Source organism: Punica granatum, chromosome 4 (genome assembly GCF_007655135.1).
Source record: "Punica granatum isolate Tunisia-2019 chromosome 4, ASM765513v2, whole genome shotgun sequence".
In the NCBI taxonomy this organism is placed as follows: Eukaryota; Viridiplantae; Streptophyta; class Magnoliopsida; order Myrtales; family Lythraceae; genus Punica; species Punica granatum.
This window is the reverse complement of record NC_045130.1, coordinates 36,206,545-36,342,456: the sequence shown is the minus strand read 5'-3', so window position 1 is coordinate 36,342,456 and position 135,912 is coordinate 36,206,545. Positions and strand designations below refer to the sequence as shown.

General features: G+C 40.2%; 20 protein-coding genes, 2 long non-coding RNA genes, 3 other non-coding genes and 1 pseudogene across 35 annotated transcripts; 10 read left to right on the top strand and 16 right to left on the bottom strand.

The window, feature by feature from the left end:
• Window positions 1-1,560: 1,560 nt before the first annotated feature.
• LOC116203236 (G-type lectin S-receptor-like serine/threonine-protein kinase At2g19130) lies at window positions 1,561-8,596 on the top strand. Its single transcript, XM_031534912.1, has 2 exons — window positions 1,561-2,244; window positions 6,713-8,596. Exons 1-2 carry the CDS (start codon window positions 1,561-1,563, stop codon window positions 8,528-8,530), a joined length of 2,502 nt encoding a protein of 833 aa, XP_031390772.1. The 3' UTR covers window positions 8,531-8,596.
• A 6,672-nt stretch (window positions 8,597-15,268) lies between these two features.
• On the bottom strand, window positions 15,269-17,759 carry LOC116203051 (putative cyclin-D6-1). The gene is made up of 6 exons (XM_031534716.1): window positions 17,425-17,759; window positions 17,252-17,332; window positions 17,061-17,156; window positions 16,760-16,961; window positions 16,551-16,681; window positions 15,269-16,078 (listed from the first exon to the last, which is right to left on the bottom strand). Exons 1-6 carry the CDS (start codon window positions 17,593-17,595, stop codon window positions 15,869-15,871), a joined length of 891 nt encoding a protein of 296 aa, XP_031390576.1. The 5' UTR covers window positions 17,596-17,759; the 3' UTR covers window positions 15,269-15,868.
• A 9,135-nt stretch (window positions 17,760-26,894) lies between these two features.
• On the top strand, window positions 26,895-28,947 carry LOC116202557 (cytochrome b6-f complex iron-sulfur subunit, chloroplastic-like). Of its 2 annotated transcripts, none has more exons than XM_031534146.1 (5): window positions 26,895-27,053; window positions 27,156-27,415; window positions 27,709-27,826; window positions 27,938-28,126; window positions 28,457-28,947. In XM_031534146.1, the coding sequence occupies exons 1-5, from the start codon at window positions 27,021-27,023 to the stop codon at window positions 28,556-28,558; spliced, it is 702 nt and encodes a 233-aa protein (XP_031390006.1). In that variant the 5' UTR covers window positions 26,895-27,020; the 3' UTR covers window positions 28,559-28,947. The 2 variants fall into 2 exon arrangements, with proteins under 2 accessions (XP_031390006.1, XP_031390007.1); XM_031534147.1 differs by having other exon boundaries at window positions 26,896-27,053; window positions 27,944-28,126.
• A 218-nt stretch (window positions 28,948-29,165) lies between these two features.
• Window positions 29,166-31,114, bottom strand: LOC116202556 (tryptophan decarboxylase TDC2-like). Its single transcript, XM_031534144.1, has one exon. It carries the CDS (start codon window positions 30,970-30,972, stop codon window positions 29,284-29,286), a length of 1,689 nt encoding a protein of 562 aa, XP_031390004.1. The 5' UTR covers window positions 30,973-31,114; the 3' UTR covers window positions 29,166-29,283.
• A 2,831-nt stretch (window positions 31,115-33,945) lies between these two features.
• Window positions 33,946-35,611, bottom strand: LOC116205900 (annotated as a pseudogene).
• A 4,970-nt stretch (window positions 35,612-40,581) lies between these two features.
• LOC116204967 (uncharacterized GPI-anchored protein At4g28100-like) lies at window positions 40,582-43,989 on the bottom strand. Its single transcript, XM_031537364.1, has 3 exons — window positions 43,020-43,989; window positions 42,564-42,906; window positions 40,582-41,265 (listed from the first exon to the last, which is right to left on the bottom strand). Exons 1-3 carry the CDS (start codon window positions 43,313-43,315, stop codon window positions 40,912-40,914), a joined length of 993 nt encoding a protein of 330 aa, XP_031393224.1. The 5' UTR covers window positions 43,316-43,989; the 3' UTR covers window positions 40,582-40,911.
• A 6,922-nt stretch (window positions 43,990-50,911) lies between these two features.
• On the bottom strand, window positions 50,912-52,407 carry LOC116204966 (transcription factor MYB41). Its single transcript, XM_031537363.1, has 3 exons — window positions 52,146-52,407; window positions 51,891-52,020; window positions 50,912-51,775 (listed from the first exon to the last, which is right to left on the bottom strand). The coding sequence occupies exons 1-3, from the start codon at window positions 52,276-52,278 to the stop codon at window positions 51,025-51,027; spliced, it is 1,014 nt and encodes a 337-aa protein (XP_031393223.1). The 5' UTR covers window positions 52,279-52,407; the 3' UTR covers window positions 50,912-51,024.
• Window positions 52,408-58,469: 6,062 nt separating this feature from the next.
• Window positions 58,470-62,290, top strand: LOC116204704 (diacylglycerol kinase 5-like). 4 transcript variants are annotated; one of them, XM_031536928.1, is made up of 12 exons: window positions 58,470-58,626; window positions 59,413-59,628; window positions 59,708-59,830; window positions 59,945-60,073; window positions 60,223-60,308; window positions 60,416-60,539; window positions 60,654-60,702; window positions 60,845-60,927; window positions 61,012-61,079; window positions 61,219-61,290; window positions 61,512-61,599; window positions 61,692-62,290. In XM_031536928.1, the coding sequence occupies exons 2-12, from the start codon at window positions 59,413-59,415 to the stop codon at window positions 62,145-62,147; spliced, it is 1,494 nt and encodes a 497-aa protein (XP_031392788.1). In that variant the 5' UTR covers window positions 58,470-58,626; the 3' UTR covers window positions 62,148-62,290. The 4 variants fall into 4 exon arrangements, with proteins under 4 accessions (XP_031392788.1, XP_031392791.1, XP_031392787.1 ...); XM_031536931.1 differs by having other exon boundaries at window positions 58,489-58,626; window positions 59,525-59,628; XM_031536927.1 differs by lacking the exon at window positions 58,470-58,626 and adding an exon at window positions 58,651-59,174.
• Window positions 60,321-61,515, bottom strand: LOC116204706. 2 transcript variants are annotated; one of them, XR_004156394.1, is made up of 2 exons: window positions 60,992-61,515; window positions 60,321-60,895 (listed from the first exon to the last, which is right to left on the bottom strand). It is a non-coding gene; the product is annotated as an uncharacterized LOC116204706 (long non-coding RNA). The 2 variants fall into 2 exon arrangements; XR_004156395.1 differs by having other exon boundaries at window positions 61,021-61,515.
• A 186-nt stretch (window positions 62,291-62,476) lies between the features above and the next one.
• Window positions 62,477-65,418, bottom strand: LOC116204705 (protein THYLAKOID FORMATION1, chloroplastic). Its single transcript, XM_031536932.1, has 5 exons — window positions 64,976-65,418; window positions 64,247-64,514; window positions 63,728-63,944; window positions 63,260-63,375; window positions 62,477-62,897 (listed from the first exon to the last, which is right to left on the bottom strand). The coding sequence occupies exons 1-5, from the start codon at window positions 65,175-65,177 to the stop codon at window positions 62,804-62,806; spliced, it is 897 nt and encodes a 298-aa protein (XP_031392792.1). The 5' UTR covers window positions 65,178-65,418; the 3' UTR covers window positions 62,477-62,803.
• Window positions 65,419-67,025: 1,607 nt separating this feature from the next.
• Window positions 67,026-68,698, top strand: LOC116202354. The gene has a single exon (XM_031533878.1). The coding sequence runs from the start codon at window positions 67,174-67,176 to the stop codon at window positions 68,521-68,523; it is 1,350 nt and encodes a 449-aa protein (XP_031389738.1). The 5' UTR covers window positions 67,026-67,173; the 3' UTR covers window positions 68,524-68,698.
• A 1,141-nt stretch (window positions 68,699-69,839) lies between these two features.
• On the bottom strand, window positions 69,840-72,491 carry LOC116204883. Of its 2 annotated transcripts, none has more exons than XR_004156416.1 (2): window positions 72,171-72,491; window positions 69,840-70,653 (listed from the first exon to the last, which is right to left on the bottom strand). It is a non-coding gene; the product is annotated as an uncharacterized LOC116204883 (long non-coding RNA). The 2 variants fall into 2 exon arrangements; XR_004156415.1 differs by having other exon boundaries at window positions 72,187-72,491.
• LOC116206511 lies at window positions 70,353-70,459 on the bottom strand. Its single transcript, XR_004156738.1, has one exon. It is a non-coding gene; the product is annotated as a small nucleolar RNA snoR97 (small nucleolar RNA).
• LOC116206492 lies at window positions 71,553-71,645 on the bottom strand. The gene has a single exon (XR_004156721.1). It is a non-coding gene; the product is annotated as a small nucleolar RNA Z223 (small nucleolar RNA).
• On the bottom strand, window positions 72,208-72,357 carry LOC116206466. The gene has a single exon (XR_004156699.1). It is a non-coding gene; the product is annotated as a small nucleolar RNA snoR134 (small nucleolar RNA).
• Window positions 72,492-72,991: 500 nt separating the features above from the next.
• On the bottom strand, window positions 72,992-74,985 carry LOC116204882. The gene is made up of 2 exons (XM_031537236.1): window positions 74,434-74,985; window positions 72,992-73,836 (listed from the first exon to the last, which is right to left on the bottom strand). Exons 1-2 carry the CDS (start codon window positions 74,939-74,941, stop codon window positions 73,142-73,144), a joined length of 1,203 nt encoding a protein of 400 aa, XP_031393096.1. The 5' UTR covers window positions 74,942-74,985; the 3' UTR covers window positions 72,992-73,141.
• A 52-nt stretch (window positions 74,986-75,037) lies between these two features.
• On the bottom strand, window positions 75,038-77,735 carry LOC116204881 (putative F-box protein At1g49610). 2 transcript variants are annotated; one of them, XM_031537235.1, is made up of 4 exons: window positions 77,600-77,733; window positions 76,412-77,475; window positions 75,633-75,812; window positions 75,038-75,528 (listed from the first exon to the last, which is right to left on the bottom strand). In XM_031537235.1, exons 2-4 carry the CDS (start codon window positions 77,468-77,470, stop codon window positions 75,226-75,228), a joined length of 1,542 nt encoding a protein of 513 aa, XP_031393095.1. In that variant the 5' UTR covers window positions 77,471-77,475; window positions 77,600-77,733; the 3' UTR covers window positions 75,038-75,225. The 2 variants fall into 2 exon arrangements, with proteins under 2 accessions (XP_031393095.1, XP_031393094.1); XM_031537234.1 differs by having other exon boundaries at window positions 76,412-77,735.
• Window positions 77,736-79,449: 1,714 nt separating this feature from the next.
• Window positions 79,450-82,919, top strand: LOC116204880 (probable galacturonosyltransferase 10). The gene is made up of 2 exons (XM_031537233.1): window positions 79,450-80,007; window positions 81,055-82,919. The coding sequence occupies exons 1-2, from the start codon at window positions 79,870-79,872 to the stop codon at window positions 82,501-82,503; spliced, it is 1,587 nt and encodes a 528-aa protein (XP_031393093.1). The 5' UTR covers window positions 79,450-79,869; the 3' UTR covers window positions 82,504-82,919.
• Window positions 82,920-83,910: 991 nt separating this feature from the next.
• Window positions 83,911-86,399, top strand: LOC116204879 (QWRF motif-containing protein 3-like). Its single transcript, XM_031537232.1, has 6 exons — window positions 83,911-85,185; window positions 85,308-85,427; window positions 85,511-85,627; window positions 85,712-85,801; window positions 85,889-85,996; window positions 86,107-86,399. Exons 1-6 carry the CDS (start codon window positions 83,914-83,916, stop codon window positions 86,179-86,181), a joined length of 1,782 nt encoding a protein of 593 aa, XP_031393092.1. The 5' UTR covers window positions 83,911-83,913; the 3' UTR covers window positions 86,182-86,399.
• A 1,310-nt stretch (window positions 86,400-87,709) lies between these two features.
• On the top strand, window positions 87,710-93,903 carry LOC116205272 (pentatricopeptide repeat-containing protein At1g11900). Its single transcript, XM_031537817.1, has 10 exons — window positions 87,710-87,926; window positions 88,207-88,367; window positions 88,477-88,581; window positions 89,146-90,242; window positions 90,365-90,477; window positions 90,560-90,963; window positions 91,060-91,972; window positions 92,744-92,814; window positions 93,087-93,173; window positions 93,579-93,903. The coding sequence occupies exons 2-4, from the start codon at window positions 88,224-88,226 to the stop codon at window positions 90,091-90,093; spliced, it is 1,197 nt and encodes a 398-aa protein (XP_031393677.1). The 5' UTR covers window positions 87,710-87,926; window positions 88,207-88,223; the 3' UTR covers window positions 90,094-90,242; window positions 90,365-90,477; window positions 90,560-90,963; window positions 91,060-91,972; window positions 92,744-92,814; window positions 93,087-93,173; window positions 93,579-93,903.
• Window positions 93,904-95,161: 1,258 nt separating this feature from the next.
• On the top strand, window positions 95,162-98,739 carry LOC116203839 (formimidoyltransferase-cyclodeaminase-like). Of its 2 annotated transcripts, none has more exons than XM_031535789.1 (3): window positions 95,162-95,318; window positions 97,615-98,020; window positions 98,146-98,739. In XM_031535789.1, the coding sequence occupies exons 1-3, from the start codon at window positions 95,295-95,297 to the stop codon at window positions 98,658-98,660; spliced, it is 945 nt and encodes a 314-aa protein (XP_031391649.1). In that variant the 5' UTR covers window positions 95,162-95,294; the 3' UTR covers window positions 98,661-98,739. The 2 variants fall into 2 exon arrangements, with proteins under 2 accessions (XP_031391649.1, XP_031391650.1); XM_031535790.1 differs by lacking the exon at window positions 95,162-95,318 and adding an exon at window positions 97,059-97,208.
• Window positions 98,740-98,854: 115 nt separating this feature from the next.
• LOC116203838 (pentatricopeptide repeat-containing protein At1g03540) lies at window positions 98,855-101,329 on the top strand. Its single transcript, XM_031535788.1, has one exon. The coding sequence runs from the start codon at window positions 99,404-99,406 to the stop codon at window positions 101,219-101,221; it is 1,818 nt and encodes a 605-aa protein (XP_031391648.1). The 5' UTR covers window positions 98,855-99,403; the 3' UTR covers window positions 101,222-101,329.
• A 90-nt stretch (window positions 101,330-101,419) lies between these two features.
• Window positions 101,420-105,626, bottom strand: LOC116203840 (secretory carrier-associated membrane protein 1-like). The gene is made up of 13 exons (XM_031535791.1): window positions 105,377-105,626; window positions 104,532-104,597; window positions 104,180-104,281; window positions 104,028-104,090; window positions 103,774-103,807; window positions 103,556-103,678; window positions 103,357-103,419; window positions 103,177-103,270; window positions 102,793-102,838; window positions 102,639-102,706; window positions 102,071-102,119; window positions 101,910-101,975; window positions 101,420-101,817 (listed from the first exon to the last, which is right to left on the bottom strand). Exons 1-13 carry the CDS (start codon window positions 105,428-105,430, stop codon window positions 101,731-101,733), a joined length of 915 nt encoding a protein of 304 aa, XP_031391651.1. The 5' UTR covers window positions 105,431-105,626; the 3' UTR covers window positions 101,420-101,730.
• Window positions 105,627-107,066: 1,440 nt separating this feature from the next.
• On the bottom strand, window positions 107,067-113,248 carry LOC116204484 (protein STRUBBELIG-RECEPTOR FAMILY 3). Of its 3 annotated transcripts, none has more exons than XM_031536597.1 (17): window positions 113,092-113,248; window positions 112,404-112,609; window positions 111,944-112,073; window positions 111,759-111,830; window positions 111,150-111,215; window positions 110,983-111,054; window positions 110,806-110,877; window positions 110,653-110,724; window positions 110,507-110,572; window positions 110,328-110,393; window positions 109,834-110,231; window positions 109,301-109,716; window positions 108,931-109,202; window positions 108,461-108,599; window positions 108,078-108,214; window positions 107,829-107,985; window positions 107,067-107,638 (listed from the first exon to the last, which is right to left on the bottom strand). In XM_031536597.1, the coding sequence occupies exons 2-17, from the start codon at window positions 112,558-112,560 to the stop codon at window positions 107,558-107,560; spliced, it is 2,373 nt and encodes a 790-aa protein (XP_031392457.1). In that variant the 5' UTR covers window positions 112,561-112,609; window positions 113,092-113,248; the 3' UTR covers window positions 107,067-107,557. The 3 variants fall into 3 exon arrangements, with proteins under 3 accessions (XP_031392457.1, XP_031392459.1, XP_031392458.1); XM_031536599.1 differs by having other exon boundaries at window positions 111,969-112,073; XM_031536598.1 differs by lacking the exon at window positions 113,092-113,248 and adding an exon at window positions 112,770-112,971.
• A 10,843-nt stretch (window positions 113,249-124,091) lies between these two features.
• On the top strand, window positions 124,092-125,476 carry LOC116202741. The gene is made up of 2 exons (XM_031534347.1): window positions 124,092-124,870; window positions 124,951-125,476. The coding sequence occupies exons 1-2, from the start codon at window positions 124,354-124,356 to the stop codon at window positions 125,325-125,327; spliced, it is 894 nt and encodes a 297-aa protein (XP_031390207.1). The 5' UTR covers window positions 124,092-124,353; the 3' UTR covers window positions 125,328-125,476.
• A 3,408-nt stretch (window positions 125,477-128,884) lies between these two features.
• Window positions 128,885-135,345, bottom strand: LOC116202212 (indole-3-acetic acid-amido synthetase GH3.10). Its single transcript, XM_031533659.1, has 4 exons — window positions 134,845-135,345; window positions 134,240-134,341; window positions 133,313-134,157; window positions 128,885-129,631 (listed from the first exon to the last, which is right to left on the bottom strand). The coding sequence occupies exons 1-4, from the start codon at window positions 135,201-135,203 to the stop codon at window positions 129,090-129,092; spliced, it is 1,848 nt and encodes a 615-aa protein (XP_031389519.1). The 5' UTR covers window positions 135,204-135,345; the 3' UTR covers window positions 128,885-129,089.
• Window positions 135,346-135,912: the final 567 nt, after the last annotated feature.

Sequence of the window (135,912 nt, the reverse complement as noted above, 5' to 3'; positions counted from 1 at the left end):
TAAGCACAAAGGAGTTGAAAGTATGTCAGCCATTCAAACCGAATCTTTGTGCCGAACCAGTCATTGCCCTAACTTAGGGAGGAAAAGGCGAGGGTTTGAAAAAATTTATATTTGATTTTAGAGTTGAGTAGAGTTGAATTTTGATTTTATTTTGTTTATAATGATTGTGTTGTTGAATTATAAAAAAAAGTTGTGAAAAAATAATGAATAGTCGAAAAAAAGTAATGATTATATTGTTGAATTGTAGAAAAAATAATGAATAGTTGAAATAAAATAATGATTGTGTCGTTGAACTGTGAAAAAAGTAATAAATAATTGAGAGAATTTAGTATTAAAAATTGAATTAAATGATTAAAAAATTAAAGAAAAAAATAATAATTATGTTGTTAAATTAGATAAATAAAATTAAGTGAAGTAGAGTTTAAAAAAATTTATGAAATCAAACGGACTAATCCTATGTCCTCGTTTTAGCAGAGCGAGTGCCCTCAGGCGAGTTCGACAAGGTGTAAAGATCGTGGAAAATTATCGCGTGGACTGAATAACCGCCGCATTTTGCTCGCTTTAGAGGTAATGTAAACGTGGGATTTGTTGTTCATGTCATGGAACACAGAAGTTTGTCATATCCTTTATCCATTGAATCTTTCAAAAGGTAATTATTAGTCAAATCTCCAACTGATCAAAGAAGAAGCTGACTTTTTAAATATAAAAATATCTGATTATATTTTATATATATATATATATATATATATATATGTAATGAGAGGAATTATTATTCGGACCCGAATATCAATTTTAGTTTCGATTATGAATATCCTATATGTAAGATCGGAATCGATTTTCATCAGTTTTTGATTTTAATACCCGAATCCTACCTCATTTTCTATACGAGCTGTTCAGACTCTATCATAATTGATAATTTCCGATCGATTCTAAGTATAGCCGATATCCGTACATACCGGTAATGATTAGCATTCTGCTTCTTTGATTTGGTCATAGATTACCAGATCCATCACCACTGAATGACCTTGGAATTGGATACTAGTGAATCCTAGGACCATTCTGAAGACTTCTTGGAAGTCATCCTTGAACTATTCTTTCCTTGGGGTCTTCATTTTCTGACTGGTGTCAACTTCCTGCGCACTTTTGCCAACTAATATGTATTCACCTGCAATCTTAAAGTATATCACAACTCTTCCTTTTTTTTTTTTTTTCGAGAGCAGATATCAGGGAAAAAAAAAAAAAGGGTCCCCCTTTCCTAGTTCTATAATAATGAATGCTATTCAGTACTATGAATTGACACTGGCTACCAATGGGACCGGTAATGAATTTACCATCGCGGCCACATATGTTTCAGGCCTTTGACCTTGTCAAACTTCCCCACCTTCACGGTGGGTTTGGTTTGGCTGGAAAAGTTTAGCTTCTCGTGAGCATGACATACGCGTTTTGAGACCCATTCTTTCTGTTATCTCGCAACTCAAAGGTTCATGATCTTTGTTCAATCTCTCTGCACAAAGAGACATATATATCTCGTCTCTCTGAGTGCATCCTTCAGATTCGACCATGGATATTGAAAACAATCCATGGTTTCAGCTTCCCCTGCTCTTGCTCTGCTTTTGTCTCTGCATCTGTCCGTCTCTTGGAGCTGACACCATAGCCGCAAACGAGACTCTCTCAGGCGATCAAACCTTGGTCTCCTCCGGTGGGGACTTCAAGCTGGGATTCTTCAGGCCAGGTAATTCCTCCTTCTGGTACGTCGGCATCTTGTACAACAAAGTCAGTGTCCCGACTGTAGCTTGGGTGGCCAACGGGGAGAAACCGATCTTTGATCGGTTTTCTGCTCAACTGAAGATTTCAGATGGGAATCTTGTGATCGTCAACGGTTCCCAATCACCCGTGTGGTCGACAAATCTCACCTCACCCGGTTCGAGCTCCGTGAAAGCGGTTCTTGGCGATAATGGGAACTTTGCCTTGATGGATGGGCTGAATTCTTCTCAGATCATATGGCAGAGCTTCGACCACCCGTCAAACACATGGCTCCCCGGCGCTAAACTCGGGATTAATAAGCGCACAAACACGAGTCAGCTCCTCACATCATTTAAGAATGAAGAGGATGCTGCGCCGGGTCTTTTTTCCGTTCAGCTGCAACCTTCCAGTGAGTACTACCTATGGTGGAAAATGACGGAGCATTACTGGACCAGTGGACCATGGGACCCTAAAGCCAAGATCTTCAGCCTGGTCCCGGATGTTAAGTTATGGAGCCTGAAGTACTGTGAATCCGGATTGTATTCGGCCCATTGGGGATGTAATTAGGGTTTGTTCCCTTTAAAACAGCAGTTTATATCTCTTGTAACCCTAACTCAAAATAGTGATATACCTGGCTTGGCGGCGCCCCCAGACGTAGTCAGAATAACTGACGAACTGGGTAATCAATTCCGTGTGTCACTTTTGCTTTTTCGTTCATATTATCTTCTACTATCGTACATCAGTCGCAACAATTGGTATCAGAGCTCGGGTTTGAATCGGAGCAATCTACGATGGACGGAGGAAAATTGATGATCGAAAAGTTCGATGGATCGGATTACGGGTTTTGGAGGATGCAGATCGAAGATTATCTTTACGGTAAAGATTTGTCGCAACCTCTAGAGGATAAGTCGATCGGGATGACAGAAGCGGAATGGAAGGTGTTGGATAGGAAGGCGATGAGTGTGATTCGTCTGTCGCTGTCACGGAACGTGGCGTTTCATACAGCAAAGGAGAAAACCACCAAAGGTATACTGAAGGTTTTAGTCGATATGTACGAAAAGCCATCAGCAGCGAACAAGGTTCATCTGATGCGGCGGCTGTTTAACCTAAAGATGTCGGAGAGTACTGCTGTTGCCGAACATCTGAATGAGTTCAATTTGATAACGGCTCAATTGACCTCAGTTGCTATCGATTTTGATGACGAAGTAAGAGCCCTAATTTTATTATCGTCTCTACCAGAAAGTTGGAGCGGAACGGTCACAGCTGTCAGTGCTTCAGCGGGGAAGGCAAAATTAAAGTTTGATGAAGTTTGAGATCTGATAATTAGTGAAGAAATTCGCAGAAAAGAATCAGGGAAAACTTCAGGATCAGCTTTGAGTACAGAAAATAGAGGCAGATCAGAATCAGGGAATTCGCATCGAGGCAGATCGAAATCGAGAAGTAAATCTAAGTCAGGACAAGACAAAAGTTCAATTGAGTGCTGGAATTGTAAAAAACGTGGTCATTACAAGAATCAGTGTAAGGCATCGAGAAAGGAAAGGAAAGACGACAACTCTGCAAACGTGGCAACAGAGGAGATTAGTGACGCACTGATCTTGAGTGTCAGCAGTCCGTTGGAATCGTGGGTTTTGGATTCTGGAGCATCGTTTCATTCTTGCCCTAATGCCGATATTATGGAGAATTATTCTTCTGGAAATTTTGGTAAGGTCTATCTTGCTGATGATGAGCCTTTGGAGATCGCATGGAAGGGAGATGTTCGAATCAAAACACCGAATGGACTCGTATGGCAGTTGCGTGGTGTGAGGCACATTCCTGGTTTGAAGAGGAATCTGATTTCTGTAGGGCAGCTGGATGACGAGGGTTATGACTTGTCGTTTGGCTCTGGTTCTTGGAAAATAATCAAAGGGGCCATGGTGGTGGCTCGAGGCAAGAAGGAGGGTACACTATACATGACCGTGAACAACCATGATAACATTGCACTCACCAGTGCAAACAGCGATGCAGATTTGTGGCATTGCAGGCTTGGCCACATGAGTGAGAAGGGGATGAAACAGTTATGTTCAAAGGGCAAACTACCAGGTCTAAAAACAGTTGAGCTTGGATTATGCGAGGATTGTGTATTCGGGAAGCAGAAAAGAGTCAGTTTTTCGAAGATTGGTAGAACTTTGAAGAAGCAGAAATTGGAGCTGGTACATAGTGACTTATGGGGACCAGCACCGGTCACATCTCTTGGTGGCGCATCATATTACATGACCTTCATTGACGACTCCACGAGGAAGGTATGGGTTTATTTTCTTAAACGTAAATCTGACGCTTTTGATACTTTCAGAAAGTGGAAAGCTTTGGTAGAAAATGAAACAGGCCTGAAGGTGAAATGTTTGAGATCTGATAATGGTGGAGAATATGAGCTCGATGAGTTCAAAGAGTACTGTGCTGTGAATGGCATTCGCATGGAGAAAACTGTTAGAGGAACCCCTCAGCAGAACGGGGTTGCAGAACGAATGAACAGAACCTTGAATGAACGTGCTAGGTGCATGCGATTGAAGTGTGGGTTACCGAAGACATTTTGGGCAGATGCAGTTAACACTGCTGCTTTCTTAATTAATAGAGGACCATCAGTTCCTTTGGATAACGACATACCAGAGGAGGTATGGAGTGGTAAAGAGGTAAACCTATCATTTCTCAAAGTTTTTGGTTGTGTTTCGTATGTTCATGTTGATGCTACTACTAGAAGCAAATTGGATGCAAAATCTGTGAAGTGTACTTTTATTGGATATGGCGGTGATGAATTTGGTTATAGATTTTGGGATGATCAGAATCGGAAAATAATTCGAAGTCGAGATGTCATATTTAATGAGCATGTTCTGTACAAAGACAGGTCGGGTGCACCAGACATTGATAGTGCAGGTACTCAGGTTAAAAGCCCTTAGTTTGTTGAATTGGATATTCCAAACTCACGTGTTAGCAAAATTCAGAATGATCAGGAGGTTGTTGAGGCAGAACCAAGTACACCGGTAGTTCCGTTGAGGAGATCAGAAAGACAACATCACGCACCAGAAAGGTACTCGCCCTCTTTACACTATCTTCTATTGACTGATAGTGGTGAGCCAGAATGTTATGCTGAAGCTATGCAGAGCGAGCACTCGAGCAAGTGGGAGCTTGCAATGGAAGATGAAATGAATTCTTTAATGTCCAATAGCACTTGGGAACTGGTTGAGCTTCCAAAAGGTAAGAAAGCATTGCATAACAAGTGGGTTTACAGAATTAAAGAAGAGGCGGATGGAAGCAAGCGTTACAAGGCAAGGTTGGTTGTGAAGGGTTTTCAGCAGAAACAAGGTATTGATTATACAGACATATTCTCTCCTATTGTGAAGCTAACAACTATCATATTAGTTTTGAGCATAGTTGCTGCAGAGAATTTATTGTTAGAGCAGATGGATGTAAAAACGGCCTTTCTTCATGGAGATCTTAACGAAGACATATATATGAAGCAACCAGAAGGATACTTGTCCGAAGGTAGCAGTGAGCTTGTGTGCAAGCTACAGAAAAGTTTGTATGGATTGAAACAAGCCCCGAGACAGTGGTATATGAAGTTTGATGGGTTCATGCATGAGATCGAGTTTGTCAGATGCAATGCTGATCATTGTTGCTACTTCAAGAGGTTTGACAATAGCTTTATCATTTTGCTATTATATGTTGATGATATGTTAATAGCAGGCTCTTGTGCTCAAGAGGTGTATAAGTTGAAGAAGCAATTGTCCAAACAGTTTGAAATGAAGGATCTTGGAGAGGCTAAACAGATCCTAGGTATGAGGATTAATCGAGATAAAGTGGCAGAAAAGCTGTTCCTTTCACAGGCTGAATACATTGAAAAAGTTTTGAAGAGATTCCGTATGGATACAGCAAAGCCAGTGAGTACTCCTATGGGTAGCCATTTTAAGCTGTCAATGAAGGATTCACCTAAAAGTGATTCAGAGCGTGTTCATATGGAGAAAGTTCCCTACGCTTCAGCAGTTGGAAGTATTATGTATGCTATGGTGTGTACTAGACCAGATATTGCGCATGCAGTGGGAGTTGTGAGCAGATATATGAGTAATCCGGGTAAGCAGCATTGGGAAGCAGTAAAGTGGATCTTCAGATACTTGCGAGGTACCACAGAGAGGGCTCTATGTTTCGAAGGCAAGAACATGGTTTTGAATGGTTATGTTGATGCTGACTTAGCAGGTGATCTTGATAAAAGGAAGAGTACAACCGGATACGTGTTTACTTTCAGTGGTACATCGGTTTCTTGGGCTTCTAAGTTGCAGAAGACAGTGGCTTTGTCTACTACAGAAGCGGAGTATATAGCAGTGACAGAGGCTAGTAAAGAAATGATATGGCTGCAGAATTTCTTGTGTGAACTGAGGAAAGAGCAGAAGAACAGTATTCTTTACAGCGACAGTCAGAGTGCTATTTTCTTAGCGAAGAATCCAGCTTTTCATTCAAGAACGAAGCACATTGAGTTGAAGTATCATTACATTCGACATATCTTGGAAAAGAAGACTTTGCAACTGATGAAGATACGTGGAAGCGAGAATCCTGCTGACATGTTAACTAAGGTTGTGACCTTAGAGAAGTTGAAGCTATGCATGGCTTCAACTGGCCTTGGAACTTGAAGAGTTCGAGGATTGGCGCCGCCGTCATTTTTTATGGGTTATTTGTTGACTATGAAGATGAAGAGATAATTACATTCGTGTTCAGTCTCCCATATTGTATTCGGCCCATTGGGGATGTAATTAGGGTTTGTTCACTTTAAAACAGCAGTTTATATCTCTTGTAACCCTAACTCAAAATAGTGATATACCTGGCTTGGCGGCGCCCCCAGACGTAGTCAGAATAACTGACGAACTGGGTAATCAATTCCGTGTGTCACTTTTGCTTTTTCGTTCATATTATCTTCTACTATCGTACATCAGTCGCAACACCGGAGATGTTGCGGAACTACATATACAACTTCAGCTACGTGGACAACGAAAACGAGAGCTACTTCACGTACTCGGTGGATAACACTTCGATCCTGTCGAGGTTTATCATGGATTTCTCCGGGCAGGTCCAGCAATTGACGTGGTTGGAAGGGACCAAGCAGTGGAACCTTTTCTGGTCACAGCCCAGGCAGATGTGTGAGGTTTATGGGTTCTGTGGGCCCTTCGGGGTCTGCAGTGAGAGCACAGATAACTTCTGTCAGTGCTTGCACGGTTTCACTCAGACCTCTCCCAATGAATGGAACCTGAGCGACAGGTCTGGCGGCTGCAGTAGAACTACCAATTTGAACTGTGGAAACAACACAGCAGTTAATTCGCAGAAAGATCGTTTTCATACCTTGTCGTACATGAACCCGCCTGGTGATCCACAGACTCCCGACGTTGGTAGCGAAAAGCAGTGTGAAGCAGCTTGTTTAGACAATTGCAATTGCACGGCTTATGCTTACGAAGGCAGCATATGTTCAATTTGGATGGGGGATCTCTTCAACGTGCAGCAATATAATCCGGGAGACAGCAATGGAAAGACCTTGTATCTTCGTCTAGCAGCTTCAGAGGTTCCCGACTCACCTAAGAAAAATAATACGGTTATTATTGCGGGCTCTGTCGGAGCAGCGGCAGTTGCTGCTCTATTGGTGATTGTCCTTCTAGGAGCTTGGAGGTGGAGAAGTAGGGGTGGGCGGACAAAGTCTGCGGAGGGCTCGTTGTTGGCGTTTGGGTACAGAGATCTGCAGGCGGCGACGAAGAACTTCTCAGAGAGGTTGGGTGGGGGAGGTTTTGGTTCAGTCTTTAAGGGAACTCTGCCCGACTCAACCATCGTAGCTGTCAAGAAGCTAGAGAGTGTGAGCCAAGGAGAGAAGCAGTTCCGAACAGAAGTGAGCACGATCGGGACAATCCAACATGTGAATCTCGTGAGGCTCCGAGGATTCTGCTCCGAAGGGAACAAGAAATTATTGGTTTATGACTATATGCAAAATGGATCCATAGACGCCCATCTCTTTTCCCAAGAGTCGAAGATCCTAGATTGGAATACGAGATACCAAATTGCACTTGGAACTGCAAGAGGATTGACGTATCTCCATGAGAAGTGTAGAGATTGCATCATACATTGCGACATAAAGCCAGAGAACATCCTCCTGGATACGGAATTCTGCCCGAAAGTGGCTGACTTTGGGCTCGCGAAGCTCATGGGCCGAGAATTCAGCCGTGTCCTCACCACCATGAGAGGGACGCGGGGCTACCTCGCTCCTGAATGGATCACGGGGGTGGCAATAACTGCCAAGGCTGACGTCTACAGCTACGGGATGATGCTTTTCGAGTTTGTCTCAGGGAGGAGAAACTCTGAGCAATCTGGTGATGGGAAAGTGCATTTCTTTCCAACATGGGCTGCCAAAAAGCTCACTGAGGGAGGTGACCTCCTTGAGCTTTTGGACCCGAGATTGGGGAGGGATGCTGACATGGAGGAGCTGACCCGGATGTGCAGGGTGGCCTGCTGGTGCGTGCAGGACGAGGAGCGTGATCGACCTCCGATGGGACAGGTGGTTCAGATCCTCGAGGGAGTTTTGGATGTCAACATGCCTCGAGTCCCACGGTCGCTTCAAGTGCTTGCCGATAATCAAGAACAAATTGTTTTCTTCACGGAGTCATCCTCGTCGGGACAGAGCTCGCAGGCAAAGAGCAATACCTCGACCGCTTCCTCTCAAAGCAAAAGCACCACTTCAATGAATTCCAACACGGAAGCAGGAATGAGCTGGGGGCATTTCGATTGATTTTCCTTTCTTTTTTTTTGTTTTTTTTCTTTTCCTTTGTCAAAAGAATGCATTTATGCATTTATTCTAACGTTGCTAGTTTGATGTCACCATTTATTTCAGAAGATAGTAAAATAAAAATATCAACGTTGCAATACATCAGGCAAAAAATCAAGTGGAACTTTTAGTTCTACCATTTTGGTTATACATTGGCTCGAAATGCACTGTTTAGTAGAAGTTTTTGTTATACATTCTCTCTTTTTGTCCTTTCATCCTTTCTGATCCTTTTAACGGTAGATTGGTATGCTTTCAGAAAGCCAAACGGTCGAGTTTTGCCCAAGCACGTTGTCGATGAGATATGTTAGGACGTAAATATTTGTGCTTCCTGGATCCAGGTTTGATGGAAAAATGCACTAATTAGATCATCGGCCGATGCTCCTGATGAAAGATCGTTTACCTTTACCTATATATAGCGGTTTTATGAGGCTAATTGATGCGGCAGAAGAAGCGATAAATCAGTACTTTGAAAAAAAAAGTTTTGACGATCCCATTTCGAGGGAAACGGCCTCCGAAGCACATTATGTTAAACTCAATTCCATTCCAATTATGTATATATAATTGGGTTGTACTAATAAGTAGAGGAAGAAAATAAAAAAGTAATAAATAGTTTTGAAAAATTAGTATTAAAAATTGAATTAAATTGTAGATAAAAAAAATTGATGAAAAAGATAAAAGTAATAATTATATTGTTGAATTGAAGATAAGTGGAGTGAGTAAAAATAATTATTCTAAAACCAAATAGGGCCAAGTCATTGCTGTCGTCTCCTTAGAAAATCGGGGTGGTATAGACTCTTCAGCTGAGAAACCAGAGCAAACTTAAGCAATGATAATAAACTATACAAATTAATCTCCTTGAGAAGAAAAAACAAAACTTAAGCAAAGTGAGTTCAAGCGGTTCGCGACTTATTCCTCTTAAATAAGATTTCGGGTTCAAGTCTTGTGGATAGAGAAAATTCACGCTAGAAGAGTTTTACTTTCTAGTGGGCCGACTCGGCTCAATTGGATTAGTCGAGACCCACTGAGTTTTCGGATAACAAGATTCACACCGAAAAAAAAACTTGTCATTAATTATTATTGGGGCTTTACGTATAGTTCTCTTTTTTTGGTGAATAATATAGTTCCTTTTATTTGTCTTCTTTCAATTTTCTTTTACAGTACAATCATGGAGTATTATCAATTTATTAGCTCGAATTGATTCTTGTTCAAGCATTCACTCGATAATTCCAATGAGATTTAAAATTGCCTTACCCGTCTGCTAAAAGTTCAGCTAACTACTAAACCATATACTAATTCGTATGTGTGTTCGTGCATTCATGCAAGAATGGAATACATCATTCCTGCAATTTCTGGTGGTGAAGATATTTTCCCAATGGTTCTATGTGTGAATGCTTGAAGATTCTGGTTCAACACGGACTAAATTAATTTGGTCAATTTGATTAATTAGTTGCTTAGAATAACGCCGTATTGTCATTGTCGGGCAATGATATATCTGTCTTGGCTGGCACTATCTCGCATGTTGTTCCGTTGGTCTCGGGGACCTCTCCAAAAACTTATCTAGAGAAAAATTAACGTGATTAATAAGTTCGTTTGACGACATTTTTTTTAAGTTATTAAGGAGACTCGAGACTTAGTACAATGAAAGAGAAGTCCTACGTTTGACGACATTTATATCTCAAGATAATATAATAAAAAAAAAGTCCAACAAATCTCCGTTAGGAAAAATTATCCGTGCAACGCACAGGTAAAAAAGTCTAGTACTATATATATATATATATATATATATCGACTATAGGTTTATATAAAGCACGAGGTTTTTGGTCATCATGAAGTAATCGTTTCAAAATATATAACTCATCAAATAATCGAGTGAACGATCATCTGTCAGTTCCTTAAGCATTGTGAAGTGTGCGAGAGATCATCAGAACATGGCAAGGACACCTAGGTGCGATGAAAATGGACGGAAGAAGGGAACGTGGACGCCCGAGGAAGACATAAAGCTTAGCGATTTTGTTAACAAGTACCGCTGTAGGAACTAGCGCCTCCTTCCCAAACTTGCAAGTAACTAATTTCATCCATATAATAAAGAAGATACAAGAAAATGTTCAATTGGATTTCCGGATACCAAGATTCACATCGAAAAAAGAAGATGCTAGAAAAGGCCATGCATACACATTTGAGACCTTAATTAGGTGTAGCGTGGCGCCCCTCAATCTAGTCCGATGGATCGGTCTCATGCATTCAGGTTTATCGAGGTGTGGAAAGAGCTGCAGACTTCGGTAGCTGAACTATCTGAGGCCTGGCGTAAAACGGGGCTACTATAGCAAGGATGAAGAAGAAGTCATCATCAGGCTGCATGGATCGCTTGGGAATAGGTAAGACGCTCACTATCTAGCTAGGAAAACTCGAGACTACTTAACACGAAAACAAGGAATCGTTGCCTCATGTATATATGTACCAATTTGCCTTCTATTTATCGTAGGTGGTCGGCGATAGCAGCGCACCTCCCTGGACGAACAGACAATGAGGTGAAGAACCACTGGCACACCTTACCTCAAGAATCGCCCCGTACCAGAACAAACTTCCTCGGTTTCCACCTCTCAATATGCGCGTAACTCCCATCTTTCCTTCGAACGAGATATGGGAGAACCTTCAGGAGAACCAGTAATTCACGACGGTTATGTATCTTCGGAGAGTCCAGCAACTAATTCGGTGACAGGATCAGATTCAATTCCGCCTTTAGTACCCTCCTCTCCAGGAACATTGTTTTCCACCACGGAGACTGGATCGACTGATGCCCCCGTAAGTTGCTCGGAGTTTGATGCATCTTCTACAAGAATGCGCATGTTGTCTCCTGAAAGATTCTGGACGGAAACATTTATAGCGGACACAACTTTCGACGACATGGCATGCCCTGGCTGTTATTCCATGTCGCCCTCGTACTAGGAGGATTACTGCAACCTTTAATCCCATACACGATTCGATTAGATTGTTGATGAATTGTTTTTCTGCTCGTGAAATGTTTTAGACAAAAGTCCATACTTGGGAGTATTTTATCGTCCCTGCTTTAGAGTTCATGGAAGGTGAAAAATAATTTGGCTAAGAAACTGTTAAGGGTCGAGACTCGATCCGGATTGTATGTCTTAAATGCTGAGCTACATGAACTCCAGAAATACAGTTGGACCCTAAGTTATGGGAGAATACGTGAAGTTACTAAGTGCACATGGATTAAGTACTACTGTCAGTACTAATCAATCGGGTTACCTATACAGTGTTTATCTTGATCACATTATAATATCGCAACTTCCATTAGATATGAGCAGATCACGAATGATCTCGTACTCAACGAAGTTGGGCCTGAGAAGTCCCTTCGACTGCTTGTGCACTTAATGGACCTTAGACCCGAGTCCAGTGGGCCTGATGGGCCCAATGAAAATACCCCATCAGTCCCTGCATTAACCCCCCATTACATCTCCTATAAAATGGTTTCATGTTAATTTGCATCTAAAGTGATAAAAAAAAACTTTTGTTCAAAAAAAAAATCCTCGAGGCACTTTACGTCCCAAAAAAAAAGGGCGGTTCATATTATAGTTTGATAGGATACGGTCCCTTTGTTATATCAACCTTGGTTTGGTCACGTAAGATCAATAAGCAATAATGGTGCTAGTTTTTGCTCAATTAAATTATCATGAAATCAGATAAAACCTGTCACATTCACCGGAAAAACAAAAAAAAAAAGTCACAAAATAACAAATATGAGTACACGGACATTACCCGAGCAAGTTTTACCACGTGAAGCTACAAATTTTGCACAGTCCGTAAGTACTAGCTATATATATGCACCCTGTAATTCTACATTATTAATCAATCAATCCTCCATTATTTGTTAATTTAGAGGAGGCTCTATATAGCTACATCAAGGTCTACTCCATCATTAAATGAGCTTCAAAAACTCAATTCATTTCCTTTAATTAACCCATATGTACAGGCACACATATATATAGATATATAGCCTCTTTTTTTATGAATATATAGATATATAGCCTCAGCTATATATATTTTTAAGTTTTGCAGTAATTTTCATGCACTTAATACCTTAATGCAAGCCAAGTCTGATCACAAGCCGTCCCAGGCCACACAACACAGTGAGTTGGTTGTATGGAGCAGTCCACTGGCCGGGGCTGTCCATTTCGCTTAATTGCCTGCGAATAGGAGGCAGAGAACGCATCCCCCTCCCTTTATCACATTTATTGCCTTTCCCCAGACTCGTCGCTGTCGTCGTTCGCGCCCTTCTATCGGTCCAAACGAACATGCCAACGCAAATAAATAATACAGCACGGAGTATGGCTGGCTGCGCGTGGAAAATGCACATATATTTAGTTTCACCCGGTCCTTGTAACGGTTTACACTGTATTCAACCCCGCAGCACCATCGGTCTAAGATCATTGTGTAATGGTCAAGTGCCAGTATTCACATCAATACAACGTGGCTCTAGAGATAGGAGATATCGATCAACGCCATTGGATTTAGGAAAAGTGAGATCCGTATATGGTTTTTGTTTCTCTCATCGATATTGATATTTCAGGTTTACTGCTCAATTGTTCTTGAGGAATTTTTATCTTAAAAATAAGGACCAATCATGGACCACTGTATAGGAATGTTATTAATGTCTTTTATCCCATATATGTGCAAAAACAAAACAGTGTCTGAGCTACTTGTGTTTCAAAAGGAGATGTTATTATAACTGCACTTGAATTATTTGGTCTGTGTATATGTATATATATAAAGAACTTACAAGAGTAATGGTTCTCTCTGGTCCATATTTGCATAGTTCGAGCATTGTGATTCGGTACTTTTTTTTTTCATTATAAAAGATATTCATGAGCTAACACAATGAAATAAAAACTCTTATAGTTAATAAATGAGCATAAATAGTTTCACAATGAATATTAAATATGGAACATCTTGATTAATCATAATCAATTTAAAATTACACTATATAGTAAATTGTTTTGGGTGATGTGTCAATCATGACCTGAAATCAAATTTTTCGTAAAAATTAAACGAAAGGCTATTGTGACGTACATGTGAATGAATAGTGAGCCTAGGGTCTTACCACATGTGAAATAACTGATCGAATGAGCTACCGCTGGTGTGGAAGCAATCAACGAATTCTCGATGGGAAATAAATTTCACCATCTCAGTATCAGGATCTCGACCCGAATTGATCCAGAAACACTATCGAACATAGCAAAAAATTGGATTTTTAAATCGCAAATTTTGTTACTCTTTTGATTTTCGAGCCATTAAGTTGCAAGAGGTGTAGTGTTGTTTTTGGTCCTTCAATTCGGCTATGCCAAGAGAGAAAAGCTCGGCTGCTTCAGTCTTCAGCTCTCCCACTCTCCACCACCTGATTGTTTGCTTCCGCGGCAGGTATCTCCGGGAAGGATAAGGAATGCAGTAGTTGAAGAGAAATTTGGGATTGCAGTGAGGCGGACGAAGTGTGAAAAGGCGAGAATGAGATTTGAGTATTGATGGTGGGGGAGTCGAGTGAATAAAAAGATATCGTGCAAGTCGAAATATTAGCTATTTCGCATGTGACAAGACCTTGGGCTCACTATTCATCCACATAGGCACCACGTCAATCTTCCGTTTACTTCTAACGGAAATTTTGATGTCATATCATAATTGACATTACATCTCAAATATTGTGTTATATAGTGTAATTTTAAAAAAATATAATAAAATTGACATAAAAGTAGAAGATTATGATCTGATATATATATTTTTTTAACAATAATAATGATAATAATAACAGTAATAACAGGAGAGACCTGTATGTATTACAACGTCGTTTTGGGGGGGTGGGATGATTGAATTTAATACACTGCAGTGGTCCCTCCCGAACCCTTCTTGCACGTACAGTAACCATCAGTGTACTGCGTGCAGGGGTGGAAGAGAAGATCTTTCAGAGTGGGTCCCAGATATCATACGATGGAGAAATCTCATCTCTTCCACTGACGGAGGACCATCAGACGGCTCAGGACAACCCATCACTGGTTTTGACAACCAAATCAAAGTCCACCCAACGCGACAGACCAATCGATCGTTAACTCCATCAAATGTATCAATGGATCTCCTTCCTTAATTATACCTTTATACTGTTTTTCTTTTTCACAAGAAAAGGAATTATTCTTTTACGCTGTGCTGTTTTTTTTTTTTTTTGCAATAAAAGGAAAAATGAAAAGGGAATATTAAAGAACTAAGTAAAGACATTTTCCCACACCATTTCTAGCCCCAGCAGGTTTAAATGCTCATCCCCCCTGTGACAAAGATACAAGCTCCTTTATAGCAAAAGTGCCCACAAACAACTTCCACATAGTTATATTATTTATTTTATTTCGGTGAGACCATGGAATATCAACATCATATTAGTAATTGAGATTAGTACCTACTCATACTTTGACTTTATCTTAATTATGAAGTGCTTTTGATATGTCACTGTATTCAAGAATTTTATATATAAAGTTAAAATTCAACTTAATAATACAATTTATCAATCGGATCGCATATAAATTTTTAATAATTTTACTTCTTCTCCTTTCCTTTCTTTTCCTCATCTAGTCAATGGAAAACCCTAGAAATATGCTCTAAATAAACCCCTTGAACGGAGAATAAGCAATTCAATTCCATCCATCAAACGAGCATAATCGAGAAATAAGTATCTCTCATAGATAGACATATCATTCAAGATTCCTTCATGAGGTATAATGACATTCGGGCTACATTTCTTCTTCTCATTCAACAAATCTTGACCATATATGAGGTTATCTCTCGGTCGACAAAGACCGAAAAGACGATGATCAATCAACAACCTCCACCTGCACAAACCCTAAAAGACTTTTTTTTTTTTTTTTTACTTCTGTTATTCTTTTTGGTCCCATTGCAAGAAAAGCACCAAAAGGGCAATGCAATGCAGCCAATAAGACGAAGTCTTATTTCCCCCTTCTTATCTCCTTCTTCCTCTCTTGTCTCTGCCATGGAAAAGCGACCATATTTAACGCTGAGACGACCCTCCCTCAATGAGCAATCACACACACCTCTCACTCACTCACTCACTCAGTTCCACACACTAATTGCCTTAACTTTTCCTTTCCCTCCCTTTCCCTCTTCGTTCTTTGAACCCATCTCTTGTCACTCTCAACAACAACGACCCCTTCAAAAAAATTTCAATCTTTTTCTAGAAAGTTCATACATCATAGGATTTTGGTCCAAAAGTCGGGTCAGGTCAACACAGATGAATTAAGACAACCCCGACCCCGACCCGGAAGTCCTCAGTCTCTTACAAGCCCTCCCGGATGTGTTGCCCGTCCTCTCGCTGTCGGATGTGGATCCAAAGTGCTGGTCTAGCACGTTGTTTGGGGTGTCTGATCTCAAGGCCGATTCGTCTACTGATTCATATCCCTCGACCGCTGCTTGTTGCATTTTATCATAGCATTGCTCCAAGTGGTCCTGCGACAAATTTTCCACCATGACTATAAATCCACTAGCTTCTCATCAATTTTCCTTATAGTAATTTCTGATGATGTTTAACAATTTGGAATTGATATAAATAATATCTTATTTTACTCCTTATACAAAAGAAATATTGCAAGCAAGTTCAGTGATGACATGGCATGTTGATATTACCATCAGATTTCATCTGAATTTATCAATACAAAATCATATGGAAGACCAAATAAGAGAAAAGAGACATTCATTAAGAAATATTTTCTAATTTTGGAACTATAAATTTTCCTTGATCACAATGACTAGCCGAGCTGTACTTTCCCTTTTGTTAATTGAGCAAAAATAATTGTTAACCGAGCTAATCGATGAGTGACTAGACCGAACATCGGTGAGGATCCAAGCTGTTAATGCAACAGTACCAATGTTGACGATGTTGTTTCGGACAAAAGCCATGGGATGATTAGCGTGCTCTCACCTTATGTACATACGAGCATTCCAAGATCGCATCCCGAAAACAAGAAAACTGTAAGGGGAACAGCTCGTTCGATGCGCAGAGAAGAGACGACGCCGCGATAACGGACGGCTTGAAGCCCAAAAGACTGATATCTGTAGTGTAAACATGTGACCTTTAGAAATTAAGGTAGACGAGAAAAGCAGATGCAAGAGAGCAATTAATTAATTTACCAGTTTGAGCTCTGAAGATGATCTCAGTGGCTCTGGCTTTGAGGGCCTGCGTCTCTGGAGGATCTTTGAGTTGGAATATAGAGATGAATGCCGGGACGAAGGAGAACGGTGTGATCGACCGCATTCGCCATTTGAGAGCTCCCAAGATTACAACTTCCATCCTCCGTACCGTCTCGGAGTCAAATATCAGACCGCCATTGCCCTGTCCGATACAAAGACAGTTAACGTAAATTTGTTTCGCATGATGCTTCACTTGCAATCTCCACGAAAAGCCGATTCTTGGCTTTCTTCGGTTTTTTACCTGAAGATCCGAGAGGGATACGTTAAAGCCCTGCATCTTCGCGGCTAGGGAGACGCACGACATTGCGATGAGCCATAGGGCCCAAGGCCTAGTTTGCTGCGCATACAAACATTGACAGAATTGGACTTTCAGACCCATCGAACATGCAGAGAAAAAAAAGTAAGAAGAAGCTGCGCGAGAAGGTCGAGTACCGGCAACTCCTGGCTCGATAAGAACCGATCGAGATAATTTACAGAGAGATACAACACGAGCCGATCGAGCCCGGAACATAGCTGCACGCGGTACATAAACAGATGAGATTCAGAATGCCACACAAAAGTTGCATATAATTAAGAAACATGGATTTCTTGTATTATATACTGACCTGAGAGATTGAGGAGATGATGTCTCGTCGGACGGCGAAGTCGAAGTCCCCGAACCTGAGGTTCTCGGTGTACTTCTCCGAGGGCATGTGGTCTGGTTCAATGAGGAAGAGGGGATGGGAAGGGGCAGTGGTAGAGTCCGCCAGCAATGGGTTTTCAAGCTGGAACTCCATTACAAGATGAGACTGCAGATGGGTCCTTGATCAGGTCAATGGCATTGGGGGAAGAAGAAGATGGAGGAGGAAGGAGAAGGAATTCATCAAGTTAACTACTTTTGTGTAGGCAGCTTCTTCCATTGGGAAGGAGAATGGTTTAGTTTAGTGGATTGACAGGGACGTTGCAGAGCAAACACACAATCCCATTGTTTGGTTATTAATTAATGTTTTTTTTTCCCAATTTCAATTAGTAAGGCAAGTCTGGCAAAAAAAAAAAAGTACGGCAAGAAAAACAAATATTGTAAACATTCGACGTTTCCTAGGGTATGGCCGACTTTAGAGCGGGAATCGGTCTCAGCTAATAGTCTGAAGATACATTGCGGCTTTTGCTCTGACAGTATGGCATAAGATTTTTACGATATTGGTACTTTGGAGTTCATAGAAAAGCATTTGATTAGTTGAAGTGTATAACTACATATATTTTGTGAATCGCATTACGTGTAGATAATGTATCTTTACATATTTCAGTTTGAGGTTCATTATATGGTTGCATCATATCTGTAATCTGATCTCGGAGCTGATCAGCATTGTTTTGTAGATCCCACGGATATGAAGAGATTTTTGATATCTTACTAGCTGATTTCAGGGAGATAAAATGATAGACGGGGCCAAATTCAATTTTTCCAAGAGAGAAAAATGTCACACTTTCTCAATTTATATTATTTTTCGAAATTCAGATTATTGTATGAAAAATAAACCATCCAATTAAGAAGATATAGTGTAATGACGCACACTCGTCCAAGAACCAAAAGGTTTTAAGTTTGATACTTGGTTGAATTACCCATGCCCCTTATTAGTTATTTATAATTTTTATTTCATTGTATTATGCCCATCGACATCCCTTTGTAACTGAAAAACAAAACCATTCAATTTTTTCGGGCGTAAAATAATAAGGCAGCACTAATTCCCAAGACAAGGGAAGACATGGGACATAGGATCCCTTGCAAATTGAGTACCATAAATACAAGTGCATCTCTAGTCCTCTTCTCACTCAACAAACCCAAATTTGACAATTAAAATGTCGTTGTGAGTTTCACACTAAATCATGTAACTACTCCATGAAAAATTGATAAGTCCAGACAAAAGGAAATAGGAAAAACAAAAGCACAACTATAAAAAAAAATCCCATCAACTATATAATTATGGCCAATGTTTGTCCAGAGTGACTCGCTGGCTGGAAGAGGAAACATATATCTTATTAGATAGGTTGGATTTACTTGTGGACATAAAATAAAACAAACAACCTTAATTTACATTATCAACTTCACACATATAGATTCATTCCATTTCATCAATTTATGCATATGAATTCATCTATGGAATCTCGTACTGGTGATGAATATTTAGAATCGTACACGATATGTTGAAAGGTCTTCCCATAGGATTCTACTTTGTAAGGTGGGTCAATCTTGAGAAGACAGGAAGGATAAATAAATAATAATAAAAAAGAAGAAGAAGCAAACAGAGGAATTAAATAACAAAATTGGGGAAGATATGGTCATGAGGTGGTGATGCATGGTGTGAGACAAAAGCTACGGATGCCACAAGAAGCCAAAGAGTGTTGATGTTGTTTTTTTTTTTTTTAATTAAACTATTATTGTCGTTTCTTTTATCAAGTAATATATCTTTTAACAACGTTCCTTATTTGTTATTCTTTTCCTCGAGGGGGTTAACGTTGCTTCAATCTTGCTCCACCTCGATCGTTTCCCTCCCAATATATATTCCTATTCAATTTCGCGGGCAACTGACACGGTCAAGAAAGTCGAGCAACCAAAATAGGGTTAATTCACCAAGTGGTATAAGTGAACATATACATTGGTTAATTTGAATGATAGACCTAGCCAACATCGCTTGTTGCCCTCCTGATTCTGCACCATTTTCCCTTTCATCATGCCCGGGATGTCAAATTGAAATGGAAGAATTACTCTAACAACATATAACCATTATCGCATAATCCATAATATCGTTCCATTTCGAGTCAATCTCAATAAGATCAAAATTTATAGTTTAGATTTGCTTGCTAGCTAGGGTTCGCCGTTCATATATGGTTTCATAATTCCTTGAGTATATTGCTTAAAAGGGGCAAAAAAAAAAAAAGTTGGGGGAGAAGGCATCGGTGCAAGAGAAAGCTTAAAAAGAAGACAGTTGTTTTTGCTCACTGCATTGGGAAGACTGATCGCAAACCCCACACTCCTTTCCTTCTCCATTCTCCAATCTCCAATCTCTTTCGTTTCTTTGTTTTTAACTTTTCACCTCCCAGAAAAAAAGAAAAGAAAAAAGGAATTGTGTCTTTGCGTATCTCTTCGTGGAAGTGTCTGTCACTCGTACACACATACATATATGACATACATGCATATATATATATATATATATATATAATATTATAACATATCTAAGTCAAATTAAATATAATATACAAGTTAGAGAGGTAGAATGAATTCGCACGCCTTGGAATTGGATTCTATAATGCACGAGAGAGAGAGAGAGAGAGAGATTTTAGGTTCACGCCGCTGCCCCATGCAGATAGGACACCATCATTGAAGATTTTAGATGATAATAAGAGTAGTACTTGGCCTGTGGCTGTGGTCTCTCCCCCTCTCTCTAGCCAACAAAAGAACAAAACACAAAAGGATAAGAGTAACAATAATCATATAGTAATAATATATATCCAACAGGAATGTACTTGGTAAAAATGCCCAAGTTCGAGCAGTTGTGAAGTTATGCCTGATAATATATGCTTTCTACTGTTGAATCACCTGCATGACTTAAATAAGTGACTAAGTTAATTATATGTTTGATGGACTTCCAGCGCATTCACGTTATTGAGAGGCAGAATGGGACCTGTTGGATCTATGTCGAGCGAATCAAGAAAAATTCATGGATGTCATCACCTGATAAGCTAAGCTTTTATGTGAATATAGGTCAACCTGCATATAATTAAGTTCAATGGAACTTTGACGCAGTATTGGTTCGATATGCTGCTGCTTTTGTCCTCCATTTAATTAATCCTATGCAATGGACACATGAAGGGAGTAATATATAACAAAATCACATCGTATCTATTCTAACAAGATTAACCTTTTAATTGTATAAAATAATTGTGACATCTCAAAATATTAAATTACGTATACTAAACCGTGGGACTTACCGTAACAAAACCTGAATACTCCTTGCTATAAAAGTAAAAAAGATTAATATAGTAATAATAGCGTGAGTGAGACAAAGGAAGGGCAGTGGACCTCCCTCGTCCTCACACATTATTCACAATTTGATGATTCGAGACAAGATCTCAACAGCCCCAACATAAACGTGTCGTACCCTTCCCGCTCTTCCCCACTATTTATGTTCTTTTGGACGGCTTTTGCAGAGTCTCCTCCCCCCCTCCCCCTCCCCCTCCCACTCAGCACACACCCCAACACACTCTACTCTATTATAAACAAATAATCTATGTTGGATGTAAGGGCAATCTTCCGAGATTATGAAAATTAAGAAGGATAGAGACTATCGTGTACGTGTGCGCATGGTAACATACATATCGTTTTGAATTTACCTATGGTTTACAATTATATATAAATTCAACAAGATACGATGAGGGAAAGCTTTATAGGGTTGGTTCACTTTGAGTTACGGTAACACAATTTGTACTTTTAATTCAAATATTTTGGCTTGCTTAGTTTCCCAATATGATTTTAAAATATAATTTTAACTTAATTCTACCCACAACAAAATAAAATAACTTATACAAAGTCAAAAGGTGGACCCCATTTATACCACTTTTTTCCACAACAAAATAAAATAACTCATACAAAATCAAAGGGTGGACCCCATATATAACCATTTATACCACTCTTTTTCAAAATCAAAATCTGATTTTAAAATATTATTTTGAATCCAAACGCAGTATTATGCTCCGTTTGAATTCAAAGTGAATTTTTAAAATTTTACTTTAATTTAATTCTACTCACAACAAAATAAAATAACTCATACAAAGTCAAAATGTGGGCCTCATACATAACCATTTATACCACTCTTTTTCAAAATCAAAATCTAATTTTAAAATCTCACTTTGAATCCAAATACAGCTTAGTATTTCAATGTAAGTGTTTAATATTTTATGTTCTTCATCATCCCGAGTTGTACATAGATGACAAATATTTGAAATGAAGTATTAAACTCTTGAACTGCAAGTACCAAATATATTCCCAACAATGTCATGCTAGAATTTTCGAAATTTTTATACGATGATCAAGCATTATCTGTCCCGATCTATCTATATACACACACACAATAACATATTATTTGTCATTCTTTAGAGTAGGGACCTCCCAAAGATGAAATCTCATGAAGCCATGTCATCTCTTGCATGCCCTATTGTGTAGCCATATCATCATTTTCATCATGTAAATATTTTGTAGTGGAATTACAATGAAATATTTGGTGAAATTTCGTTTGATACAATGAATATACCGCAAAATCCATGTATTAGCCTTACATTATCGGAAATTTTCATGGTACTCTATATATATATATATATATATATTATATCGGGGAATAAAGAAACGGATTTACGTCATTTCTTGCAAGCTCTCTCATGTAATCATATTTTCATTTTAATTATGTAAATATTATGTAGTGAAATTATAATGAAGTAATTAATGAAATTTCATTTGATACAATGAATATACCGTGGAATATATATATATATATATATATATATATATATACGTACATGATATATAATATACGCTCGGCGTGCTCTTAAAATTGCAAAGAAATTATAAAATCCTAAAGTTATGAGTCCCATTGGTTCCCGAGTTGATGTATACATCTGACATGCTCTTCGGCCACGACATCGTCATGTGGGTCACCTTCCATGAAGCATACAACTTCTCCTACCTAATCAAGGTCCTCTTGCATGGGATTCGCTCTCAGCTCGACTGGAGGACTTCCTCCACCTGATGCCGGTCTTCTTCGGTGACCGTGTGTAAGACACGAAACACATGATGCGCTTCTACAACAGCCTAGCAGTCTCGAGCGCATGACAAAGACTCTCTAGGTAGATTGGGCGGTCGGGAAGTGCCATCAGGCCTGTTCGGATAGCCTACTAATGTGGCAAGCCTGGTCGGAGAGGCTTGCCAGAGTACTACGGGCTTGAGGAACTAACCGAGGGTGCGGATACAAATTTAAGTTGGTCAAGCTCGACTCTCAGGGCAGAGGGATTGGATCCAAGAGTGTGGATTCTAGATTTAAGCTAGATTGTGATGATCGAGGAATCGTTCGTCTTCTCAGCGCATGAATCCACACCCTCAACTAGCTCCTCCATGGATCTAGACGAACGCACTCAAGCTACGCACAAATGACAAAGAAAAAAAAAAGACAATTAGAAAATTCAAAAATACCAATAATGTAGATTTTATTATTCTCACGTCATGTACTTTAGAGCATGTGAAGACATAATAGAATAGTGAAATCCTAAAATTTTAAAACTCGAAATTATTAGTAAAAGGAATTTTTAAAACTACCTGTGAAGTGGTTTTCTTTTTAATTTTTTTTCATGATAATGCAAATGCAAAATGAGATAAGGGTTAGTTTTGGTAAAGGGAAACCTTTACCTACTTTTACGTTTACGTCCTAAACCTATTTCTTCGTTTAATTCTATCCTAAATGTTACATAATTTGTTCGTTTTAGTCGTACCGTTTATTTTTCTGTCAAAAAATTATTTTTCCTTTCAAAATATTCTAAAATATATTATTTAATAAAAAAGAAATTTCGAGACAACAAAAAATGGAAAAAGGATGGGATCTCTGCACTCCAGGATAAGGCGGCAACCCCCCCCCCCCCCCCCCCCCGACCGACTGAGGTCTTCGAAGGCAACAAGCCACCTTGGAGGTAAAGGAGTCATCGCCGGCAGGAGCCCTACTCCCGAATTCGAGAGATTCCATCCAAATTGGGATCTCTTGATTTCGAGGTAAGGAGCCTCACTTGTTGCCACCCCTCCCCCTCTGAGGTTGACAACTGCCACAGAAGCCATGGGCGACCTTGAAGGGGAGAGGTCGCGGCCGGTGGGATCCCCTACCCCCGAAATTGAGATATCCCAACTAGACGGAGATTACCCAATCCTTTTTTATTTATTTTTTTGTATTTTCAAAGTTAAGTTGTAATTGAATAATATTTTATAATATTTTTGGACGAAAAGTAGTTTCTTGATGAAAAATAATGGTAGGTCTAAAACGGAACAAATTATGCAACATTTAGCATAGAATTGAAGGATGAAATAGGTTTAGAAAGAAAACGAAAATAAAGATAAAGATTGAAGACCAAAAATGACTTTTTCTCCATTAAATGCAATGCAACTTCTCACAGGACACATTGTGCACGAATTGCGGACGGTTTGTCAATGACAATGTGGGTTGGACGGTTATCTAGCCCTCGGTACATTTTCTATTTATTAAACTTTTGATTTATTTTTGAGACAATTGACTTATTGAAAATATTTGGAGGGTTAATTTGTAAATTAATCCATAGACAGCCTCTTGCTTTGTTATAGTAATTGATAATAAATGTTTAGGAATATACATACACACACATATATATAAATATAAACAGATTTCCAATATATATTATAAATGTTATGAAAATTGATTTTTTTATACATATTAAAATATTTCCTTTATATACGCTAATAAAATCACGTAAAAGAAGTTAAAGTTTCCCTTGCTAAATAATTGCCTAATTTTCTTTCTCTAATACAATATTTGAGTCAATCTATATATTATGCTTAAATGTCCCCAGGCAAGAGATTTTTTCATTAAGTTATCCAACTGTAAATAATTTCTCTATATTCTCTCTTTGTTATTTCTATATTTTGCATGAGAATTCGCTTTATTTATTTATTTTCTAATTCGTAGCATAGCAAATTTTTAAGTGTTATTTTTCACTTGATCATTTATAGCCGTAAGTACATTCTCTGTTTTCTCATTTTGTCATTTTTCAATTTTGAATGAAAATTTTACTTTTATTCATTTATTTATTTAAAGTTATAACATAGTAGATTTCGAGGTGTTACAAAATTGTTTACCACATGTGAAAAGAATTAAGATCTAAAAATAATATATAAAAATTTAGAATTAGATTACAAGATCGTGGGATGCTGTAAAAGAAAAAGTAACAAAATCATCGATATGATGATGACAAGAGTATGTAGGATTCTTTACTAGTTTTTTACTTTTCATGATAAGGTTCACAATATAGAATGAAACTTATCAATTTTTTTCTCCATAGGTGATAATTCATATAATCTTCAGGGTTTACAAAATTTTATTTAAAAATTGATATTAATAATGTTACCGAAAAAATCAATATGAATTATTTATATATTTTTGGAGAACAATTTTACCTTTTATATTAGCTAGTGTCACTAGCAGATGAATGCATCCATGCTATGCACAAATTAAAAAAAAAAAGTTGAAAATATCTTTATTTTGAAAGGATAATTAACCTATATGAAATAACTTAAAACAAATCACGACATAGTTTATTAACAAAAAATTGCATCATATAGGTAATAGTTGGTATTTAGATAAAATTTTCGTTGAAGGAATTACCATTTTATAAATTTTTTATTCAGTTCTTTTTGTAAACTATTTTATTGCTCTCTTTTTTATTAAATTTTTTTTTTGTAGTACGTCATGAGAAGTTGAGAGGAGGAGTTATTCCACCTATGAGAAGGCCACGTCCAAAGAAATAAACTGTTCAATTTTTAAAATTTATATATTGATACGTTCAATAATATAAACGGTATTCTTATAAATTAAAGTTAAGGGAGTCTATCCCTTTATTATATATAGATACATATTATATAATATATATTTACTTCAATATGTTAATGCAAAAAATATTTTAAGACTTTTTCTACTAAGATTTCTTTCACATAATATATATTATAAATTTGACTCTATTAATTTGTAATTATAATATAGTATTTTATGGATATTATATCTTATTAAAATAAAGTAGGGATATGTTCATAATTTAAATATCGATATATTTATATGTACGCAAATTTTCAATAGACATTATCCGATAAATATTTCAATAGAAGTTATTCGTTTACCTTGATTTTTATATCTTGTAATTTACGTCTAAGATATCACTGAATTGATATTAATAATTTTCTAAGCATGACAAAAATTATCTTAGATAATTATTTTTCTCATTACTTGGATTTCCTAAATATATTTTTCTCGTGTGAACAAAATTATTATTTTAGAATACTTATTGTATTGCTACTGCAACATTGAATCAAATTGCGATTTCATTAATAAGTTGATAATTACAGTGAAGGAAATAAATAATTTTCCTTGATTATGTAATACAAATAATTATCTTATCCAGTTATTTGCTTTCCTAAAATAATTATGTAAGATCGCGCATCTTCCCATGTTTTAAAACCGACTTGTCGCTTTTTTTGGTTTAAAAATTATTATCCATTTTAAATGGTATAATCTCGATTGTATTACATTTATAAGATATTAATCTTTTTTTCGATGGGTGGATTGTGTGATTTTGGTTTATGACACGAAATTCCTACTTTGGATATCAAAACCCTGATTTTTTATATGAGTTAGTCATCATCTAATAAATTCATTAATTTTCGAGTGAAATAATTTGTTAATCCATATTTTTTTGGAAAAACTCTTAATACATTTAATTTTAAATATCATTTTCTATCAAAAAATCAATACTCATTCTTGTGCACCGCATGGGTTCTCACCTAGTTTTTTTTCTTAATAAACTTGACTATATTTTTCCTTTTTTCCTTTTTTTTTGAAAAAAGAAAATATTGTGACGATTTCGTCTATTATTATAAATAATTAGTGGGATGGGCCTGAGAGGAACCATGTCTGCCGCTTCATCATAGGTTGCTTACACCACTGGCCCAAAGAGTATGCCCCAATATATTAGTGGGCCCCCGGGCCCATATTGACACGGAGCCCAGAAGTCAGTACGAACCCCAATTCTTCGCCGCTGGGCCTGTCGTCTCTCTCAACAGGAAATCTGCATCTCCCCTGACATCGATCATCCCATGTCGGTTCCTGTCTGTGTAGTTTGTTTGAGACCAGAATATTTTTTTTTATTTTTTAGTATCTCGGAAATTCCCACGAGCACAATTTTTATTTTTTTGAAATGAAATTATTTAATATAGGTGATTCTGGTCAAAGGGTAGATGGGGACTCGTGGCGACATCGTGCTGGGCTGTGTACAGCGCCTTATCCATTTTGCTGAAGTGGTCCCTTCTTGCTTAGTCCATTGTCACTGACTGCTCTCAAATGTGTGGATTTTTCAGAAACTCTGCTCTCCGTTCGTCGCTCCAACTCCGACGATGGCTACTCTCTCCCCAACAGCCCCTTCTCAGGTAACATTTAACCGGCAGAGCTCTGCTCTTGAATTCAATTTCTCACCGGGGAATAACAGTTTCGAGTTTCTTCCTTTATACATTTTTCGTGTGATTTTGCAGCTATGCTGGTGCAAGAGCTCGACGTTCTTGGCTTCTCCGTTGCTCGCGCCGATGACCCAGAAGTTGGCGGCGCCCCCGGCAGCTAAGGGGAGGTCGGCGGCGGATGCGAGGGGAGTGAGGTGCCAGGCGACGTCTGTGCCGGCGGACAGAGTGCCCGACATGGGGAAGAGGCAGCTCATGAACCTGCTCCTGCTCGGCACCATCTCCCTCCCCACTGCTGCCATGCTGATTCCTTACGGAGCGTTCTTCGTCCCGCCGGGGTTAGTGATCTTCTGTTTCCTCATCGGTTCTTTTCCCATATGAAAATATTATGCTCTTTGCTTCATTAAATTCAACTTGCGATGGATTCTGCTTTCTAGTCTCATAAGTTTTCTGCTCTCCTATTGCCATGTCAATGTAAGAGGAATACTTCCGATCATAGGATGACCCAAGAATCAATATCGACTATAAAAGTTCAAGCTTGTAGACAATGCTTGAAAAGATCGACTTAAATGTGGAAGCTTCGATTGTGAAATGGATTTCTTTGATTGACTTACTCGGGGAACTTGCGCAGCAAACGAGGTGCTAATGACGGGACCATTGCGAAGGATGCAATCGGGAATGATGTCATCGCTGCTGAATGGCTGAAGACTCATGGCCCTGGAGACAGAACCCTAACCCAAGGATTGAAGGTCATGATAAAAGCCTCTTTCCACACTGTTGTGCATCAAACTAAATGATTTACACAGCAGCAGAGAAGTAAGATTTTGTGAGAAATGATCATGTGTGATCTTGTCTGTCGGTTTCAGGGAGATCCTACATACCTTGTGGTGGAGAAAGACAGAACTCTGGCGACATATGCAATCAACGGGGTGTGCACGCATTTGGGCTGTGTTGTCCCATGGAATGCGGCCGAGAATAAGTTCATCTGCCCTTGCCACGGTTCCCAGTACAATGACCAAGGCCGAGTTGTTCGGGGCCCCGCACCTCTGGTCAGTAGTTAGCACCCTCATTCTTTCACCTGCATGCATATATTCATTCTGGATCAAGAACCTAATGCTGCTGTTATCGATCAGTTAAATACGTTACATACACTAGCCAAATGAATCTCGTTGTCTTCTTCACAAAACTGCAAAATGGAGTGATAAGTTGAACTGTACATGTACATTAGTACCTGTTTCTGTGACTTATCCTGTGTATGTGAGCACTTGTAAGCTATTGCTTTTATCCTACTCTCAATTTGCATGTCCATTAGAGATGCTTCGGTTTTCTTGTCCATGCAACTTCTGAGTACTGACAATTGCTCTTATGACATGCAATAGTCCCTGGCATTGGCTCATTGTGACATAGACGACGGGAAGGTGGTGTTCGTTCCATGGACCGAGACGGACTTCAGAACTGGGGATGCTCCATGGTGGGCCTGATCGAAGTCGAACATTGTCTCATCAGTTTCCTCCATAAGAAGATACACGCCTGAGAGGCTATACAATGGATGTTCATAGACCTGTCATAGATTATACCTAGATCATGCTCATATAGACCAAATAAGAGAGGCACTGCTGAGAAATGGGTTACTGACAATCGAAAAACTGTTTAGGATGTACATATTCACTCCGGCTTTGCCCCGTTGTTCGATAGATACATATGCATAGTGTTCACTACTGGATGTCCAAAATCCTCTACCGTAGTTTCTGGCTGTGCTTCTAGTTACTCTGTCATTTTATTCGGGAAGGAGAGGGATTCATCGTCATTCCTAGAGGTTCTTACCTCATTTTATTCTCGAATCAAGGATATGGCGCATAGTTACAATGAACTTAGTAAAATGTATGCTCGAAAAAATTGTTATCAGTTACATGCACCTGCTGTCAATCGTCACGTGCCGATATTTGAAGCCGACTTTGTCAGCAAGGTCCTTAAGCTAGCATAGAATTTTCCATTGCAAACTTCTTGTATTGAATTGATCATCTCATGAGTCTAATACAATAAAATATAAATATTAATGATTAATAGAGGGACATGAATAGTCTCGTAAAGTATTAAACTTACAATCTCTTTATTGTCAGACGAAGACGTATCTCACTGCAATATATCCTCTTTAATTGAATATATATTTTAAGATTAAAAGATATTCTCGGTTTATTAACCGAAATTAATCTATTTTTTTCCCGGTGACCTCTAATAGCGCATCAGCCCCTTGCCTAATCAAGTCCCATGCCGCCACCACGTGGCACTCCTGCGTGAGAGTGGCCCCCACTGCGAAACGAAGCACGTAGACGCCACCCACCACCGTGTTCGACATATAGGCCCGGCCAGTGGAGTTAACCCATTCCAGCAGCTTCTGGTTCAGTGTGTTTGCATGGACTGAGCCTGTCGGTCTCAACCTGAAGCATACCAAGGCAAAGTTCCTAGGTACAACCACCTCGAACCGTGGGTCCGACATCACAAGAACCTCAAACATCCTCGCCATTCTCATGTCGGACCGGATGTGTTCCTGGAGGTTGGCAACACCATAGCTCCTGAGGACGAGCCAAAGCCGGAGCGACTTGAACCGGCGTCCGGTTCCCACTTGCCAATCCTTGTAGTGCACGACAACTTCCGACTCAGCCGGGCTATTACTTAGGTATTCCGTGTTAGTGCTCAGGGCCTTGACCAGCAAGCCCGATTGTCGGACCCACAGACAGCAGCAGTCCAAGTAAGTGAGCAGCCACTTGTGCGGACTGAGGCTGAGGGAGTCTGCCCGTTCGACGCCGTTCAGGTAGTGCCGGAACTCGGGGCAGATGCAGGCGCTCCCTCCATAGGCCGCGTCTACATGGAGCCACATCCCGAACTCTCCCGCCACATCAGCAGTAGGCTCAACTGGGTCCACTGCCGTCGTCGAGGCAGTCCCCATGGTGGCACATACATAAAGTGGGACCAGCCCGGCTGCCACGTCTGCCGCCACTGCCTCCCGCAAAAGGGCCGGGGACAGGGCAAATCCCGTCTCCATCGACGTAGGGATTGATCGGATGTTACCCGGGTGGATTCCCACAATCTTGCATGCCTTAGCGAATGTGGGGTGGGTTTGATCGGATCCATAAGCTACGAGCTTATGCATGTAGTCTGCTCCAATGGAGTCGATGGCCCGATCACGGGCAGCCACGAGGGTGACGAGGATGGACTCGCTGGTGGTGTTCTGAATCACTCCGCCACCGCCGGTGCCGTTGGAGAACATGAACGACTTAGGAAGCTGGAGCATGTGGGCCAGCCAATCCACGACCACCATCTCCAGCTCTGTACCAGCAGGGGAGGCGAACCATGAGAACCCGACCGTATTGAAGCACGTGCACAGCATCTCGCCGATGAAGGCAGCATTGCTCGCCGTTGCTGGGAAGTATGCGAAGAAGTTGGGGCTGAGCCAGTGGGTGATCCCGGGAATAATTTCAGCCTCTAGGTCTCGGAGAATAGACTCTAAGGGCTCCGGGTTGTGGGGTGGGGCCTCAGGTAGGCGGGCCCGGAGGTACCCAGGCGAGGCCTGGCTCTGGACTGAGTAGGTCTCGATCCGTTTGTAGTAGTCGGCAATGAAGTCGACCATCTGGTGGGCCTGGCGGCGGAAGTGCTCAGGGTCCAAGGGCTCGAATCCAGTAGAGAGCTCGGCAGTTGGGGCGTCGAGGCTGCCCATCGAATGTTCCGATCTCTGCCCTTGAGATGATGAGAATAATGAGGAAATGGAGCACTGATGTATACTGTAGTTTGGGGCTGATTCAGATATGAGAAGGATAGTATGGCATGAAAAATAGGTAGTTGGGGATGGTTTATATAGGGAAGAGGAGACGAAATGTATTAGGGAGCAGAGAGACATCAGATAATGCAATACTATGTATAAAGAAGGTAATTGCTGTGAGTATTGGCTTGAGAGTAGAGTTCTCTCTTTTCCGCTAAATTTTTCATTCGGTTTCTAACGATTGATGTATTTTTTGTTAGAAGATATTATTGAGGTATACATATTCCCTTCGGTGTTCCACCCCCCAAAAAAAAAAAGAAAAAAAAAATGGAAGTCTTCAATCGTTAATTATTCTTGGCTATTGGCAGGTAGATCTCTATTTTCATTATAAAGAGAGAGAGTGATACCTCGCAGAGTCAAGTCGATATTCGAATATAATTAATTTATATATATAAATTGAGAAAATTCAAGATTTCATTGAGAAAAAAAGAGAGCTGTTAATTTTGGAGGAGGGATAGAGTTAGACATCTCATCACTTCGATAAAGAAGAAGCAATTATCAATTTATTTCTCACAAAATAGGACTTCCAGCTATGTAGTTGTATATCACAAGAGGTGGTCAACTGATAAACATTCTTGAGGTACTTGTTTAAGTTGTGGGTCGATTGAATGGCAAAGAGTCAAAAGAATCATTATTACCGGAGGAAAGTATTACAAGATATATCCGTATTACCAAGATTAGCGAAAATATTGTATCATATATTTATAACTAGCCTTATTAGTTACTCATATATTAGGCAATAGATATTAGATTTCCTCTTTTACTTTGTACACCAGTACTATATGTATAGGATCAGAGTAATGATTAATTCAAGCTCTCAGTTTCACAAATTTACAGAAAGGGAGAAAAAAAAAGAGGATCAAATGAATAAATGGGTGGGGTTCATAAAACAAGCCCAATGTCGTACATGTGAATGTTGCATATAGCCATCTCGACAGATATTGTCCATGCACAGGTCAATACATTCTCGTTTTGCCAAGAGACAACAACAGAAAAGACAAATATATATCCACGCGGGTTGATTGGATGGGGGTGATTTAACACATTTTTCTTTTAGCAAGAAGTTTGATTCGGATCTTATAAATGAAGAAAAATCGCGATTATTAAAAGATCTTTACCTTTTATTAGTGGGTTATTAACCAACAGTGATCATGGATTAGTTAGAACTTATTATTAGATTTTTGAATATTAAGTATTACAAAATGAAAAAAGATGTATATGCATTGGAACATTATAAGGGGATTTAAGAGAGAATTTACGTATTCATCATGATTAGCTTTAATCATAGAGTACATGTCAATCCTGGCATCGCATGCTATTCCCTTCACTTGCCTTATGCGGCAGTGCCATATGATTCTAATACTATATAAAAGTAAAAATAGTGAAAAATCTTAAATAAAAAGGTAATTTTTACTCTTTAAAAATATTTTTCATTACCAAATAACAAATAAAGGACATATAATCGTAAAAGTGAAAATAGTGAAGAATCTTGAATAACTTAGGTTCATACTATATTAAAATTTATATAGTATAAAATAAATTTTGTATGTTATATATCCATTTGTAGCTATGAAATCCACATTAACAATTATTATTGAATTTAATTTCTTATGTTATAAATTAAATTAAATATATTATGAAAAAAATTTATTTATAGAATCCATACAATGTACAGGGTCTAAAAACCTAGTTCAAAAATATATATATTTATATACGTGAGTGACCATTACTTGCAGGTAAAAATCGTTTCGTTGACTTAATTAAACCAATCGTATAGTTGCACAAGCTGATAGGAGGGCTTCCTAGGGACAAGTGATGCTCCAACGTCCTTAAACATATAACTTAACGTCGGTTTTCTCGTGACAATAGGAAAAGCAAAATCGATGCCTTAATCCGGAGACCAATTTCTGATAAGAAAATGAAGAAGAGAATACGAGCGAACAAGCTTTCAATAGTACTATTCTATACTTAATGCAATTAACACTTGACATGTTCACAAAAATCATGGACATCCCATAATCTGTTTGTAGCTCTGAGAACACATATTAATTTGACTCGATGCATCACAAGAATCAAATTTCATTTATATGAGAACAAGGAACTATCTTGAAGAGATTTATCTACGCAAGGAACGGAAAAGATAAAATGTACTCATACAAACAGAATATATATGAGAAAGAAAATGAAGAAAAGAATACGAGCGAGTAAGGTTTCAGAAACAGGATGTTGATATGTGACCAATATGCCCCGATCAGTACTATTCTGTACTCCATAAATTAATAAGTTCATTAAAATTATGGCCTTACCAAAGTAATAAATATTAATGGGTTTTATTGTCACATGCGTAGAAGGATATAGCAAGATGCTGCACAATCATTGGATCTGGTGAAACTATTTGGGGGGCAACTATTTTAAGGAATCGATCCGAACATTAAAAGCAGGGAAATGGTAGAAGTAAGCTACTGGAGAAAAATCGATGTTCCCACTTTTCCCCCATTCTAGGAGATACCATTACAGAAAATATATGAGTTCTCACAATTATATATATGGTTGCAAAACTTATTGCAGAATTTTTTTTTTTCTGTATGTATCATTATATCCGAAAGCCCAACAAGTCCCGATTAATTCAGTTTGAGCCGGATCAATCCATAGATTTTCTCCGTTCAAAATATTCGAACTCGAAACCTTATTTAATGAAAACAAGTGTTGAACCACTTGAATCAATTCATGTTGCTTTTCTTGCAGAATTTTTAAGTCACCAGGTATATTCAGTCTTTAATGCTCATTAAAGTATAATATATTGATCACAAATTGTATTACAATATCTTCCGTAAGAACCACACTAGAGCAGATCATTCGGAACACTATTGACATAGAATTACATTTATATATAGTAATAACGAATCACTCGAGGCTCTCGATCGAACGTGAAATAATTTTGAATGAGCCTTACTTATTCATTGTAAATGTGTAACACAATAAAAAAAAATGCTCTAAGTGAGAATTTGTGACTGACTATACTTCTTAAAACAATCCTAGGTAATTGAGTGTTATTTATAAAAATCGCTGAGTGGCGCTCATCTAATATCTTCTACTCTACTAGCGCGTCAGCTCCCTGTCTGATCAACTCCCATGCTTCCGCCACATGGATCTCCCGTGTGAGAGTGGCCTCTACTGCGAACCGCAGTCCGTATACCCCGCCAACCACCGTGTGTGTCATATAGACTCGGCCAGTCGAGCTCATCCAATCCAGCAGCTTCCGGTTGAGGGTGTCCACATGGACTGAACCCATCCCATCTGCCTCAACCGGAAGCATACCAAGGCGAAACGCCTAGGTGTAATGACCTCAAACCGCGGGTCTGACATGACAAAACCCTCAAACATCCTGGCCATACTTATGTCGGACCTGATGTGTTCTCGGAGGTTGGCAATGCCATAGCTCCTGAGGACGGACCAGAGTTGGAGGGACTTAAACTGGCGGCCGGTTCCCACCTGCCAGTCAATGTATTCCACGACCAGTTCCCTCTCCGATGGGCCGTTCCGCAGGTATTCCGGTTTAACCCTCAAGGCCTTGACCAGCAAGCAAGATTTCTGGACCCACAGGCAGCAGCACCAAGTAGCTGATTAGCCACTTGTGCGGACTGAGGCTGAGGGAGTCCGCCCGTTCGACACCATCCAGGTAGTGCCTGAACTCTGGGCAGATGCAAGCGCTGCCTGCGTCCACGTGGAGCCACATCGGAATCTCTCCTGCCACATCAGCGACGGGCTTAAGTGGGTCCACTGCTGTCATCGAGGTGGTCCCTACAGTGGCACATACAAAAAGAGGGACCAGCCTGGCTTCAACGTCAGCCACCACTGTCTCCCGCAAGAGTGCTGGGGACAGTGCAAACTCAGTCTCCATGGTCGTGGGGATCAATCGGATGTTCGCCGGGGTGGATCCCCACGAGCTTCGACACCTTTGTGAAGGTCGAGTGGGCCTGATCAGAGCCATAGACAACGAGCTTATGCAAGTCGTAAGCCCCACTGGAGTCGAGGGCCTGATCACGAGCTGCCACTAGGGCGACGAGGAATAGGATGGACTCGCTGGTGGTGTTCAGAATCACTACACCACCTCCGCTGCCGTGGGAGAACGTAAGGGGGCGTTTGGTTTCAGAGTTAAAGTAAAAGATTTGGGAAGTTGAAGCATACGCGCTAGCCAGTCCATAACCACCATCTCAAGCTCAGTTGCAGCAGGGGAGGCAAACCACGTGAACCGGACAGTATTGAAGCACGTGCACAACATCTTCTCGATAAAGGCAGCAGTGCTAGCTATTGCAGGGAAGTATGCGAAGAAGTTGGGGATGAACCAGTGGGTGATCCTGGGGATAAGGTCGGCCTCAATGTCTCGGAGGATAGTATGTAAGGGCTCAGGATTGTGGGGCGGGGCCTCTGGGAGGCGGGCCTGAAGGTAGCCCGGCAGGGCTTGGCTCTGGACCGGGTAGGTCTAGATGCATTTGCAGTAGTCAGCGATGAAGTTGACCATCCGGTGGGCCCGGCGGCGGAAGTGCTCAGGGTCCAAGGGCTCAAAGCCACCAACAAAGAGCTCGCTCGGTGGGACGTCGGGGCTGTCCATTGGATATTCTCTCTGCCTTGAGATGATCGACTAATAGGAAACTGATCGAGTACTTCAGGGTAGTCTAGCTTGTGTGGATTGAAGTACTAGCTAGCTATATCTACATATATATATATATATATATATACACACACATACATACATACATACAAAATGTATGTAGTGCAGCAACAAAACAAGTGTCGGGGAGTATTGTGTATAAACAGCTGAAAAAGATAGACACAAAATGTAGTTTTTTTTTTTTTTCCGATGCACAACTTTTGGTATCCTAAAGCCCAAATTCCACGTAGTTTTGGAGCTTTGAATATCCTGGGGGAGCAACTAAAGAGTCGGAAAATCTTATTTATATAAAAAGCAATCAGCAATTGGACCAGCACAATACTTCCATATTCGTCTTCGCTTTCATGATTGCAGTGACAACAAGGTTAATATGAGTAGAATCGTCATTTCACTTCAATAATCTAAGAATTGACATTGATCCACCAACATCAGCATCAATCTTAAGAGCATAATCAATTTGAAGTACTCCTTAGCAAGACAAATTAGGAATCTGTACAGACAAAATTATTGATCATATAATAACCTGCAGATGGTAGCCACCAACAGTGAGCATTACAACATCCGGAAAACAAGTCTGAACCAAGACTTCAACAGAAAGTTATAAGTAGTCGTCACGGGTAGGTATTTATCGTCATCCAACCACTGAAGCATATAGATTTACATCAAAATGAATATAACGCCTCTATTCAAGTTATTTTCTAACTTCTAAAATATAGTTAAAAGGGTATTTAGACCTCTAGCTAACTCACTTAACCAGCATACGCAGGAGACAAATAAATTACCCTAACGCTACAGATATGGCAAGGGAAATGAAATGACTATAGTCGACTTATGATCCAAACTCACTATATCAGCAAAACATTGTAACCAACGGAAGCTATACTCCAATCCCTTCTCTATCATTGAACAACATCAATTATGGCCTTCAGGAGTCAGGAGATATATCATCCCATTTAATTAAGCAGTAAAATCGAGGTGAAGTTAAGAATTATATCATGAATAGTCTAATTTATTTAAGCATATGCATGGAACATATATATATATATACACATATATATCAGCAAAGGACATTGTACCAAAGGTTTTTTTTTTCAATTGTGAATTTTCTCAATTTACAAGACTCAATTTACAGACATTAATTAAAGGAAACATACGACGAAACATCAAAATTCACCCAAATTATCATAGATTTTTTTAAATTATCCTTTTTAAATTAAAAAAAGAAGGTGGCGGGAACCAGGAGGAAAAGAAATAGACGCAACTGATCTACGTATTTATGAACATTGCCTTCACGTGTTCTTGTTTTCTCGGTGGTGGTAATATGGTCATGCATGATTTTCCTATTACGACATGGATGCTTATGTATTGAACTTATGATATGCATGAGACGACGTGGCAGCCGACAGCCAGCCAATAATTGTTCTTGGGGGAAGCAACTGTTAAGTTATGAATTGACGGGGCTTGTTTGGTTTTAGGATAATATTTTAGAATCACAATTCTAACTTAACTCTACCCACTACAAAACAAAATAACTTATACAAAGTCAAAGAGTGGACCCCACTTATACCACTTTTTTCCACAACAAAATAACATAACTCATCAAAAGTCAAAGGGTGGACTCCATTTATTCCACTCAAAATCAAAATCAAAATCTAATTTTAAAATCCTACTACGAAACCAAACGCAACTTGAATGTCTCAAAGAGTGAAAAAAAGAAACGGAATGGCCAGAATTGATTGCATTGAGATTTGGGGGCTATTCGTAATTATTTATTGGTCAAGAGGGCGACTCTTATCTTAAGCCTAATATTTGCATGCACGTGTGGGTGTAATTGGCATGTAAGTTGTATGGACAGATCTTGATCCTGCAGAGGTCTATCACGTACACTCTTTTCCTGATAAAAGTCAACATAAGAGAAGAGACATATATATAAATTTATATGTCTGCATCGCAAAATTTGTTGGGAAATGCGCGATAGGTTACATAAACTAACTCTCGTACACTCGGGCTACATGTTAACACTTTCAGAAAGAACAATGGACATGACATCGATTGGTCCATCACATTCTCCTGGCATCCAGTTCGTTGGTCGTCATATATTAGAGCTAATCAAGACTGAATTATCGATAGGTGCCCGAGCTGATTCTTCTAGCTCCAAGTTATTATCATCCACTCCCAGCAGTATAAGTGGCTCCGAGAAGCGCAACGTTGATCAAAACTTGTAAGAATGAACTTTTTGATTGCTCTTGAAGTTAATTTATATTGGTCCTAGCACATATATACTATCTGCAGGCCACATTTCTTGGGAGGAATTGGATCCTGTTCCATTGTTTAGGATGTTTTGCATGAGATTAACATGTGGCGATTTGACCTGTAAAAATGAAACTTTCCGATACCCTCTTGAAATTAATTTATGTCCTAGGACTTATGGAGGCCACATTCCACAGAAGGAATTGAATCCTGTTTATCATTGATCTGGATGTTTTACATGAGATTAACATGGTGATTTTACTTCGATAAAAAAAATTGTGATTTTACTCCATTTTTCCAATTATTGTTAATTTATTTAACAATTATAATCCTTTAGTTTTTTTTTATTACAAAGTAAGCCAATGGACCTATTATAATGAAAATTATAGCCTTCTAATTAATATAGGCAAATTTTATAGGAGTGCAATGGTGTGCCAACTCTCATCTAAACTATGGTCATTTTATAGTTGAGTCAGAATTCAAGTCTTTTTTATTTTTCCAGATTATAAATAAGGCTCATTAACATGGAGAATATATATATACATATATACATACAAGGAATAATAAGGTTATTGCAAATCTCAATGATGAAATTTAATTTCATTATGAATTTTTCACAACGGAATTCAAGACTTTTTTTTTAAGTAAGAAGTAAACTTTAAGACTTTTTTTGTCTATTCATTTAGGGTAAGTAACCAAAACAAAATGAAATTTGCACTTTTTTATTTTTAGCACGAGTTTCTTTTGTTTGCAAGGAAATACATCAATTATCGGTTCGGTATCACATTTGTCGTTATATCTTCCGTCAGTTACGAGATTCGCTCAATTCCGATCGATAGGCCTCGACAGCGGCCACTACCCCCTTAATTAGAGTTGACGGCCACCACAGTGATCACCAGTGACCTCGGAGGGTTATTGGCTGCCGGTGCGGCCCCACCTTCGGCCCCCTCCTTTCCTTTCCCTTTTCACGAATTCTTCTTTTTTATTTTTTTAAAATTTATGGAGTCGGGGGCCTCGCCCCTGGCCACCACTCCCCAATCGAGGTCGGCAGCCCATTTCCGACCCCTCCCCTTTTCTTCCTCCTTAGTATTCAGGTGGAGCTTTCCTTCTCTCTTTTTTTTTGCATTTTTTAATATTTTGAATATTTTAAAAAAAAAACTGGGGCTAACTCGACCAGTCTCATTGAACCACGTGCTCGTCAGTGCTACGTTAACAAATCCGATTAAAATTGATGGAGGATATAAAGACGTGCTAAAAGTGATACTAAACTGGCCGATATTGTATTTCTTCGAAAACGAAAAAAAGTTTGTGCTAAAAATATGAGAAAAAAAGAAAAGCTTGACTTATTCCAATTAACTTGATTGGACAAGTGAGTTTTGTGTCAAGTGATAATGATACTTGTTACCCCTTTGATCATGCTTTCGTATGCCCCCACAAAAAGTCGTTTTCCGAAGGATTTCAAAGAGAATTTTTCTAGACATTTTTCCTCTTGGAAAATTCCCTCGAAAATACAATATTTTTCAGCTTTGTTCTTAGAAGATTATCTTCGAACTTTGAAGTATCTATTGCTTTCACATACGCGCGGTGCTATTTTTTAAGAGTTGAAGCACATAAAGCCTAAGGTTGAATTCATACTGTCAGGCCGATCTCAAATCCTGCCAGAGCCTACAAAAGTATTGGCTCCCCACCAGATAATACCTTTCGAGGCCCATAAGAACAATCGATACCCAACGGAAATGAGGCCTGTGATGGGCCGTTACAAATCCTTTTTGGGCTTCAGTAGCCCAATTAGAACGCCTCGATGATTTCCTTTCCTTTTCTTTTTTTTTTTAATTTATTTTTTTTCCTTTTTTTAAGCAGTAAGTTGCTCCAGTTTCGCTAAAGAAGGACATGACCTATATGGTCATGACTAATAAGACAGGCCTTCAAGTCGTCCCAACAGGTTTCTGAGTCGTTCATTGAGGATAGCCGGCGTTCCACAAAGCTCATCTCCGACAAAGCACAGCAAGCGAGTGTAAAAAACGAGCCATTTTCATTTCTTCTAGGTCACATGTCGTGAAGTTGTGCACAATGCAAACCCCAGGGCAGGAAGTTACGCGTAGCACCGGCAATCGGTTCAATGAAATGAAATCATTACCGCTTAATAACCCACCGTAATTTTTAGCTAGTAAATCGGCTTAGGCCCTCAGCTAAATATATTTATTTGGGCTAAAGATTATTGAATAATATGTTCATATATTCTCCAATCTCAATGTGGGTTACATTTCTAGAGGTAGATACCATCATTCTTCGAGGGAAGAAACTGCATGGCGACAAGAAGCTTGACCTCCATGAACCAGTCGAGACGATGTAGTTTTTTGTCCATCCACGAATAGAATGCAATAGTTAATTGATTATTCAAACCTTTTGGATTTTGGGTAATGTGGAATTAACATTAAAATAATCGAAACATAAAAGTGGCTCTTTAGTTATACGATTTTTTAAGTAAGCGACCAACATACTCAGTCCTCGGCAAGTGATCCCCCGAGATGTTTTCTTGGAGGATTAAATTCATAAATTTGCTATTCACCACCAATCGATAACAATTTACTTAATTAATAGCAACTCAGAAAAGAACAATTAGAACGGTAATTTTGAGCGTTCTATCTATTTTCATAGAAATGATTAGTATGCAGTTTAAAAGTTCGAGCTACAAATCAAATTGTGCTCCGATACAAATCTTCATCCTCAATGTCTATGCTGGATGAGATCAAAATTTCATACCGTTAGGGTGGAAATTCTGAAAGGACGAATAAATTTTCATAAGAGAAATTCAGGTCCCGGCCCCCGGTGGTTGGATCAACTCGAAAGTTCTGCTAAAAAAATTGATCTGACAATCACAGAAAACCGGTATCGAACTGAGGGAAGCACCCTATGGTGAGCTAATTACCAGAGTCTCTGCAGTCCTTAATTTTGTAGCAGACATAGCAAAGGGGCTAAACTGAAACTTTACAGTGGGGCCCAATTTTTAAAAAACCAAAAAAGCGGGGAAGGGACAAAATCCGTGCCTCCTGACTTCACGTGACCCGACAGACAAGAGTTGACCTGACCGGGGCCTACACAAACAAGGAAGCCGAAGCTGAAGATATCATCAGTATGGCGATCAAGGGCAAAACCGGGATCAGAGGAATGGACGGCGAGGATGAAGAGGCCTGGGTCTTCTCGAACTGGAGGGAGTCGACGGCCAGCGGCATGTTCTCCTGGTCGGGGCTGCACCTTATGGAATCCCGGGGCAGGTGGGCGCTGTACAGGATGGCCCGTAGGGTGGCTGAGACGGTGGGGATGTAGGCTGTTTTGTTGTGGGCAAGGAGCCATGTCAGCCCCATCAGCTGGCAGTCCCTGTCCAGCATCTTGCTGGTCCTCCCGCTCATTGGCGCCGATCGTGTCCCGTTCTTGTACCCTCCCTTTAGCTGTGTTCACAATCGAATGAATTATTGAACTACTACTATTCACCAAAAAATGAACTAATGAATTAATATTGAGAGAAGGAAGCATTTTTATTTTCAGATTTTTGGATAAAAAATGCTAACTGGTTCTTTGATTCGTTGAAATGCAAGAATAACACGATGCTGAAGAAACTTGTTTCCATCATTTTCCGAATTCGCATAGGAAAAGGAGACGCGATATGGAAAAATTTTCGGAGTTCCTGCGATTAGGAAAGATCCGAATTTCGCCCATATGACATATCAGACAAAAAACACAACTTCCTGGATGCTGGTGTTCTCCTGAAAATGCTCGACACACGAAATCGAATCGTCTGAGAGGATTGGTCCTTTAATCAAAGAATAAACAAATATTTCCAGTAATAGCTGTTATGTAGAAAAGTTCAGAAATCATCATCATAAGAATCATTACTTTTACAAAAGCATGAACTCGAAACCATAGGGGTGAAAATGGTTTCCCTGTGGTAAAACAGAATGGAACAGAACAGGAAATATACATATACGCATATAGCCAAAGGAAATCTCTGTGGCAGAGATTTGTTTGAGTTCCTAAGCAGAAGAAAGGGTTAGCAAATGAGACGCATTATTTAGGTAAAGGGTCATTTTCTATGGGCGCAACAGAAGCGGTGCAGGTCCTTTTACAAAAAGGCAACATTTTGACAAAATAAAATTTAAAAAAAAAACAATAATAAAAATAAATAAAAAGAGGATGAATGAACCTAGAAGAAGAAGAAGGGGACGTGACCTCCACTTCCACTCTGCAACTCCACCATGTGCCGACCCTTCCTTTTCACCAGGTCCCAATGCCACACACCTTGCAAAAGCTTGCATCTTTCCCTATTCCTACTCCAATTTTGACATTGCAAATGAACCACCAACCCCTCCTCACAGTAATGGCTTTACCCCATTGAGAATTACAAACGCAGCCCCCTATGTTGGTTCTTTTGCTCATCGGGCTGCATCCCTTTTGGGTTTCGCAATTGATCTTGATTTTGACTCTTACTTGAATTAATAATAAAAAGGATGCGCAATTGAAGAACAAGATAGCAGAAGGGGACCGACCCCTTTAGCTCAATGATTCAAACTAGATTATGGGCCGACACATATATGCTTGAAAAAAGGAATCTTTTTTGTCGTGGAAAAAATACAAAAATTCGCAATCATGGAGGTTTTTTTGACACCCAGTTGGATAAATAATGGAGACGCTAACCGGAGAAGTCAAAAACAGGAGAAGTTTTTTTTTTTTTTTGGTGAGGGGTACTGACCTTTTCGAGGGCGCCGAGGCAGCGGGTGCAGCCGGCGTAGGAAGAGTTGAGGCAGTTCTTCTCGAGGTTCTTCACCGCCGCGGTGGGGGTGGCGTTGTGGAACCCCGACGAGACGTTGAACGCCGCCGGGCAGCTCAGAGAGCTTATCTGGTGCAGCCTTATCCCACAGAAGCAGAGGACAGCATCGCAGGTCGCGTTCGGCTGAGGGAGGTGGATGTTTTTGCTGAGGAGGGCCGACTGCAGCGAGTTCACGCACTTCTGGGAATCGTCCGGCACCATCGGCAGCTCATCCGGCGCCGACGAGGGGGCCGCCGCCACCGCAGGGACAACCTGTAGGGCGTACCTGTCGGAGGGACGAACAAACAAGATGAGAACTGAACCACAACAACCAATAAATCACCTGACATTAACATAGCAACGAGAAACATGCATGGATCGAAGATCAGCTAAGCATACCTAGCGTGGGCGGCGAAGAGCCATGCAGCGAGAACGGGGCAGCAGCGGCTGCGGTCGAGGTCGCGGCCGCAGGCCTCTCTGACGCCGCCGAAGAGCTCGGCGGAGAGGTCGAGCTTGCAAACCTGGGGGGCGTTCTGGACGGGGAATGCCGGGACGGTGTTGGGCGGCTGGTCGTGACCCTGAACCGGCTCAGCCAGAATGCCACCCTCCGACCCGCACGGCAGCAACGAAACCACCAGTAGCAGCGTCGTCGTCATCAGTAGAATGAGCTGGTATTGCTTCCTCAATGGCGGCATCTTCAGGGATGTACGTAGCTCGCTGGGATTGGTTCTGAAGAGGACGTTTGGGTCACAGTTTCCTTAAACCTGCGGCGAAGTGAGAGGAGAAAGTGGACTTGGAAATTGGGCAATGCTTTCCGGAAGGTAAGCTTTTTGGGTTTGTGGGGTTTGATGTTGGGTTCCAAAAGGCAAAAGGGAGAGCTTAAAGCAGATCAAGAAGAAAAGGAGGGGGGAGGGGGAGAGGAAGATTCAGGAGATATTCAGTAAAAATGTCTCCTTTCTTCCTCCTCCTTTCATCAACCTCCTCGTAACGTTCACTGTTCAGTCAGTTCAGTCACTGCGCTCTCTCCCTCTCTCTCTAGAAAGAAAGAAGGGAAAAGCAAGAAATTTCGGGGTTGTGGGTTTCAGGAAAGAAACTCATCAAAGCAATTATCGGAGCTTTGATTTCTTTGTTCGTCGGAGACTCGTTTGGCCTGGTGGCATTGTCGAGCAGGGGGGGATCAACAATGGAGGGGAGAGAGATTGAGAGAGAGGGGTTCTGAGTCTGAGCCTGATGAGGAATTTGGCAGCTTATGGTGTCGTTTTCCTTTTCATTCTCTGCAATGGTGGCGATGGTGCGGTCTCTGTAAACGGGCATGATATGGTGAGATACGATGCGAAATGTGTAACTTCTCTCTCTCTCCCTCCATTTCTCTTTTGGCGCTTCGCCCCCTTTCCGCTCCCCACTCGACAAGATTGGATTGTGCAGCACACTCGCGCCCTTCCCGTGTCCAAGGGAGGTTGAGTAAAAATTCTTAACTTCATCCCATTTCAATTATAAATAATTATATTTATTTAAAATTGTAATTATTATATTGTTAAATTATAAAAAAAAATAATGAATAGTTAAAAAAAAATTATGATTGTTAAATTATAAGAAAAAATAATGAATAGTTAAAAAAAATAATGATTGTGTTGTTAAATCGTAAAAAAAGTAATGAATAATTACGGGAATTTAATATTAAAAATTGAATTAAATTATTAAAAAATTAAAGAATAAGAAAAATATAATAATTATATTGTTAAATTGAAAATAAGTGAAGTAGAATTACAAAAAAATTCAAAACCAAACATGCCCTTAAAATTTCTCAATTTTTATATAAACATTTCTTTCATTGCATTAGGCATCTCATCTTCGGCATTTTTTGAAGTGTTTGAGTTGAGCATAGGATTTCAACTTTCAAGCATATCCGAGTAATAAAATCGTTCCCTCTATAGGTACTTGAGCAAGGGGATGAATCCTCAATATCGGCTTAACGATTAACGATATGCCCGGATCGCGGATCGGCATATACATTACTATAACAAATCAAGAGGAAAGAAAAGTAAACGGTAAAAGGCAACAGCTTTTTTTTCCTTATAATCTTTAATCGTTGTGCCGTATCAGACTCAGAAAATGCTCAACCATGTTCGTATAATTTTGGTAATAGAGGGTAAAAGAGAGATGCCCCTGCAAAAAATTTTGGTAATAGAGCTCGGGAAAAGTTGCGAAGAAAAGGTGCTATCATGTCGCTTGATATCTCGATTGGGCGGGCCCAATATCACTTTTCTTATAAATATTATTTCCCAACAATTCAAGATTTAACTGAGAAATAATATTTCGAGCATCCATAATCACCATTGCAGGGAAAATGAAAAAATCCGACTCTAATCCGTTTAGTGGGCTTGGGACTGTTGGATCGGGAGGAGTCTATTGTTTGAACCTTCCACATTATGACAATAGACTCCTCGGTTTGCATGCTTGAATCTCGAGGTTAATTACTCGTACACTTTGGTAAGTCTACTCTTGTTGATTCGTCTCATCTAATATGCTGACTTTTCTAAGATCATCGACTGTATTGTGTTACTATTAAGGGTAATTTGCACTGATAATTCAAAAAATTTTATAAATATTTTGATATGATACAAAAGATTTTTTGTTGCTACTTGATAGTACAAAATATTTCAAAATTGTTTCAATATAATACAAATCGTCATCTTGCCATTAATGCCGTCAAATTATTCTTTACAAGACTGTAAATTTTGTACCATCATGTATCTTATATAAAACATTTTATATTATTAAGTTACAACTTCAAAACAGTTTGCACTATCATGTAACGTCCCACAAAAATCGGTTTTGCACCATTAGCGTCGGTTTGACGGCATCAATGGCGAGATGACGGTTTGTAGTATATTGAAACAACTTTGAAATATTTTGTACCATCAAGTAGCAAAAAAAACTTTTTATACTATATTGAAACATTTGTAAAACTTTTTGGACCACCAATGCAATTTATCATACTATTAATCTAACAAACATATGCTTATCACGTTTCAAGACTAAAGTTTCCCGATAATTGTTAATCGGGTAAATCGATTGAAAAGTTGCAAGCTTTTATATCTTTTTCTCCATTATTTGGGCTACCAGCTAAAGAGGAGAAAGCTTTTGAATGATTGAGCCGAAAAGAACTATTTGATCAATTCAATCGGGCCCTCCAATTGGTCATTTACTTCATGGCTTGTATAACAATTCAGGTCATTCATATTCAAGTGCTCAATTATTGATTTACTTGCTTTCTATTTCCTCCTTTTCCTTTTTAAGTCCTCCTTTCCAAGGGACTGCCTTTCTAATTCAAATTGCACTCGAATGCTTGCTTAGGTGATAGGTCCATTTCGCTTGATATTGTTGCACGTTGCAACTCGCAATCATGGGATTTTTTGACGGAGCTGAAACTGTCTTGGACATGGGTTTCGAATTTCCGATATCCCTCTTTCATAGTCGTCGGTGCTTATTTTTCCATCTTAATTATCTCTTGGAAGGACCATATGATCTGATCTATCAATTTCAACAGTAATATTGAGAACTAATTAACTATAATAATTAGTATAGAGGTTTGAGTCACATTTTGACAAATAAGGTCGAAAGATGAACGTTGGACTTAGTGGGCCGCATAATTGCAACCCAACGGGCAGTCCAGCAGTTGTAAATGGGCTGGGATTTTCTTCATCTCATTTACAAGGCCCAAATAATTACGATATTGATGTGCATCATTAAATCTCAATCACTTGGTAGCAATTAGCATTTTCTTGATCTTTCGCATGTCATTTCAACAGAAAGAAGATAATTGTTACGGACCTGTGAATCGGGTTGATTCCACGTGTGATCCTCGTGCTTACGAACTAGGTTGAATCTCAAGCCTTGTGCTAAGAATCCTACACAAAGGGGAGATCGAGGTGGTATCCCGATTTCCTTCTTCGACGCTCAAGTCAGCAAAAGCCTTACATGAGAGCTAACAGTGCGTAATCTATAAATTGATGTCATAGTAAATTGGAGATTTACCTATTACCTGACATAGATAGATCTTCGATATATTCCCAATATCCATGGATCGATTAATTAGGAAGGCAATCTTCGATATACTTGGCCTTCAAGTAACTTGAACCCATTACTTGGGCTATCACAGCAGCCTCGCACATGGGCCTAACGGACCTTTGCGGCCCAACTATTGTACGGCCCAAAACCCGGTTCCTAACAATAATCAATCGAGAATGATGACTATTGATAGAACATCATCTTAGAGTGACACGAACCGCGAGTTCCTTAATCATCGGTTCCTTAATCATATATTTGAGGTTCTTGAAGAATGATGATGATGATGCGTGCATGATTGACTTTAATTCTTCCCAGACTACAACATATGAAAGTCAATACCTAAACGTTCTGGAAGCACTTCACTTGTATTCTTCCCTCACGAAATAGTGGAAATTAAAGCATAATAAGGACAGGTTAAGGTAATAGATTAGTGTCAATGGACTTCATGAAATAGTCGACCCTTTTGAGTCCCAACCTAACTAGATCATCTGTAATGAACCGAGCATACATCATGGAACTTACATTCCAATACAGGTACTTATTTGGAGTTATCAATAGATGGACGACCAAGTACAAATACTTACTTGGAGTTTTATCAATAGATGGACGACCAATGTATAACCCAAAAAATTAAGTAGACAAGAGGTAAAATGCGATCGACTTAGTTGCCGAGGTTTTTCTTTTTAGTTTGATATGGGCCGGAACCTCAACCCTCAATGCATAACATAGAGAGTAAATTTTTTCGTCAGGTACATCAATGATTAATCTTAGCTACATACATCTGATTATAACCTAACTTTCCAATAACTACTAGAGCTCAATTATTCGGAATCTTAAAAAGCAAAAAAGAGAAAAGGACAGGTTTCACATTATGATTTGAAAGACCTGAGAATTAATTCAAAATAGAAAAACAAAGAAAGCGTATTAATGACTTTTTATTCCGATGTAATGTTATAATTAAGGAATGATTAGATGACAACCAAGCGACCGTAGAGAGTCTATATATAGACTGCTTTTTCAACCGACGGCAACGAAATTTGACCCATAATTAAAACTCTGACAGTCGAGGCCCTTTTGTTGTGCCTGTCCACCCACTCTTTATTTAGAGGTTAACCACACGAAACATATATATACAAATGTGTGCGACTTATATGCATTTTCCTTGTTGATTTCTCCTTCCAAATTGAGATCGTGAACTTAGATGCTTCGTTTGACAACACGTAAACAATAAATTATAGTCAACGATGATGCCATAAGCCTATATGCATGGTCGACAAAACTAAATCTATGTGCAGTACAACTGAACAAACATTTGTTCATGTTGACGTCTTTGCTAAGCTAAAGGCCAGCTACGAGTGATAGTGAACTTGAATCCATAACCTCATAAAACTTCTTACGAGGTGCAGACACTAATTCTCTTCTTTGATCGAGGAAACAGAGAAAAGGGTGGGGAAGCTGGGGAAAGAAGGGAGAAAATAGTTTTGTTAAATCCTCATAATTATCCGATTAACTATTTACAATGGCGTATGTTGTAATTTCATTGACATCCAAGGACAATTTAATACATGTAAGTATTATAAGGATAATTAAGCGCATTTTTTAGGAAGATTTAGCATTTTTGAGAAGAAAACCGTAAAAAACCTATAGAAAGTCCTCCTCGTCCCTCCCTTGATCCATTTCTATCTGTTTCCTCGATCCAAGCAGAAAATAAAAGAAAATCCAATTTCCTCTCATTATAGTTAAGCGTAGCAATAAATCAGAAGCATATTTGGTGAATATTATAGCACATATCTATAATGTTATTAGTACATATATATATATATATAATATCCTATATATTTATCAATATTGGGTTAATTAGAAAAATGTTAATTGAAAAACATTATACTTACTCACTGAAATAAAACCCACCGAAAAACCCAAAAAAATTATACATATTGTCAAAGATGGTGTAGCGTAGTGGTGCACACATTTACCTGATAACCAAAATGTTCCAAGTTCGATAGTCGTTGTGGGACTATCTGTGCCAATTAATTAGCTATTTAGAATTTTTATTTCGTTGTACTATACCTACGAGTTTCCTTATAATGTTAAAAAATACATTACATACATTAGCTCTTTTTCTCCCTTTAATTTCTTCCAAATAAAATATGTCGGTGATTCTAGTCCACAAAAAATGTTTGTACCACGTAGGGCCACACCTAGTTGGATCTCAAACTATAGCGCAATGGCGCATGTTTTGACCGAATAATCAAAAGGGTTTAAATTCGATACTCGTTGTGGGGCCACTCATGTCCTTTATTAGCTATTTCGGATTTTTATTCATTGTACTAGATCCATTAACCCATTTGTGATTGGAAAAAAGAAAAAAAAAATAAATACATTATAAATATTACCTCTTTTTTTTCCTTTAATTTCTTCCAAATAAAATATGTTGGTGATTCTAGTCCACAAAAAAAGTTCGTACCATGTAGGAGTAGGACCATGCCTAATTGGATCTCAAATTATGCAATGCATCCAAATAATTGTAAGGCGGCAGCTGTCTGGACTAATAGCTCCAATATAAGCAGACATTCATTTACAAGAAAAATAAAAATTGACACAAAATAAATTCAACCACGCTATACATATGCAATACAATAATTATTCTTTCGTGAAATTAAAAGTCATCGAGTATCTCATAGCAAGAAGAAAAAGTGACAATTTCTCCACATTTTTCTGAAAAAGGATTGGCCTTTTTCAATTTCCCCGGCGCTTTTTAGTCGAAGAAATGACCTCTTTCCGGGCTCTATTTTGAATTTGAACCACACATAATTATATTATGACAGCGGATCACATGTACTTCTATGATTGCATGGGAAGACAAAACAAATGTTCCATATCTCCCTCAAATCATCATGTGAAGAATATGAAGACAACGTGACAATACTAACAATTAATGCAAATTCATCTTTATATCATTGTCGTTCAATACTAACTGCAACTGATATGATAATTTCAGTTTCTGTAACTTCTTTTTTTTTTTTTCATTTGTGGTCTAGTTATGCATGCTTATCATGTACATTCGTACATTTCGTACAGGGTCGTTGTAGTGAAACTTTTGTACAAATTACAATAAATATGGGGTTTGCAGCCACAACATCAACAGTCGAAGTATGACCAGCAGTAGGAAAAGCATTTAGCCAAGTCATTAATGAGGATTTTGCTTTCCATCAATTAATAAGGTCTTCAAAACCATGACGGCTTTCCTTTCATTAAAGGAGCTCTAGCTCGCTAGGATGTGACGACAAGAAACAACTTTTTGGTTAACCTTTCAAAATTGAATTGCGCTTTAGTGAATTTAAAGGACATTAGATTGGCCCACGAGGCTGAGATGAAACTTCAAAGACGGAGGTGGAAGAAGATGGATTGAAGAGATAATGTTGGATGTGCCTGTTAATTGGAGTTATATATATATATATATGAACAGTAATATATGTATCTTCTTATAACTGATCAATTAGTTCTGTGGAGCAGGAATCTGCCACTATAATTTTCTATGTAGAAAGCACACCATCAAGGGATTATCTCGTGTATTCTCATAAACTACTAAGATGAGCCTTGTGCAATAAATGTTGCGTGGAATACTCTTCTAGGTCTACTGAATATATTGCTTGCTCAAAGTGCTCGTAAACATCTCTCTGAAATATTAAATGGAATGAAAATTCCATGTCGGGGAAATAAATAATGGACTTTTATCTCACGGAATTTTAGCGCCTTTTCTAAATCAAACTAAATTTATTTAGTCCCCTGCTAATGTGTTTAGATTTCTCTGATCTTAAAGTGAATCTATGTTATTTTAATTTGATCTAATAATTTTTATGTATGTAAGTCTATATATATAAATTCTACTATTTCCCGAAGGATCGATTCTCGCCGCCGTAATGATAATATCAATTTTGTATTGTGGGCTCAATTAAAAAATATTTATCCGATGGTTAAAAAAGGCTGCACCGATCCCTTAAAGAGGTCAGATATATATCACGCGTTTATATTATCCTGCCTATATATGAATCTGGGTTTACTTATATTATTACGATATATTCCTATTCTTTTTGTTTCGGTGGATGATATATTCCTATTCTTTAAATAAAATTATCTTTTTATTTAGTTTGGAAAAAATTGGAGGAGCTAGCCACATTTTTTTTTAACTCAAAAAGAGAGGAAAAAAAGACGTCCAAATTATTCATTCATAATACAAAGAATTTCAACTATTAACATCAGCCAAACAAAAACCATCAACGTATAGTACTGATGCCCTAATTGATTGTTCCTATTATACATATGTATATATTCAGATAAAATCGCTAATATCCAAACTGTCCGGAATATCGAACTTGAAGTAGCTGCTGCAGTAGCTCTCCTTCTCGTCCTCGGGGCTGCTGTTAACGAACGCTGATGATGAATTTAATGGAGTGCTGCTGGATAAAGGCGTAGATATAATGGAGTCGACGCGGAGGTTCTGGTCACCATTGTTCAGCTGAAAGTTCATGTTCTCCAATGGAGCAGTAGCAGCGGGATTATAACTTGGCTGGGAAACAAAGTTCTCGCTCAACATTGGAGTCGTAAAATCATTTCGTTGGGGGTTCACGAAATTGGACAGGAAGTCTTCGATATCTGATTGCATGGGTTGGGTTTGGTTTAGGAGGGGAGGGCAGGGAGCATTAGATGTGGTGGTGCACGGTGGGACTGGAGTCTCAAAGTGATTTTGTTGTGGTTGAGAGCTATTGCAAAGGTTATTTTCTTGGAAATTCTGCTGGAGTAAGTCAGGGTTTTCATTTCGGAGCGACAAGATTGTGGATGCAAGCCTCAGCATGTCCGGGTTCAAGAGGGCCTGAGTGCTCAAGAGGTTCGAGAGATTGAGAAGGTTCGTGCAGCTGAGGGACGAACTGAGGATAGAAGACAAGTCGAGGAGGTCAAGCCTCGGGGCATGAGTCACCGGGTCGATCCCACTCCGGAGGAGCCGTTTCCTGATGTGGGTATTCCAATAATTCTTGATCTCATTGTCCGTCCTCCCAGGCAAGCGAGCAGCTATGGCAGACCACCTAACATATAAATAAAAGAACGCACATATTTGATTAGGATCATAATATTTCTATAATAGCGATGTGAATAAAGAATTGACTATTGAGGGGGGGGGGGGGGAGATCAAATTATTACTTGTTGCCCAAGACACTGTGAAGCTGGATTATGGTCTCTTCCTCCTCAAATGAGAAGCGGCCCCTCTTGATGTCGGGTCTGAGGTAGTTCGTCCACCTAAGACGGCAACTCTTCCCACACCTCTGAAGCCCTGCAAGCACGAATTGAGGAAATCTCGTTGAGACGAATGAAAGACCGACTCCAACCAACTCCTCGAGAAACCCTAGCTAGCTACACACACAAATAGTAAACAGAAAACAGTACAGGGTCAATTACCGGCATTCTTGGGAAGGGTTCGCCAGTTGCCGGGTCCATGGGTCTGGATGTAGTTGACGAGCTTGAGGTCCTCCTCGGGGGTCCAAGGACCTTTCTTGAGGCCATTCTTATCGCAGCAAGGTGCTCTCCCCATGATCTTTTGATCTCCTCTTTCCCCTGTGAGTTAGGGTGTCTGGAAAAACTATGTACCCTTTTTGGTTAAGGAAAGGGAAGAAGCCAAGAGAAGATTGATTGTGTTTCTGACTGATCTTGTTAATGGAGAGAAGTGCACTTTCGTTGTCCGAGGGAAAGTGAGCTCTGAGGTTATATATAGAGTCGTGGGGGCCATGAAAGGAGTGAAGGACAAGATTGAGGGAAGTCAAATGGTTTTGGTGCCGTCCCTGCCACGTGTCCCCGTCGGCTATGGTCCATTTCTACGTATATTTCTACGGACGAGAATTATTTTGTTTGGTACTGTTTGCGGCACAAGTTATGTATATACGATTTTTTTCGGTTACAGCAGATATATATACGATTTACTGTTGAATTAATACAATAATACTCGGGTAAGGCCGCAGCAGCAATATCTCTCTTTTCTAGGGATTTTTTAAGGGTTCTTCATTGTTATTGAATACTTGAAAACAACCAAGGGGCTGTGGCCTTTCCTAAAATTTTAATGTTTAATGAAATTTATATATTATGATCCAAATTTTTTTTTTATAAAAATTCTTATATTTATCCATCCTAAATCAGAAGCATTATCATTTTGTAACCTCTCAAAGAGTTAGTCCCCCTCAATCGAAATCCCGAGTCATTCCCTACTTGGAAAGTTGAAAAAGAATTTCGGATGAAGCGATAATTATTCTTGTATTGTCTCTCTGTGGTGTTATATAAAGTTCACATATTTTCGAGAAAGGGGTATAGTGCAGTGACTAATACCCTCACCTGGTAACCTAGAGGTCCCGGGTTCGATTCTCATCAGTGGGACTATTCGTGCCCCTTTATTTATATTTCCTTTCTATTTCCTTGTATTAGGGCATGAACCTCTTATTGTAACCGAAAAAAAAAGTTCACATATTTTCCAAAAATGTTCCATTATGTACTAATAAGTCGACATCGTAGCTCTTCAATTAAGTAAGACATAACAAGAATGAGTTCAAAAGCATAAATCTTGATCTTTTGGGATTCAAGTTCCAGGATGTATATGCCAATGATAATTCCACTTCGTGCCGACCATCTTATATATATACTCAGCGCATCAATATGTTGTTGAATCGAAGTCCATTATGAGATGACGGCCCTCAATAGAAGCAATACACAATTTCATATATATATATATATAGTACTTCTGATGTTTTCTTGAATTCGGTTTACCCCGAATCTTCTGGAGATAAATTATATATGAATTAAAACAAATGATACATCACATAAAAAGCTGAAAATTATTCGTGATATATAAAGTCCTCACTCCTCAATGCTTCTACGTACATATATACTATATTTTGCCGCAAATATTATATAGTATATAAGAATGTGGGCTAGATATACAAGTTGGATCACTTATTAAGTTATTAACTAGTCTTTCGGGTAATTTTTTTTTCTTGATCTTTTCGGCTGGCCTTTTGTTGCTATCTTGTTTCAACCATGACAACATGGAGTTAAACTGATGGTACAATTAGCATGTCATCCCAGTGAAACGTGTTGAAGTTTGAGGAGCTTCTTCATCAGGAACTGATTTCAAACCAGACCACTATGATAGAGCCACGTAGCCAACATTGCCAAGTGTCCCCTCCACTTCCCAACAAACAAAGTCAACGGCCCCAATCTCTGTTCACCTGAGTCTGACATTTGTCCCTTTTAGGCTGCAACAGTTTGCCGCTTTCCAATATATCCACAACAGAGAGAGAGAGAGAGAGAGAGAGAGAGAGAGATTAAAAAAATCAAGAAGAGATGATCAGCTCTTACAAGCTTTTGCAAAATCACTTTGACACATGTATTTTTGTTAAATCTCTTTTCTATATCTATCTGTCCGTCTGTGTTGTGGGGGTGTGGAAAGGCAAGGAAAAATTGGGAATAAAACCCAATAATTCAAAGCCATTGAAAATCAGGTGCTCATTTTCATCAACCCTCCATCTAACATTTTTTTAGATAAAAAGCTTTAATTGTTTCGGTCAAATAATATTGTATTGTTTCCTTTCCCTCATCAAGCTTCCTTGTTCTAATGTTTGCCTCACAAGTCAAAAACATCAAGTGAAAAACCATCATAAATTGAAAAAACCTATCAACGTAAGGAGATCAATCTGCGATCGAACAATTATTTGTGCTCAAGGGAGGGAGGACTTACACATGCACACTTTTAGTTGTTCTCGATATCGGGTTTAAAGTGGTGTGAGTGTACATACTCGAGTGAGCATGCATACATATAAGTGGTGGTACTCAATCACATATAAACTCTTGATATTTCAATGTGAAATAATAATTCTCAACATTCAATAAAGAATTGATGCATTTATAATTTAAACAGACTTGCGTGTCGAAGGTATTGTGTATTCTAGATCTACCAATGTCTCCAGCTAGCTACGGAAAGCTAGTTCCTTGTACTCTCGAGAACATTGATTAGACCTATATGATAGAGACTAAGGATTAACACAAATGTACCTCGATTGCTTGTCAAAGAATTTCACCTTATATATTTTCTAATTAATATGTTCCATTGCCTTGGCAAGAAACAATCTAGAAGTCTATGATAAGACGGACGACATCAATTGTGTTTTGTCCGGATCCACAGTTCATGAGGGTCAAATGCTGATGAAATCAGATTTCTAACTATTCTACATGTGTTTCCCGCAAATATTTTTACTCTACAATTATTTTTTTTACTGAGGAAAATTTAAATAATAGGTGAATAATCCATATTACGTACACAGTAATTTAAGAATAGTTGTCTCCTTGTTCGATGTCGGGAGGACATTGCATGTATCTCTCTCTGGGTTGTGTGACAATACCATCGTGGCCTCTTAATTAATAGGAAAAAAGGATTATGTTTGCACCAAATGGACATAAACAAATTCATCCCATTGAAAATTTCCATAAAAAATTGAACAGATGACGATCCTCCATTTCCCCTTCTGTGGCTATGATTATGCCTTCTAGATCTTGATATGGAAAGCATTACGCAATAGATTTTCAACGTTGGCTGTTAATTATATTTTCCGGCTATATATTAATTAAACTCCATGAACTTAATACATAATGAATGAATTTTTTTTCGGTAATAAGGATTGCACATAGGTCCAGTTTAAAGAAATGAAATAAAGATAAATAAATTGACACATAAATCCCACTGGTAAAAATCGAATCCAGAACTTCTTGGTTCCGGATAACGCCTTGTACTACTGTACCAAGACCCTTTATGAATGAATTTTTATAAATAAAGTATGTGTGGGTAGCCAGTTCAGGCATTAACTTGTCGCATATCTAGGGTTTGCTTGTGCATGGGCATGCCTTATATGGTTATTTACGTTTTCAGAGTTGACTCCACATATATATATATTATATTTGTCTATGTGTAAGATAAAATTATGGGTAGTTATATAATGTTGTTAAATTTTTGGTTGTGAAAGGTGTCCTCTACTCCAACAACCATTGAAAAATACCGGATGGTTTTGTTATATGGGAAATTAAGACCACAAAATATAAGTGTATGTAGATCATATATATGTCATGCAAAATATTTTGGGTAGGGAGATGGATTTAGCAATAAAATATGGCCCAAGTACGTACGTACGTGGGGCTGCTAATGTTTTTCCTCCCCATTATTAAATCCTTCTTCATGCAGATTATTATCTCTTCGTATCCGACGTAGGTCACTATTTTCAATTCAATGAATTTGCATGGCAAGTTCCATTACGTGAGCATAACGATTAATTAACTGATATGGGTGAATAATATAGCTAATATGAGCAAACAATAAGTATAGTTTATCCGGAGATTACATGCGCGTAGATAATGCGTAGACCCGTCATCCACACGGAACTCGACCAAATTGAGGTTGTACCTTGAAAAATCAAATCTTTAAGATAACTAACGTAACTAATGTACTGATCATCATTTGTAGGTATCAAAAGATCGTAACATATGTCGAATGCTGAATTGTCCACAAGAATGATATAACAAAATATCTACGAACGTGACAAGAATGAGTTCCATCACCACCTATCAGGTTAATTAAGCTTTTTCATTAAACACTACTGCGTTGATTGAATACATGAGAGAAATAGTGGAATTTAGCTGCACAATTGCACTATTGTAGGTGTTTTTTCGACTTTTCTTATGAATATTTTTTTGTTTCGTTCTCAACGTATGGAATTAATTGATCAACCCATCCACGAGGAAAAATGAATCTCTTTCTAAAGACTTGATCTCTCATGATTGTATCTTCATTCGTTGCCAAAAGGAGCATTCTTTTTCCAGTTGAAAAGGAGGTTCGCGATCATAACAAGGAATAAGAAAAAAGGAAATCAAGGGGAATGGGAAATCAATCTATTATAGGAATCAAATTCATACTCTTTTATATCAAACCTAAATGCAAGTATCACTACCAGAGTGAATTAGTTTAAGTGGTTTAGCATTTATTCCCCTTAAATAAGATCTTGGATTTGATTATGAATAAAGAAAATCCACGGTAAAAGAATTTTATTTCTTAATGAGCCGACCCGGCTCAAAATGAATTAGTCAGAGACCCATTGAACTTCTGAATATCATTATGCACATCAAAAAAAAAAAGTATCGCTGCACTGAATCCTCATTCTGATCCAGTTTGAGTAGTTTAGATCGCTTTCGCAAATGCGTGGAACGGAGAAAGCCTTAACATGTGTAGGCCACCATCTGATTAATCACTTCCTGGGCACGGTTTGACTTCATATGCTGAAGCCCATACAAATCAAAGCCCAACTTTAAGCCCCTTCTCCAAAATATGGGCCTGGCCCAGCCTATTTTTGTCATGGCTGTCCTGTCAGGCAAGCTCTTCGGCCAGGGCCGTCAGATGCATGAGCATTTTCCTAGGCTGCTGACCGGCCAGTAGGAGGCGGTCTTGTTCTAACCGAAAGTCTTCCATGGCCGGAGGTGCAACGGACTCCATCGTGGTTTTGCGATCTTCTGACAAGAACCGCCAAAGGCTTGGGAATGGTCAAGATCCCTAACCACGGTCCAAGAAACAGGACATAAGATCCTGCATTATCCGCTGATGCCTACATTTGATCGTCATAATGTAAAATACGCCTCGACTCCGTAATCAACGCGAAAAAAATTTGGAGATGGTAAATTTTTCGCCGTCCCGATAAGCCGTTCGAGTTATGTTCATCTCAAAAACTCGAGTTGTTAAGATGGTAAAGCCTAATCTTGTTATATACTCCAATTATTTTCTCAACATAATCAACCCAATTTCTTTTGAAAGGTGACTGAAACCCGGAGGAGTCCTTAATATACGTGCGAAGGAGGATAGGGAAATGAGAAGCAGCGGAGCAATTTCCTCGCCCTGACTTATTCTTCAGGACATGATCATTGTCATCATCGTATGACCAATTCTACTTCATCATCACGTTACTTACATGCATATAGTGACGGAGGCACCAGCGATTGAGGGTGGACAATTCCCTCGGCCAATATTTCCAAAATATTATCAAGATATATACATGCATAAAATAATCAAACTTCAAAATTTTATCCCCATAAAATATGAAAATGCCCCTAGATTTCTCACAATTTGATTTGCCCCAAGATTGTCTTTTTTAGATATTGTAAGGTTAAATATTTTAATCTGCCTAATTTAATTAGTTCACTGTACTTAATAATATGTTTCCTATATAAAAGAATTTCTCCAAAAATCTAACGACAATTTAAAACTTCAATTTAATGCAGTAAAGGAAATTTTGTTAATTTGGCATATATATTTTTTGCTATTCGCAAAATTATGGAGATAAAATCTACGCAATATTAATGGCGCATTTGGTTTCAGAGTTAAAGTAACTTTGATTTTGATTGTGAAAAGGGACAAATGATTGTGTAATGTGTTGAGTTAAAGTTAAAGTTAAAATTTTTACTTGGAAAATGTGTATTTTTGTTGTGTAGTGTGTTGAGTTAAAGTTAAAGTTAAAATTTTTGTGATTTTAACTGCGAAACCAAACGGAGCATTAATAATATCAAAACCCGAGTTTTTACTTTCATTACGCCATACGGAAAAGTTGCAAGTGGATGTCAAAGGTAACCGCACTAATAGTTTCATAAATTATATTGATATAGTTTTACATGTTGCCTTCCGAAAATATTTTCTGGCTCCCTTATATCTATCTATCTATAATTAAGTTTTGATTCTTGCAGTCAACGCCCTCATCCTCGCGTTCCTGAGCTGGAAAAGTCAAACTGAGAAGGGGAAGAGAAACAGAGCATACAGAACATCTCATTTCCTGCGATTACGTTTCCATTCTTCTTCTTCTTCTTCGAGGTAAGTTCGAATTCCTCGGACCTGCTTCCGTCGCAGCTTCTCAACCGACAAGACTCTACATTTAATTTCCTTGTCCTGTGCCATTTTCTTGAATCAGCGATGAGCTAATACATTAGTTTTGTTAATGGCAACTTAGTCCATATATCTTCAGAGTCCCGAGACGAGGCGAGTGTTGTTTGATGTTCGTGCTTTGTCTCCTGGGGTCAGTCCTGTCCCGTAGATGGTCTTCCTATGGAATGAATTCATTGTCTTATGTTTGGTTATGTAATGCGAAAATAGTCATCTTGTGTTTTAATGGATATGGAACACCGAGACAATGTTCTGTTGGATGACATGCCGACCGCCCTGGTTGGCCGCTTTGCACCGCCATTGGAGACCTCAATGGAGCTTGGCTGGAACCAGTGTCCTCATCGGAGCTCTGCCCGACTCCAATGATGCCACTGGGAACCCAACCTTATGGAGGTTGCATCCGGCATTGGATGCCGGTGACTTAGCTCGAGTTCCAGCCAATGGTGATGGTTGTTCTGGAGGATGCGGTTGCAGCAAAGGTGGAGAAAATATGATTATGGTGGTTATGTTAAAGCCATAAGTTGTAAGCCATTTTTCGGAAAATTGTATGTAACGATACAAAGTTAACCTAAAATGATGATCAGTTGCCTGTGCTTTTCCAGATAACCAAATGTCAGTTAATCCAGAAAATATCTTGTTGACTATTGTTTTCCTTACGGGACCTTAATCCTCTAAATTAGCCTTCACGCTCAACCTGCCGTTTACGTCACCTTGCAGATGGAGGCCATTTGTACTTCTTCATCTTCGTCGAACTCAAGATTTTTGAGAAACTTTCATATTCCCACATACATTCTTTTGCCCGGTTCAGAGATCGATACTGATAATGCAGATTGCCCGATATGCCCGGTATTGGTGTTCATCAACTCAAAGAGTGGGGGTCAGCTCGGGGGCGACCTCCTCGTCACTTACCGGACCCTTCTAAGTGAGCATCAGGTAGATTTACTCGTAAGATGTTCTTTATTTTAAGCACTGAGTTTTCCGATGGATGCCCAATGGACTTCGAATTTTTCAGGTGTTTGATTTGACGCAACAGGCTCCTGATAAGGCGTTGCGGATGATTTATGTAAATCTGGAAAGACTGAAGCTCGAAGGGGACAAGCTCGCTTCCAAAATCGAGGAGAGACTGAGGATTATCGTGAGTCAATCGATTTAATTACCTACAATTCTATAATTGCATTTGCATCTCGCTTCTGTTCGATATGGTTCTGTATATGAAATTCTTAGGGAAATTTGGACTTCTCATGCCTAGGTTGCTGGTGGAGATGGAACAGCAGGTTGGCTTCTTGGAGTCGTTTGTGATCTGAAATTACGTCTTCCACCTCCAGTTGCTACCATGCCCCTCGGGACCGGAAACAACCTCCCATTTGCATTTGGCTGGGTAGGGAATTGCCGAATCTTTCGTATCACCGCATGAAATCAAACTTGATGCTGTTCATTCTTTTTATTGAATTGTCCAGTTTTGTGTGATATCCATATCTTTGCATTTGTGAAAGCGTAATTCATGTCAAGAGCTTAACTCTTTAACAGGGGAAGAGAAACCCCGGGACAGACCGTTGCTCAGTGGAGACGTTCCTCGACCAAGTCATGAAGGCAAAGGAAATGAACGTTGACAAGTAAGGCTTGCCTTTACGACTTCAACTTCTGCGACTGTATATGTTCACTTGTTATAACAAAAGATAGGCAGTTCATTATTGAAATTGATCACGAATGAGTGACGCAGTTGGCATATTCTGATGCGGATGAAGGCTCCTAAAGAGGGTTCGTTCGATCCCATTGCGCCCCTTGACCTGCCACATTCTCTGCATGCGTTTTCTCGTGTTTCTACAACGGACGAACTGAGCATGGCAAGAATGCTATACTACTGCCTTCTGTACCTTCTTACCTCAAACGGTTACATTCAATAGACAACCACCGTCCTCTAACCATCTGGTACATATGCTTGTTGGATCGACCCACAGGAAGGTTATCACACGTTTCGAGGCGGATTCTGGAACTACTTCAGCATGGGTAAGACCGAATTCTTCCTAAACAATGATAGCAATCTGCTCGTAGCACTCGTAAATTGCTTTTACAACACATGCTATATACAGTTTCCTATGGACCTATACATTCCCATCTCTATCTCCTTTGCATCTTCGTGTTTTAACAGGAATGGACGCTCAGGTATCATACGCATTCCATTCCGAGCGCAAGCTGCATCCTGAAAAATTTACGAACCAACTGGTCAACCAGGTATCGATGAAGTAGTTTATGAACATCCAATCAATAAGTAGTAGAGTTTTGTTCTTCCTCAGACCTTATGTTTCTCTCTTGCAGAGTACTTACATGAAGCTCGGATGCACACAAGGATGGTTTGCTGCTTCTCTCTTTCATCCGGCTGCTGAGTAAGTAAACTTCTACAAGAGTTTGATCCACTTTTAACTAACCTTTCGAAACTTTTATCACGCAATACCACATCTAGATTCTGGAAGTTCTAATCTGAATCTGCTTATGCTGATGAAAAGCTCAAACATTTCAATTCAGGAACATTGGTCAGCTCGCCCAGGTGAAGATCATGAAAAACGGGCACTGGCAAGACCTCAGCATACCTAGCAGGTAAATCTTTGATTTCGTATTCTATCAAATTCTGCTTGTTTTAGACTTTTTACTGATGGAATGCATCTGTATCATACAAATGAAAATCTAAGTTCATAGCGGGCACAAGCAAATTACGCCAAATGATAAATGAAGCATTTGAATGCCTTATGTTGCTTTTCCAAGCCAACATTGTACTCCTGAGTGAAACAAATGACTCCTTGTTGTTCTTTTGTTAACAGCATCAGGTCGATCATATGCTTGAACTTGCCAAGCTTTTCTGGAGGACTAAACCCCTGGGGAACTCCAAAGGCCAGGAGATCTTGTGATGTTAGTTTCTCATTACCTGATCGTTGCTTCATAATTAGTTCACTCTCAAATTGTGTACATGTACTCATATCCAGACTTGAAATCAATTGCAGAGAGACTTTACTCCACCATATGTAGATGACGGCCTTATTGAGGTCGTTGGTTTTAGAGACGCTTGGCATGGGCTCGTACTGCTTGCCCCGAATGGGCATGGGACTCGTCTTGCTCAAGCCCACCGAATCATGTTCAAGTTCCACAAAGGTGGGGCTGATCACACGTACATGCGGATCGATGGGGAACCTTGGAAGCAGCCACTGCCAGTTGATGATGAGACTGTGGTAGTCGAAATCTCCCAGCTGGGCCAAGTTAAAATGCTTGCAACCCAAGACTGCATTTCCAGGAGCATCAGCAACCCATTAGCGACAGGTTCCCATCATAAAACCGATGAGGAGGATGCCGATGAAGGAGATGACCATTCCTTGCATTCATCAGGGGAAGAGTGGAGGAAGTTCGGGGCTGCAGAGACTTTCAAACTTCCCAATGGATTTGATATTACTCATCTCAGTTAAGCTATGGAAGGCTGACTTCTAGATGTTTATATTCATTCTGAAGGCATTCTGTCGTTGTTCTATTACATCTTTTACTGTCAATAAACCCGTGAAATTTACGATTATTAATCATCATTAAGTTGCAATTTTTGTATTTTCGAGTTCTTTCAAGCTTTCACATAATCCATCTCAGCAGATTTCTATGTCCAAACTGCATGAACATTGGAGGTATCAAACCTGTCATGAGATGCACGAGCCGATAGATCTGAAAACCAAGAGAAGGAGATCAGATGTTATTTTGATTTTCTCGGCCAAAATCTGAATTTACTTGAAACTTGTATTGCAACTAATTGAAATAGAAAAGCCAAGGGCTTTGGAACTCTTGCATATTTTAGAAACATCATGACATTGTATATTCAAGTATTTACTTCTAGTAGCACTAGATACATCTCGAATAAGAATTAAGAGGAAAATTCCTTATATGAGAGAATACATTTCTGGAAGAAAAACAAGGATGGCGTGAATTATACGTGAAAAATATTTAGCCTGCCGAAGCAAGAGCTAGAACAACGCAAGCCCCAACTCTCATAGCTCGAAGCAAACTGAAAGAGAGACACCGCACTGTATCTTGAACGTAGACAGTCAGCAATCCGATGAAGAAGATACATACTGATGATCTACTGCAGAATGTGCTGGTACTCTCCCACGCATTTTGTGATAGCTTCATTAGCCTTCTGGGACTCTGCCCTTTCTTCTCTCTTTTTCTTCTCCCTGGGAAAGCGATAATTTTGTCAGAAAAGTTATGGTTGCCCAGAAGATCAACAAATTAAGCAGAAATTTAAACCAGATTCATATTGAAAATCCTACTTCCGTAAACCATCAAATCTTATCCTAGGATTAAAATTCTGGGATGTTGTCTATTCGCTCAACCGGAAGCTGATAGAATTGTCCAAGTTGGCTAGTGTACAAAAGATTAGATGGTTCGACGCAAACATGGAAACCATCTACTGCAAGTAATTTCGCTCGTTTCCCTTACCAATAAAAGCATTGTAACAAAGTCGAAATAAGTTCAAAACGTGGAAAAAAAAGAAAAAGAACAAGAAAAAAAGGAACAGTCGTGAGAGTCATATTACCTGTTAACATATTCCTTTAGCAGCTCCTTGGCTTGAACCAGCTTGGAGAGCAGGTTGCGGTAGACATCGAGGTCCCGATCCACACTTCTCTTGTTAACATTTAGAGCAGCACAAAGCTGGTATCACAACATAAACAATAAAACCTGTCAGTGAAACTCAGTTCTTTTCTCAAACTTTTCAAGGCCATGACTATCGGAACATTTTGTTGCTTTAATTTAGATCTGAAATCCCACGATTAGGCTTCATCGCATGAAAACCAGCATTGCAGTCATATAGATGATTTAGGGACCAAGCACTAAGGTTCTGAACAACATCTTAGAGCTAAAATCTCATCTAAAATTAATTCTATGCAACTCTATTGCATAAAATTAAGTCTGGCAACATATTAGAGCTCAATCTCATCTTAGCATCTTTTCATCCCCTCAACCTGAATGGCAATTATAGCAAATGTGATGGAGGAAAAGGAACCTTTTCCAGAATTGTGGGCTCCATGGCATTTGCCAACTCGAGAAGTCGGAAGAGCCCCACTGCAAAGAATCGGCTATAGCCAAAGCTCCCTTTGCTCCCAGCTCTTTCTGCTATGTCCTTAAAAATGGCTTCGACTTCCCCTTCTCTTGTTGAAAACCCAATCAGTGAGTCGGCATTTTGGGAACGAGCCCACTCTTCTAATTTTTGTGCATCAGCTCTGCAGATCGTCCCCATTAACCATCACATAACTACGAAGAATAGCTAAGTTCTTTACTTGTGAATATCTCAAATGCATCTCACCATCATCATTCTCATTATATGGCAAATCTTTATATTGATCATCTGCACATCCCATAATGATATGTTTGGTACCAAGGAATGGGAATGTATTGGACTAAAATCACCACGTAACGCAACCACTCCTCACGATGTTCCAAACCATTCTCTTTTCCGCTCTTTCACACCAAACTTGGTTCAAAATAACCATCTAAAACAGGAAGGGGATTTTAAGCATGAAACCTGTATTGCTGGGGATCCTCCTGCAATGCTTGGATGTATGCCTGAAAGATGATTTCTTTGTCCTCGTCGCTGGGGTACCCTTCCATGAGCTGATCATACACGGTCACGAAACCGAGGGCAAACACGGGGTCATACTGATAGTTCCTCTTGTACCGCATCAAGTGTTGCTGGACGAGCAGCTCCTGTAGCACTGTGTTGTAGACACCAGGAATGGGCCGCTTATATGCCTTGAGGAAATTCTGCTTTGTCTCAGCCACAGTAGGCAAATCTGAAAAAGCCCAGATAAATGGCAATTCACATAATTGCCAGATCAGAGCTTCCATAAATGGCAACTACGCACTATTTAGTCAACACAATGCTCATCCACTTGACGAGCCAACTCATTCTGTGTTTTAAGATGAAATAATAAGCCCGTTTGGATTGAGAGAAATTTGATTTTAATTTTAACTTTAATTTTAACTCATCACACTATACAATAAAAACATACGTTTCCCAATTCAAATTTATAATCACATCTCATTTGTCCTTTTCCACGATCAAAATCAAAATCAAAATCAAAATCTAAGTAACTTCGACTCTGAATCCAAACGGATGTAATTGGTTGCGGCCAAGGAGCAAGATTGAAATTTTACTGAATTCCTATGTAATAGGAAAAAGGGGCTCGTTTTCTATCGTTTTCTCGTCGACCCAAAATCTCGATTTGCTGGAAAATGAGAAGACAAGGCTCACCCGTGGCAGTGGACATGCCCTGTACGACCAAGAGGGAGCCGGAAGTCGAGGCTCTAACCCCTGCAAGGTCACAGAGTACACCTGTACGGAAGCGAAGCCCCTCCGAGAAGCTGGAGCCGAGGACACGCGTCGACGAGAGAGGTGCCCTCCTCTCAGCAGATTGACCAATTGCCGAGAAGGACAAAGAGGTGACCGCCGCCATTTCCGGTCGGGAGCAAAAGGGAAGCTGTACGAGGTTGGTGGAGCTGAAGCCGCCGAATCAACAATTCCCTAGGGAACTTGCAATCATACTGCGGAAGACTTTGACGGAAGTGGGTGAGCTCTGAGCTCTAAGCTCTAAGCTCGGAGGATTTTTTGATTTTCCAGGGGGAAAGGAAAGCGAGGGAGAGGGAGAAGGGAGAGGCAGATAGGCAGCAAGGCGTACTTACCTTATCCATTTTTCTTTTTTGTTTTTCTTTTTTTTTTCCTCGTTGGAAATTCAGGATTTTATTGGGCTGATTTGAAGGAGTAGCCAGTATATTCGTGACACGTGGTTAAAATCGTGATGTTCGATTTTATCAGTTGGTGGTCTGTCGTTTCACTTTCTAAAGAAGTTTCAGTTTTGCAAGCTTTGCTTCGGGTCCATGTTGCACCTCTAATAGGTAATGTCATCTTGTCACGGGATGCCGACTCGTCGAGTGTAGTCGAGTTTCTATATTCCATCTGGCACCATGTTCACGACAGTCAATATCTAGACTGATGACAAAAAGTCCATATGTTTTACGCGCTTATAAAAAAAGGATCCTTTGAATTAACTTTCGATGTATAAAATTTAGAATTCTTAAGTCGAATCACAAACGATGTAGAATAAATTGAAAAAAAGAAAAAAGAAAAAAAAAAGAAAGAAGATTGTCCATACAATATAACAATTTTTGTTGCCCAACTGATTCTACCATAGAGGTTATCGGTAGACAATACATCCTCTATATGCGAATCCACGATCTTAAAAAGGAAGATTTTTCTTTTTAATTACTACTCAAGTAAATGGTGTAAAAAAATAAAAACACCATGGAGATTTTATTAGAAGGTAAATCTTCACATAATTGCTCTCACTTTTTTTTTTTTTGTGGGTAAATTGCTCTCACTTTTTTTTCTAAAGTATTTTGCACGAGAGCCATCACAACTCACGGATCTCCATTTTTCAGGTGCAATGGATCATCCATTGCGTCAACCTACAAAATTGAAGTCACTCTTAATGAGAACTATATTGTTTGGCGGGCCAAGAAATAGGGACCAAAAACAAATGTCAGATGTCCAACTCAATCTGCCATGTAAGTGGCACAAACAAATGGCAAAGGCAAGTACGGACAATTGAGTAGAGAATTCGCCCCGTAACCCGTTTATCCCCTAAAGAAAACTAAAGAGGCGACTAACGTTATTCGAATCGATCGCACAAAGCCGAATATTGACGTTTTTTTGGTGAACACCGAATATTGACTTCGAAATCTCTTCCGAATGAGAGATTATTTCGGTTATCCTACCTCGCCACGTGACATGAAGAAACACCAATTAAATAACAATAAACTAAACAATAAGTGCTAATCACTTGATTAATTATGATAAATTTTCTTAATTAAAGTAATCTTATTGGTTCTTTTCCACCACATAATTACGTGATAGGATCATTTAAAAAAAATTTACCTTCCGAAGGGCTATCCTTGTTAGTTAAATCTTAGCAAAATCACGTGCGACCATCTCCAATCACCCTCACGGGTACACCGTGGGTTGGTGGGGCTGGCCGGCAGTTAAGACCTAAGAGTCACCGAAGTGGGCCCACGGCCTATTCACAGTGGGCCCATTGCTACCAACTTTCCTCGCTGTGGGCCCACGGAAAAGGCCCAAAGTCCTCTTAAGCTTAACGGAAGAGGCCGCGCTCTTGCAGGCCCACTTCGGCTTGCCCAGCCGAACGAGCCTTTGAAATCAAATCGGAGCGTCTATAGGAGCCGTTTCCCATCCAACGGCTGAGATAGCGCCATCCCGCTCCAGAAACCCCAACGTCTCCTTTTCCCCCCCTCAACGGTCAAATACAATCCCCGGACACAAATATTCTTCCTCCGCCTCCCACTGCGCTCTCTCTTCTTCACTGGACAAGAAACAACCGCAAGAACAATCGATAATCTGCCGCAGCCCATCCGATCCTGCCGTAAATTTGCTTGAAGATGAGTGTTCTTCAATACCCAGATGCGTTCGATGCTCCCGATCTTCAGGTCTGGAACAACGCCGCGTTCGACCATGGGGAATCAGAGCCGCTCACCTGGGCTTCGTCGAACCCGGACTGCGTGAACCTGACTCTGTCGCTGGAATCCGATGATTGTAGCAAGGAGAATCGTAGCCCCAGTGGCCCGGTTGGGAATTCTCAGGTTCGGCTGCTGAATCTCAATCTCAACCTGCCCCTCGAGCCAGGGTCGGCCTCCCCTTCCCCTGTGCTGAAGGGCATTAAGTGGAAGGATCCGCAAGAAGAGAAGGTTCAGAGCGGCAGGGACATTGACGCGGAGATCGAGGAGATTGAAAGGGAGATCTCGCGACTGTCGACGAGACTCGAAGTTCTCCGCATTGAGAAGGCAGAGCAGAATCCGAAGACGACGGAACCGCCCCGTGGGAGGGTTGTACCTGCGAAGTTCATGGAGCAGAAGCAGGGGAATAGAAGCTCCCAGGAGGAGAAGAAGATTGATGGGGCTCCGCTTTCGAGTACAAAGCCGAAGATTAATCGTCGAGGGGTCAGCCTGGGGCCAGGTGAGATCGCCTCCGCAGTTAAAACACGGCCATCGAATAAGCCAGAGGTCACTCCGGTCATGTCGGTTCAGAGCCGGAGGAAATCGTGCTTCTGGAAGCTCCAAGAGATCGATGAACTGAAGGTCACAAAGGAGAGGAGGAAGAGCCTTAGCCTCACCGTAAGCCCGAAGACCCAAAAGACTGTTTCCAAGACACAGCCTCAGAAGCAGGCGGTGACAACAGTCGGGTCGAAGAGAGCCACGAAGAAAGAAGAAGGGGTGATATCGGCGATCCAGCCAAAAAGGCTGTTTAAGGAAGGGGAAAAATCGGCCAAGAAACCCGCCAAACTGGGGCGGGTCGTCCCGAGCAGGTACAATCAGATAACCATCAGCGCCGCAAGAAAGAGGTCATTCCCGGAGAACGACAAGGAAGAGGCCGACCGATCGGATAAGAGGAGGGCATCGCAGGGGACCACCGTGGAGGGAAAGGCCAAGAAAAGGTGGGAGATCCCAAGGGAGGTGGTGCTGTACAAGAGCGATGAGGCGGAGGAAGACAAGAAGAAGGCGAATAAATCTTCCTCCGAGACTCCATTATCGGCGGTCAGGATCAACGAGGTGCTGCCGAAGATCAGGATTGCTAGGGGCTTCGTGAACGAGAGCCCGAGGGACTCGGGACCCGCAAAGAGGGCTGCAGAGCTGGTCGGGAGGAGGAACTACTTCGTTCAGGGCGAGGAGGATACGGGGCAGACACAGTTCTGTCAGGCTCTGAGTTTCCTAGGAGACGTCGAGGAAGAATAATTGAACATTCTCATGGTTTTGGAAGCTTTAGGTTTGGGATTTGCTGAAACAGACATAACTCTTGTTATGGATGTTCAACTTGTAGCTATAAAATCTTGCTGTCTTTATGCAACTGAGTGAATAAAGTAATGCTTGGAAACTCTTGTGATAGCTCGAAAGATCATGCTTTTTTGCTCATCTTTCCTAGCAAAGTGAACCTCTCTTTACATGGTTTTTGTTAAAAATCCCGAGCTACTAGTTTGAATGTCGCCTTTCGGCCAAATCCGAATTCTCCTACCTGTAGAATAAGGATCTTCTGATGAAATGCACGATTAGTTTCTTGGAGTATAGTGCTCAAGTATGAGTGTACGGCAAGCTTTGCAGTTTGAATACATTGAATTTTAGTATAAACTGTTTGAAGCATTAGAAAGCCGGCCTTGTTTTCAACTGCATTTCAACTATCTATCTATATATATATATATATATATATATTTAATTGGGTTGTAATAATAAGGTGGAGAGAGAAAATAAAATAAAAGTAATTGTGTTGTTGACTTATCAAAAAAAAAGTGAAAAACAATAATGAATAATTAAGAGAAAATAATTATTATATTGTTGAATTGTAGAAAAAAATAATGAATAATTGAGAGAATTTAGTATTAAAAATTGAATTGAATGGTAGTTAAAATAAAAAAAATGAAGAAAAATGGAAAAATAATAATTATTTTGTTGAATTAAGGATGAGTATAACAGAGTAAAAAAAAGTTACTCCAAAACCAAACATTGCTCGGAGAATAGGGACATTGTTTGAATTGGTTGCCGTATTATGACATTTCGAATTTGAATCTGTTTACTGCTGGTTTCTGTTAAAAGGGAAGGGTCAGCTTCTTGTTATATTGTTTATGTACCTCCGGGATCAACAGAGACGGAAAAAATAGCGTTTTCTCCGCAAGTCATAAGACAACCTTGAAATGGAATGGTGTTCGGAAGTGATACAGAATACTTGTTACAGTTTCAATTCATCTCGTTGTCCCTTTCATTTTCATGCTAGCATTCTAGAGTCACGATATGGAGCTGCGACACCGCCAATTTGGTTCATTTGGATCTATTTTTCGGAGTTGGAAATGACTCCTTCAGGAATGGAAGTGGAGGACCCTTTCTTGGATGACCCCAGAACAAGCCAGGAAACCTCTACTGCTCACATTCTTAAACTGTGCGAGGATGGCAATCTTTCGTCTATTCTTGGAGTCACTACAGCCAGGAGCAAGTTCGATGAAACCCGTAAACTAGGCGATCTTCAAGACAATAAACTCGAACAGCAATGACACCATGAGAAATAGCAGATGAATGGCAAATGAATAACATTATTCTCATTGAACAAGTTTACAGTCTGCACAGCGCCATGAGGATCCCACGGTCTAAAATGGACTCAGAATACTTGGTGGCAATATTTCACACCGTTTCTTCTGATGAAATGCACGATTAGTTTCTTCAAGAGCCTACCAACACCATTAACATGTCGTAAATCTCAAGATACAAATACACTTTCTGAAAACGTACACATGCACTTTGTCAATTGTTTTCAGAAATTTATGACTCCCACTCTGGGCCAATAACTTTTCTGCTGTTCTAATCTTCTCGATGCATATTGTTTCGGGGATGAATCTGCCCTGCAACGAATAACAAAAATGACAAAAACAGACAACTGTTGCACTGACGATGAGAAACACATATCAGATATCTGTTCAATTTTGATGGCTTATCAAACAAAGATTTACATTGTCTCCTACTAGAAGACTGATCCAAAGGATTGGCATTAGGGAAAAGGTAGAAGCCAAAGAAAACTTCAGGAATATGGTGCCGTTGTTTAACCCCGTCTCCATGGAAAATGAAAGAGAAGGAGGTGATGACAACACAGGTTTTATGAGTTTGTCAGACTCCATACCAACCACATGAAAGGGCATGAGTACAGTTAAACTCAAGGTTTGGATGTTCATGATCATAAATAACTTAAAAAAACAAAATATATTCATATCACAGGAAATAGGTTCAAATTTAGAAAAATACTACGTTAAGACTTAAGAAACATATACCAGATGTCTCAGACAGATCCAGTATTTTCATAGAGTGTGGACCCCAAGTAGGTTCTCCCTGCAAGCAGGAACTTGACTATCTAAAACTTTACTCTGTGATAAAGATGAAACACAGGGAAGGAAGTCCAGGAATTATAAGGCAAAAAATCCGATGAGCTCAGAATACATTACAGCTCTATCAATCAAGAATTCACCAGATGCCTCAGACAGATCCAGTATTTTCATACAGAATGTGGACCCCAAGTAGGTTCTCCCTGCAAGCAGGAACTTGGAGCTACCCACACCTCAACATATGGATGCAGCATCACCGACATCAGACATCCTTCACTTCGCAATTAAACAACATGACTATCTATAACTTTACTTTGTGATAAAGATGAAACACAGGGAAGGGAAGTCCACGAACTATGAGGCAAAAAATCCGATGAGCTTACAATACATTACAGCTCTATCAATCAAGAATTCTCTGAAGCAGAACTGGCATTTAAAGTAGCTCCAGGGGGAGTCCTAGCTCGTGGGCTCCCCAGGAACCGAGACATCCTGGCTCTCTGTTTCTCCCATTGCAGCTTCCCGGGTATTTGAGACCGGGCCTGGTTACTTGGCCACCTATGAAAAGTGGCCACGTGGACCGTCGAGACCCACCCACCTATCATTATTGCCTTTTTTCTAGGAAAAAAACAAATATTAAAAAATGAAAGAGCTGTTGTGTCCTAATTAAAGACACGGCTCTATCATTTATTATTATTATTATTATTATTATTATTATTTTCTAAATAAGGGGCGCCAACGACATGTAGGCCAAGTAACCAAAAACCGATACCCACCAACAAGACTTTATCCCACTCACTCACGTATAATGTCAAGATCTTGTACCAGCATCAAGATTTTAAGAAATCATTATTATATTTTGCAAAAACTTTACCAAGGGAACTCCAGGAATTACGACGCAAAAAGTCCAATGAGCTCAGAATACATTACAGCTCTATCAATCAAGAATTCTCTGAAGCAGAACTGGCATTTAAAGCTGCATATAGTCATCATAGCTACATTAGACTTTACGTAACTCCTAGCATGACACCGGGTCACGATAAACCATGAGGGAGCAGTGTGATGCGCAGGAGCCCGCGTACATCAAACGGATCTCACACGGAATTACCATGACACGGTGTCATGCTAGAAATTTTTCAGACTCAAAAATGAAATAAAAGAATAAATTCATATCTAAGCTTTATCCTACTCGCTCAAGTAGGATGTCAAGATCTTGTAGTTCACAAAAAAAAAAGACGGTTCTTCGACAGCATCAAATTCTAAGGAACAACACCGAAGAATATGACAAGACTTTCAGACAATTGCCTAGGAAGCATAAAAGATATGTAGCGCATGTTCTTAGAGGCAAAAAGGTTGTTAATAGTCTCAGCCCCCACGTTAACACCGCCATTAGCATCACTATCTGCCTCCATGACTAGCCTCGTTTCCATGGCGTGATTACGACCGAAAACAAGCTAAAGGTGTGTCGAGGCAGATCGAGAAACCCTATCACACGCACAAGCAACAGGCTTGATACAAAAACTATACCTTTGAACGGTTTTACCTCAGTTCGTATGAGAGAGGGGGATGTCGCGGTCGAATTGACACAGATCAGCCATGGGTTTCACAAAGTGAAGGCTGAACTGCAACACGGACGGCTATAGTGTTCTAGCACGAGCATTGGGGCCGTCATCATCAAGGCGATCTTCAGAGAAGCCCGGGGTGCATCATGCGATAACTCAGTAGAGGACGGAGCAAGCTCATTCCTCCCACGATGGAAAACTGCAACGAAGAATTCTCCACAGTGCATAGCTGAAGGTAGAACTGTGCGTGACGACGCCGATGATTTCTCATTTCACAGGCGCCTTGAGGATTTATATAGAAGTTTTGCTCGCTCAAGAGAAACCCTAACCCTAGCCCGACAAGGAGGCGGGGTTTGGGCCGTGATATGCCCCTTCTAGGCCCACTATGGAGCCCCTAAGGATAATAATAAGCCCATTATCCCCCACCCTCCATGGATCGATCACGACGTCTCACGTGTAAGTCTTTTTCGTAAACCCTGCGGAGTATTCCGTTCCTGATCAAATCCTGCGAACCAAACATGCCCTCAGTTCCTTGGTAAGTTCCTAGTAAAGCGTCCTTTCGAACCTACCTTTAATATACTCTGGAATCATTATTATTATTTTTTAAATTAAAGATTAAATGAGCCAAAAGTGATTGAGTTGCAATGTTTTGTCTATTTTGAGACTGAAAGTGTATGCAATTGCCAGGAATGAGCCGCCCGTGTTTCTGATTGAGATGTCTCATGCTATATGCGAATTTTGGCAGCGATAGATAGAAGCATTCTTGTGTTCGGGCTTCAGGACCGATACGGGGAAAATTGATTGCTATAACTTGCTTCTTGACAAGTTAACTACAGAAAGTAGCAAAAAATGTAGACGAAACAGCACTACAAAACAGTAGTTCATACACTTCCCTGTCCCTCAAAACTACCTGAGACAAGACTAACTTTCGAACAATCATACGGTCATCCATGTCAGATGCCGATACCCAGCCCATTTAGCAGCAACACGAATTCCAATTGCCAAAGCCACACCCAACAGGGGCAATGGGAGCCTTCTCTCCATTACTTCCTCTTCAGCTACATTGCCTTTCGATAGCTTTCTCGAATGGTGATACATTGCTACTGCGAGATATGAGATTATCACCACTGCTCTGACCCAAGGCTCCCCTATTCCGACCATAACAGCCGCAGCAGGCAAAGCAGAAGAGACATCATCTCTCCTCTTTATCAGACGTGAGAATCCATAAATCCCAACCAGCAAGGTCCAGAAGAAGGGCTCCGAGATATAGCCCTTCACAGCAGCATAACCTATTAAGCCCGAAAATGTGAGAGTTTTAGGTTGGCTCTTTACGGCATCAGGTACAACGGCCTCGGCAATTGCAAGAACCAAAGATGCAAGAATGATAACTGTGGTGAGCTCGGGAACTGGAGCGTATGAAACTATACTGGAGTAGAATGCTCGAATGGAGTATAGTGTGGTCTCGATAAATCTGATTGTAGAAGTGACCGGATCTCCAATGAAATGGAAAATGAGGGCTAAGAGGAGTTTCAGGAGATACCCCACAAGGCCCACAATTGCCCACAAAGCTTTCCTCCAGTTAGATAGTTCGAACAGAACTGCCCTCCATGCATATATGAGAAATGCCGCAGCTGCAAGAGTTTATTTAAGCAAGGAAGTTAGGCCAGCAATGACCGGAGAATAGATTAAAAAAAACACAATTGAAGATCCAAAAAAATGAGCAATCGCATCTTAACAACAATCAATCCAGGAAAAATAACAACAACTAAAAGCCAGTGTCAAAACAATCCCCAAAAGACCGTTTTTCGCCGGAAATGAATCCCTGAAGATCAGGAAGTGAGTTGAGTCCCCACATAGAATTCAAGAACAGTAACAACCTAGGACGGAACTCCCGTCCAATGTAATCTTGTTCGTGACCGTCTTGTTACCAAACTACTTCTCCAACCACAAATAATGAAGTTCAGACCTCCTAGTACAAACTAAACAAGTCCCTTTGAGAGCACTTGTTACGAGTTGACAGGACCATTTTTGGCAGCATAGCAACAAAGTCTACCATGAAATCCTCGCATTTCTGTGCTTTGCGGATAATAAAAAAATTGCATCAGAAGGAGAACGAAGATCACGACGGAGCGAAAAGCACGAACTTTGAAATATCTCTTCAATTGCCATTACGTGTAGACAAGAGAAAATCCACGGATGAGTGAACAGAGCAAAAGAAAGCATATTACCGACAAAGAAGGGCCACCGAACAGGAGGGTCAGGAGCTTCCTTGGTCAAGTACCTGAACCGCTCCGGCATGGTGCTCTCTCCCCTCGCCGCTCTCTCTGCCTCGTCCATCTCAGCTCCCGTTCCTCCATCACTCTCTGCGTTCAAACGGAACTCTATATTCCTACTGCCGAGCAATTCCGGATTAGCTCTCGGAAGCAGGAAAATCTTTTGGGCGAATCCCTGACCGGCCGGTAGGGTTCTGGGTCTGAGAGCATCAAACGGAATGGTTCGGCCATGGAAACGAGGCCAGAACTGAGCTGCGAATGTGGGTTTGCTTCGAAGTTGAGGAGGGTTTCCGAGAGAGAGGCGAGCGGAGGGAAGAGAGGAGATCGTCAGCGACATGGCTCCGGCGTTTACAGAGGTTCCGCCATTGTAAGCTATCGGCGAGCCGCTCTGCTCAGGTTCGTAGAGCGAGAGAGAGAGAGAGAGCAGATAACCGTTAAAATGGGCTTTAGCTATCAGGCCCATTTCAGAATTAAGGCCCAAGCCCAAATCTCAGACCAGAAGATCCTTGTTCCCCGGAAACACAATTCCGTTATGTTTTCCATTCGGTCGTACCAAACATGACCAGAAAGCATATCTCAAGTTGCAATACGAGTCTACAATTACATCTTTGAATTTGAGATTCCTGAGATTCCAGATCATTGTTTACAAACACCAAGCACTACTATGAACAGCTCTAATCAATAGTCACTCTGGTGAAAGATCACATGATTCGATCCGGATCAGACATTCCAAGGAACGACAACCCTTCAGCGAAACCTGACTACAGCTTTATGCGAGGCTACCGGGAAATGAAACACCTTCTCTTTATATTTCTTCAATTCTCCATCCTTAATTGAACGATCTTTTGTCCCAATGAAGATAATGAGCTCCTCCAAGACCAGTGATTTGCCAAGTAAAAACTGCACGAACTGGAGGACGGTATCCTTCATCACGTCTCCGGATAATTTAACAGTTTTCAGGCCAGTCCTTAAACAACTGAAAGAGTGGTCTTTCGCTGTCCAGTAGTTGTCTTCGTCAAATTTATACCAGATGAGCCATGAGTCCCGTACCTGTGAGTTTGTGAATAAAAAACATAAGAATGAGTGCACGAGGATAAATTTTACTTTAAGCATAGCATGCATTAGAAAGGATGTGTTTAGCCCATAAAACTTACGGGCGTCTGAGGAAGTTCGCCTTTGAAAATATGAAGATCGAGCGTCTCCAAAGAAGGAGAGTTCCTCAAGAGATTTGCGACTCCTGGGAGGTGCCATTTGTTCAACTTTGTCTTCAGAACTAAGCACTGCCAGTTAGAGGACGGACATTGACAACCTAACAACTCCCAAATCATCGTGACCTGCACCGACCAGGATTTACTAGGTCAATGACCTACTGATGAAAATTTACAAAGGATTTGACACACCGATGAAAACTCATAAAGGTTTCGCAGAGAAAGACATAAAAAGCTTGACCTGATAGAGAGTAGTATGACTATCACATTCTACCCTGGAGTTATATCAGTCATTTCCATGAATAAACATCACAAACAAATGTTTATAGTGGGAAAGTAGCAATCCTACTCATCGGAGTAGGTTATATTTCGGCAAGTTACAGAACTTGTATGGCAAGAAAATCCTAACTTATTCCAGCTGGATGTGAAAGTCGTTTTCAAACTCAGGATGAAACTTGATGCAGTGCAGATAAAAATCCAGCACGCCAGGAAAAAGGCCTTTTCATGTTTCCAGTTAATCAAGTCGCAACATTTGGATACTAAAGATCAGAGTTGAGAATTCATAAATGCCAACAGTTCACGGGAAGTGTTCAAATCATGCCTCTGCAGAGTTAAGAATTAGCGTGCCGTGGATACTCCAACTTATAACATATTTCATCGTGATACCATTCCAGATAAGACTCGGAAATTAGAAGTACCAAAAGAGAGGGACAATCAATCTTTACCAAAATGGGCAGATCATGCACTGTAAGCACTTTCGCATGATGAAGCTTCTCAAAAACCTTCTTGACCAAGAGATAGTCATCAGGAACACAACAAAACTGATTGCAGATATCAATTGTTGCATCATGAAGAGATGGTAAATTCCCAAGGCTCATACGTTCTATCCATCCTGAGATGCTTAGCGATGTGATATATGGGCCTGCAACCTCAATTTTCCATTCTGACAGAATATCTGGTGAAACGATTACCATTTTAAGCATTTGGGACTCACAACTCACCCTACTGAAGCCATAACAATCTTTCAAGGAAAGAGTTTCGAGCACAGGACATGTAGATAAAATACTCTCGATGAGATCATCAGTCAGAATAATATCCTCAAGATACAAACACTTGAGTGCCTTCATACAGCTCTGGGGATAAAATTTCAAACTGCAGCTGGCCACCCTCATTTCAACCAAAGAATTGCTACGGAGAACAGAAGGAGGCAACACGTATCGATTGAAGAAACCAGGAAAGCCGCAGGCAATGAAATCCAAATCGAATATCTCAACATTCCTCTGAATTGCAGATTCCAGCCAAGAGTCCAGTAATTCCATCAACTGTGTTCGGTTATCAGCCTCTTCATCCTCTTCAGGGTCTCGGGGCAAATTTCGATCCTGGAGGTAATCAGCGCTACAGTTAATCTTCAGGCGGAATTTAAAAACCCGCGGGCTTCTATGGAGCATCACGGTACGGTCTACGAAAGCAACAAACCGTCCAAACTGTTCCTCGAAAGGGCCGTCATTGCACAGTTTCTGGGAACAACGGTGAGCCGCGCACCAATCGAAGTCCAAGATAAAAGTTTGATCCCATAGGCGACCGAGGCTCGGGATCATCAGTGTCTTAACGGCATCTCTAGTGGGCAAAAGTGCCAGGATTTGAATAAGGACAGAATCAGGCAAACTGCTAAGCCTATCTACTTGTTCGCCTTCCCTGGTCTCAGCAACCTTTGCCGTCTTCCTCGGACTGCTACCCCTACATTTCTCAGCACTTTCACGGGTTCTTTCCATGTTGATCATCATCAAATCTGGGCATCAATCAGTATGGATACGGAGAAACCACGAGTCCGAAGCTTGTAAAACAGTGAAACAGATGATTCGATTGCAACGATGGGGATGAATCAAATTTGTGATGATGAAGAAACTACTCACAGCAAAGGGCGAAATTGATCAAAGGGGTCGCTCTTCAGAGTCCATTTGAGGAGGACGAGAGCTTCGAAGGAAAGGTTCTATCAGCTGAAAGTGAAATCATGAGGTCGGAATGGTTCAGTGCTGTGAGGGGGATTTTAGGAAGACGACAATGGCTTCGCCATTTTAGAGATTTGGCCTTTTTAATTTGGAGCGCTAACACTTTGATCCTCAAATTTTTCAGTTGCCTCACTTCAGTACCTAAATTAAATTTACCATTAATTGGTCCCTCAATTTCGATTTCGTCTAACACTTAGGCCCGGCCATCAAGCCATCAAGTCCTACAATGAAAAGCTGATGTGGACGCTTACATAACTCTAACGACGTAAAATATATTATTTTTTATTTAATGATATTGAGCAAAACGACGTTTTATTTTTAAAAAATTAAAAAAAAGTTTAAGAACTAAATAAAATCAGGAAAGGAAGCAAACTGACTGGGAGCTCCACAACCAACAATCTCCCCCTTAGCTAAGGCCAAGAGTGAGAGGATGGGGTACATCCGCTGGAGCTCCCTTGGTCGGCCGCCTCCCCCTCAAGGAAGGTCGTCGGTGGTAAATGATACCCCTGGCGATGTCGCCTAAGGGGGATATAGTCGGCCGGGAGTCCCTGCCGGTCTGCCCCCTCCTCTAATTCTGTATTTGAAAACATATCCTGCTTTTTCCGCTTCCGTGCATGCAGGTGGACGCTCTATAATCTAGTGTTGTTCTTTAATTAGAAACTCAAAAAAAAAATGCCACCTTTTCTGGTAATGAATTCTTTTTACATATCTCATGGAATTATGTCAAGTGGATGCAACCCATCCATCTCGAGATGGACAGTAGCCGTAACTAATTAAACACCAACTGACTACGTCGCAAGCTCTATTACTAGTTAATTCAACTTAACTTTTTTTTTTCAATTTAACAACATAATGGTTAATTTTTTATTTTTCTTATCTATTATTCAAATTAATTTTTTAATATTAAATTCCTTTCAATTATTTAACATTTTTTCCTTATTTCCAATGTTTTTTCCTCATTTCAATAACATAATCATTATTTTTTTTTCTCTTCAAATTCTTTAACATATTTTCTCAACTATTTTTGTCTTTTATCTCTTTAAATCAAATTTAATTTTGATAACAATGTTGCGATGGCATTCATAGGTTTAATGGTATTAGTTCTTTCCCGAGAAGTCATTCAATCCCTTAGCCAGATGCTTCTTAATACTTCGGGACCGTTGGCTATGTTAATTCCATGGTCCTGAGTCCTGACCTCCTGAGAAATGTTCAGCTAAGAGAGGATAAGGGAATTTCAAAGAACTAGTTCTCACTTTTCATCTCTACTTTTCTTCTTATTTTCTAATTTTATTTCTTCATGGAAAATATAATAAATAGGTTTATTAATGTTAAAGTTAGAAAATTTATAGTTCATAGTAAATCAGTAACTACTTTAGTATTGGACGCATATATCATGGAAATAAATAATTAATAAAAGGATAGTTATAATTAAAAATTTAAAAAGAAAAAAATTGACTAATGAAAAATTGGAGAATAAAAAAATGATTCTTTAATTTATGCACAAATCTAAATAGTGCAAAAAAAAAAGGAAATTTTGTTAGAAAAATAATATCATTTTTCTATATAAGTAAACATATATTTTGCAGCTCTCTACGTTTAGAAAGTTTTCCTTAAAAAATAAAAAATTCTTCAGGAGTAAGTATGATCTAAAATCTTTTTCCTGTTGCAATTTCCAAAGGAAGATTGTGTTTTTTTTTTTTTTTAAGAATATACAAACTTCCATATTTAATGTTATTTGTTTTTTTAATTTTAAGGAGGCAAACGCGTCCATTGATTCATTAGTTTCGACGAGAAGAAGAAGAAGCAGATCACACAGAGTCACTGCTCGCCAGTCGATTGAGCTCCCAAACTGCCATTGTTACACCGCAGAGAAAAAGCAAAGCAGCAACGAAGAACAGACGCCCCACCACAGAAATCAAAGCACAGTTTCGCATCACATCACGAGCCGTTATCCAAGAGAGAGGCTTTTCTGCTTCTCTGACTTCCCAACCCAAAAGGGTAATGAGTCCATGATCTCTTTTTGATTCAGACCCGCGAGCCTGTTCTGCTCTGCTGCGGATCTCAATACACCAGCTTAGGATCTGAAGCAGATGCTCCGAGAATCGACCTCTCGCCGCCATTGCTGAAATTTCTCCTGCTAGTTGGGTCTCGGGGCGTCGGAGTTAGGCGGAATTATGAGGCGGATCCGGCGGCCGGTCAGGAGGCGGTGGCCGAACGTGGTGTGGTGGGCGCTCTGCGTTGTTGCTGTGCTTCTCTTCCTCGTGATTCTGACTAACAATAGTCAAATCGAATCGAGACCCTCCATGGTCAAGGTAAGGAAAAAGCTCGCCCTTCCCCTTTTTCCTGTTGAGAAAACTGTCGGTGGTGCGGTTGCTCGTGTACTGGGGTTGGATCAATATCCCAAATGGTCCTCTTCTTCGCAGTTCCTTCTTCTCTCGTAACTGACCATTGGGCAATTTTGACGATGTGCAACTGCAATTGTGTGATTTTCGATTACTGTTTGATCCATCCACAGCTGTTCATATGATCTTTAGCAACGTTGCATGCTCGGTTTTGTGTTTTTTTGATATTATATTCTAATGTGATGTGATGACTGTGATTGTGTCTGGTCAGTGCCCGTGATTGCCCATGAAGATTCACTTCAATATCTCAGTGAACTGATTCCAAGTTGTCTTGAGTTGCAGTTCAGGTAGTATGACTAGTTAGATGTCTTAGGACCAATGCCTGAATCAGTAGACGCTGTGAAGATATATTCGAATAGCGATATTCGATGAAAGAACAAATTGGTTTGCTCGGAACACTACCAGGCAATGTGGATGCCTGAAGCTTAGACTAATGCCGGAGAGTGTATGGATCTTTTCTTCTTCTCGATAAGACAATTGATCAGCATCGTGCTCTAAGGGAAATGGTGAAGATAAGTATGATGTAGCAAGAGAGATTTGTGGTTCATTGAGAGCTAAATTCGTGAATCTAAAAAAAGGATTATAGCTCAGTGACCATACTTCTGCTGCCAGTGACATTATCCTGGGAAGCACGCGGCTTTCTGTGAGAATATGAATGCTCTTAATCATCAAAAAAGAAAGTTTGTCAACTTTTTACCATTTTGTCTTTCGTACAGTCTTTCTTATTTAATTGAGATTATGAATGCTCTTAATCATCAAAAGAGAAAGTTGGTAAACTTCTTTGGGCATTTTGCCGGAAACTGTGCTTCAGTTCCCATGATGATTATTTCGGTTTTAACACCAGGATTCAACTCCCTGAACAAGTCAGTTTTCTGTTAAATGAACCAAAAGACAGTATTATGTCTTTTTTCTTTGGAATGATGGATGTGAACATTTCATGATGGTCGTCTTCTGCAGAGGTATAGACATGAAAGGATAATGGAAGGCCTCAACATAACCGATGAGATGCTGAGCGTGAACTCCGTCACCAGGCAACTTAGCGATCAAATCTCTCTTGCGAAAGCCTTTGTTGTCATTGCCAAGGAGAGCAACAACCTCCAGTTTGCATGGGAATTGAGTGCACAAATCCGCAACTCTCAGGCCCTTCTGTCAAATGCTGCCACGAGACGAGCTCCACTAACAGTTAAAGAATCAGAAACTGCCATCCGAGATTTGGCAGTGCTGCTCTTCCAAGCACAACAACTCCACTATGATAGCGCTACCATGATCATGAGGCTCAAAGCCAAGATCCAGTCCCTGGACGAGCAGATGAGCTCAGTGACTGACAAGAGCTCGAAGTATGGTCAGATCGCAGCAGAGGAAGTCCCGAAGAGCTTGTACTGCCTTGGGGTTAGACTAACCGCCGAGTGGTTCAAAAACTCGAACTTACAGAGGAAGCTCGATGAGAGGAATCAGATGCATCTGAAGCTCATTGATAACAATCGGTATCACTTCTGCGTATTCTCAGACAACATTCTAGCGACTTCAGTCGTGGTCAACTCGACGGCTTTAAGCTCGAATAATCCTGACATGGTGGTCTTTCATCTGGTGACTGATGAGATAAACTTCTCAGCAATGAAGGCCTGGTTCTCCATGAATAGATTCCGAGGAGTCACTGTGGAGGTTCAGAAGTTTGAGGATTTTACCTGGTTGAATGCCTCTTATGTTCCTGTCCTGAAGCAGCTCCAGGACTCGGAGACTCAGAGCTATTACTTCTCTGGCACAAGCGATGGAAGCAAGACTCCAATCAAGTTCCGGAACCCAAAGTATCTGTCGATGCTGAACCACCTTAGGTTCTACATCCCTGAAGTTTTCCCACACCTTAAGAAGGTCGTGTTCCTAGATGATGATGTTGTAGTTCAGAAGGATCTTTCAGGTCTTTTCTCAATTGATCTGAATGGTAATGTGAATGGAGCTGTAGAGACCTGCATGGAGACATTCCACCGGTACCATAAGTACCTGAACTATTCCCACCCCCTCATAAGAGAGCACTTTGATCCTGATGCCTGTGGTTGGGCCTTTGGGATGAATGTGTTTGATCTTGTCGAATGGAGAAAGAGGAACGTGACTGGAATCTACCACTACTGGCAGGAGAGGAACGTGGACAGGACACTCTGGAAGCTTGGGACACTGCCTCCTGGTTTATTAACGTTCTATGGGCTAACGCAGCCCTTGGACCCGTCATGGCATGTTCTGGGCCTGGGCTACACAAACGTGGACCCTCAGCTGATTGAGAAGGGAGCAGTACTGCACTACAATGGGAATTCAAAGCCGTGGCTGAAGATCGGGATGGAGAAATACAAACCCCTATGGGAGAAGTACGTCGACTACAGCCACCCTCTATTGCAACAGTGCAATTTCCACTGATTCTGTTGCATTGAAGTTTCAGTCTCCCACGCACGCTCATGGCATCGTGTGAGTTGTATCATGGTATTGATTTATTGTTCTGCTGCCAGTATAGCTCAATTATTTTGTTAGTGCGTGACGGCCCTGATTTTTGTAAAACTTGGGTAGGCAGGTTGAGCTGTAATATACATAACTACACTGTTTAGCTGCATTAAACTTTTGTGGAAGATCAGGATGTTTAAGATTACGTACGTCACGGGAAAGATTCAGATTGTTTTCGGCCTCAGTGACATTAGCTGCGGGGGAATTCAGTGAGGTGCTGTAACTCAACCTAGCTAACAGATTTCCTGTTGTGGGTGTAAACATCACTTATAAAAGTTTCATTCTTCGGGACTTGGTTGGAGCATCGGCTTTTAAATTCATGCTTTTGGTCTAAACAAATGGAAACCGAATGTCTGGTGCAGCAATTCCTTTCCAGTTATAGCATATGTAGCTTTCATTCCTTGTGCATTCTTACGTCTTTCGCCGTTTCTGCAATGCCAGAGCTAGAAAGTCGTAATATAATCGCCATTGTGTCGAGTGCGATTCGATATGCTCTCGCTTTCTCATTGTACGTCACTTCTGGAGAACGAGATGCAGCCTGCAGGAGACTGGAAATCTTCCATGGAGATCTTTGCTACTGTTGCCAAATGTTGGAGTCGGCTGAGGGGTTGGACCGTTTCAACATTAGCCTCGTGGCAAAAGGAGGAAACTCACAGTCGAAACGACAAGCCGGCCGCATATAAATGCCGAGAAAATATTCGATGAATATTACTCATCCATTTTAAATGAGTAAGAACTCATCAAAATGCTTGTAAGTGAGAATTTGTGATTCCATTGTGGGTTAATTTTTCATTTTCATTCATTTTCATTGGATATTATAGATCCAAATGGATAAGTAATACTCATCCAATATATGCTCTATAAATACCTCGTATCCCACTCGCTTAAGTTTCTCATATCGTCGAACAACCTTCTCATCAGTTATCACCAAAACAAACAAACCTTCCACTTTGAAGATCTTCCACATTTCATATCACGAGATGGTATCTGCCTACTGATATTAACTCTTGTTCGAGTGTGAATTTGACTTTGATTACGAGATGATTTAGCTCTAACTACGAGATATTTTCGGTGGGTCATTATACCCACTGAAGAATTAGTCCGAGTCTGGGTCACCGGTTTAAAAAATGAAATTTTTGGCGCAGAAAATCATCCAAAAATCCCTATTATCTCGCCGGCCTGGTGGCCGTTGATATTATCAACTCTGCCGCCACTTTTTCAAATGTTTGTTTTTACCTTAAAGCACCTCATTCTCAACAAACTCCGAATCCTCCATCACTTCCCTCTCTCTTCTCTCTGCCTTCTCCCTTCACAGAGCAGCAATCAACGATGAAGAAGAGTGATGGGGAAACGTCGGTTCAAGATCATCATCATCCGCACAAGCCCCGTAGGACGAGATCAAGAGAAGTGAGCTCGAGGTTCCTGTCTTCCCCGGGCTCAACTCCTCTGCATGATGGCGGGATCCAGTCCCCAAACCAAGCCTCGTGCCCTTCATGGAGGAAGCCGATCACCCAATCATCGGATTCTAAAAGGGCTCTCCGTGGCTCTGACGATATGGACCCCCCACGAGGACTGTGGCCCTCGGCCACCACGATTTCTGTTTCTTCGAGTTCCGATAACAAGAGTTTGGACACTCTTGCTGATCATCTCGGAAACGACAGGCTGAAGGATCTCCTGGGGAGGAAGAACAGCGACAAGAATGTGCCGTCGAATAGCAGTCTCTTGCTAAATAGGCAGAAGAGTTGCAGTGAGGTCAGCAGGTTTGAGAGTGACAGTCATAGGGGCATTACTGGTAGCAGAAGTAGTATTCTCAAAGAGAACCATAGACAGATCCTTGGTGGGTCAATGAGATACACGGGGAAGTTTACTTTCGCTGGCAGGAAATCGACTTCTTCTTCGGCAGCTTCAAACTTATCAACTTTCGAAAGTCCTAAATCTCTACTTCCGGGAAGACTTTCCGTTGATGAGAATGCTCTTTACAAGAGCTCGTCCTGTAGGAGATCAGAGGCAGAGCCTTTTCCTGATTTACTCGATTCTGAGTATGAATCCAGCGAGGCATCATCTTCATGCGCTTCAAATTTATCTTCTGCTTCGAAGAAGTCAGGTATAGAGGTTTCATCACGGTACATGAATAATTTGACAAGAAGGACTAAAAGAGACAACCTGGAGGCCGTGAATGTTCCTAATCTCGTGCTAGATCATGATTCCGAGAAATCAAAGAAATTCACGATAAAAGGTGCGATCAGGAGGGCTAGTTCACTTACAGGTTATGGCAGTTCAAGGTCCCAGTGGGCCATGTCACCGGGCAGGACAGCTTCCCCTCCAATGTCGGTCGAGAACAAATCAAGGTCCCCTTCATTTTCAAGCATGAAACCGCCCTCTAGCCCCTCGAGGCCTAAAGGCGTGGAGAGGTTGCTTAATATGGGACTCGACTTGTTCAAGAGCAAGAAAACTTCCCCTTCTAATTTGTCGCCTTTAGGTTCTTCTAGTGGGGGAGATCATTTCCACCAGCTTCGGCTGCTTCATAACCGATTGATGCAGTGGAGGCTCGCAAATGCTAGATCTGATGTGGCAAGCCAGACGACCACCGAACAGGTTGAGGTATGTGAGATTTCCATCTGCAGATAATCGAACTACTCTAGAAGCATAATTACCGGACTTGTTTTTCAGCCTTTCGTTTCGTGTACTGATATGATTGTATATTGCGTTATCTTTTTATGCAGAGAATTTTGTTATCTGCTTGGGAGAGCCTTGGAAAGTTACGGCATTCTGTGGTGCAGAAGAAGCTGCAGCTCGAGCGAGAAAGGCTCGAGATAAAGCTTAACTGCATTCTCCGCTCTCTAGTATGTGCCTGATTTCGCCCGCATAAAGTGGTAATACTCAAAAATGCAAATTGCATTTAGTTCAAATCCATTTTGTGGTGCAGATGAAGCCACTGGAAGACTGGGGAGATATGGAGTGGCAACATTCGTCCGCAATCTCGAACACCGTGGAGAGTCTCCACTCCATTGTTAGCAGGATACCGTTACAATATGGCGCAGAGGTGAACAAAGATAGAAAATGTTGTATGATCTTCTTGTTCATATGTCTCGAGAAACTTCAACTGAGATCTTTCTCGGTCGTACAGGCTGACCCAATGACGACTTCCTATGCGCTTCGGCATGCATCAGACCTCACATTGTCGATCAAGTCATTTCTGAATGGCTTCACGCGCTCGGTGAGCATCACTGTCTTCTAGCTCTTCTGCATATTTTCTATGCTCTTCTGCATTTGGCCTCGTGATTTCAGCATAATACCTTTACAGGCAGAGAGTGCTGTCCCATTGTTCTCGGAGTTGGCCGAGGTGGTGGCCCAGGAAAAGCTGCTGCTAGAGGAGTGCTTGGAACATCTCAGGATTATATCCCAGTTAGAGGTAAGAGCACAACACAATGCCAACAAATAACCCAAATGTCTTCGATAATTCGAGTAACAATCTCGGTTTGAGACTGATATAACAGTCTGTTTACGTGTCTGTGGTGGCAGATCAAAGAGAGGAACTTGGCATGTGCGATACTTCAACTGCGTTCGTGCCAGCAACTGGCTGACAGCATTAACTGACAAGTAGAGGAGATGTATATAGATTGCTCAACTTCGGTTTGTGTTAGTAGCTTCCACATTCTGGCTGACAAGTTAAAAGTGTCTAGAAATGATTGCAGACCGAGCCATCGGTTTAGAAGGAGAGCGAGAGACCCGACTCAAATCGAGCAGATGACATGAGCTAGTATAGACATCAATTTCTTGGGGGCAGACATTCAACATTTCTGTCCTTTGTTAATGCAAAAGGCTTATGTTCTTCATCCCATCCCGTCCTTCTCATTGAGTCAAGGCAAAGATCAAGTGGTCCTCTAGAGTTCTATTTATTTCAGTTTGTTCCTTGATAGTTGAACTTCATATCAACTGACTACATTGTTTAACTGCTCGGGTGCCTGACAGGAACTGCATCTACATGGCCGATGCAAACACGTTAACCCGACTGTACACCAAATGTATAGAAAGTTCGTAGCACACCACGACACACGCACCATCATGTAAACTAAGTTTAAACACGTTAAACTAAGTCGGTTTTAATAACTTCGAGCAAACAAATTTTTTTTTTTTTAAAAAGAGAGTTGGTTTTAGTAACTACTACTCTCAACATTAACGATGGTTTCCCTTTTCGTTTCGGACTTACTTTGTGGTAAAACGCAAGTCATAAACCCCTGGCTGTGACCTCATCTGTATTGGCTACATGATCAATTTTTCATCATCAATCAATTGCCACTGTGTTAGTGATTCGGGTTATTGAGACGCTCAGAGGCAGAATAATCCATCTCTTTAGACTTATTAGTATTAAAAATCCGCGTTTTGCTGCCGCCTTCAAGTTTATGTTTGTCATGACGATTGTTTATCGAATAATTATCAGATAACACATTTATTTTCTTTTTATTTTTGTACTTATAAAAAAATTAGTCATCAAAATTTTCTAATTCTCTAATTTCATCATAAACCATTCTTAGAACTGAACACTGCTCTCAATTTTTTCTTAATTATTCACTTTTAGTCCTCTATCATTTTTTTTCTCCAAAATATATATATACTCGAAAGAGAAACCCGCGCGATGCTACGGAGTAGTTTTATGAAAAAAATTCATATTTCAAATTCACATTTTGATCATATAAATTATAAAATTATTGTGACTTTATTAAGCTTTTTGTATTTGTAAATTCACATCTCGTGTTACATCCTCTCGATGATTATTAAAGTAGGAATCAAATAAAAGAATTTGAAAAAAAAAGGCTGAATATTCATGTGCCCAAAATTGGCTGTAATACTTTTTTAAAAAAAAATTCTAAAGAAAGAAGGAAGAATAGATTTTTTAAATTATTTTTTGAAGAGTCACCACTTGAATGACATGTGGCCTAATGAGAGTGCTCCTTTGGCACTCTCCTCTGGCCTAATGTATGGATGATGATATGAACCATGGGGTGGCAAATGTGAAACACCGATCAAACTTCAGGGTGTAAAATGCAATTAATCCAAAAGTTGCACGTGGAGGAATAAATGCGACGTCGTGGGGACTTTCCCTTCCATTCCACATTTAGGTCGACGTGCCAGTCGCCGTGTCTCGTTCTCGTTAGCCGTCAGTGGACGCCGTCCGTCTCTCCTTCCGCACGCACTGGTCTGCTCCGCCGATAACTCTCTGAAGAATGCTCCGAGCTATGGCGGCTACAGCTGCGGCTCGTCGCGTGGCAGCTCTATCAGTCCCCGAGGCTGCCGGCTCAGGCTACTAATCTCTCAGCGCCAGGGCCTGGCGGGTGCCGCAGGTAAATTCCCATTCAAAAATCCGTCTGCCGGCCTGAATATCGAAAGTTCGGAGTATTATCGTCTCAACTCTATTTCCGAAAAATTGGGAAAACCGATAAAAAATGGAACTTGGGGCTTATGGTAGAAATGCAGGTTCTTCGTTACTGCTCAATGTATATACTTCAGGGTGTGGTGATTGGAGCATGGTGGTTATAATGGTCTGTGATGAGGAACTCATGCCCTTTTAAATTGCCGGAGAAAAAAAAGCCGTTCTTTTCAATACCTTTCCATCATCAACAGGCCATCCTTTCGACGAAATGGCGGCGCTGGGCCAACTGGGCAATGGGCGGCTGCGTCTGTGTGGCCTGAAACGGCTCGTTTCCGTAGCAAGAGCTGCGAAAGGAGTGTTGCTGGAGGATGTCAGAGGAAGGGGAACAAGGCGAAGGTTGTCTCCTCCCCATGTAAGCTGCCAACTTGTTCGATTGATCATTCCTAATTTCCTTCCCGTTTAGCTCTTCGTTTGGATTCGGGTTCCAATCAGTTGACTGTCTTTCCTGCTTGATTTTGCAGCGAGTGCGGGAGGCTAGCATTCTCCTAGGATTTGGGATGGGTTCTAGCTTGTTAGTGGGGGCTGGAAAAATTTGGAATCCTAAATTTGACCTACGTCAAAAATCTGTAAGTTGAATAGTTTCACGTCAAGTTCTTATATATATGCACACGCACACATTAATTCATATATTTCACGTTATTCTTATTTTTCATTCTGTTTGGTCATTGCCTGTTACTAAAACCAAATGGCAGTTCTTGAAATTTATGGTTTTCAGAACGAATTGTTCAAAGCATGGAAAAGAGCCGACTTATCATTGCTCAGAAAGTGGGGAAATTGTTTGCACTGAGTTTCTGTGTTTTCGCCCATTCCAAATTTGATTCTGTTTACTGCTGGTTTATGCTAAAAGTGGTCAGCCTCTTGATATGTTCTATCACCTTCAGGATCAACAGAGATGTTTGAAAAAGAAAAAAAGGTTTTTTGTTAGTCATAAGACAACCTTGTATTGCAATGAAGTTCAGAACTGATGTAGAATACTCACTGCAGTTTTCGATTCATGTTATAGTCCCTTGACTTCCATTGTCATGCTACCATTCTAAGTTCTAATATGGAGCTGTCTTACATCTAGCCGAATTCATTTGGATCCAGCCTCCTTTAGAGTTGGAAGTGATTTCCTTGGGAATTTGATGCAGTTCTATTCAACGGAGGCCTCTCCTGATGAAGTTGAAGTGAGGGATAATTTCTTGAATGACCCAAGAATAAGCGGGGAAATCTATAGTGTTCACATTGTTAAATTGTGCAAGGATGGCAACCTTTCGTCTATTCCCGAATTATTGGTAACCTTGCACGAGAAGGGTGTCTTCTTAGACTTGAAAACGTACAATCTTCTTTTGGCAGCAGCATCTGAGAAAGGCGAAATCAATATGTCATGTCAAGTTTTTAAGCATCTAGTGGGGTCCCATGAATATTTGAGTTCAGCTTCTTACCTTGCCCTCGCCAAAGCATTTCTCAAGACATCTGATTGCACGAAGCTCCTCAAATTTATCAAGGAAGTAGTGGAGCTGACATTACACAGAAGCTCGATAATTTTGAACAGGATCATATTATCTTTTGCCGAGTCTCGACAGATTGACAAAGCTCTGTTCGTGTTCAACCATATGAATGGTCTGAAATGTAAACCCGATCTTTTCACTTGTAACACCATCTTGGACATGCTGGGTCGTGCTGGTAGTGTTGATGAAATGCTTTATGAGTTTGCTGCAATGAAGGAAGCCAGTATCGCACCTGATATTCTATCCTATAATACCTTATTAAACAGCTTGCGCAAGGCTGGGAGATTTGATATGTGTGAAGCAATTTTGAAGGAAATGGAAGGAAGTAGTGTTGAACCGGATTTGCTTACTTACACTGCACTTATTGAGACATTCGGTCGCTCAGGAAACATTGACCAATCGCTTAGACTCTTCAGTGAGATGAAGCTGAGGCAGATCCGCCCCTCCCTGTATATTTACCGGTCACTGATCAACAATCTCAAGAAAATGGGGAAGGTGGATCTGGCTATGACTTTGGCTGAGGAGATGGAATCATCCATTTCTGAACTTGCAGGGCCACAGGATTTCAAGCCTAAAAAGCGTAGATAAAATTTCAAATTCTGGTCTTCTCTATAGTGATTATCTGATGCTTGGAACCTGGCCAACTGACCTGATGTGGAAATAACCAATTGATACAGTGGAGGCTTGCAAATGCTAGATCTGATGTGGCTAGTCAGAAGATCACTGAAGAGGTCAAGGTATGTCAAATTTCTATGTGCAGATTATGGAATGGCTGTGGAAGCCTAGTTATCCTGATTGTCTCTCAGCCTTTGGTTTTGTGAAATGATATGTTTATATATTGCATTCTTTTTTTGTGCAGAGAAGTTTGTTATCTGCTTGGGAGATCCTCAGAAAGTTACAATATTCTGTGGTACAGAAGAAGCTGCAGCTCGAGAGAGAGAGATGAAGGTTAACTGCATTCTCCACTCTCAAGTATGTGCCAGATCTCATCTCTATATAGTGAATTTCTCGAAGATGCAAATTGCATTTAATTTAGACCCATTTTATGGTGCAGATGAAGCTGCTGGAAGACTGAGGAGATGTGGAGAGGCAACACTGGTTCGCAATCTCGGACATTGCCTGGAGTCTCTACTTTGTTCATTTGCAGGATTCCGTTAAAAGATGGCGCAGAGGGAAAAAAAGATGGAAAATGCTGTATGATGATTCTAGTTCATATGTCTGGAGGAACTTCAACTGAGATCTTTCTCGGTCATAGCTGACCCGATGACGACTTCCTACGCACTTTGGCACGGATCAGACCTCACATCATCTTGATCAAGTCATTTCTAAATGGCTTCACGTGCTTTGCGAGCATCGCTGCTTCCGTCCCATTGCTATTGGAGTTTGTGGAGGTAGTAGCCCAGGAAAAGCTGCTGGTAGAGTTGCTTGGAACTTCTTAGGATCATATCCCTGTTTATGGTAAAATCAAAACACTATGCAAATAAATAACTCAGATGCTGTCGACCATTCGAGTTACCATCTTGATTTGAAGCCAATGTAATGATATGTTTACAGGTCTGTGATGGGCATATCAAAGAGAGGAACTCGGCGTGTGCAATACTTCAACTGGGTTTGCGCCAGCAACAGCATTAACTGACATGTAGAGATGCATTCAGATTCAACTTCGGCTTGTATTAGTAGCTTCCAGAATCTGACTGACAAGTTTAATGGCTAGAAATGAATGCAGACTGATAGTAGGAGAGCTGCATCATGTTTTAACTGCTCCGGTGCCTGACCGGAACTGCATCCAAATGGCCGATGCAATCAAGTTAAGCTGATTGTAAGCCGAATATATAGAAAATTTGTAAAGCAGCGCGCACGTGCACCATCATGTAAGTTACTGTTAAAACACTTCTAAGTTGGTGGTTTTAATAACTTTTCGTGTCAACATGAATGGTGGTTTTCTGGTTTCGGAGTTATTTTGTTGTAAAACAAACAACAAATTGAACCCCAGGCTTTGACCTAATCTATATCGGCTACATGATCAATCTTCCATCATCGATTCCGACTGTGTTACGACAAAGGTTATTGAGTTGAGAGGCTCAGAGGCAGAATAATCATTCTTTTCACCCATATGAAACCATGGGGTGGCAAATTTGAAATAGAGAACAAACTTCAGGGTGTAAATTGCAATTAAACCAAACGTTCCAGGGGAAGGAACAAATGCGACGTCGTCAGCACTTTCATTGCCATGTCCAGCCCTGTCGCCGTTCAGTCTTCGGTGTCTCGTTCTCGTCGGTGGACTCTGTGCGTTTCTCTTGGCGAACGCACTGATCTGCTTCTCCGATAGCCCTCCGAAGAAAGCTCCGAGTTATGGCGACTGCACTGGCGGCGGCTGCGGCTCGTCGAGTGGCGGCTCTATCGTCCCCGAGGCTGCCAGCTCAAGCTGCTAGTCTTGCTCAGCGCCGGGGCATGGCGGGTGCTGCAGGTAAATTCCCATTCATAGATCCATCCGCCCGCATGAATTTCTAAATTGGATGATAATCGTCTCAACCCCATTAATTTTCAGCTGATTTTCTGCTGTTTCTCGTCGAGCTGTTCTTAGGAGTTTCGGCGTAGTTGATGTATGAACGACGATCAATGAGACTACTAAAAATTTGTGTTTTTTGCATGAAAAATTGAGGAAACTGATAAAAAATGGAACTTGGGGCTCATTCGAGAAATGCACGTTCTTCTTTACTGTTCAATATATGCTTCAGTGCTGTGCTGATTGGAGCGGTGGCCATATGGTCTGTGATAAGGAAATAATGCCCTTTTAAATTTCCAGACAAAGAGACGTTCATTTTAGTACTTTGGGCATAAGTAAGAGCTAATGGCAGTCTTTATTATGGGCGAATGAAGGATTGGAACATGTCAACGGTGATGAGGAAGAAATGAACTTCTTCTATCCTCCTTTATAGTTTTAAATTGGATTTCTGGGTTGTAAAAAGCTGATTTTTATGCCGTGAATGGTTCCCATGTGCTCAATTTGATCTGCACTGTAACTGGATTGCCTTAAGGTTAGCATTAGTTATCTTGGGTAATTTGAGGTGCCTAATGAGGTCATGTTTTTTGCTGTATCCTGCTCTCTTGTCAATTTTTTGTGTTATATGTTGTTAAAAAGATTACTTGATAGTTCATCTAGAACTCAGCCATGTTTTGGGGATTCATCTATAGCATATGATGCTACCTCAATTGATTAATTTGGAACCTGTCACAGATCATCATGGCCCTCCCAAAGTTAACTGCTGGCAAGATCCTATGAACCCGTCCAAATGGAAGGAAGAGCATGTGAGTCCTACAATTTTCTCTGTTTTACATGATTTACTGGCTCTCTGTTAGTTCTCTCTTTCTACTAGTTGCCGAAATCGACTCTTATTATATATAAAAGTAATGCTTACACTTCGAAAAAACAAGGCAGGGATGGAAATCACAACCCCTTAATTCTGCATCCTTGTACTTATGGATTTTACCATATGATTTATCTATAGAGGAACTGAAACTAGAAAACAACTCTTTGACAGTTACATTGTAAACGACCCTTTTTATTGTTTCCTTTGCAGTTTGTGATAGTCTCTCTGTCTGGTTGGGGTCTAGTTCTTTTTGGGGGGTACAAGTTCTTCACCAGGGGCAAAGGAAAGAAGGAAGAGGTAAATGTTTATTCTCTGGAGCTGTGTGTACTACTTTGGGTTTAGCATTTCTATTTGGATTGAGCGTTTACTTGAACAGACAGCCTGTTTTTGACCTGGCTCTTAATTGGCTGAAAACTGTGTATCTTTCAGTTAATTGATCAGTTCAGCTCTTCTTTATCTCTATATCTACAGTCTGCGAAATTGTTGTTTGCTCACAGACACTAATGCAACCTGCAATAGAATGCCTTGTTTGAGCATGCTACTAGATAGTGTGGATTCACGGGCATGTAAACTTAGCGTAACGTTGAGAGAGGTTGAATGAAAATTGTTGGAGTTTTTTGCATTCAGAGTAAAAGTTTCATCCCATCACATTTTCAGCTGTTCATGAAAATTGTTCTGATACTGCGTTTTCTCCACCTGCAGATGAGCTTGAGACCATACGGACAATTTGTGCAATAAGGTGTCTCAGAAGGCTTCATGTGCATTGCTGGACGTTATCTTGATTGTTCTAGACCACTTCCGGTCAATCAATGATCTAATTTATGATAGACATTGATGGGTTACTTTGGCAGATGGTACTCGAGCCGTAGGAATTGTTGTCCCTACACATTTTCTAATCATTGTTCGATGCTAAGATCCATTCAGTAGGTCTTATCCCTTGTTTCAAGAGATGAGAATCATTGCTCTTGAATTGGCATTTGTGTTATTATCAGGCTGATTCATGAGAAGGTTGCTGAGGTTGTGGAAACTCGGGAAAGAGTTCGCTATGCAGCAATTAATATGTTGAAGGAATTAATAGCTGATCCAGACCTACCCTTGGATAATTGCTACCAAAAAATTAGGTCCTCTAGATTCAGCAATTAGATTGAGTAATTGGGCGATGGCTAGAGAATAAAAAGCCCGATCGAGCTATGACACCGAAATATGAGATCTCCATATTTTGAGATTTGGGTCCATTGATATATATCTCTGCCAGTCCCCGTGCAGCCTATGCATTACTTTCATCAGGTTACTATGCATTTTTGCACACGGGCATCAATGAGTGGGCCCAAATGCATCTGCTTTAGGTGGTCAATAAGTACACTGTATGTGCTGTAAACATTCATTTGGCGTGGTGCCTCATGGATGAAGGAAGACCTGCACATGCCCATCGAAAATGAGGCATACTCACTGATAAGTCGAAACACTCGGCTAGAGATTGATATGGGGCCTGGGGGAGTTTTTATGACGTAATTGGTCCTTATTGTCTTATATAGCAAGCAAATAATAAAAGAGAAAAAGATATATCGATCATACATGTGAATCGTGACAGATCATAATATATATAGACAAAAGAGGTTTTTTTTTTTTGCAATAATAAAAGAAAATGTGCACACCATACATGTGGCCCATCATATCTTTATCCGTAACTCCGAAAAAGAAGTAACTTTATTTTATTTTTTTCTCAATTCAATATAACAATTATTACTTTTAAATTCTCTCACATACTTTTTCTTATTTATTATTAAATTTTTTTAATTATTCAATATTTTTTTATTTTCTTTTAAAAATTTTTTTACATACTTTTTTTAACTATTTTTGTCTTCATATCCTTAAATCAAATTAAATTTAACTTAACTTTGTTACCAAACACAATGTTAGTCAGTGTCATGGCGGGCCGTTATTAGCAATGTTAGTCAATGTCATGGCGGGCCATTCTGGCAATTTACCGGTATAGTATAATAATACGTACTATTCCTTTTGACTCCAAATCAATATCATGCAACTCCCTTTTCCTTGATATAGCTACTTTAGGCTTAATCAAGAATATGAAATTTACCCGAATTTCGCAATCGAGTATTTCCTGTTTTAGGTCCTCGAAATCGTATGACATACATGCAATTGTGCCGAACATGTCTAGCTTAACGAGTTCCAGATTCAGCGACACGAAACAAGCAACAGAGATGTCAAGGAAACTTGTGGGGGCCATGTGACTTGTTGGCTTATACATAAGGGAATGCCGTGTCAATGCTGAGACGGACACAAGAAAGTCCAAAGAGATATTGTCAAACCTCATCTGCTTCATGGCATGTATATGTTTGTCAGTCCCGTGAACCTTAAGAACAACAGCAAAGGCAGAGGAGAGGAGAGGACTTGGAAATGGCTTTCAACTCAACTTGCAAGGTAAGGATCTCAAAAAACTATCCTTTTTTTGGTATCTCTGAATTGCAGCGAATGCTGTTTATCTTCTTCGGCTGCGGTTCTGCTTGGTGCTTTTGTTGAGATGTTATTGAATGAGCAAAATGGTTGAGATCATTCCCGGTTCTGTATCCTCATCTTCCGAAATGGTATGGCGAGCATGCCATTGAGCCAGTATGTTAAATAATCGGGGTATAAGTTCCATCTTTAGGAGTCATTTGTTTGAAGGGTCTCTCGGAGTTTGTCTTTAGGGTGAGAGCAGAAGATCGAAGAAAAAGGAAGTGAGTTTGTTTGGTGACTTTGATCTGCCAACCAACGAAATTAAGGAACTCCATAGTTTTCGTGAAGACTTTTAACAAATCCATGAAAAGAGTAATTGGAAGAAGGGAAGAGACTGATGTCCTTTGCTGTGTTGAGGACTAGAAAAGTAGCAGCAGCATGGTCCTCTGCTGCAAGCTTTACATACCCGAGTTCATTAACCCGCATGTATGTCCTTGTTTATCTTGATTGTTCTAAACAACTAGGTGGTCGAGGTTCATTATCTAACTCGTAATAGGAACATTGATGAATTACTCTCGCAGAGACAATCCTCTTTAGGTGTCCCTATACATGTTCTGATCATTGTTTGATGCCAAGATCCTTCCAACAGGTTGGTGTCTTGTCTGAGAATCATTGTTCATGCATGGTTGATCCTCTGGATCAACGACATAGCTATTTGTTTCTCGTGATGCTCTCGAGTTCTGACCAGTATTAGTTATAGACCGATCGCTAGAAGGCCGCTAGGGTACCGTTCTTTAGGAAGTTACAACTCAGGAAGAGTTTGCTTTGCGGCAATTTTTTCTGGGGAAGGAGCTCATACCTCACCAGAAACAGAACAATTGACACCTAACATATGAAGTCTTCGTGACGTCTCCTGCTCCATGTTCTAAATCGGGTGATAACTGGACCGTATTATTAAATGATGGCTAAGGATTAGAACCTCGATCGGCTATGACATCAAAAAGCGGATTCGTTAATGGAATCTCACCCAGTCCCCTTGCAGCCTATTGATTAGTTCATTAAGCTCACCTGAGAATTCCGGTGAGGCATTGATAAGTAGGCCAACAGTTCATTCATTCTAGGGGACCACAGTATGCGTCGGAAACGCTCATATTCATGACCATGCCCGACATCGTGTGTACATTCTCTCCCTCGACTCCATGAAAGAAGGACCGCATGCACCTGGATCACCGATGAACCCAGCACCGGTAGTGCTTCCGTCTTGGAAGTTTGTATGAAACGGCATGTTTTGGTATCTTTAGCTGTCTTAACACGAGATTAAAAGATTCATCAGACATTTGTCCCGACCATAAGAAATGTGCACGTTGTTCATGTGAGCGATCTTCTCTCTCTCTTTTGCCCAACGACAAAAGCAAAAGATCTCTTATGTTCTGCAGCTGAGCTTTCTCTGCTAGTCCCTTTCATGTGGGCCATTGGCTCCCCATGTAATACATTATCCATCTTCCCTTGATTGAGTGATCCATAGGGGTAGGGATACCCCGAGCATACGGTATCCGCCTGAATTCCGATACTGCTCTTTTTCCAGTTGCAACGTCGAGCTCGAAATTCAAGGGACGCCGAACCAGCGATAGAGATGTCTAGGAGTGGTGGGGCATTTGGCTTTTTGACCCATATGTGAATGCTGCGTCGATGCTGAGACAGAAACTGGAAGGTTCCAATAAAAGATTTATTGCTTGTCAGTTTCATCCGGCAGGATTATTTACTCTCCCATGGCAATTATAAGTCTCTTAGCTATGTGAACCTTAAAAAACAGCTAAGGCAGAGCAGAGGGACCTAATAACAGTGTATAAAATGGCTTTCAACTCAACTTCCATGGTACTTTCTCACCTTCTGTTTTAGTTGTCTTTTGGTATTTTTGTTGAGATGTTACTAATGAGCAAAATGGTCGGGAGCGATTCCCAGTTCTTGATCCTTACATTACGATTCGGTACATTGAAAAGGAGGCGGGTGTGCGATCCAGCTAGTGTGTCGAAATGAGCCCGTCTATATGAGACATTTTGTTTAATGATTCTATTGTAGCGTAATCTTGTCTAGATCGTATTGTTGGTGGAACGAAGAGAGAAAAAATCTGCAGGATGGGTCGAAAGCGGATAGATCGAAGAATAGGAAGGAACCGGAATTTGAATCCGTGAAATCGATCTTTACTGGAGCAGTTTTGAGCAATCCTCGAAGAAATAGTAATTGGAAGAGGGAAGTAATTGATGTCTTTTGTTGCCCTCAGGACAAGATCAGAAGCAGCAGCGTGCTCCTATGCTGCAAGCTCTTCATCTCCGAGTCGAGGAACCGCGGGGCCCTTGACTGTATCGAGCGGGCAGCCCGGCTCGAGCCCGATGCTGTAATCGTCAAGAAGTTTGAGGACGGGGCTTACAATCGGGTCCGTTACACACTCGTGTCCTACGTCCTTCACGACTCGACGGGATGTCCAGTGTACAGCCCCCTGCAGCGGGCTGTGGTGGCTATGGCTGAAGCTGCATATGGAGCAATAAACCTCGAGTTGCATTCGGGGGCCCACCCGCGGGTCGGGGTCGTGGACGATATCGTCTTCCACCCACTGGCACGGGCTTCTTTGGAAGAAGCCTCTTGGCTTGCCAAGGCGGTTGCTGCTGAAATTGGAAATCAATTCCAAGGTTTGCTCTATATTCAGCAGCCACCTTACATTTGGTCTATTGATACTAAAGCCAGTATAGAATCGAGGTTCGGATAAAATTTTGCCTAATGCCATAATCGTAAAGAACGTAATTTTGCCTTGCAGTGCCGGTGTTCCTGTACGGGGCTGCGCATCCGATGGGAAAGGCCCTCGACACGATCCGACGCGAGCTGGATTACTACCGGCCCAATTACCTGGGCTGCCAGTGGGCTGGGTGGACAGTGCCCGAAACCGTTCCCGTGAAGCCCGAAGTGGGCCCGGATCAGGTCTCCCGGGCTAGGGGCATCGCCATGATCGGGGCACGCCCATGGGTGGCACTATACAATGTCCCAATCCTCTCCACGGATGTCTCGGCAGCTCGAAGGATCGCCCGGGCGGTGAGCGCAAGGGGCGGTGGGCTGCCCACGGTGCAGACATTGGGCCTGCTCCACGGAGAGGACTTGACCGAGATTGCCTGCATGCTTTTGGAGCCCAACCGGGTCGGGGCGGACCGGGTTCAGAACCAGATCGAAGTACTTGCGGCCCGGGAAGGATTGGATGTCGAAAGAGGCTATTTCACTGACTTGTCGCCTCAGATGATTGTAGAGATGTATTTGAAATTGGTGTCCGATCGACCGTGAACATAACTCTTAATTGACCTCCTTTATCATCCGTCTGTAAATAGACCTAAATAATTGTCAATATATGTTTATCATCGTATGTCGGGTATCTGTAGGGTAACATTCTCGAAAAAGCCGAACATGTCATTTACCTGATGTACCAACTCGCTCGACCGTTAATGCGCAACAAAACAGAAGTTCGGGGGAGTGAGGGACTTCTACAGTGGTTCGATCGAAGTAATTGCTTAGAATGACACCGAATGATAACATACGATGAGTTTAATATGAGTTAACATGGCTCAGGAATTGGTTGGGTAATCGTAAGATATCATCGATGGGCCCGGACTGTCGTCCGAAAATGGGTTTTGTTCACACAGCCCGGCCCAGTACTCGAGAAAGGAGATGGGCTTGAGAGAATTCAGCTTTGCCAAGAAAAGAGCTTTGGTTATCAATGGCGGAAAAGAATGCGCGAATGAGAGGTCGAAGCACGGAGGTTGGTTCTTGGGTTTATTGGAGGTTTTGGTGGCTTTCGCGATTTCATCCCAACTTCGTCTCTTTACTTCGGGCTTTATTTCGGAATGAAGCTGAGGGCAATGGGATTCTTAAACCTGAAGAGTAAGTTCCGTGCTGAGAGGTGTTCAACGAAATGCTTCAGAGGGCGATGACGGCGAGGGGAGGAAGCTATTCTTGTCTTGGTAGATTGGGTCTTTGAAGTGGGAAAGGTCATGAATGTTTGTAGGTAGTCTGTTTTGTCGCACATTTTCATGAATCTTTCTGCAATTGCCAAACGCCATTGCAGCTCGGGGACCTTCCTCAATCTTGGTGTCCCCCAGAAACGCCCAGCTTCCAAGGTCACTGAGATCGTCGAGTTCTGCAAATCGGGGTCGCTTTACGATGCTATCCGACTCCTTAACTCCACCGGTTCTGCTGGGATAAAAAACAAGCCGATCGTCTATGCTTCAATCTTGCAAACCTGCAACAAAGCTCTTTCATTTAACCTTGGCCTCCAAGTACACTGTCATGTCATCAAGTCCGGTCTCGAGACCGACCGGTTTGTCGGGAATAGCCTGCTCACTCTATACTTCAAGTTGGGTCCCGACTTCTCGGAGACTAGAAGAGTCTTCGATGGCCTGTACTATAAGGATGTCATTTCTTGGACTTCGATGATCTCAGGGTATATTCAGGTCGGGAAGTTCGAGGAGTCAATCAAAATATTTTGGGACATGGTGGGGTTGGAAATTGAGCCCAATGATTTCACTTTATCGGCAGTCATCAAGGCTTGCTCTGAGCTTGGGAAACTGAGGCTCGGTTGGTGCTTCCACGGCATCGTTCTTCGTCGCGGGTTTGATTCTAATCCCATTATTTCGAGTGCCCTCATTGATATGTATGGGAGGAATTATTGCTCCAAAGAAGCTCAGAGGCTGTTCGGCGAGTTGCTTGAACCCGATGCTATATGTTGGACTTCCGTCATCTCAGCATTTACTAGAAATGATCAGTTCGAGGAAGCGCTAGGTTTCTTCTTCTTGATGCAGAGGAATCACAAGCTAATCCCTGATAGTTTCACATTCGGGACGGTACTGACTGCCTGTGGGAATCTCAGGAGGTTGAAGCAGGGCAAGCAGATTCACTCCAAGGTCGTCCCGTCGGGACTCTCAGGAAATGTGGTCGTCGAGAGCAGCCTTGTGGACATGTATGGGAAATGCGGGTCCCTGAATGAAGCTCAAGGCGTCTTTGATCGGATGGTCCACAAAAACTCCATTTCGAGGTGTGCATTGCTCGGGGGTTACTGTCAGAATAAGAAGTTCAAGACAGTCCTTCAACTTTTCAGAGAAATGGGTGAGAGAGATATTTATAGCTTCGGGACGGTTCTTCGAGCTTGTGCAGGAATTGCTGCAGTTAGGCAAGGGAAAGAGGTCCATTGCCAGTACGTGAGGAGGGGAGGGTGGAGGTGCGTGATCGTGGAATCGGCTTTGGTTGATCTCTATGCAAAAAGCGGGTGTGTCAACTTGGCACACAGGATGTTTGCTCAGATGCCGATTAGGAATACAATAACGTGGAACTCAATGATCTATGGGTTTGCTCAGAATGGAAGAGGAGACGAGGCTTTGAAGATATTTGATAACATGATTAAAGAAGGTACCAAGCCTGACTACATCAGCTTCATCGGGGTCCTCTTTGCCTGCAGCCACACTGGTTTGGTAGACGAGGGGAGAAAGCACTTTGTCTCGATGTCGGAGGAGTACAGGATTAAGCCAGGAGTGGAGCATTACAATTGTATGGTGGATCTTCTCGGGCGGGCAGGCATGATCGAGGAAGCTGAAGAGTTGCTAGAGAAGGCAGAATGCAGGAAAGACCCCTCTCTTTGGGCGGTTCTTCTGGGGGCGTGCTCGACGTGCACAGAGTCCATGACTGCCGAGAGGATCGCAAGGAAGGTGATGGAGTTGGACCCAGAGAATCACCTGAGTTATGTCTTACTAGCTAATGTCTATAGGGCTGTTGGAAGGTGGAATGATGCTGAGGAGATCAGGAGATTGATGGATGATCGGAGGGTCAAGAAAATGCCCGGTAAGAGCTGGATGTAAGTTTCCGATCAGTCAGGAGACGGCAACTTTCTCACATTCATTTGTACTAAGCATGAATTTAGTCTAATTATACAATTCGAAATGCTCAGGGGCAAGATTACCCGATAACTCCCGACTTTTTTTCTGGGTGAATTGATAACTTAAACTTATTATGAGTAGGAAACTGCGGAAGAGGATGGAAAAAGGAAATAAAAGTACTTCATAGAAATGTATGTACATTCAGAAAGATCGTGAGGTCAATCAGTCCATCAAAATGTTGCCTACTTTTATGTAACATTATAGCAGCTATAGTTTTACCGTCGATAAAGTTAAACCAAACAACCCTCTTAGCTTACAAAAGTTCAACAGACAAAAATAATAATAAGAATAAAGGATTGAGATTCTCTGAAATAGTCGGAAAAAATGAAAAAAGCAAAGGAAAGAAAGAATCTGATTTGAACAATGGCAGATTGAACAAGCATCTAAGGCCAAAATGCTTTGTCTTTCATTTCTTCATTGCTGAGTGACTATCAAAGTGCGGCCATCATAGTTCCTCTTGCAGCGTCTCGCTTCATTTCGGCAGCTTTGCCACTTCCACGGAAGTACATGTAAACTTGCTGGAAAGTCAGGATTGGTATCATCATCAGCTCAAAATGAGGAGGATAAGTGATTTCAAATACAATAATTGTAGGCAAAGATCATATTTAACCTGAATGACCCAGATGCTGAGAAGTGACTCGACACAGAACAGCCCGAACCCGACAAGATAGAATATCTGCAGATAAAAGGATTCCAAAATATTATATCCGATAGAAAGATGATTAGGTCAAGGGATGCTCAGGAAACATTATGAGGGAATTTGCTACTTACCCCAACCAAAGCATGCTGGCTCAAAAGATCTATTGCAGGCAAAATACCCCTGTCCACAAAATTAAAACAAAGATAAGTTGCAGAGCATAGTAGAAATTAAATGTCATGATCAATCCTAGTTAAATTCTAAATGAGCTTTTAAACTCGCTCAGATGCCAATAGTTAGTCGTAGCTCGGTTCAAGAATAAAAGGATCAGGTTGTTCTAGGTCGAGATCAAGCCTATAAGGAAATCCACTGAGCATAATTCAATAATAAAAAACCAAGTAACTACTTAAGCTTGAGGAGCTTGAGTTCTCGGGATAGAATATAATATACAACTTATCTCTTTTCCCGATAGATCATGAACATATCTCTTAATGTATAGCTTGTCAATCACTGAACGCAAGGCATCTCCTTTTAGAAGCTTGACTCTTGATATCAGCAATAATAAGATATGACAGTTTTGATGCCCAAAAGAGAAAAAAGAAACTATGGAGGGATTAAGCAATGGGTAGGGAGAGAATATGGAAGCGGATCAGCAAAAATTTAAGTAAGAATATGATAGTAATATCTGGAAGAAGTATTTACGTAAGAGATTTCCCCTTGAATATGATTGGAGGAGCAACGGCCGCGAAGATGACAAAACCAATATGAAGCTGCGAAAAAAATAAATGAATAAACCCAATTAAAGACATCGCTTAAAAATCTTCTCCACAGTGACTCCCATGCCAACAAAACTCACCAGGTAGAACATGAAAAACCAGCCAAACTTCAGCGCACTATCAGTCCTGCATAGAGTCCATGACAAAATTATATGACATGTAAATAAACACTAGCAGGTGGAGAACTGGTGAAAATTGTCTGCTTGCTCAGTTTCAACATGGATATTAGGCTTTTTCAAGTTGTTAAAAGATTGTCAGCATAATCAGGTGATTTAACTGTTTTGAGTGAAACAGATGTCATCCATGAGCAACCAACTATGTACGTGCTAGGAGATAATGATATTTTCCTCAGAAGATGCGGTGTGAATCTCATTCTAACAATAATAAGACAAGAAGCTTGCAACAGTTCCACCAGATGACTGCAGGAAGGGTAGCAGCATTTCTTGAATTTAAGAGAACAGTACCTCATAGCCCGGTAGAGGGGTCGATACCACAGAACATAGCCTCCAGGAACCCCTGAGATGAAATAGATGATAGCAAGAAACCAAATAGTTGGACCTGCAAGCCAAAAACATTAACAAAATCAGGCTAGTCCGTAATACAGCAAACTATCGGGTTTGCAAAGAATATGCCACAGCATGAACCTTCTCCCTTGATCCAGGCAGTAGTGACAGCCACAATATTCCAGAGCAGACAGAGAACCAAACCTATATTATGAAACTACGGCCGTAAGTTTAACTCCTCGACAACCAGCATGAACATAGAGTTAAATGCAATATTTAGGTGAGAAATTGCACATGAAATTCAAAAAAACTCAAGTAAGAGAGTTCAGAGTGAACATACCCAAATATGTTGTGAATGCAACATATTGGACTCTTTGTAGATGGATCGGTATTTCATTTGCAATGTCATGATGGATTAGAGGGAAAAATGGTGGCCAGTTTTTCTCCTCTATGACAATTCCAGCTGCCAAAAAACACAAAAGGTTTGGCACTTTAGACACCAAAAGGAAGCACAGTATCCTCATCCTTCCAAAAAAAAGAGGGAGGAAAGAAGTATACCCCGTGCTATGGCATCTTCCTTTCTTTTTAGTTCCTGAAAAGCACCAACCGGGCCAACACTAGATCAGACAAAAATGACTCATCTCCCAAAGGCTAAAAGTTTTAGAAAAAAGAAGTAAAGCTATTGTTGGAGATCAAACCAGAAATCTTATGATAATATCATCAGCATCTCAATGATAAAGCTGATTTCACTCAATATAAAATCTAATTAAACCTTCTAATCTGGATAAGTCATAAGTTACTGATTGAGTTACCTGTTCCCTCTTCTTTAATTCTGCTTCTTTAGCCTGAAGTTCCTTCTCCTTTGCTTTAAGATCCTAAATTTGGGTGTAAAAAGGAGAATGTTACCAGCAACTCATTTGGCAAAGCACAAAGTTAGTACAACAGACTCTGGTGTTTTACCAACCTTTGAGGAATCAAGAGGAATATCTATTGTTGCACCACGATCATAGGGCTCAGGAGGAAGTGGTGAAAGCCTTGAAGTCGCTGGTGGGACACTCCCAGGATTCTGGAATTCCAACAAATCAGTTTAATGTACTACTTGAAATGAATAGGTAAAGGAGAATTAGTCGCCAGCAATAGGCCAGTCAACTCCAAAAATACTTTAGAAAGAACATAACAAGAGAGCTTTTGACTATATCTACAGTCTTGAGTACGAGTTATCCTCTTGGCCTGCCTGTGTACTCTTGTTCAACTTATGATTGCATGGAGACACCACAAAGTACAAAGAGAGCCAGAGATATAGAAGGATGCATTACCGTCGTATAGAAAGCACCACCACCATAGTTTGGCTTCCCTCCACCCTTCCCTCGACCACCTTGGTCCTAACCATACAAACAATGAAACGCCCATCATTAATTATATCTCCAAATGCCCATGTTCCACATATAGAGGTTATGATAATGCAGTCAAGAACAAAGCATGTCTTCCTCAATGCACTTTTGCTCCGCTCGAAAAAGTAAAGGAGGGTCACACAAATTTCCAATTTGCATCCCTTTACAGCCTATACATCCCAATTCTTCAAACGACTCAAATTTGATGGCAAGCAAGCAGACTCGAGCAAGGATAAGTAGGCCAACCACGCATCCATCCGCTAACCGCGATGCACTATATAATTTGCACACCCATCACCTCATGTCAAAACAATCAAACTTCACCCAAGTGATTTGAGATCGGCGATAAAGTAATTCAGTTTTCTTATTTCACTTCCAGGCAGATAGTAATCACTTCAGCTCATCAGCACTTTCACATATTTCTACGAAATTCCCTGAACCATCAACTCAGGCAGCTGCGAAGCCGCCAAACAGATCTGACACATTCCCCAAGCATTAATTAAACCATCAAAATGGCGCAGGCAACACAATCCACCCATCCGCACCAGCTAATCGCAACAGATCTAACAATCCACCGACAACCACGACGGTATCGCGTCCAAGCATGCAGAAATACAGAAAAATCCGAGCGCAAACCCGGCGCTCAGCTGGGAAAAAGCCGAAACAAGCGGGGAAACATCAATGCGGGCGCAGGAAACGGGCGGACATTGCAGGAGCGACGAGATGCAGATCAATCGCCGACTCGTGTTAGAGATAATGAAGAGACTTACCGCGAAGGGATTGACCTCTTCTTCCTCGAAGGGGTTGGGATCGTAGCGACTCATGAGAGGCGGCGACGGGACAGGATACGATGCGTACAGATCTGGGAATCACAGTGAATGAAGGGAAGGATGAACTGATGAGACAAGAGGGACGAAGAGGAAGAGGGGGGGAAGTGGCGATGGTAATGGTATGGCACGGTATGTTATGGTATGGTATGGTATGGCGTTGACAATGACAGTGAAGGATGGGATCTTTTTCCTTCCTTCCGTGATTAGTTTACTCCTCTCTTCATTGCTTGTGATTGTTTCATTTTCTCTGAAAAATCAATTCAGAAATTCAAAAAAAATAAAAATAAAAAATTTTAAAAAAAGAAGTTTAAATTAAAAAAAAAAATATATATATATATATATATATAAATAAATAAAGCATACGCGGGTTTCCCACGAGAATATAGAGAGAAGCGTTGATTCGCGTTGGTTTCTTCTTGTCTGATAATTATCAATTTGGCCCCTAATTTTGCTCTTAATCTCAAACACCCCAACAACTTCAGTTATTTCACGTCCTCAGGCGTAGCCCATCTAGAGAGGTATTGTTCGTCGAAGGCACAAATGGTGCGGCTTTATCTTTGGAAAATGTATCTCTTTTAGGGGAGTATGCTGCTTCTCATCTTTATTATAAGTTCACCGCTCGCTACGACCCTATCTTTTTTTTTTCTTTTTTAAATGTGAGATGATATAGGTCTTGAGGTCGAAACTCGAATCTCGGTAGAAGCACCAACAGATGAGGTAGTTTATGAAGTGAACTACGTTAGTTTTGAGTGCAATCGCACATATTTTGGACAAAGTGTCGATTTCTTTATTAATACTCAACCTTCACAATCGGCACATATTTACCTTTTAGAAAGATGCGTATTGGAAGAGACCTGTGCTCCTGGGTCATATAGGCCAACATTAGTTGTCGAACTGATATTAAAATTTGATACACGTCAAATCTCATCAGGGATGGATCGAGGGAACAGTCATTCTCCTATAATTTTGACGTTATAAGGAAATCTATATATTATGATCCTTTTTTTTATGAAAATCTTTATTTCCGCCCATAAAACGAAAATATTATTATTCTATGCCCTCTCAAAGAGTTCACCCCCCAATTAAAATCCTAGGTCCGTCCTTGGATCCCCCATCGAATTACGTAACCGAAATCCACCCTTAGGCTGCGAGATGGTTTTATGAATTGCGATATGGAATACATATGAATGTCAGAATTCAAACATTCTCTTTTATTCATTCTGATTTCACATATTAGTTATAATATTTGAGCTTATTTCGTGTTTTTCTAAACATTTAAAATGGACAATCTGCAACTAAAAACACTTAAGAGTGGACAATCTGCAGGAACGATTGACAATCTCGCTTTAACATCATTCACAAAGCGTGCTTCATCAGAATACAGCAGTAGGTGCTCGAACCCACAACGATGACATCTTTTGGGGACCAAAATGTTAGGGGCCAGAAATATAAGCCCTTACAGTTCAAACCGGACAAAGATTCTCCGGCTATCGATATCAACGAGCTATTATAAATCATTACTCATTGATTATGCATTTTTGGAACGTCACGCTCATAGATCATCACCAGATTAATTGTTTTCCATCGTCAACAGGTCCCGTCACAATCGGAAACTTCTCTCGACGATAGATTTGCATGAGAAAAAATCCATGTTACGGATCTAACGACAACGATCAACAACAAAGAAAGCAGCACAGAAAGGACTGAATATGGACAGTCTCGAATCACCACATACATACAATACATCTATGTGTGTACATACTTGTAGGGACTCCACTCCACAAAGAATTACGATCTTCAACTACCAAAATTAACGACAAAACAACAATCATGAAACAATTGGGTTAGCACATCTGACCGGTTTCGCCTTCCATTTTTCCTTTAGCTGACGTCAAAATCGAGCGGAAACAAGTGAGAAGGCTCGGGAAAATCTTATCCTGCTTCACTTCCAATATTACTGCTGCTGATCGGGTCAGCCCCTCAACCCCAAATGATTAAGGAGTTTGGCAATGATATTAACATTTGGCTGTTAGTGGGGCCTTCCCAAAAAAGAATTCCCATGCTCGTTCGGAGCTTATCGGCATTCACAAGGTCGAAAGTTGTTCACTTCCTTGATCTTCTTCAGGGAGAAGGCTCCCTCCTTATCATGTCTAAGAGGTCTTGCACTACCTCAGACATCGGTGGCCTGAACTCCGGCTCCAACTGCAAAGCACCAAACATGGAACGTGTGAATTAAGAACAAGAGGGGAAACGCCTCGAACTATCATAATGACTGAAAATGTTGAAGAGACGGCGGTCAACTGCTCTAAAAGCTTGATTTTCTTAAAACTACGACTTGGTTCATTAACTGAACAGACCCGACATCTCGATGGATTAATATAGGAATTTTTACCTGGACACAGCGAGAAATGATGTCGGCAAACCGTGACAAGGATTTGGCAGTGTACTCCCCCTCAATAGAAGGATCAACCATTTTTGACAACGCGTCAATGTCATGAAGCTGAGGGATTGCCCATCTCACCAGAAACTGCTCGCCTCTACTCCGTTCCCTATTGAAAGATACACGAGAAAGTAATATTAGGGAAATCCAAAAGATAGGATCAAATTTTTGCAGCCCTCTCTTGGTTAAATGCCATTTGACCTGTCATAGGATTTCCGTCCAGTCAAAAGTTCTAACATGACAACCCCAAAGCTATAAACATCACTTTGGATCGTATAAGTTCCAGATTCAAACTCCGGAGCGCCATAACCATATGCTGATAGCAGCTGCCCTGACAACTGAAGTTATAAAAGGAATTAGATTCAACTCAATAATATAAATCCAGCAAGATAACTAGCTAAAGGCACTGATTGCATGTACACAAGCATCGAACTTCTACTTTTATATGTTGTGGGGAAATATTTCACAAAATTCTTTGTGGATAATTACAACGATAATCCATCATTATAAATATCTTTTGGCATGACACACATGGACATAGTGGACAATAAATCAGATTATTGTTGAAATTGAGAAACACTTACCTGGCTCACGGAGCCAGAAGAAATTAATGCTGCCAACCCACAATCAGACACGCGAACAGCATAATCATCATCAAGGAGAACATTAGCAGACTTGAAGTTCCTGTGTATAATTGGCGGCTCACAAACCTCATGCAAATACCTTTCATCATAGAACAATCACATATCAGAACACTGAACAGCAATATATGTCCATTAACATATGATATATGCAAACAGAATCTTAATCAACTCGGATTTTGGGTAAATCATAATTTTAAGGTGGAAACATTACTGCATATAAAAGTTTTTGAAGTTCTCTAGAAAAGCTTCAAATTTCAGTAAGCATTTTTTCAAACAAAATCGATTTCAGGATCGAACATTCTTCTTCGTAATTAGACAAATACAAGTACAGCCTCTCCAAGACAAAACACCCAAAAAGAAAAATGCATCATCCAGAGTGCTAGAACATATTTCTCATTAAGAAGACTTACTCTAAGGCTCTTGCAGCACCTAGTGCCATCTTGATGCGGGTATTCCATGAGAGTTTCTTTTTAAGATCATCATCTGGGTGCAGAGCATCCTGCAGTGTGCCATTGCTGCAATACTCATATATCAGAAGCCTCTGACCATGCTCAGCACAATAACCCATGAGTTCAACAACATTAGCGTGTCGTATACCGTCAACGCTGTTAACGAATTCCAAAAACTCTACATCTTTCTGCTGACTGGATGCTCTTTTGTCTAGTTTCTTCACCGCAAGTAACTGCAAAGCATACAAACACACGTCAGAACTCACTCAATTTTGTATAGGCACAAGCCAATACATCCGACTACTGCACAATCTCATGTTACTCATCTTACCTTGCCATCAGGAAGCTCTGCCCTGTAAACACTGCCAAGCATCCCACTTCCAATAAGATTTTCTTGAGAAAAGCTGTTTGTGAATTGCTGAAGGGATGCAATGGTGAAAGACTTGGCAGAAACGGGAGGAGGAGGCTTTGATGAAGGCTTCCTAGGTTTTTTCCCCTCAACAATAATGGGATCCACATCAACCTTAGGAGGAGGCGGTGGTGGGGGTGGGGGTGGAGGTGGTGGAGGTGGTGGCATCATATATACATTAAGCATATCTATTTCAGAATCTTCCCTCCTGGGTATTGCACCAACTTTTCGTGTATTTCCATCACGCGAATTTGATGTCTTTGGAACAGCTCCCACAGTCCTGGCCTCTGGTAGTCGATCCTCAGTCAATTTCACAACAGCCTCTCTGGGAACTTCTCCTGGAATTTATTTCAACATTCCAAGAGCAAGGTTCAGTTGGAGAACTCAAGAATTAACGATGATGATACCACTCAAAGATGAAAACAGAAAATGAAGATTTTGCAGAAGTTACTTGCCTTTTTCCATTTGGCTAGGTGGCATGAGTGCAGATCCATTGTCCACGCCATCGGCTCTTTTGCCATTATATGCACCTATATCTTGCCTCTTGGAAATTCGATAGACCTCATCTCGTTTTCTCAATAATGTAGGAAGGCAGAGTACACATGCTAAAGCCACGATAATGAATGACAGTACACAAGCAATTGATATCCAGACAACCCTTTTGGTTGATACTTTCTTTTTTCCTCCAGAACCCGGTGCAGTTGATGCAGTCGGGCTGCCAGCCTCTTTTGAAGGTGCTGTTTTATTGGATGGAGTCCCTGGTACAAAGAAAGGAGGTGATGGAGGTGATGGAGATGTAGGTGAAGACGGGGCAGCACTGCTGATGCTGGAATTGAAAGGGTTTCCATCTTTTCTGCAAAGCAAGGAAGCACATCAGTGTTAAGAGAAGTGTGGTGTAGCAAATACATCAATAATCAAACACCATTAGAATTAACATTGCAAACCTCACCTAAAAGTCGGGATGCTCAGCATTTTATCAGGTATAGGCCCATTAAATAGGTTATTCTCTATATTCCTGATCAGCGAGTAAAACCATACATTAATAAGTCAAATAGATTTTCCATGGTTATAACTCTTTGTACCAACGAAAAGAAAATCTAATCTGAAAACTGAGTTCAAGGAATTTACAAATCTCTCAAAGGTAGATCCTGTAAAACATCCAGCGTCCCTGACAGCTGATTGCTCTGTAAGTGGCTGCAAATTTAGAAGTTGGATGAACAAATAGAACTTGATGAACAAGCTATCCAATAAAATGTGATAATAGGTATACTAACAGGGTGGTCAGAGATGATAAATTTTCCAGAGATGGAGGCAGATGGCCACTCAGATTATTATTCGATAAATCACTGCAGAAAAATAATTTGATCAATCAGAACATTAACTGCCTAAGAGAAAAACAAAAGAATGGGTAGATTTAAAACACCCACAGATTGATCAGACCAACAAGGCCATCGAAAGCATCTGGTATTTCTCCGATAAGAAGATTGTTATTCAAAGACCTGAAGGCATAGAAAGATGAGGTAAAGGAGCAGTTATATACAATCTGGTTGCAACTTCTAGCAGATAATGGAGAAATTGACAAAATGGAAAGGAAGAAGGATTACATGTCTGTCAGTTGAGTCAGCGAAGATAATGAACTTGGAATACTTCCCGTGAACCGATTAGCAGAAAGAAAACTGCCAAAGTAAAGATAATCATGTTTAGCCATAAGAAAGAGCGCATCAGTAAGATATCTGTGGATATATTAGATTATAGTGAGGGCATAACATACAAGGTTTGCATGGATACGGGCAAATTTGTTGGAATGCTCCCACCTATCTGGTTGTTGCTTAGATCTCTGCCATGAGAAATTGGCTAAAAAGTCAATAACACAATCCAAGAGATAGAGAAACAAGAAGAGCACGTCAAACCAATGCCTATCATGAAGCAAAATGATAAAACCTCTAAAGAGGTCCTCAGTTCTGCTTCCATTGGCTGCGTATTTAGCAAGTCACCATGCTGTTAAAGCAAATGAGTAATCAATGGTAGATAATGATCATACTTGGGTGCCTTCTATGTAGCATGTTAGCTTAGCAAAAGAGTATCCACAAACTCAAATTTAATGCAGCATCTGATACGACTATTACAACACAATCTAATTGATCCATGAGAAAAAAAGCCCCGCCAAATTGAATGCTATGGAGTATGGACAAAGAGGCATCATCGTATATGGCCATTCTTTTCCCAAAATGGACAATGCCGCCAACAAATTGAAGGAGAGGAGGAGAGATGAGCTAAGTTTGCCCATGACATGAAAAGCAGGCCATGTGAAAGCACATGTTTGGCGCATGTTTCTGTTCATATGCTCAGACAGAGTGAGAAAAGAGAGACGGAAACTCACATTGATTTGATCGAAGCAAACATGGATAAGTTATCTCCTAATTCCCCTCCCAAATTCGCTCCATTGAGAATTCTGTCACACAACAGAGTGCAGACTTAGGATTGGATTACATCGGGGCAAACGTAATAGCTCAGCTGAGTCTTGACAACAAGGAAATACACAGAGACAAGAGAATGACATCATACATTGACTTTATATCTGAATTATTACATTGAACGCCTTGCCATGATTCTCCACATGGGTCTCCTGCACTGGCCACCCATCCAGGAAGAACAGGGGAGCCCAGAGCAGCATACAAGTTATTAATTGCAGCAACTGCACCAAAAAACAAAAATAAAAGTTGTAAGCTTTGAGGCATAAGATGACAACTAGAATCCCCAAGTATAGGTTCCAGTGGTAGGTAGAGCATCGAATCGAACAGAAGATTTTATACTAGCAGTCTTTCGCATCCGAAAGTTCAGTAACAAACGCACATCCGACAAACGGGTTAAGACTAATGGAAATCTCTCTTCAAACACAACTGGCTAGAACAAAACTAACTAGTTCAACTCAAGTAATCAAACGATGGAGTAGACGCCAAAATCGAAGTCAATGTAGGCAAATTCAGTTACTCCTTCACCGATGAAGCTAAAAATTAATCCTTACCGTCAGCGGGGTTCGTCGCACCATGCGACACCCGGGCCGTCCAGATCAACACAAAGAACAGAAAGAACCGCGAGCAAATCTTCACATTCACGTCCTCTGCAGCGAAAGCAGATCTTCTTCTTCCCCCCATTGGTCTCAAAATCAGCTCTGTCCGCATACCTTCCCTGTACTAGTCCACGCTAATAACTCAACCTTCACAGCACAATCTGCGTAATCACGGCCAAACACGAAATCAAGTTGAGATCTACAGCAAGCGACCTCGATTAATCAAGCTCCAAAAATTCAGCTGCTTCCGACAAGAAACACCCAAGAAAGGTAAAGACTAAAGACAGCTCCTAATCTCCAACTACTCGCCCGTCTACCAACCAGAAGCTCAAGAGCGACCCCGGAGATTGCTTAGGACCATGACGCCGTGGAATCAAGCAAATGTCAGGTGAGGACAGCAGATGCGATTGACAGTGAGAGAGAGAGAGAGAGAGAGAGAGAGCGCGGTAAAGTACGGGAAAAGGAGCCAGGAGGGCCTTTACTTTTAGCTCAGAAGATAAGGAAAAGGCGAAGCTTAAGAGTTAAGATTCACTGAATTTAGAATACAAATGGAGGAGATGGTGGAGAGAGAGAATGCAGCAGCCATGGCTTCCCGATGGGATTAAACAAATGGGAGAAGAGAATTAGAGAGATAAACCCTAACCTTGAAGAATCATAGAGCGAAAAGGCGAAGCAGCTGAGTGAGCAGAAGGAAGGTCTAGAGAGAGAAAGCTGTAGGGAGAGAGAGTGAGAGTTCTTTCTTTCTTCGTCGTCGTCGTCTTCGTCTTCGTTTCTCTCTCTAGGCGGAGCTTCGGAGCTTATATATAAAAAGGGAAGGTGCAGAGGGATGGTGGTGTGTACAAGTCACATGCACAGGATAGCCAAGTCATGGAATCGTCGAGGAATGCGACCGGGCCCAGCCGCACACCCTCAGCGCGCGAAGGTCACGCGCCGGCGGTGATTTCCCATTTACCCGGAGCCGTGTTGAAATTGCTTTTGCTTATGTAATTGCGTAAAATGCCCTCAACTTTCCGCATAAATTACTAAAAAGAACCAACTCAAAATTTTAGTTGTTACAAAATAAGATAGCTATGGCTGTAAACCACTGCCAAATGGATGGTGTTGTTCCTCCCGGCGTCAATTTTTACCACTTTTTTCGATCTCTCAACATACATGACCATATGACTAAATTAAAAAAGAAAACACAAAAATTGCAAATTCGAGCCGTAGATGGTCACTGTATGTGTAACAAAACGTTGGTGGTGCAGCTAATAATCAATCGCTCTGATTCATGGAAAAGCTCTCCTTAAAACAATGGACTTTGACAATAATCTCGACGAGAGTTAGAGTGGACAAAGACGACCTGACCTATCTCGACTCTTCAAAATATCTTATTTTTCAACAACTAGAAGCCACGAAAAACAAATATATATTAATTTGGGAGTACTCGGTTTGCAAAGTTTAAAAATTTACAATAACTATAGGGACTTTTGTGCAATTATTCTTAAATTTTTAGGGAGGAGTTCACTCAACGGTAACGTGGCGGGAGTGGAAAATGAAAGCGGAGAAGAAATGATTATTGATTTTTTAATAAAAATTATTCCGAGACTTCCTCAGATTTTGGTGCTGACGTGGAAGGAATCTAAAGCGATGGGCAGGCCATGAGATTTGCCGATGAAAAGCGTTTAATCATATCTTATTATTTACTCCGAACCGAAGAGTTCGAGTCGAGTGCAATTATTCGCCTTAATGTGGGTTGTGTTGCGAGCCACCGTCCTTCAACGGTATTTTCATGTTCGTGTCCTTTCTATCATTATATAATATGATAATTAATTTATTATTTAGTATGCTGTACATGGTTGGTTAGAAATATGAGGACAAAGCACAGATGCATTAAAGAAAAGAAGTTAGGCAATTTAATAGCGTTGTTAGGTGGCTCCTACAATATACTTAAATAAATGGTGCTCGGGGTGGCCATTGCTAGTCATTAAATGCCAATAGGTAGGATTAACGTATAAATCGCCAGCCAATTCATCTCTATCAATTTCTTCTTTTGTTTAGGCTTAACCCATCTTTGATTCGTTTTGCCTATTTGTAAAATATCGCGGGATCAATTACCTACGGAAGCAATGACTGTCGAATGTACAAACATCCCCACGACAATGCTAACTGTCCTAACGCAATGGATTGTCAACAGCAATAATAATCCGAAAGAAGGAAAGATGAAAGGTATCGTTGCCTCTTACAATTTTATATTATAAGAATATCTATAAGTGTTTTTATTAGTTTTCAATAAATTACTGACACTCGTATCCTGATTTAGATAATTCACCTTCCTAGTTGTTGTCAACGACTCCAGCCCCTCGGTCTAAATTCCGGTTCGTCCCTGATTACAAATTCAAGGCTTAGAATTTTATTTTAATCGTGCGAGACTTTGATGAACGTTTGCTATGCGAGTCCTAGAAACTCAAGTGTACCTTACTTGGCATTTTCTCATTTGTTCATGTAATGTAAGTACTTATTTAGGTATTTTCACAAAAAAAACATGTGTAAAAAAGAGAGAGAGATGGGACTAACATTTATGAGGGAAGATTTACTGAATTATGGGTGGCCGCGGCGGCGCGTGGGGAAAGAAATTATCGCCGGAGGGGAGAGTTGGTTCATAATAATTCTCGAATTTTTAGGGTGGGGGTGGGGGAGAAAAGATTTTAGCTGTAAGCAATGGTGGGACAGTTCTGTCGGCGGTATTTCATTTCTATGGGCATCACGTGCGAGGTCGCAGGCCTGGCGACGGCCGGACGGACCGAGACCTCAACCTCGTCATCCCGACTTCAGTTCATTCACCTAACCTAACTCGCCCAATAACACCTCGACCCTCTCACGCATCAGTTCTCACTATCTATTTTAATTTTCGATGTACACCCTGAGATGATATTCGAAAATTCAATAGATCTCGACCAAATCTAATTGGAATCAGATTGGCTCATTAAAAAATAAAGTTCTTTTAATGTGAATCTTCTTCAGAATTTAAGATCTTATTTAAGATAAATAAATACCGATCAGTTTGAATCAATTCACGTTAATACACCGTCTATTTAATTTCAGAACCCAAAATTTTAAATCAAAATATAAAAAAACAATCACACCGTTTACATTTAGGCATAAAGAATTTAATGATGTCCAGTGAAAACTAAGATAATTAGCGCACACAATTAATTGACTCCTCATTGACATATTCCTCAAGAAAATTATGCGTTGAAGTGGTCATACTTTGTCGTGTGATGAGAGGAAGTACTTGATGAAGTTGCGCAACGAATGGCATTGTACTATACAAACTACTCAGTATATTGTCATAGTTCGTTGAAAAAAATTATGCAATTACCTTTTCTTTCAAAAGAGTACGGATATTTTCTTAAATTATTATCTGTTCTTGTTCGGGTGTCGGTTTGTCTTACCACAAACTATATTCCAATGAGTTCTTAATCTCTATAGTGCAACTGAAGTCCATACATTAATCATGCAATTTACCGAGACCTTAGACAAAAATCAGTTTTGGAGCCGACGGAAAAATGGGTAACGTTAATGTGGATTTATTTGTCTAGTGATTGGAGGAATTATTCAAAAACTTTCGAGGCCAGGAAAAGCCACTTTTAATAAAGTGAATCTGTATATTTTTCTTTTCCTTTTTTTCTTTTTGTAAAAAAATCTCTCTGTTTTTTTTCCTTAACGGACAAAGCCAATTCTTTAAAAAAAAGAAATACAGAGGAAATTTTTGTCTTAGAAAAAGCCAATCTTTTTCTTCCGATCCCCCATGCCCCGCTACACTCTTCTCCTTCACACGTCCTTCTTTCCTCAAGGAATCTACTGACGTTATCAGCGCCACCTGAATTACGGAAAAGCGCCTAAGACTTTGGTGTATATTTTGATATTCGAAAATTCAAATTCAATTCAAATTAAGTCAATCTATTAAGGAATTAAATTATCTTAATTGTGAATTTTTTTTATCTACAAAACTCAAATTCGAGACTTTAAAAGCAAACCTATATCGAATTACATGAATCAATTCACGTTGATTATTTATTATTTGGGATGAAGACAAAAATGATCTTATAAATTTGACTTCCAGTCAATTTTAATCCTATAAATTTCAGAAGTATTAAATTAACCATATACGTTTGATATTTTAGACATTTTTGGTCCGTTCCATAGTTGGTCAAATAAAATTGCTGACATGGATTTCACGATGTTAAATTTATCCACGTGATAATGTATTATTTGAGCCTGTGACTGAGACGTTGCCGGGGGTAGGGCCCCCCTTTTAGTGATTCCTCCCCCATCCGAGAGGTCGCCGGAGACTCCTCGGCCTTCAACGACCTAGTCGGGGCAGCGAAGCCCCCCTCCCCCCGATTCGATCTCCCCTTCCCTCCCTTTGTTGAAAACAGAAGGAGGGAGGGTGAGCCCATATTGGGGTGGGGGCACCCTTCCGTCATCCCCTCCCCATCTGCGAGGTCACCAAAATGGCCTCCCCCAAACCCCTGACAACACCCAAGTCACTAGCTAAGGTTTGCCTTTTTTTTTTTGTATTTTTTTAGTTAATAATACATTGTCACGTTGATAAATTTAATGCCGTGAAGTCCACATAAGTAATTCCATTTGACCGGTTAGGTAACACACCAAAAACGTCTAACAGATCAAACGTATAAGACTGGTTCGACACTTTTAAAATTTATAGGATCAAAATTAAAAAGGCTAAACTTATAAGATTATTTTTGTCTTTATTGCTTTATTATTTATTTAGAACTGATCGTGAGTCATCTTTATTAAAATCACCCCCACATATATTTATCCAAGAACTTACAGTGTCTATATGCCTCCTATTGGTTGTTCATCTTCGTGCGATAAATGGACTTGTTCAGTGAAAAATCCATTCATACCTCGACTCTTTCATTACAACAATAGCTTTTTTCACGTCTCTTGTTATATCTTATCTTTTACTCTGGTAGAGGAAAGTTTGTATCTTTACTACTTCATATTACAAATTTAACCTATAAAAATGGTCTTGTACTGATCATCCAATCTTTTGTTAGGAAAAGAATAGCGCAAGGAAAAAGTATATTTTGTTTCTTTTTATCCATTTTTAAAGAAAAAGTCCATTTGGTGCAATATGATAAAGAAGATCCGGCTGTACGTATATATACGAGTAATAAAGAAGGGTATTTTGGGCAAATCAAGCCGAAGAACAGACAAGCAACAATTTAAAGTGTTTGAGTTTTAGCTGGTATTAAGGTAGTAATGTCGCTCTCAGCAAAAGCATATGGATAGGGATAACACCTAAAACATGCGTCAATGATCGGTGCCTCTTCTTCTATGATATTTTTCTTTTTTTCAGAAGGCCGTCTTTGTCTTGCGGAGTACGATGGCACAAACATATATTATTTGGATTAGACCAGGAGGATTGGTCGGGAGTCACCACATGTAAGCTTATCAGCCGATGTCATAATCGAATTACTTCGGCGTCCAATCAAGATCGTCAATCGGCATGTTACCCAGGCAAAGGTGCGGTTTCGAGAATATGTTGAGGCCTCTAGAGAGGGAATACGCCGAATATTCTACGCACGTAATTAGAGCGTGGAACAGACGACGAGTTCAACTAATATGGCTCGAATGCAGTTTCACTATTTTCTGTAGAGTGTACTCTGGATAATACTTCACCATTTCACATCGGACAAGGTAAATATTGGGTGGGCCCTTTAATATATATATATATATAATTATTTTTTTTGTATATCTTAAACGATTCTTATACGCGGTTATACCCATTTTTATAATATACTAGGATTCCATGCCTTCGTTGAGGTTCAATTCTGCAGCGTTTCCATCATACGACGTCTTTCTAATTAATTAAGTGATTGACGTTTTCTTTCCATTATTAGAAAAGTAGTCGGCGGCTCTCTAGGGGGGATCAACAAGGCAAGTTTGGAGACCAAATTTCACGATACAAGCGATGATCTGAATCATGATACTCCCAACATGAAATAAAAGCTCATGATCATTATTAGATTTAGGTTATCGAACTACACTTTCATAAAGAAGATACATGCAATAATTTTAGTAAGAAAAAGACTTCCATGAATACATTAAAAGCTAAACATCATGGATGATGGCGTAGTAGTTCTGATAAGTCTGAAAATAAGGGTCACTAAATGAAGCCCATGAAAGATATGGTCCAAAACTGATATATAGGGATCCATGGCCTAATAGCAGGATTAGGTACAAAGTGTTCATTCGAGTTCGAATTCGAACCCATTCCCTTCCCAGGTAACCTCCAATGGTCAGTAAACGCTTTTAAATATTCGAGATACGCTGCTTTTTTGATATTCATTCATTCATTCTTACAAATCTATACTCATTTAAACATTGGAGAAGGAAATCAGGATTTTCTCTCGATATTCCCATTCTTGCAGGTTATCCAAGCACGCAGTTCGAAAAGGTGTCTTCGTCGAGTAGATTAGACGCCCCATCCCTTCAAGACGATATTGGGCACCCCCATTTTTCGAACAATGTCAGGTTCCAAGTTCATTCCTGTGTAATTTAGAGACCCTCAAGTCTCTAATTCGAATCACGCGAGAACATATGCTAAGGTGAACTCTTTGGCTTGGACTTGGGCTCATTTTCGATTTCTATAAATACTAAGTCCTTAATGGTGCTACGCTGATAAGACCGGTGATTGCGCTGGTTGTTCAGTTCGTATGATATGTTCGCAGTTGAACATGAAAGTTTGAACACATTATATGTTCGTATAATATGTTCACCGTTATCCACCATTCAATCCAGTAAAAAAAGAACACATTATAAGCACATTGTGACGATCCAATTGTAATGTTATAGTTCTCCATCTTAAATTATAGGCTCATGGAAAGAGCTGTTCCATCATAATTAAGGAGATCAGATCATAAGGTCCCGTTTGAATTGTTAAAGTGATTTTAAAATCAAGATTTTGATTTTAACTCAACACACTACACAATAAAAAATACACGTTTTCCAAGTCAAATTTATAATACTATCTCATTTGTCTTTTTTCACAATCAAAATTAAAATCAAAATCAAAATCAAAATCATGATTCTAAAATCACACTAACAATTCAAACGCAGTATAAACTCCTTGATGAATTTTCGAAAAATAATATATATTCATGATGATGATGATGATTATTATCATGGGGAAGAACATTGATTGGAAAATGCAGTGGGCCCGCTCGTGTGGATAATTAAGGAGGAGGTTCCTTGCTGGAATGCTCCACCTGTGGGACCGGCTGTCAGTCACTGCACTGCCATTCGCAGAATTGCATGTTTTTATACGGCTCAGACAAGCTCAGTCCAGTCCTTCTCCAACCCAAAATAAACAAATTAATTAAAGATATGAATAACTAAATTGATAAAAGACATTCCAATAAACTGCTCCTCCAGCTAATTTCAATTATCGTAAAAAAAAAAAAAAATCGAGTCGCGACAATTACATTTATTAATTAAGGAGAGAGAATAATTTTTAATATTCGTTATTCTGGAATTATAAGAATAATATTTTTCGTAATTTTATGAATCGAGAAAAGACATTCCAATAAATTGCTCCTCTAGTTAATTTCAATTATCGTAAAAAAAAATTCGAGTCGCGACAATCACATTTATTAAGGAGAGAATAATTTTTAATATTCGTTATTCTGAAATTGTAAAAATAATATTTTTCATAATTTTATTAAATAAAATGAAGTACAGCCCGCCGGTTAGTAGCAAAGAAATTCAGAAATTATCCAATCACACATCGCCACGTGTACAGGTCCTAAATTCCACGAGGGATTTCTTTTTTCTCTCTCACCAGAGGGCCATAATGACGTGATAGAGGGAATAGAAGACCGAGAGAGATCGAGGCATATGGAAGTCTTAGTCGGGATTGAATATGACGGAAACTCTTGATTCTAATTGAAAGTTCGTTAAATTAAAGTGTACTTTCTTCCTCAACTTTACAAAGAATATTGGAATTACCCTATCGGTCTTTCTTTTATTAATTGATTATTATTATATTTTTATATAGTAATAATCATAACAAAATCTATTCGGTAAAGTTAATTTTCATTTAGGCACCGATTTCACCCTCACTACGAAGTTATCCATATATGTTTCATATTATAAAAAATATTTTATATATTAACGAATCGCAACAATCGCTATGCGTAACTTCCTCGATAGCTTTCACCGATATATATAGAGCAGCTATTCCACAAAATAGAGAAGATATTCGAACATGCTATATCCATATATGAAAGTAACAAGAAATATATACGGCTTCAGCAGATAACCACGTTATTTTGATAAAATATTATAGAGTTTTAGACGTTGCCACCACATAAAATAATTGAATATGTCTTGTCCATAAAGGAAAAAGACGCAGAGATATCTCATTACTTAGCCGTTTCCTCAGGTAAAAGTGGGATCTGACATTTGTTTGGCGTGCAAATTAGTATTGGAAAGTTTAGGCCGTTTGTTTTTTCGAAATTTGATTTTAACTTTAATTTTAATTTTAACTCAACACACTACACAATAAAAATACACGTTTTCCAAGTCAAATTTATAACTACATCTCATTTGTCTTTTTCCACAATCAAAATCAAAATCAAAATCAAAATCAAAATCAAAATAAATTTAACTCTGAATCCAAACGGCCCCTTAGAGTTCAATTCAGTTCGAATAGGCTTATTAAGAAGAAAAAAATTCTAAACGTAAAATTTTTTATTTACAAAATTCGATCACGATATTTTGAGAATAAGAGTTAAATCATTTAAATTAATTCACATTAATTAAAATGTGACGTTTCTCGTTCCTTTCTTTATTTATTTTATTTTATTTTTCAACAATCATCAATCACTTCCGTATTTGCCAACCTCTTTTTCCTCACCTTCTTATAGAAGCTGCACCCAACCCACCCCCACAATCACCTTCTTATAGAAGGTACGTATATATACACGCGCGCACACATATATAGCACGCAGACACTTATATAAACTAGGGATTGTGTTTTTGCCAGTTGGTGGGCACAATAAGATCCAACAGAAGAAGAAGGCGGCTAAAGGGAGACGTGAAAGTAACCCCATTGGAAGTTTCGGGAGCCACTACATGGTTTAAAAATATATATATATATATATATATATATGGACTTCTATATGCAAGCATGCATGTATATCGTATATATTCATTCAGCTTCTTTTCTGTGTCATATATGCCAAAGCCAAATAAATAATGATGGCTTCTTTTGAAATTTTGAATGCATCATCTGCCTTTTTTTACTTTTACCGCGACAAATATTGTGTCAAAATTTCACGGAGGCAAATATTGCCTTTTCCCGGTAATAGTCTCCGTGAAGTGTTACTCTGATCCATAAATATAAATACAGGATAAGTCGATAGAATCAGGTAATAACTTGAACCCGCATGGGCTCGACGATGATTTCGATTCACACGTATTAGCCATTAACAAAGAGTTGTCGCCCAAACTACCAGGTGTAGAAATTAATACTGCGTTTGGTTTGTAAGTAACATTTAAAAATTATGTTTTGATTTTAAAAAAGAGTTATATAAATGGTTATGTATGGGGTCCACCCTTTGACTTTGTATGAGTTATTTTGTTTTGTTGTGGGTATAATTTTATTTTGTCGTTGGTAGAATTAAGTTAAAATAAAATTTTAAAATGAGATTTTGAATCCAAATGGAGCTTTAAGGATTCTACAAAATTTACGGAGAGTTTATCGAATCAAATTCTTGCAATTCCAGATTTAGGACTCAAATAATGGACCCCTATATATCCTCTCACATGAGCTATTTTTTAGGGCCCAGTGTATTCGAAGCCGCAGATCCATAGAATAATAGGAAAATGGCCCATATCAGGCAAATGATCCATTTCGAGCCTTTTTTTTTTTAATGGAACATTTTTAGCCGTTTGGTACGTAATTCTCTTCTGCATTCAATGCTGATCCATGCCGATGAACAACTGCAATTTCTGGAGTAAAGGCTTACCATTGGATCGGGATCTTTTATAGTCGTAATTTCGAGTTTGGTGCCACGAGCTAATAATTTTGAATGGGTACTGGAAGATTTGAATTATGATGGCGGGGGCAGAAAACAATTCTTGATAATAGATCATAGTCATTCTATTATCTGCAGGCAACCGTGGGGTTAAGTCGATTTCTATTCTTTGCTTAAAGGCTCCTTAAAATCTACGTACGCGGCTATGACCTATTATCAAATATAGCGCTGAGTAATGTAGAATTTCGAGCTCGTTCAATCTAAACACTTGTGTCTATTGATCGGAAAAAGCCAGTCAGCCACCTAACGGTTTTGCTACGTACGTAAGCTTTGCATGCTATCAACAACTTGTGAGGCTCAACGATAGTGGGTCAGTGGTCCATGCAAATGCAAAGGTCCATCCTCTGGTTCTGCTAACAGTATTCCCCGTCTTTTATGAGTTTTGTTAGGGCATGCCAGAAATTCAAATTTCGCTCCGGCCGTATGTGCAACGTTTCCGGAATTCAATTTCTGTCCAACAATTTGAAAAAACAACCATGCTGTCAAAACTTCAAATTGACGGAGCAAAGTTATATGAGCAGGCTCACAACAAGTGCGAAAAGAAAATGTTGATAATAATCCGGATTAACTCGAATATCTCGTGTCGAACATACAGCTTGGTAAATTCCACACCTGAACATGAACTTCACCGAAATTCCATCCCTGAATCAAATGTGGTAGTTTTCCGACATGCATGGATTCAAATGTGGTCCACTTCCCGCTCAAAATCTTTTAATTTTACGGCAGCCATCCCTCTCACTTTTCCCGACAGCAACCATTTCAATGAAAAAAGTAAAATTTTAGAAAGATAATAAAAAGTAGAACATGCTTTTATTTTTTTTTTACTTTTGGACCATAAGTTACGCTGAAATTTAATGTTGGGAAATCGACTCGATAATAATAATAATAAAAAGCGGAGGAGAAAAAGGCACTAAAATTTCTTGACCATGGTGAGGAAAGGGGTAGGAAAAGAGATTCGGCAGTAACTTCTTTAAATAATAATGAAGAGTATTAACGATAAGGACTATGCTCAAGGCAAAAAATTCTAAACCAAAAAAAAGAGTAAACCCCAATCCTGCAAAGGATCTCTCAAACTTACACGAAAAACTCTATCCTAGGTGCTCTCCCCTTGCCCGTACGTCAAAACTTTTCAACTCTCTATATAAGAACCCCATAGGAGAATTATCTCTATCGGTAATAACCTAAATCGGAAATTTTCTAAATATTATATTCCGGGAAAAAAAGAGAGAGTTATAAATCTAGAAAAATAGGACAAACGAAATTGACTGACATTGCCAACATGAAAAGAATCAACTTAGCTATGAAATTAAAAGAAATTGGCCAAATCAGATTCTGATTGCGTGTTCTGCAACATTCTATTGCACGTGCTACCATAGCCGACTGCCCGTTGTAAGCCTCCTTAAATCTTATTATTTGAATATTGCAAAGTTGAGTGTCCGCTGTCTGCTCCTTTCCATTGCTCGTCTTGGTTTTTTGGATTCCGATGTTAAAATTTAAGACACATTCAACACTCGATTTATTGATTAAATTATTCCCTTTCAATTTTCGATTTGTCCGGTCACGAAAGTGTTTTCAATAAGTTTCGAACCCAAAATCGCCTCACCGATAGGTGACAACACAGTTTACCAACAACCATCGCACCCAAGGTTTTCCGTCATGCTATTTTAAGCACCGACTCTTTTCTTATTTATGCACTCTCACGACTCTATTACTCCCTTCATCCTCCATTCCATGAACGTTGCTTGCATTCAACCTCTTGCCCTCTTCCACGGCTGATATTGACCCGGCGAGAAATGGGTTGCTGTTTCAGCTCCGCCGGTAAAGCCCTTAGCAGCCACCGCTCGCCGGTAATCCCCCGCATTTCGCTGGAAGAAGAGACCGTGAAAGAGGTCCTCTCTGAAACGCCGTTCCCACCGAAGCCCCAGCCTCCCGGCGGAGACCCGAAGGCTACTGTCCCCGAGCCTGAAGAAGCCAAGATCATCTCCGCAGTTAATGGGAAGCCCGAAGAAGACAAAGAAGAAGGAGGAGGAAGGGTTGCTTCTGCTCCGGAAGATGCTTCGGAGTACTCGGAGATGTGCAGCGTCAGCGAGAGCCTCTCGACGGCCACCACGAGCACCATCGTCATGGAGAAGAGAGAGGACGAGGTCACAAGCACAAGCAGGGATTGCAGGGAATTCGCCAGAGTCAAACCAAGGGTCAGCAGGTCTTCGCCGTTGAAGGCTCCGCGGAAGCGCCTGTACGTTGCCGGAGACGGCAAGCGGGGGATGATTAAATCACCGGCGCCAAGATCAGGGCCTGCTCAGAGTCGCCGTGAGTATCTGTTATATTTCAGAGGAAGAAAAGGTTTTTTTTTTTAATAATAAATATGAACCGCCATTTTTGGAGAACAGGGCCATCCCCGACAAGAACCCAAGGGGCGGCAACAAGGACGGCGCGGACGGCGGCACGACATTATGGGGGGAGTGTCGGGAACGGGCGTGACATGGGCGGCGGTTCCTACCGGCGGTCGAGGTCGCCTGCCACCAGGAGGGACGGCATGATTGGAAGGAGCCCGGCGAGGAGTGTGGGAAGCGGTGGCGGCGCCAGGTCGGTGGACCCGGCCAGGGCCAGGGCCAGCGCAGGGGACCCGAAAGATTTGGAGGAAGAAGGCGGGGTGCAGAGGAAGGTGGCGGAGGAGGAGGCAAACGGCGACGTTTTGAAGAAGGGGAACGACGGCGAGACCCTTGATAATCCACTCGTCTCGTTGGAGTGCTTCATTTTCTTCTAAAAATTTAAAACTAAAAAAATAAAAATTGTTGGTTTTACATTTTGATAAATTATCGTTGGATCGAAAGTCCAATGTCGGATCAACCAATTTGGACGGTGTAATTTTCAGGGGCATTTTGGTGTGTATATATATTATTTGCGACCGCATTAGTTTGTTCGGTAGATACTCCATCGAGAGTAAGTTAATCGGTCATTGCGGTGTAGAGGTTACGATTGTGCCACTGGGGTTATCTAGGAGAAAACCAAATAACATGCTAACTGGCGGTCATTCTTCATTCAACGTGAATTACAAATGAATCCTAATTTCTGAAAAAGCTTAGGGTATAACTATAAATAAATAAATGATCGTTTAAAGATCTAAAGAATTGTATCATAATTTTTCTAAAGTAATAATAATACTACACATATGCAAAATAATTTATTTTTAATTTATAATAGAGTACTTGAATGTCAAGTAAAATTATTTATATTTTAAGTGAATTATTTGAGAGTAAATTTCTTGAATTTCCAATTGTGTAAATAAACATTTTTTTTTATAAAACTAAATTTTACTTAACTCCACCTTGACATCACTTTTTTATTAATTGTGTCTTAGAATTTCTCCAATTTATGCAATTCACAATACGAGATCCTCCAAAGGCAGCAATAGACTTACAAAATAAGTTGTCTACAATACAATAAATTATCAGTTACAAATCAGAGAGCACAATGAAAAACCGTCACACTTTTTTTTCCCCAGAAACCCTCTACTATTGTTTGTCAAATTGAGTGACTCTTTAACTGTTTGGTCGTAATAATTATAATTAATTATTATATTTGAAAATAAAATAAATTTCTTGATTTCCAAATAAATATTAAACACTTTCTTGAAGCAATAAGTAGTTTTTTCAATTCCGAATAAATATTAAATCAATCTTGAAAAAATCACTATGAAAAAATGAAAAAATTCCTGTATAAACTTTAGATAAAAGAAATTTTATTAGTTTTTTACACACCTTCGCAATGCACGGTGCTGCACTTAATTATTTTGAAAGTGAAGATATGATACATTAAAAAAAATATTAAGTTGAATTATAAGTAATTTCCAGGAAATTATTTGATCTCAAGTAAATTACTATTTCCTCCTCAAGTAGTAAACTATAAATAAAATTATTGGATATGGGTCATTCTATTATTCGCTCCCATATAATTGTGCGATACCCTATTCTTTTGCAAACACATCATAGACCACCCACGAAATGCAACTCACAAACCTATTATAGGGTTTGGATTTTGCTAAGGAAATATTTATCTTCAGATATACAAATAAACGAAAGGAATAACTTACAGAAAAAAGTTAATTAATTTTATTCTGTGTCAACTTCTAATTAGGGCTTATATATTATTACTCGTTGAATAATCCGAGAGAAAGATCCACAAGGTGGGGAAGGACTAAGGTGGGGGTTACGAAGTGGGAGAGCACGGAAAGCGTGGGAAGAGGATCTAATGAAAATAGTTGTGGGTGGATTATGGAAATATCCTTTCATATGATAGTCTTAGCGAAAATGGTGTACGCGGGATACGATAGCTTGATGGCACCTTAGAAGTCCGAGGGATGTAGTGGAACCAGGGACGGATCCAGGATTTTGATTAAGAGGGGAGCAAATTCTTTGAGGGGCATAAAATAATAATACTTCGATTTAGGGGGACGAATATAAGTATTTTCATAAAAAAAATTTGACTATAATATATAAATTTATTTATAACTCGACTGCCTTTTCGTCCCTTCCGTGCATCGTGCGAACGAAAATGAGACTGCTTTTTAAAGGGCCGGTGTTTAGTGCTTCTTTCCCTTTGTGTCACCTTTCATCTGTTCTTGAGATTGCAATTCTCATTGGGATGGGGAAGATGGAAGAAGATCATGCCTCCACTGCTTTTAAATTAGCCCATGCTTCTCTTCTTTTCCGGGATGGGGTAAGAAGGGAAAGGAGGAGACATAATAACTCTCTTTTTTATCTCGATCAATATCATTGAGTGGCATGAAAGGCATATTTACATTACATGTTACCGCAATCGGATTCATTGGTGCATGTTCCCTTACTAAGTACCGCGAGTACTGCCATGAGTTATGTCACCGCGAAAAGTCGATTGTTATGATCGCTTTTCATGAGGGTCCGATATTTGCACAATGATGTTGGGCCTATAATTTCAATTCTCAATGGATCTCAGGTCTTCATCCTTAGGACGTAAAAATTTATGTTTACACGTCCCAAATTGGGCCCATGCAAATCTACAATGCGAATGTCAAGTGGTTCTTGTATTAATAATACTTTTTTGTTAGGATGGAATAATTTCGATTTTCGTTTGATGAAATGGATGATAATGGGGAGGAGAATCACAAGGGGAAGGCCAAGGAGTTGGCGGAGATTGCCTCAGACAGCAAATATGGGACGGGTCGATTAGACCCAATCGGGGTTAACAATTAGGCTGACGAGAAGGCCCATGAGGCTACATATGATTTTTTGTGGGCCAAAAAATAAGATTTTTCCCCCTTTTGAAAAAAGAAAAAAAGAACTAACATTAGGATGAGAGATCATCAACGTCTTGATGCAATTACGATCCTTAATTATAAGTTCATTGAATTGCGATGACGTGAAGAGGAATTTCTAATCAGTAAAAACACGCAATCAAAATAGAAGCTAGATCCTCTTGATTCAAGGTAAGGATAAATGACACCACACACTACCAAATAAATTTACACGATCACACATGATAACTTTTAGATTACGTAACAATACACATTGCGTGCCATAAATGTCGAGTAACTATGCTTAGATCCCTACGGTTAGATGGTGGTGGACTTGCCGGCGGCCCTTCCTAACCCTAACGCAATTATTTTTTGGTTCTTAAATTATTGAAGGATCCTTTTGGAAATACGAAAAGAGTAGCCCCATCAACATCATGCCATCATCTCCTTCTCCTTCATCGAGTCAAAGTGAAAAAAAAGTGGGGCATCATTACATTATTAGCAGAAGGAGAGTGGGACCAACCTTTGCTATGCTATTATTACGTTGCATGGTGATTGTGTACGGCTCAACTCATCGAACGGCGGGTAAATCTTTCAATTCAAACATGAAACCACACGGTGGCATATCTACGCACCGACAATCTAACGACCATGGACGAAAATCAAAGTCCCGATATTCAACCAGACAGATTTAGCAGCTGCCATGATCTGTCTTTCATTGTGGCCCCATCGCACACGGTAGGGGCTGACTTCTAAATTTTGTTTTGTTCAAGAAAATTTCTAACCATACGTGATTCGTCAAACCGATTGAATCAACATTTAGGATTGATTAAGAGCAGTTCTGTCTCGGAATTGAAGAGTTCTCCTAAATTATTCACTTCACCTGCATTGCACTTGAAATTGTAACATTCACCACAAGATCGAGCTCGGCAAGACCTACGTGTATATTGAACTCCATCGTGAGCAACAGCACGAATAGAGTCCTATTTCGTAAATGAAGCACGATAAATTATCAGGGGGCCTGATGGTTTGTCATTCCATCAAAGATGTGCTCAATCACAACCTTCACTTATTTTTTGATTGACAGATGAAAGCACAACAAATCCAATTGATATGATAACCGGGTCATCAGTACAGTATGTCACTTGTCATTGTCATCGTCGTCATGACGCCTATGAATCGGTAACAAAACCTCATGTTGAAGATGTTCCCGTCAACCATAAACCTTTCATTTTCTCTGTATCGTCATCTTCTTTCCTAGTCGGCCGTGTAAGCTGTGCTGTGAAACCTATTAATGGTGCAAACATTAAGGATGCTCAACAGGACAGGGTCGTTAGTACACCTAGGTGTCTTAAACTGGCTCAGCCCGGCCCCATTAGCTATGAAGTAGTCCAAAATCTTCTTAAACGTCCCGCTCTCCACAATCCTCAGCTCCAACGGCCCGATCGAGTTCGACTTCCTTGACACCACGTACCCATGATCCGCAAACGAGTTGTCCATCTCCCGGCAGCACTCCCTCAGGACGTCCTCGTCCACATCCCCACGGATCTCCCAGTAGATGACGTAGTGGCCCGGCTGTTTCCCCACGTCAGCGTGGCTCGTGAAGTCCACAAGCTCCCCCCGGGCCTTCCTCAGTCGCTCTGACCCTTTGTCGACCACGAGCTGCAGGTCCTTCTCCGTATTTTTGTCGATGTTTATGGTCAGGATCAGCTTCCTCCGGCATATGAAGCTGAGCTTGGGCGTCCCGTTGTGGAAACCTACCACTTCCACCACGTCGCCCAGTCTGTACCTGTATAGTCCTGTTGGACAATATAAAGACATCAAGATATATTTGACTAAATTGTACATATCTACTCTAGAAATTTATATGTGGAGATGTCATATACACCAATGTGCGATGTGCGAAGTACGACTGGATTAATAATGTTGTTCGAATACGCTGGCTAGTCCCTCAACGAGTCTAAACTTAAGGACCCGGTACAACAAGGACCGAAAGGGGAGGTCCATCAGTATTATAAAGGACATTTCAATATATGGAACGGGACGGACTGCTACCAATTTTCTCATGGCCCACCCTATCTGGAAAACTCCTATACAGTTTTCGAAATAATGCGGGGGGTTCGAGTCGAGTCAATTATGAATATGTGACGTTTCAGAGAAGGTACAAACCCGGTTTTCTCTTCGTATAGGCATAACGCAAAGTAGGTCCTACGTTCGCTACTGTTTATCGTAGGCGGATATTTCACGAAAAATGTCGCTTGCTCTCCCTTAATATATCCATCCCAAGTCGATCCGAGGGGTCATCCGGCACCAGATCTAGTACTTCATACGAAAATACTATCCGGAACTTTCCATACGGATATTTACAGTGCATTTGTTTTTAGAGTTAAAATAATTGTGATTTTGATTGTGGAAAAGAACAAATGAGATGAGATTATAAATTTGACTCGAAAAATGTGTATTTTTGTTGTGTAGTATGTTGAGTTAAAGTTAAAGTTAGAATTTAAAATTTTAACTTTGAATCCAAACGGAGCCTTAATTTGACCTCGGCCGTCGATTCTCGTGGGTGGACGGAAGTTACCCATGAGACTTGTCGACCACCGTTCCATATGTACCATAAAACAAGTAGACATGGAGTTTGACATGGACAGTGTCAAATAGATTGGTCTTGGTCTAGTCCACGTAACCTATTTTCCTCAAGAATGGCCAGCTGGGAACCATCGATCGTGAAAGCAGAGGTTTGGTTTTACAGCACAGATCTATCGGCCATTCTGCATTGTCGAACAATGTTGTCTCCAATCCACGTCAAATCAATTCCGGGTCTGTCTCATGATAACATGGGATCGGTGCACACAATTTAGAATAAATATTGGGTGATTACTATTTATTCATTTCGATACGTAACACCCAATGAAATATTTGAAAGTGAAAAATTGGCCTCATAATGACTCCACTGATTTCCACTTACAAGCATTTTACTTAATTTTTACTCATCCAAAATGAATGAGTAATACTTGTTAAATATTTTCTCTACAATTTGCATTCATAGCCCAAAAAGATATTTTGCACAATATTCTATACGTGGAAGTTCACAAGTTGATATCGTTGATCAGAGAACTTTATTATTTAGTGGGTCAATTCGGTTTTATTGAGATTAATCAATGTCTATTGGACTCATGAATATTAGGACATATACTAGGGAAAAAAATTGGTTTACTGAGAAAAAAAAATGGAGAAAGAGTTATGTGAAGTGATAACTCGACTTACAACTGAGAGATCGTGAATTCTGTTATCACTAGTGGATTCCCCATATTCCTATATTTTCCATCTCCTATCTATTTTCTTCTAGATTCAAGAGTCACATTTGTAATCGAAAAGCAAAAAAATGTATGACAAAATGGGTGTAAAATTCCAAATTAAGAAGTCTCATGCTCAATTCATATTTTTTTACAAGTCATGCTCAATTCTTATTAGTGAAACACCTATGCCTCTTTATTTTTCATTGCACTAAATCTGTATGCTTCTTTTTATAATATAACATGCCATCTGCATGCTAAATTTAACTATATAGAAGTGAATGAGATGGGGTGATAGATAGTTATGTGTCTGAAGATGTGCAAACTCCAAAAAAAATTCGGGGACAATTATTGATACCCATGTAATGCTGATCTTGACTACGTAAGGAGCAATATGAATTGGAGTTTTTTTTTTTAAAACAAAATAAAGCAGTTTAGCTGTGTTCACTTTTTTTTTTTCGGTGGAGTGTGTTCACTTTTTTGAGCTACCAACAAAACCAGTGGATTTAGAATGGTTAGTTTTTTGTTTTCCGGTAACATAGGGAAACCCATGAATTTAGTACAATGAAATAAAATCCTAAGTGATGTTTAATAAAAGAGTAGAGTATGATTCTATTTAACTTCACTTGATGAAGATAAAAGTAGTTGGGGGAATTTATCGTTAAAAAAATTGGTTGTAATAATGATTAAGAAAAAATATATGAGAGAATTTTAATTATTAAATTTAAGAAAAAGATAAAAATAATTATTATATTGTTGATTGAGAGAAAAATAATGAATAATTGAGAGAATTTAGTATTAAAAAATTAATAATAATGGTTAAGAAAAAGTATGTTTGAAAATTTATTATTAAATTGAATAATTGAAGACAAATATAAAAGAAAGATTGTGTTATTGAATTGAGAGGAAAGTAAAGTGGAGTTAAATGAAACATAATTTACTCTATAAATAAACAAAGCCCTAATATTTAATAAACGGGCCACGACTTGTCGCTAATGAGTGTCAAATTTGAAATCTCTTAGTTACCAAGCAAAAGTTTGCGCCAATGCACTATATTATATTTGATGGCTTTGTTTGGCAATAGAGTTTAATCATACTTCGCTTAACTCTAATTTACTTTTCACTCAAGTCAACAACACAATTATTATTATTATTATTTTATCATTTTATTCAATTTAATGATAAATTCTCTCACATACTTTTTCTTAACCATTATCACAATCAATTTTTAATAATAAATTCTCTCAACTACCTTTACCTTCATCTCGTGGAGTTAGTATAATGAAAAGCTAGAAGAGAGAAAGTATAATGATATGAGAAATCCACTTATGAGAATTGAATATTTCCTATTTGATTATCACTAAGGATCAAACTTAAGTAGTGTTTGATAAATTAAGTGCCTGAAAGTTAGTTAATAATTTGTTATAAATATCCACTGAAATAAAAAGAATTTGTTATAAATTAGTTAGGAAGAAAAATTGTATAGAAAGAATGGAGGAATTGTTCAAAAAGGAAGATGTGAGGAAAGATAAGAATGAGAAGATATTTTTTGAGGGTTTAAGGCCATCAGTAAGTAATAAATGACTTATTTTATTAAGTCTATTTTTATTATTTATTCAATGATTAAGTATATTGAACCATCATCTTTTATTTTTCATGTTCCTCCCATTTATTTTGCCATATAACTAGTTTTTAACTAATTTTTAAGAAATTTTTTCCTCTTTCTCCAATTCATTTTCCATATCAAAATGCTAAATTTTTCTAAAAAATGTCCCTAATAATCCTCAAAATATACACATATTGAATAATTGAATAATCCTTGAATATTATGTCAATTACAATTTATGTTTTCCTGAGCGTGATTTTTGAATTATGAGAATTTTCAGGTTGATCATTATTTGGATGATATAACAATACTGTTTTCATTATGACTAACTTGTATACAAAAATCTAATGGGTTTCAGCTAGACTATATTCGATGATAAAATTATTAATTTAAATTAGAACTATTTTTTCGGTGAAAAATAAGTACTTATTTAGTTAAATTGTTATATGAATAACCTTCTACGAAAGATTTTATTTTGAATAATTGCATGATCGATGAAAAATGTTCATTTCATTTGCATTGTTGCATGGCATCTCACAAAAATATATTGAGGAAGAAAGTAAAGAAGTAACACTTACCGGTGAAAGTGGTGAGGACAACCTCATACTCTTGCCCCACCCGGACCCTCGACAGAGGCACCGGCTCCCCCTCCACAAAGTCGTCGACCGGGGCGGCAAACCTGCATCCGTTTTGACCGTGGCTGCTCCTCTGCCGGTGGAGCGGTATGAACTCGAAGTACGAGAAAGTGGGGACCACTGCGAAGGTCACCTTCTCAGGCGGTGCAGCGGAGTCAATATTCACCCCGATCCAGCTCTCTGTCGAACCATAGTCCGCGCTAACTAATGGGAGATCTCCGCTGTAGTGCCTCAGCTTCGTGAGGTAGTGCTGCATCGAGCCCGTCATGATGGAATATATGTACTTCGCATTGGGCCAGAGGGTGGGGACTAGCCCGGTCCAATCCCGGCCAGCTAGTTCCTCGCACTTGGCCTCAATGGCCTTTGCCAGGGCCGGCCTTGGCGAGCCGAGGATCTCCAGCACTGAGGCCCGCATTGGCCCCACGGTGATCGTCTGGCTGAGGGACCCATCCCCGAGGTCCCTGACGACATCCCTCCATTGCTCCTCCAAGGCCCGGAATGCCTGGACAATGGTGTATGCGAACGTAGAGGTGATGAACTCAATGTTCTCGGAGAAGAGGAGGCCGAGGAGGAGGTGGCAGTAGGTCGACTGCCTGTAGTCGCCGCCCGAGATCACCGCCTCGGGGCTGCAGGTGAACGACTTTGTCCTCATCTGCTTGATCTTGAACTCCTCGCTCGAGTAGTAATGAGTGGTGGCGGTTCCCGCCGTCAGGCCGCCCTTTGTCTTGAACTGCTTGCTGCCGTATATGAACTCGAGGATCCTCCCTCCTTCCCTTATCGGATACACCCTACAGGCCATAAAGTCGTTAAATACTACAATCAATCTTCGGCACTTTTCCGCAAGAATCAAATACGGTATGCTGGGAATACCTCGATCGATAGGCGGCAGCTAACCGGAAGGTCTGGAGGGTCGTCCGCGCACTGTGCCAAGTGAACGGAACAAATTTCTGCCTTCCCTCCGTGGTTCCAGAACTGTTAGTGTTATTAAACATAAACATCATTAGTTCGTACATTAAGTTATTATCACGATATATTATGAACACAAGTCTCGTTTAAATCAATTCCAAAAGGACAAAAAATGCCATTTTTTCCTTTTCATTTGAGAAGTGGAAATTAAAAAACGTGGGATATTGCATTGTGGCTCGGATTTTTCGACCACTTAAAATCAGTCAAATAATTACGATGCAAACATTGATGTTTGATTGTCTTGTTTCATCCTCCAACTCGGTTAACCCATGTATGCACGTGATCACTTCTTAAAAAGGACATCTTTAATTTGGTTCCACCTGAGATTTACTTCATTAAAAACCACACCAAATCATAGATTGATCATTAACTCTACACTCCCACTAACTTGATCAAAAGATAAAACTCGTGCCCAGGCGCCAGCCCGAGTAAGGATTAGTCTCGACGCGACACGTGATATATTACCGAAAAAGAAAAGGAATTAAAAAGAAAAATAGAAGTGATTGTACCTCAAGGAGAGAAGTTCAATGGGCTGTCGAGTGAGAATAGGAGCTCTGTCTCCATCAGCAATCCTCTGGAAGTAATGCTCAAAATTTGCATGGGAGGCAAGAGGGACTAGAGACGTGTAGAGGGACTCCAATGCGGTCGGTTCGACCTCCTCGATCCGAATTCCGGGCCCGAACCACCTGTCGAGGTACTCGACCCCCCAGTTGGACTCGAGAATACGCCGGAGGGTCTCGATCTGGACAGTGCCCACCCTCCCCGTCACGTCCTCGAACCACCTCATCATGTTCTCCACCTCTTCCTCCTCCTCCTCCTCGTCGGTCTCCTCCCATCTGCTATTGCAGCCCACCTGAGTCGGCTCCATCGTGGCTGTGACTCGTCGGCACCCAGCCAGTCGGGATATAAACTTGCTGGGTTGTGGAAGGGAGATTTCTTACCTCCGCTTCGCGACCGAGGAAGCTCAAGGGGAATCCTAAAAAAGTCCCCCGCGACAATTCTAGTAGAGGCAGCTAAGTCTTATAATATGATTTGTACGATGGTATGTAGACCACAAGATATTTTATTTTAATTTTCTAATTTTGTTGAAGACATTCAAATTATTAAATGAGATACATGGAGATTTTGTAATTAAGATTAAATCGTTTATGTGTGTGAATATATATACACTGCACATGTATTTCTGCGCTCTGATAAAAATTTGAAAATTATAAGGATGGGGACGTATGAGGCATGGGACCAAGAACCTTAACTCACACATGGTATGGTAGACACATAAAATTTGGCATTATACATGTTATTCCTCCATCGGTCCTGGTTTTTTCTCTTTTAATAAAGAAAATAAACGACAATTCATCGATATTTTCTTCATTTTTCTTCTTTTACAAGAAAATTATGTGGTAGTTGATTTTTTTTTGGTATGTATTATGGTATTCAAAAGTCAGTGGGTCCCAACTAATTCAGTTCGAGTCGGATTGATCCACTAAAGTATTAACTCTCCCATGATGATTTTTATTTATTTATTTATTTATAAGATTCGAACTCAAAACCTTTCTATGGTGGATTTTTTACATTTA

Excerpts from the sequence above, each read along its gene's own strand:
- LOC116203236 (XM_031534912.1), top strand. The coding sequence starts at position 1,561 with ATGGATATTGAAAACAATCCATGGTTTCAGCTTCCCCTGCTCTTGCTC. Across the intron at positions 2,245-6,712 it reads TCTTCAGCCTGGTCCCGGAT|ATGTTGCGGAACTACATATA; the intron begins GTTAAGTTATGG and ends GCAACACCGGAG.
- LOC116203051 (XM_031534716.1), bottom strand. The coding sequence starts at position 17,595 with ATGGAGTTCCAGCTTGAAAACCCATTGCTGGCGGACTCTACCACTGCC. Across the intron at positions 16,962-17,060 it reads TATCCCTCTCGGATCTTCAG|GGCAATGGCGGTCTGATATT; the intron begins GTAAAAAACCGA and ends TGTATCGGACAG. Across the intron at positions 16,682-16,759 it reads CATCTTCAGAGCTCAAACTG|ATATCAGTCTTTTGGGCTTC; the intron begins GTAAATTAATTA and ends TTTACACTACAG.
- LOC116202557 (XM_031534146.1), top strand. The coding sequence starts at position 27,021 with ATGGCTACTCTCTCCCCAACAGCCCCTTCTCAG. Across the intron at positions 27,054-27,155 it reads CCCCAACAGCCCCTTCTCAG|CTATGCTGGTGCAAGAGCTC; the intron begins GTAACATTTAAC and ends GTGATTTTGCAG. Across the intron at positions 28,127-28,456 it reads TTCGGGGCCCCGCACCTCTG|TCCCTGGCATTGGCTCATTG; the intron begins GTCAGTAGTTAG and ends GACATGCAATAG.
- LOC116202556 (XM_031534144.1), bottom strand. The coding sequence starts at position 30,972 with ATGTCTCTCTGCTCCCTAATACATTTCGTCTCCTCTTCCCTATATAAA.
- LOC116204967 (XM_031537364.1), bottom strand. The coding sequence starts at position 43,315 with ATGCCGCCATTGAGGAAGCAATACCAGCTCATTCTACTGATGACGACG. Across the intron at positions 42,907-43,019 it reads CTCTTCGCCGCCCACGCTAG|GTACGCCCTACAGGTTGTCC; the intron begins GTATGCTTAGCT and ends TCCCTCCGACAG. Across the intron at positions 41,266-42,563 it reads GCCTCGGCGCCCTCGAAAAG|CTAAAGGGAGGGTACAAGAA; the intron begins GTCAGTACCCCT and ends TTGTGAACACAG.
- LOC116204966 (XM_031537363.1), bottom strand. The coding sequence starts at position 52,278 with ATGGGGAGAGCACCTTGCTGCGATAAGAATGGCCTCAAGAAAGGTCCT. Across the intron at positions 52,021-52,145 it reads AACCCTTCCCAAGAATGCCG|GGCTTCAGAGGTGTGGGAAG; the intron begins GTAATTGACCCT and ends TCGTGCTTGCAG. Across the intron at positions 51,776-51,890 it reads CACAGTGTCTTGGGCAACAA|GTGGTCTGCCATAGCTGCTC; the intron begins GTAATAATTTGA and ends TTTATATGTTAG.
- LOC116204704 (XM_031536927.1), top strand. The coding sequence starts at position 59,136 with ATGGTGATGGTTGTTCTGGAGGATGCGGTTGCAGCAAAG. Across the intron at positions 59,831-59,944 it reads AGGAGAGACTGAGGATTATC|GTTGCTGGTGGAGATGGAAC; the intron begins GTGAGTCAATCG and ends TCTCATGCCTAG. Across the intron at positions 61,291-61,511 it reads GACCTCAGCATACCTAGCAG|CATCAGGTCGATCATATGCT; the intron begins GTAAATCTTTGA and ends TTTTGTTAACAG.
- LOC116204705 (XM_031536932.1), bottom strand. The coding sequence starts at position 65,177 with ATGGCGGCGGTCACCTCTTTGTCCTTCTCGGCAATTGGTCAATCTGCT. Across the intron at positions 63,376-63,727 it reads AGCCCACAATTCTGGAAAAG|CTTTGTGCTGCTCTAAATGT; the intron begins GTTCCTTTTCCT and ends TTGTGATACCAG. Across the intron at positions 62,898-63,259 it reads CTAAAGGAATATGTTAACAG|GGAGAAGAAAAAGAGAGAAG; the intron begins GTAATATGACTC and ends TCGCTTTCCCAG.
- LOC116202354 (XM_031533878.1), top strand. The coding sequence starts at position 67,174 with ATGAGTGTTCTTCAATACCCAGATGCGTTCGATGCTCCCGATCTTCAG.
- LOC116204882 (XM_031537236.1), bottom strand. The coding sequence starts at position 74,941 with ATGGGCCTGATAGCTAAAGCCCATTTTAACGGTTATCTGCTCTCTCTC. Across the intron at positions 73,837-74,433 it reads TCGGTGGCCCTTCTTTGTCG|CTGCGGCATTTCTCATATAT; the intron begins GTAATATGCTTT and ends AAACTCTTGCAG.
- LOC116204881 (XM_031537234.1), bottom strand. The coding sequence starts at position 77,470 with ATGATGATCAACATGGAAAGAACCCGTGAAAGTGCTGAGAAATGTAGG. Across the intron at positions 75,813-76,411 it reads TGCATGATCTGCCCATTTTG|GTCACGATGATTTGGGAGTT; the intron begins GTAAAGATTGAT and ends TGGTCGGTGCAG. Across the intron at positions 75,529-75,632 it reads GCGAACTTCCTCAGACGCCC|GTACGGGACTCATGGCTCAT; the intron begins GTAAGTTTTATG and ends ACAAACTCACAG.
- LOC116204880 (XM_031537233.1), top strand. The coding sequence starts at position 79,870 with ATGAGGCGGATCCGGCGGCCGGTCAGGAGGCGGTGGCCGAACGTGGTG. Across the intron at positions 80,008-81,054 it reads CGAGACCCTCCATGGTCAAG|AGGTATAGACATGAAAGGAT; the intron begins GTAAGGAAAAAG and ends CGTCTTCTGCAG.
- LOC116204879 (XM_031537232.1), top strand. The coding sequence starts at position 83,914 with ATGAAGAAGAGTGATGGGGAAACGTCGGTTCAAGATCATCATCATCCG. Across the intron at positions 85,186-85,307 it reads CGACCACCGAACAGGTTGAG|AGAATTTTGTTATCTGCTTG; the intron begins GTATGTGAGATT and ends CTTTTTATGCAG. Across the intron at positions 85,997-86,106 it reads GGATTATATCCCAGTTAGAG|ATCAAAGAGAGGAACTTGGC; the intron begins GTAAGAGCACAA and ends CTGTGGTGGCAG.
- LOC116205272 (XM_031537817.1), top strand. The coding sequence starts at position 88,224 with ATGGCGGCGCTGGGCCAACTGGGCAATGGGCGGCTGCGTCTGTGTGGC. Across the intron at positions 88,368-88,476 it reads GAAGGTTGTCTCCTCCCCAT|CGAGTGCGGGAGGCTAGCAT; the intron begins GTAAGCTGCCAA and ends TTGATTTTGCAG. Across the intron at positions 88,582-89,145 it reads TTGACCTACGTCAAAAATCT|TTCTATTCAACGGAGGCCTC; the intron begins GTAAGTTGAATA and ends AATTTGATGCAG.
- LOC116203839 (XM_031535789.1), top strand. The coding sequence starts at position 95,295 with ATGGCTTTCAACTCAACTTGCAAG. Across the intron at positions 95,319-97,614 it reads CTTTCAACTCAACTTGCAAG|GACAAGATCAGAAGCAGCAG; the intron begins GTAAGGATCTCA and ends TGTTGCCCTCAG. Across the intron at positions 98,021-98,145 it reads AATTGGAAATCAATTCCAAG|TGCCGGTGTTCCTGTACGGG; the intron begins GTTTGCTCTATA and ends TTTGCCTTGCAG.
- LOC116203838 (XM_031535788.1), top strand. The coding sequence starts at position 99,404 with ATGAATCTTTCTGCAATTGCCAAACGCCATTGCAGCTCGGGGACCTTC.
- LOC116203840 (XM_031535791.1), bottom strand. The coding sequence starts at position 105,430 with ATGAGTCGCTACGATCCCAACCCCTTCGAGGAAGAAGAGGTCAATCCC. Across the intron at positions 103,679-103,773 it reads GGAAGATGCCATAGCACGGG|CTGGAATTGTCATAGAGGAG; the intron begins GTATACTTCTTT and ends GTTTTTTGGCAG. Across the intron at positions 103,271-103,356 it reads TGCCTGGATCAAGGGAGAAG|GTCCAACTATTTGGTTTCTT; the intron begins GTTCATGCTGTG and ends TTTGGCTTGCAG.
- LOC116204484 (XM_031536597.1), bottom strand. The coding sequence starts at position 112,560 with ATGCGGACAGAGCTGATTTTGAGACCAATGGGGGGAAGAAGAAGATCT. Across the intron at positions 110,725-110,805 it reads CTTGTTGGTCTGATCAATCT|TGATTTATCGAATAATAATC; the intron begins GTGGGTGTTTTA and ends ATTTTTCTGCAG. Across the intron at positions 110,573-110,652 it reads TTATCATCTCTGACCACCCT|CCACTTACAGAGCAATCAGC; the intron begins GTTAGTATACCT and ends CTAAATTTGCAG.
- LOC116202741 (XM_031534347.1), top strand. The coding sequence starts at position 124,354 with ATGGGTTGCTGTTTCAGCTCCGCCGGTAAAGCCCTTAGCAGCCACCGC. Across the intron at positions 124,871-124,950 it reads AGGGCCTGCTCAGAGTCGCC|GGCCATCCCCGACAAGAACC; the intron begins GTGAGTATCTGT and ends TTTGGAGAACAG.
- LOC116202212 (XM_031533659.1), bottom strand. The coding sequence starts at position 135,203 with ATGGAGCCGACTCAGGTGGGCTGCAATAGCAGATGGGAGGAGACCGAC. Across the intron at positions 134,342-134,844 it reads ATTGAACTTCTCTCCTTGAG|TTCTGGAACCACGGAGGGAA; the intron begins GTACAATCACTT and ends TAACACTAACAG. Across the intron at positions 129,632-133,312 it reads TGTCCTCACCACTTTCACCG|GACTATACAGGTACAGACTG; the intron begins GTAAGTGTTACT and ends ATTGTCCAACAG.